General features: G+C 37.4%; 3 protein-coding genes, 1 long non-coding RNA gene and 1 other non-coding gene across 21 annotated transcripts; 3 read left to right on the forward strand and 2 right to left on the reverse strand.

Annotated features, from left to right (window-relative positions):
* Positions 1-1386: 1386 nt before the first annotated feature.
* Positions 1387-6496, reverse strand: LOC114103816 (uncharacterized). The gene is made up of 3 exons (XR_003584737.3): positions 6403-6496; positions 4622-4904; positions 1387-4053 (listed from the first exon to the last, which is right to left on the reverse strand). It is a non-coding gene; the product is annotated as an uncharacterized lncRNA (long non-coding RNA).
* A 10269-nt stretch (positions 6497-16765) lies between these two features.
* Cdkn2aipnl (CDKN2A interacting protein N-terminal like) lies at positions 16766-28509 on the forward strand. 2 transcript variants are annotated; one of them, XM_027949570.3, is made up of 3 exons: positions 16766-17031; positions 18846-18945; positions 23690-23802. In XM_027949570.3, the coding sequence occupies exons 1-3, from the start codon at positions 16793-16795 to the stop codon at positions 23699-23701; spliced, it is 351 nt and encodes a 116-aa protein (XP_027805371.1). In that variant the 5' UTR covers positions 16766-16792; the 3' UTR covers positions 23702-23802. The 2 variants fall into 2 exon arrangements, with proteins under 2 accessions (XP_027805371.1, XP_027805372.1); XM_027949571.2 differs by lacking the exon at positions 18846-18945 and having other exon boundaries at positions 23690-28509.
* A 1907-nt stretch (positions 28510-30416) lies between these two features.
* Positions 30417-55263, reverse strand: Ube2b (ubiquitin conjugating enzyme E2 B). 9 transcript variants are annotated; one of them, XR_003584731.2, is made up of 8 exons: positions 51546-51700; positions 49427-49507; positions 46815-46840; positions 42328-42417; positions 37143-37231; positions 34740-34878; positions 32897-33060; positions 30569-30686 (listed from the first exon to the last, which is right to left on the reverse strand). XR_003584731.2 is itself a non-coding variant. In XM_027949574.3 (8 exons), the coding sequence occupies exons 1-6, from the start codon at positions 51587-51589 to the stop codon at positions 34750-34752; spliced, it is 459 nt and encodes a 152-aa protein (XP_027805375.1). In that variant the 5' UTR covers positions 51590-51700; the 3' UTR covers positions 30569-30686; positions 32897-32934; positions 34740-34749. The 9 variants fall into 9 exon arrangements, 8 of the variants coding, with proteins under 8 accessions (XP_071468181.1, XP_071468179.1, XP_071468180.1 ...); XM_027949574.3 differs by having other exon boundaries at positions 32897-32934; XM_071612082.1 differs by lacking the exon at positions 32897-33060.
* Positions 52062-105688, forward strand: Cdkl3 (cyclin dependent kinase like 3). 8 transcript variants are annotated; one of them, XM_071612073.1, is made up of 14 exons: positions 52062-52171; positions 55059-55122; positions 55957-56143; positions 59326-59520; positions 65491-65669; positions 83397-83509; positions 85281-85420; positions 85955-86043; positions 89632-89785; positions 89891-90219; positions 98964-99057; positions 100091-100253; positions 101029-101126; positions 105404-105688. In XM_071612073.1, exons 3-14 carry the CDS (start codon positions 55979-55981, stop codon positions 105461-105463), a joined length of 1779 nt encoding a protein of 592 aa, XP_071468174.1. In that variant the 5' UTR covers positions 52062-52171; positions 55059-55122; positions 55957-55978; the 3' UTR covers positions 105464-105688. The 8 variants fall into 8 exon arrangements, with proteins under 8 accessions (XP_071468174.1, XP_071468172.1, XP_071468178.1 ...); XM_071612071.1 differs by lacking the exon at positions 52062-52171 and having other exon boundaries at positions 54893-55122; XM_027949582.2 differs by lacking the exon at positions 52062-52171 and having other exon boundaries at positions 54894-55122; positions 104689-105688.
* Positions 104093-104198, forward strand: LOC114103835 (U6 spliceosomal RNA). Its single transcript, XR_003584741.1, has one exon. It is a non-coding gene; the product is annotated as a U6 spliceosomal RNA (small nuclear RNA).
* Positions 105689-144179: the final 38491 nt, after the last annotated feature.

Here is a 144179-nt window from a genome sequence, read left to right on the forward strand (position 1 = left end):
TGGTACAAACAAAATAGCAGGGATTGTGCAGAGGGAAAATCCTAGGAGGCACTTGTGGGTAAGGATCCAATTACAAGTATAGGGAAAAACTGTGAAAAATGTTGAAATGTAGTGGGTGTCTGAATAACTTACCTACACAGGTTCTCTCTGCTTTTTGTTGTCTTTAACTAGACTATTTCTTGACTCTCTAAAGATAAAAATTAAACTGTAAAAACTTGGGGTGGGGATGTAGCTCAGTGGTGGAGCACTTGTCTAGGCATGCACTAGGCCAGGGGTTCCATTCCCAGCACTATGGGGAAAAAAAAAAAGGCAAATTGTGAAATTGTGTCTGGTGGAATGCAACTGACTATCCTTATGACACTGACCAGTTCTGTATTAAGTTTTTTTTTTTTTTTGGGGGGGGGTGGGGTCCTGGGGATTGAACCCAGGGGCACTGAGCCACATCCTTGGCCTCCCTTTTATATATTTTATTTAGAGAGAGGGTCTTGCTGAGTTGCTTAGGGCCTCCCAATGTTGCTGAGGTTGGCTTTGAACTTGTGATCTTCCTGACTCAGCCTCCCCAGCTGGGTCATTTCTAAAATAATTTCAGCATTCCTTATCTGACAATCACGTGTGATCATTTGAGTTCTCCTTTAAATCGATTGCAGTATTTTAGTAGTTCCATCATGAACTAATAACTTAAATATCATCTTTGACACATACTAATTTTATATTATAAGAGAGTTAGGATGACATACTCTTCTAAAATTTTCAGTAAGCTGGGTGTGGTAGCCCACACCTATAATCCCAGTTACCCAGGAAGCTGAGGCAGGAGGATCAGAGGTTAGAGGCCAGTCTGGCAATTTATTAAGACACTATCTCAACTTAAAAAAAAAGGTCTGGTGATGTTGCTCAGTGGTAGAGAACTTGACTGGCATGTACAAATCTCTGGGTTCAATCCTTGGTACCATGAAAAAAAAAAAAAAAAATATATATATATATATATACACACATATATATCTCAATAAATATGGACAAAGCCTGTATGAGCACATTCTTATTTTAGAAACATTACTGCTGTAGAGAGAAAAAGTATAGAAAGATGTACAAGAAGTCATCTGTGGGAAAAAATGGAAGGAGGCACTTATTTGTCTTTTTAGATCATTTTGTGCCATTTTAATCTTTTAACTGTATTTAAAATTGTTCAATTTCAGTGGACATTATCCAGGCAAAGGTTTGTGTATCATTTATGGATTGTTTTTTAAATACTTTTTTATAAAAATAGCATTTACTTTATGATTGTTTGTTCTTCTTTTCTCCCTCCCCCCACTTTTCTTTTCTTTTTTTTTTTTTTTTTTTGGTACTGGGGATTGAATCCAGTACCACTAAACTACATCCCTTGATTTTTTATGTTGAGACAGGGTCTCAGTTGCTGAGACTGGCCTTGAACTTGTGATCCTCCCAAGTTGCTGGGATTGCAGGCATGAGCCACAGTGCCCAGCTTTAATTATTTGTTAAATTGTCTGTTCAATTGTTTGGACTTTTATGACTATATGTTTTATTTTATAATTAAAAAAAAACCCAATACATATTATGACAAAATTTTGTAAATTTCAAAGGAAACAGTAAAACAAACAGTCAAAACTACATCTTGGCATATTGCTACAAAGCAGCTGTGAGCAGCCAGGGTGGTTATGACATCCTTGTGACATGCTGCTGCCCTCAGGGAAGAGGTTCACACTTTACCACAGGCAAAGGATTCCAGGCACCAACTACACTCATCTTGCATCTGGAAGTGTTCAGGTGACAGGACTTCCTGCACCTGCCCCCTGGCAGCCCAACTCCGGGAACACTCCATGGAAGATCCTGCCAGAGCAGGAACATCCGTTTCACCTGCCCCTCCTCCCCTGGCAACTTGAGAGGCATCTGTCCTCAATGGCTTGCAACTGAAACAGGAGAATCACTGCCAAACCATTTCTTGCACAACAGTGTACTTCCGAGGAACTACACAAAATTTTTGTCAACTGAATTGTATCTTCCTCCTGACTTACATGATAGTCCAGATATGCTCTGACTTCCGTGTTCATGGGTGGATCATTATTGGTAATGGCTCCCAACACTTCATATTCTTTGATTTCCACTAAATACCTATAAAACAGCATTTACTTCACAATGCAAGGGTAGAAACTTCCTTCTAGGAATTCCTCCATCAAGCAAACTTGAATGTTTGTCTCTGCTGTTTTCTTAGTGGGGAGCAGATAGAGAGAGATGGCTGGGGGTCTATCTATGTCTCAGCCCCAACAGCCTCCTCCACCTCTGGCCTGAGTGTGTGTAAGCCTCTGCATTTGGCACATCTGCACACAGGTGTTTCATTCATGAACTCCTGACCAAGGAGGTCAGAAAAGAGGGAAGACATTGGCCTGGGGGTTCCCCTGGCTCACCATCAATCTCAGCTGGCCTGACAAGGACTGATCTTGGCTCACCAAGCACAGAGCCTCAGTCACCTCCCAAATCATGAGACTGGTACCCTAGGGGGACAAGAACATCTTATCAAGCTGCAAGTCACCTCTTATCAACTGTCATGGGAAGGCAGAGCCTTACCCTAGTGCCATTCCTCAGGGATGTTTGAGCCCAGACCTTTCTATTTCACTCTCTCCCTGAAGGCCTTCAGGGGCTCCCCACTGTGTCCAGGATGCAATCCACACTGCATGGTCTGGCCTTCAGTTTCCTTGCTTCTCAACCTGATCCTTGCTATGTCTGTGGTACCATCTATACACTGCTGTGTACCTACCCCTTCACCCCACACACCAGGAGTCCAACTCATACATGGTCTGCAGGCTGTTTTCCAAATCTTTATAGTTGCCAAAAATACCTCATTTCAATGGCTGCCTCTTTCTTATTAACTGATGCCATCCAAAATGCATTTCCACAGATGCAGATGTGGGCCAAACCCATGTTCGTTCTAACGCAGGACCTTACCCTGGTGATCACACAGCCCCTGGGACTGCACCTGAATGAACATCACGCAGACCACTTTCCAGAATGGTTCTCTTCCTGTGAGCAGCTGCAGATCCTCCCCCACCTCCCAAAAGCTCACTGCTGTGGAGCAGAGGCAGTTAGTTGTATTAGGACACATCACAACATCTCTCTGCCAAAGTGACAACTACAATTATGTTTTGGCCGACAGCTGGAGATGAGAGAATATACAAACAACTCAGGCCTCATGCGTGCCCATGAATCAGCAGTTCGTGCTGTCTGCCCAGTTAGTAGGTAAATTGGGCCCCTCTGCCAGTCAAAATCAGGCCCTCCTGTGGTGGGCAGCTTACTGCCTACAGACCTCTGGTTAGCACTCGGGACCCTTGGGTGAAGTCCTCCATTGGAAGTGGAGGCTACCCCCAGGACTTAGGAGAACAGAAGAGTCAGGGTGGTCAACCCCAGGCAAGGCCCAGCCTTGAGGGACAGATACTTGTTTCCTAGGCAAAGGCAGAGGCAGGCAGGTCAAACAAAGGGCCAGGCTGCCCAGGAATGAAGGTTATCATGCTGGGCAGCCTGAGACATTATGTGCTGGTAATTGGTAGAGGGTCTTTCATGAGAAGCCTCTGTGCTACAGACTATGAACCAAAGAGTGTCAGTATTGGGGCCAAAATCTAGTAGTAGAACCACCTCCGCAGGGGCAGCAGCTTCCATGATTGAGCCCTTCCAATGGGCCAACACTTGTGCCTCAAATACGTCATTTAAGTTTCACCACAATCCAGTGAGTGGATTCTGTTATTATGCCCATTTAACAACTGAGGAAACTGAGTCCCAGACAGCAATTTGCCTGAAGCCATGTGGCTGGCAATGTAAAGACAGAATTTGAATCCAGATGATCTGGCTCCTGGCTTAGTTGGTTGTGTCTTGTTGTCCTGGTTTGTCCCTTTACATGTAGTCTCAGCTGCAGGAAACGAAGAGACCTCCAGCACATTTCCACCTAGGGTGAGATGTTAGGGCCTCCAAGAAGGCTTTGGCCTGAGAGCCAAGATGTTACTTACCAAGGAAAATAAACAACAGCTATTTTGGGTGACAGGTGCTGGGCTGTGGAATTAGAAAAAAAAAAGCTGCAAGGATTTCCTCATTGTACATTTTTGCATGTTCAGCAGGAATAAGCGTCATTGGGAAACTGCTGTGTGGCTAACATCACCCTTGGAGACAGAAGGCAGGAGTGGGAACTGTCCTTTCTCTGCCCCTCATCCCCCACTGTCCCCAGAGCTTGTCTCTTAGGTTTGACTTTATCCCCAGCCTCTGGAATGGATGCATTGAGGTTGTCAGATCTCTTGCAGGAGTGCTACTGCCCTTTGCTGGCCCCTTGTCGGCCCCTTGAGGACAGAACCTGCCTGTCCTCATGTTCTGCCAAAATTCATGCAGGCTACAAGCGAGGGATGAAGCAGGCTAACAACTTTGCTCGACACACCTCCACATGGGCCTGAAAGGCTGGTGGGGCTGGGGACGCAGGAGCGTTTGTATTTCAAGTGGCGGCTGCCCATGAATCACCAATTTCATTTTGTGCTCTCAGCTCTGCGAAGGCATCATTTCCACTAGCCTCACATGGAGCTGGCGGCCACAGCCTCTTAGTGGGGCTATAAATAGCAGATCATCAACTCACCTCTTCTGAGCTCATCACAGGCTCCTCGGTTTACTGTGTGTCTTCCAGCTGCCTGCACATCACTGTCACTCAGATTTCCCAGGTGAAACCTGGCTGAGAGACCCAGGGCACGCTTTGGGGGGGCTGCAGGGTTTTGGTTCCCAGAGCTTTACAGGGTGACAGCGAGGGCAATGGCAGACTTTTGAAGAGCTTGACATTTAAGACGTCATAATTATAATCTCGGGTCTCTGTGCTCCTCTCCAATTAAATGCAGCAGCAAGGGACTGTCATTTCTCTACAAGTCCTAGAAATCAAAGGCAAAGGAGTCACCCAACACATACCAGAGAAAGCCACACGGAATGGGTAGCAACAAATGAAAGGGTTCATGCCTTCCTGTGGACTCATCTCCTGACACTGAATGAAATACTTAGGGCTCAATGGCTTCAGCAGTGAGATGGCACTTTTCAAAATGCCTCCTAGCGCTCTCATACTGGGCACTCCCTATGTGTCAGGCACTGTGCCCAGCTTCCACATGCTGCATCTCATCAAATCAACACAACAGCCTTCGCTTTCTACCTGCATCTACTCACAGATGCAGGTGTCTTGTCCAGAGTCACACAGACAGGATTTCACTGCAGGGCAACTGCAGAGTCCAGTCTCAGAACCCTCACCCTTTCTACCTCTCTTAGAAAAGGACTGTGTGTGCGTCCATGTGTGTGTCCCCACATGTACAGGACCAGGGATCTGAACTATAGTCTTAGTTTCCCAGCTCCACACACTCCAGGAATGTAAGTAGAAGCCAGATGCTCACAGATTCTTCATCTTCCAAGTCTCTGGCTCTTTTGGCACCCTGAATGTCCCATGTCACCATCTTCTTCCTAATTTGATTTTCTTCTACCTTTTCCTGCAGGGAGAGTACCAGTCTCCAGGAAGCTCTTCTGGCCCCCCTTGATGGTGTTCCTCATAATTTTCTCCTTAGGCCCTACAAAAGGCAGAGTCAGGCGGGACTCCCCTCAAGGCAGCTTTATCCAATCTGCTTCCTCATTTGCCTCTCCAGAGTCACAGTCCCATGTTTAAGATGGGATGTTTTGGAGAAGATTTCTTGTCCCTTCTCAAATCACCTGAAACAAGATCTCAAAGGGTAGAGGCCAGGGTCTCAATTTCTAAAAACTTGCCCAGTGATCTGTCTAGCCATGATTAAGAAACCCTAAGTCAACAAAGAACAGAGGGAGCTCAGAAATAGAGCACTTGCCTAACCCGTGGAAGGCCCTGGGTTCAGTCCCCAGTACGACCAAAACCAAAAACCACCAAGAACCCCCTTGTCTAACTCACCTGGGCATCCTAGGGCAGCCTAGATCCAGCTTCTCTCTCTGAGCTCTCTGATGCATGACTGATATATGTATATAACTTTTTTTTTTTTTTTTTGTACTGGGGATTAAACCCAAGGGAGCTTTATCATTGAACTACATCCCCAGCCCTTTTAATTTTTTTATGTCAAGACAGGTTCTCACTAAGTTGCTGAGGCTCGCCTTGAACTTGTACTTCTCCTGCCTCAAACCCTATTTGCTGAGATTACAGCTATGAACCATCATGCCTGGCTAGCTTAATGTTTTTAAAGCACAGTTTATCTCCTGCCACTCTCCTGCTCAAAATCCTTAGGTAACTCCCTACTCCCTGCAGGAAAATCTGAAGGCCTTAGAGTGGCATTCAAGACCCTGTTCATGAGGTTTATCAATTCTGCCAGCTGGCTCCTGTCCCCCTCCCCACAGCAGAGTTACTTTTCCCTATAACAGGTTCCTGACCTGGCTTTCCCTCCTTGGCTTGACTGGACTTCAGATGGCAGTGGGGCTCAGTGGAACACACTGAAATGGCAGTTATCCTCCCCGAGACGTTGAGCCTTCCTGGAAGAGCAATGAGGAATGGCTGTTGGAACATCCCTCATAATTCAAGAGCCATGTTCTACATGGAGGGGTTTTGAGTGGTCTTCAGATGAAAGGAGCTCCTTGGGCAGACAAAACACCACAGTTGGAAGTAGCCAGCACCCGAGAGCAGAAGAGGTGGGTCCATGGTGAATTCAAAGGTGATAACAGGGCTGGGGACATATCTCAGTTGGTAGAATGCTTGCCTTGCATGCACAAGGCCCTGGGTTCAATCCCCAGCACCACAAAAAACTAAAAACAAATCATTTGGACTTTGTTCTATTTCCCATAAACATCTATCCAAAGTAAAATAAAAAGTGACTATTTTGACAAAAAGCGAGAGTTATTTCACAGCACAGCCTGGAAATTGTCATCTGAAAGTGCTTCTGAGTGAACTTCTGGTTCACAAACTTCAGGTTAAACATGGCAGAAGATTCTGTCTTGAATCTGTCTACTCCTTCTCAAAGCCCTACTAAAAACAACTAGAAAGGAGTAAAAATGGGTATAGACAACAAGGTCTCAGAGACCAGGGGAAGAGATAGGAACAGATGAAGGATGTCAACACATTTTTGGAAGGTGGGAAGGGAGGAAAGAAATGGTGAGTCACACGGCAGTGTGGAGGAAGCGGAGGCCTGTGCCTGCAGCAAGGTTCCTGGGAAGGAGCAGGCCAAGCTGCTGGGGAAGGGAGGACCAGGCTGTAAATGGCAGGATCCTGGGGAGGCCAGGTGAGGTGGGCTGTGGGCTGATTACACCTGCCTGCTCCTGCAGGACACCTGGAGTTCTCTCCCTAGGGACTTTGGATCTGCACATCAGACACTGTTCTGGTTGGGTATGAGGAACATAATTGAAAATAAATGGGAATAAATGGAAACTAGATACTAAAAAGTCCCTTTTTTCCTCACCCTGCTTGTAGAAAGCCAGCAGCCAGGTACAATCCTCACCGCCGAGGCTGGAGTCTAAGGAACACTTTTCTGTAGATATTGAGAGGCTCAAGGCAAAGACCTATTGGGACCCTGAATGGGAGATACACCCTGTGCAGGGAAGTCCAGCATTAGATAAGCCTTGTCTAAGCATGCTGACCATCCAGTCATCTCTTTAGGACATAATCCTTTAATATGATCAGAGGGCCAGGATCTCCAGACAATTAAGGAACACCTCAGACAGGAGAGACAGGTGTATGCATGTGTGGGGGTGGGGGTAGGTGGGAGGGAAAGAACTCATAAAAATTCTTAGGGAGAGACAGTAAGATCTACACCTGAGTTAATTATCATGAAATTTCAGAATACCAGAGACCAAAGAAAAGTCCCTAAAAGAGCTGAATGTGGTGGTACACCTCTGTTATCCCAGGGACTTAGGAGGCTGAGGCAGGAGGAGTGCAGATTTCAGGCCAGCCTCAATAACAGCGAGAATTTGTCTCAAAATAATAATAACAAGAAATATATTAATTATTATTATTATTATTATTATTATTATTATTATTATTATTAAAAGGGCTGGGGATGTAGCTCATTGGTAAAGTGCACCTGGATTTAATTTCTGGTACTAAAAAGAAAAGGGGGGAGGTGATGAAGAATTAGCCATCTACAAAACAGTCTTCCAAAGCTCTAAAGATATTACGGAGCTTCTGTAACCAGATCCTTTGCTCTGCCTGTAATCGGGTCTGTAGTTTCCCCACCTCCTTCCTGTGAACACTTCTGTTCATCTGTGCTGTGCTTCAAATTAGGCACTCAGACTCAGGATCTCATGGAATGGCCTAGGGCATGCAGAACAGCAAAGGAGTAAGTACAGAAAGTAAAAACAGACACCAAACCGCTGTTATAAGAACACCACTCAAGGTAAGTGAAAAGACTTGTCTAATTCAATAGAAAAACAGTTACATTTACAAGAGGCTTCAACATTCATCCATTGGTACCAAAAATTCCATCTTATATGAATATAAATAATGCCTTAACCAATACATAGCAGAAGTAATCCTCACTACCTGTGCTGTGAGGAGCGGCATAACTTCTGGTGGTAGGATGCCTTTGGGGAATATAATTTCCCTTGCCTTGTGATGTTAATTTGAGGCAATTATCATAAGTAGACTAAAAAAAGTTTTGCATATTATTTGTCCTTGTGAAAGCTATGTGTTGGAGAGTGAGGTTGTAGAGAAACCCAACCGGGGAATACTATGTGGGCCCTCCATACCTGTAAGTTCTTACCTGCTGGTAACCAACTACAAGTTCAAAATATTCTGAAGAAAGAACAACATCTTTTTTCTTACCATTATTCCTAAAACAATACATTATAACACTATTTACATAGCATTTACATTGTATTAGGTGTTATAAGTAATCTAGAGAGGATTTAAAGATGATTTAGAGACAGTAAGATGGCAAGTTTGAGGACAACCTCGGCAATTTAGTGACAGCTGTCTCAAAGTAAAAAATTAAAAGGGGCTAGGGTTGTAGCATAGTGGTAAAACACCTCTGGGTTCAATTCCTAGTACTAAATAAATAAATAAAAATATTCGGGAGAATGTACATAGGTTATATGCAAATACTACACTGTTTTATGTAAGGTTCTTGAGGGTCCCAGAACTGTGGATACTGAGGGACAACTATATTCAGAATGTAGATACTTCTGTAATAGTTCTAGATCCAAGACTGGGAAGCTTACCTTCTTCCAGAGAGATCAGAAAACCAGTTTCGAGAACTCAACTCACTCAATATTTTTAATGTACCTTCATATCCAGTTTTTGAGATAGGATGGGCAAAAGTAAAACCACTTCTCCAGTTCATTTGGTTATTTTAGAATTATTTTTTTTCACATATGGAGGAAAAATAGCTCCTCATCCTCTTTGACACATGAATTTAAGTTACTTGCTGAGCTTTCTGGTGGAAAGAAAAAGGAAACCTTGGAGCCTATGGTTTTTGTTCCCACCACCGAGTAGGAGGCCTGGCTGAGACATTTCCAGGGGGGATTGCTCCAGTTGGATTGGCCCTGCTTGGCATGGATGAAAATCAGAAGAGCTGAAAGTGGCCAGAGGGTAAATAAGGACTAGCTGTATTTCCAACCCTGTGTTTCAGTGCCAGGGCCTCTGGGCCAGAGGTTTCTATAGAGCATCAGCTACACAGCAGGGGGCTGCACAAAGAGAAGACAGGCTGCTTAAGAGAGTCTGGAAATTCAAGAATGTGTGTGTAGTGATTGCAATAACTATTCACCAGATTTAAAGGTTAAGCCTGCAGCTGGTAGGTATGGAAACTTAGGTATAAACTTTCTGGAGGGTAATTTGGCAAAGCATAGTAAAAGCTTTCAGAGTATACATGTTCTTTTGAATCAGGAATTCCACTTCTAGGAATTTATCAGAAGGTGGGGGGACCCTAGATGTCCATAGATGTCTAGTTAAAAGGATAAATCACAGTGGCAGTGATTAAATATTTTTATTACAATTTTTAAAACAGGAAAATGTTCCATTTTAGAAGGAACACGGCAGAAATGTAGTTATGAACATTCCTACATGCAATGACAATAAACTTGCAAACTAATGCATTCAGTAAAACCAGAAGAAAACTGCAATGTCCAAAGTGTTATTAATTGCTGCCAGGCTAAGGATGTGTAGCTCAGTGGTACAGGACTGGCCAGGTTTGTGTAAGACCCTGGGATCCATCACACCCCCACCCCACAAAAAAAAAAAAAAAAAAAAATCTGCCATAGAACAAGAAACCCAGTGAGGACCCTTGAGTCAGGAGAGCCCATACAGCTTCAGAGAGCTCAGAAATCTCCAGGAATTATTCCTTTTCAAAAGGGCAGGATACCACTTCCAAAGAGAGCTAGGAGAACAAGGCTTACATTGAACAAATCAAGATTTCTAGGGACTAAGGGTGTATAGCTCAGTGGTAGAACACTTGCCTAGCATGTATGAGGCCCTAGGTTTGACCCCAGCATAGAAACCAAAACCAAATCCAAAACCAAAACAAATAAATAAATAAATAAATAAATAAAAACAGAAGAATGATTTCTTGGAGAGAAATCAATAGATTTCAATGATGAGTCTTGGAAAGCACTGGGAAAAGTAAAACTTGTAAAAGTCGACACATTCTCTTCAAAATAAGGGCTATGATGAAACCTGGAAAACAGAGATGGACAGAGCTCTGAAATCTGGAGAAGAGGTGGCTCCTAAGAAGGACCATGTGTGAATTTTTCCATCTGTCAACCCAGAGAGCTATACTTGACACTCCACCACTTCTTCAGGAAAACAGTCACCACCATAGACAGTGAGCAACACCCAGAATACACTTAATAGAAGAAAATCATGGGCCAAAGATTCTATCCAGCCAACTGATCCTCAAGTATAAGGCCCATAGACAAACATTAAAAAAAACTGTAAGAAATATAGAAATATTCTCATAAGCCCTTTCTGAGGAACCTATTAGAACCATGGACCAACCTCTGAACAACCCTGAGGAAATCAGGGTAAAAGGATTTTCCTTGAGCACTGCATGAATTTAACTGTAGAAACAAAACTACAACAAATAACAGAGGTTAGGGTGACAGATCAGAATGCCAAAGTACCATATTTTAGGTAGCATACCCCAAAGTCATCAATACCAGAATATAATCAGCATTAAAAAAAATAAAGAAGGGCTGGGGTTGTAGCTCAGTGGTAGAGTGCTTGCCTAGCATATGCGAGGCACTGGGTTTGATTCTCAGCACCACATATAAGTAAATAAAGGTCCATCAACAACTAAAAACAATATTAAAAAAAAATAAAGAAAAAACAGAGCCAACCATGGAAGTGCACACCTGTAATCCCAGCTCCTTGGGAGACTGAGGTAGGAGGATTACAAATTCAAGGCTGGTCTGGGTAATTTAATGAGACTTTGACTCAAAAAAAAAAAAAAAAAAAAAAAGACCTGGGGATGCAACTCAGTGGTAGAGCTGCTCTGGGCTCAATTCCTAGTACTGGGAAAAAGGAAAAAAAAAAAAGGCCAATCTAATTCATAAACATCAATGCAAAAATTTAAATAAAATTTTAGCAAACAAAATCTAAGACTACACAGAAAGAATACTACATTGTGCCTAAATGGAATAGTTTCATTTAGGAATGGAAATTTGACTGTATACTCTAAAACCTACCATAATATTAATAGTTCATAATATTAATGTCATAATATTAAACCTGTCATAATATTAATAGTTCTAAATAGAAAATAACATGATTATCTTTGTAAATAATGAAATTGTATTTGATATAATCAAGCACTTTTTTGAACCACTGAGCTACATCCCCCCCCCTAGCCCTTTTTTTACTTTTTTTTTTTTTTTGAGAGAGAGAACCTCACTAAATTGCTGAGGCTGACCTTGTGATCTTCCTTCCTCAGCCTCCCTAGTTGCAGGGATTACAGGTGTATACCTGGTTAGTGCCTCACTTCTAATGAATAGAATAATCAAAGTAATGGTATGTCCAGTGATCTGGGAGTCTGAAGCAGAAGGATTACAAGTTTAAGGCCAGCCTCTGCAATTTAGTGAGGCCCTAAGCAACTTAGTGAGAACTAGTTTCAAAAAGTAAAAAGAACTGGGGATGTGCTTCAATGGTAAAGTAATTCTAGGTTCAATCCCCAGCACCCTAAATAAATAAATAAATAAATAAATAAATAAAAAAGTGATGGTATGTGACCTGTGAGTCCAAAGCAATAAAATATTTTGGGGCTGGGCATGGTAGCACATAACTGTAATCCCAGTAGCTCAGGAGGCTGAGGCAGGGAGGATCATGAGTTCAAAGCCAGCCTCAGAAATTTAGTGAAGCTCTAAGCAACTCAGTGAGTCTCTAAAATACAATAAAGGGCTGGGGATGTGGCTCAGTGGCTAAGTGCCCTTGAGTTCAATCCCTGGTACAAAAAAAAAAAAAATTGGCTTTGTCTTCCTCTTTCTCTGAAGACCCTGCCATGTGAGGACCCTCATCAACCCTGTGTAGAGATTCATGCAGTGGAAAACTAAGACCTGCTATAAATAACTACATGAGTGTGCCATCTTGGAGGTGATCTTCCAGCCCCAGGCAAAAATTCACGTAACCGCAGTACCAGACAACAAGTAGACTGAAACTCATCAGATATTGAGCCAGAACCATCCAGAAAAGCCACTCCTGAATTTCTGATTATCTTTTTAAGTCTCTAAATGTTATAGTCATTTGTTATATAGCCATATAACTAATACAGAAGGCAAAATAAAGATATTTTTAGACAGACAAAAGGAAAGAGAGAGTTCAGAACCAGCAGACCTGTACTAAAATAAATTCTAATGTAAAATTTTCAGGTGTAAGGAAAATGAAATCAGATGGAAGGTAAGAGCTAGATAAGGAATGATGAACACATAAAATGGTAAATATATGTGTAAATCTAATGTTTTCCTGGATTTAAGTTACTGAGGCTGACCTCAAATTTATAATCATCCTGCCTCAGCCTTGGAGGTCGCTGGGATTATGGGCATCCACCATTGGGCCTGGCTATATCATTAAATTTAAAAGTACATTACAACAATAAGAAAGCATAGGGGCTGGGGATGTGGCTCAAGCGGTAGCGCGCTCGCCTGGCGTGCGTGCGGCCCGGGTTCGATCCTCAGCACCACATACAAACAAAGATGTTTGTCCGCCGAAAACTAAAACAATAAATATTAAAAAGTTTAAAAAAAAAAATAAGAAAGCATAAATATGGGCTGGGGTTGTGACTCAGTGGTAGAGCGCTTTGGTTCGATTCTCAGTACCATATAAATAACTAAAGATATTGTGTCTATCTACAACTAAAAATTAAAAAAAAAGAAGGCATAAATAAATGGAGAGATATACCATACCATGTTTATGGATTGGAAGATTTAATTGATGTTAATTCTCCTCAAATTGATCTATAATTTCAATACAATACCAATTAACATATCAGCCACCTGTCTTCCCCCAAATTAACAAACTGATACTAAAATTTATATTGAAAAAGCAACAGACTAGCTAGACGTGATGGTGCATGTTTGTAATCCCAGTGGCTGGTGAGTCTGAGACAAGAGGATTAAAAGTTCAAAGCCAGCCTCAGCAAAATCAAGGCACTAAGGGGCTGGGGCTATGGCTCAGCAGTGGCACACTTGCCTGGCATGTGTGAGGCACTGGGTCCAATTCTCAGCACTACATATAAATAAATAGGATAAAGGTCTATCAACAACTCAAAAAATATTTTTAAAAAATCAAGGCCCTAAGCAACTCAGTGAGACCCTGTCTCTAAATAAAATACAAAATAGGCTGGGATGTGGCTCAGTGGTTAAATGCCCCTGAGTTCAATCCCTGGCACTAAAAAATAACCAATCAACCAAACAAACAAACAAAAAACAGACTAAAATAGTCAAAACTATTGTTTTAACAATTTCATAAAAGAACACAGTTGTGGGACTTTTACAACCTGATTTTAAGACTTACCCTAAGCCATAGCAAGGTTGGCAGACTGACCTACAGTCAAAGGTAGCCTGTAATCTGTTTTTGCCAGAATTTTAAGCTAAAACTCTTTTTAAATGATTGGAAAAGAAAAAAAAAAAGAGGTGGTGAAACTGACTTTGTCTTTCTTAGTAAGTACTTTAAGAAAATCTCAGTCATAGCCAGTCCAACTGGTGCACACCTGTAATACCAGCAACTGTGGAGGCTAACGCAGGAGGATCACAAGTTCAAAGCCAACCTCTTCAACTTAGCAAGATCCTGTCCCAAAATAAAAAACAAAAAGGGGCTGGGATGTAGCTCAGTGGTAAAGTACTCCTGGGTTCAATACCTGGTACCAAAAAAGAAAAAAATAAGTTTGAATCATAAAAACAAGTTAGAAACAATAAACTGCTTAGTAACCGGTCTTTTGTGAAATGTTAATACTAAAGTTTTTTTGGTTTTTTGGTACCAGGGATTAAACCCAGGGGCATTTTACCACTGAGCCACATTCCTAGCACTTTTTAAAAAAAGATTTTATTTAGAGACAGGGCCTTGCTAAGTTGCTCAGGCTGACTTTTAATTGGGGATCCTCCTGCCTCAGGCTCCTGAGCCATTGAGATTACAGGAGTGCGCCACCACATACCCAGCTTAATACTAAAGTTTTAAAACTACTTCACATTTCAATGTATAATGTTAACAATTTCACATTACAAAAAATGAATACCTGTTAGCGCACTTTTTTTTTTTTTTGTACCAGGGCACTTAACCACTGAGTCACATTCCAGCCCTTTTCATTTTATTTTAAATTTTTAGACAGGGACTCACTAAGTTGCTTAAGACCTTGCTAAATCTCTGAGGCTGGCCTTGAACTTGTGATCCTCCTGCCCTAGCTTCCTGAGTTGCTGGGATTATAGGCATGTGCCACTGTGCCTGGCCTATTAATGTGCTTCTCATTCTTAAAACACATGTCTAAATTTGCTTGCATATATGTGTATGTATATACATATGCCGCATCATTGATTGCCAAAGACTGTGCTAAATAAAGTAGTTGCTGCATGACCCTCAGTATTTTCCCATCCTATAGGTTGGGTTGACTGTATAGCTGTAGCTGCAGTTCACAAAGTCTGGATTCCTATTTCTGGTCCATCCTCTGCACCGTATAATCAGGTGACCAAGAATTTGACTCAGAGAATCCTCGACAACACTGTTTTTCCCTCCCTCCCTCCCTTCCTTCCTTCCTTCCTTCTTTCCTTTCTCTCTCTCTCTCTTTAGAGATGGGATCTCAATATGATGCCCAGGATGGCCCTGAACTCTAGGTATTTGCCACTGTTCCTGTTTATTGAATGCTTTTCACATTTGGTATGAATTGTCTGGAGCCTTGATTCTGAGCATGCAGGGGTGGGCTTGGGAATCTGCCATATTAATAAGACTATAAGGAAGTGTGATCTGCATTTTGGGAACTGTAGCTCTGGGCACCTAATCTAGACTGCAGGGAAGAAGCTGCATCTGTCTTTGGTTTCATACTCTGTTCACGCCTCTTCTTGCTGGAGTATGAGTAGCATGCTTTCCTATTAATGTAGTCAGATGTTGCTGAGCCTGGTGCTAGCCCTCATGAGGTAGAAGAAATAAGAAATAGGTAGATAGGAAGGACAAGGAAAAGATTTGGATTCAGAAGTTCTGTCATTCCCTAAATCCGCTTCCCTTCCAGGCCTGTTACTCCCAAATTCCTGGGAAATCTGTAAATCTACCTGTGCACTGTTAATTATCACCCTAAAGAGATTAAGCAAAGAGAGATACCATAGCTTGAGGAACATGTAATTCAGGAGACTTTCAAGTGCTATCTATTGATAAGATAATGAAGACCATATTAGCCTAAGAGATTGACCAAACCACCAGAACCCGTCTTGAGATCACCAGTCTGATATCATTCCTACATATCCAGCCTGGACAATTTAGTGAGAGCCTGTCTCAAAAATAAAATAACAAGGTCTGGGAATGTAGTTCAGTGGCAGAGTGTCCCTGGGTTCAATCCCAAATACTGCCCCCCCCAAGAGTTGAGAATCCCCCCAAAATATCTTTTACTCTTGAGATGGCCTGTATTATCCCTTGAATGCGTATCTACTTTCTTAAAGGGGTTTCACTAAGTTGCTTAGGGCCTCGTTCAAATGCTGAGGCTGGCTTTGAACTTGTGATCCTCCTGCCTCAGCCTCCCCAGCCGCTGGGATTACAGGTATGCACTGCCAGAGCAGGGCTTTGAGTTTGCTCTAGTTTATCCTCAGCACCTAGCAAAGCGTCTGGCAAGTATTCATTGGATGGATTACTTACTTCAGGCCTCAACCTGAGTGGGGTGTTAAGACCCCTGTGAATAGATCAAAGAGAGACCCCAGGCAGCTATTTGTATAGATCCCCAGAAATTAGGGCATCCCTCTGTGGCACAGGCCTCTGCTGTCGCTCAGGATAGGGCGGTGCCTGGAGACCTCGCAGGGCAAAAAGGACACAGCACAGCTCTATTTGGCATCCAGCTGCCCACTGGAGGTGGGGGTGCCTGGACTCCACTGGCCGACCTCAGTTTTCCCATCGGTTCTCCGTGGGGTAGATCCCGAGCCGCCCTTGCAGTCCAGAGTACACCCACTCCGCAGCCGCTGCAGGCTGCGGAGGTGTGAGGGAAGCCTCGGGCGCGGCGGGCAGAGCCAGGGTACGCCGCCGGGCCCGGCGAGGGCGCTCCAGGCCGGTCCTCCAGAGCAGTCGCGTGCCGCCGGGGCCCCTCTAGCAGCCGGGCGGTGGCGCGGTGTGCGTCGGGAAAGCGGCGGGAGGATCCGGCCCTCGGCTGCAGCGCGAGCCATGGTGGGTGGTGAGGCGGCTGCAGCGGTGGAGGAGCTGGTTTCCGGGGTGCGGCAAGCGGCCGACTTCGCCGAGCAGTTCCGCTCCTACTCTGAGAGCGAGAAGCAATGGAAGGCCCGCATGGAATTCATCTTGCGCCACCTGCCTGATTACCGCGACCCGCCCGACGGCGGCGGCCGCCTGGACCAGCTGCTGTCCCTCTCCATGGTCTGGGCCAACCATCTTTTCCTGGGCTGCAGGTGCGGACCCCTGCCGGCCGGCTGACCCTGCTCCCTGCCCGCCGACCCTCAGCCCTCTGACCCAAAACCTCTGTCCCAGACTGAACCGGTCCCCAACCTCCCATCGCACTGGCTGTTCCGCCGGCTCCTTTCCACCTTGCAGCCCCTTGGAAAGATGCTTAATTTTTTCTGACCCTCAGTTTCCTCATCTGGTAAATGGGTGGTTATGATGGCTACAGGAATTAAAAGACGAACAGCTTAGTACATGGTGGGCTCGAGAGTTGCCACATTGCTGTTATCAGTATTACTAATTACTAGCTCAGATCACTACCTTTTCAGAGTGCGTTTTAAGTCCATTTGCTCCTTTCACTCACAAGGCAGAAGTGCATAGACTGAAAAAGACTCCCCCGCCATCAGATGAAGAGGCTGAGAGAGAGGAAATGATTTTTGTAGGGCATGCAGCTTCTGGCAGGATTGGTAGATTTTATACCACAATGGTAGGATCTGTGTCCCAGGACTTTGTCTCCCCAAACCCCAGACTATTTGATCCTGAGCAGGAGCTAGGTTTACTTTTTTGCCTTCCCTTTAGTGAACTTTTTTGAACTTATCTTTTTGTCAAGGTCCCAAAGTCCACTGCTTCTTGGCAACTGCATCAAGAGAGCAAGGTCCTGCTTTTGAAATGCCTGATTGACCCTTTTTTGACCCTATTAAGAAGAAGGCAGAGATCTTGAGGATTCCTTCTACCCTCTTACAGTTTCTTGAAGTTAGAATAGAATGACTTGGTTTGGTGCTGGTTTCTGTACCTTGACTCTGGTCACATGACCCCTCCAGGTCAACCCACTTGGATTTGCTTTGGTTTTGGTTTTGGTGCTGGAGGTTGAATGCAGGGCCTCTTGCATGCTAAGCGCATGCTCTAGCACTGAGTTACACCCCCAACCCCAGATATTGGGATTTATTAGAATAGGATATACCAGATTCACCCATCCCAGACACACACTTCTCTCCTTTCTGCCTTCTGTACCCCTGGGAATTCTTGGTTAATAGGTTCAAGATTAGACGTATGTCAGAGAATGGAGCAAATGAACAAATGATGCTGTTTTCATTAGACAAACATTGTAGATGTTTAAAATAAAAAATATTTTTTTGCCCTCATACCATATTCATGAATATGTACTGCCAGACATATGGTGCCTCTGTTTTTGAAAATCTTGAAACATCTGCTCTTATTGGCATTTCCAAAGCCTAATTCTGTACCCCAAAAGAGGAAGAACTATTTTCTAACCTTGTGCTGAACATATATATAGGTTTCCCCAACAGTATCAAGTTAGTCCACTGAAGAACACAGCAAAGTGGCCTGTGCTTATAGCCCCAACTATTAAGGAGGCTGAGGTAGGAGGATCACTTGAGCCCAGGAGTTCTAGGCCAGCTGGACAGCAGCAAGACCCTATGCCTGCCTGTCTCTGTCTGTCTGTCTCTCTCTCCCTCTCTCTCTCTCTCTCTCTCTCTCTCTCTCTCTCGTACTGGGGTTTGAACCTAGGGATACTTTACCACTGAGTACATCCCTAACCTTTTTTTATTTTTATTTTGAGACAGGGTCTCACTAAGTTGCTGAGGCTGGCCTTGAACTTGTGATCCTCCTGCCTCAGCCTCCTGAGTTTCTGGGATTACAGGTGTGTGTTACCATGCCCAGCAGTAAGACTCTTGTCTCTTTAAAAAAAGAAAAATTTAATACTTCTAGAGTTAAGTTTACAGTCTAGTAACTTGCAATTTCTTATTAACCCACAGTGACTAGTAATTCTTCCAAGGTTTTTACCGTACTACTTTTTATTGTGCAGTTACAATAAAGACCTTCTAGACAAGGTGATGGAAATGGCTGATGGTATTGAAGTGGAAGACCTGCCACAGTTTACTACCAGAAGTGAATTAATGAAAAAGGTAAACAGGATATCCAAGTGCATTTGATGAAAAAGTGTAGATTTAATGGTCCCTGATTTGATGACACATATTGGGGTACTGGTTTTTATGTTATTTTTTTTCTTAGTTGTAGATGGACTCAATACCTTAATTTAATTAATTTATTTTTTCATGTGGTGCTGAGGCTCAAACCTAGTGCCTCACACATGCAAGGCAAGCACTCTACCTCTGTGCTATAATCCAGCCCTGGGGCATACTGGTTTTTGAATACCTTGTTTATTATTCCATAGATCTATGCCCTTTCAGTTTTATTTCCCTGCAATTGGTATAAACATTTTTATAACTAGCTAACAAGCCATCTTAATAAGTTATGCATTGTTGGTGGAATAATACCTAAACTCAACCTCTTTGGTTTGTCTACGTACACTCCATTTTAAGTTTTTTTCTTGATTTTAAGGAAACTGTTGGCTAGACTAGTGCAAAAATTTCCCAATTGTTAAAAAATCTTGTTGGTAACAAATTAGTGCATCAGTGCCCCTTCAGGTGAGGGCTGGACCAGACTTGTTTGGCCTCTCTGACTTGATAAGGAATGTGGCGGCTAGAGTAATGTCCAGATCCCATAGCTGCTCCCTAGTCTGCCGGGTTGGTTTAACCTGAGGCTCTGGGATTGGACAGGTGAGCTCTTGCCTAGGGTCTTGTATCTGTACCCTGGAGCTGCAGCTATGGAGAGGATATGGCTGTGGAGGAGATGCAGTGGGGTTTCCCAGCTACTTTTCCAGAATAACCCTCAAAACATGCATTTTTCACATTTTTCCCAGTCTCCTCATGTAGCAAAACTAATTGCTCCCTTATCTTCTGAAGTTCCTTGGGGCATTTGCCCCAGCAGATTGTGATGTTGATGGTGCCTGAGGTTTTAGTCCTTATAACTGCAACAGGCACTCAGAAAATACTTCCAAAATTAACCAAAGCAATAAAGAGCTTCTGGCCTCTTTTTAGTTGTATCTTCAGACATAGGTAAGCTCTTGTTTCACCCCAATTGGCATGTTTTAGGAGACAGGGCACATAAAGAGGTCCTCTTTTCAATAGTTGAATCCTCAGCTGCCTAGAAAGGCATTTTAGTCCCAAACTTGATTTCTGGTTTGTTTTTCTTAAAATAAAACATTCTTTCAGTTTTTTAATCTAAATCTGGGGTCAGAAGATTCAGGTTGGTGTTTGAGATGCTATTTTATTTTTAAAATCAGCTGCTAATATATAGCAGGGAGCCATGTGAATTGGTAGTTTTGGACTTTTTGGAGCCTTTCATATAATACTTTAAAAAATCCTTAGGTGTTCCAGAGTGGTGAGGGGGGCCCAGCCAGGAAGGAGCTAGACGGTTGCTGGCTGTCAGACTGTACCCCATGAGGCAGGGGTGATCCATCATTTTCTAACTGCTTGTGGCAGTCTTTCCTTGTTTTTGTTCCTAAGACGTTTTTGGCTATCCTTCAGATCTGCTTTTCTTATGTTAGTTAGCCATTTTACTTCTCTGTCTTGGTTTTCTGAACAGTAGCTATACTCTTTCCAGTCCTGCTGGGCTATTAGAGATTAGAACACTCCATGATATTTGGGCTATAGATCCCAGAAAGAGACTAAAGAGATTTTCATGTCCTCAACATTATCCATAGAAGTGTGTATACATTGGGATGGATCTGTCTAAACTGTGGGGGTTTTTTTGGTACCTGGGATTGAACCCAGGGGCATTCCCCAGCCCTTTTATGTATTTCATTTAGAGATAGGGTCTCGCTGAGTTGCTTAGGGCCTCACACAATTGCTGAGGCTGGCTTTGAACTCTAGATCCTCCTGCCTCAGCCTCCTGAGCCATTGGGATTACATGTGTGTGCCACCATGCCTGGCAGGATATGTCTAAACTGTAAAGGGGTCTTTCACTTTAAAAATGTGTAGAGCCCATGCCCTGGGATGCTTTTTTTAAAAAAAAATTAAAAAAAAATTTTTTTTTAGTTGTTGATAGACCTTTATTTATTTATGCGCAGTGCTGAGAAACGAACCCAGTGCCTCACACATGCCAGGCGAGCACGCTACCGCTTCAGCCACATCCCCAGCCCTGGGATGCTTTCTTGATATCATCTTTACATAAAGCGAGTCTCCAGAGCAGAATCCTCAGGCTTGAGCTTATCATTTCTAAAAGTAGTGCTGCCTGGAAAAAGCCTGCATGGGGGCCATAATTCTATACTTTTATGGATTAGGTGTGTTTTAACTTCCTTTATATGAAACTAATGTTTTCTTTGTAACCAAGTTTAATTTTAAACTGCTGGTCATACTGAAAATGAAATTCATTGCTCCTGAAAAGTGAGATTCTTAGAGGGTACTTTGAGTTTTGCAGTTAAGACTCTTCTAGGGGGCTGGGGATGTGGCTCAGTGGCAGAACACTTGTCCAGCATTCATGAGGCTCTGAGTTCCAGTCTCAGCACCACTAACAAAACAAAAGCCCATCTAGATGAGCCCATCCTGAGAACAGGCCATCCACCTGTGTGCCATGACTATCCCCTCCACTGAAGGCCGCTCTGCAAACCCACTGGAAAGAGCCACAGGGCCTACCCAGCAGTTTTGTCCCTTATCTGCAGTTTCTGCATGTTGTAGAAGAAGCTGTGAAACATTAGGCAACAGTGCCAGCCCTGAGTGGGGGAAAAAACCCTGATGTTAAGCCACACACCTGAAAATGTCCGTTGTTGTACTGCCCAGAATTGATTCTTAGCTCTAAAATTAGAGATCAGTTGGGTTTTAAAGCTAGCTAGCAAGTGGAAATGATCGCCTGGCATTGTTGGTATCTCAAGGCCAGACAGTGATGATGACTTAGAGACTTAAGCCCTCAGTAAGATTTTAAAAATACTTTTTAGCTATTCTGCAATTTTGAGGCAAGTACATCTCTGTGGTCTGTTCAACCTTTTTTTTTTTTTTTTAATGTGAGAAATGAGTATTGGTCTTTGACAGTGGGATTTGATAAACAGTTGCAGTGTATGATTTTCTCTTGTGAAAGAGGGTTTCAAATACAAATATATTGAGCAAACAATCTTGATTATCCAACCACTATCCAGAGGCACCTGCTTGAAGCATGTGTGGTTGCCTAGCTCACCTGTTAAAAAGTGCTAATTAACAAAGAGGAGCAGCTGACTCAGGGAAGAGTGGCATTGCCATGACTGTCAGAGTTAATATTTCCAAGATAGTGTCTTAATAACGGAGAAAGGAGTGATTGACTAGGAAGCTTCATTACTGGCTCAAACAAGTTGTCAACTTAATTATTTGGTCAATTTTTCCTGAGAATATTTGTATATTCCCAAGAGGAAAAACGGCAGGATGAAAAGGGACCGTAGATGAAATGTGGAAAAAAAGTTAGAAAAACCAGTGTGCCTACATTTCAAGAGGCACTTTTTTTATGCATTATGCCCAGTCTTGGTAAGCTCTGAGGTAATGCTTTGGTGAGAGTAGCCATGTTCTAAGTATTGACAAGTATTGCTGAGTATTTAAAACAAATTCAACCTGTCAGACTCATTAATACAGAGATCTTACATCTCAAGATAAAAAATATGCTCAGTGAAACTACTTTTAATCTGTTAGAAGTCAAAAGAAGCCAATATTTTTATCTACCGCCCAGGATGGTTGAATCAACTGCTAGTACCTTGTGGAAAAGACTGTACTGTGGCTGGGCATGGTGGTGCATGCCTGTAATAATGAGCAACTCCAGAGGCTGAGGCAGGAGGATCACAAGTTTGAGGCTAGTCTGGGCAACTGTCTTAAAATAGAAAATAAAAAGGGATGGGGATGTAGCTCAGCAGTAAAGCTCTGGGTTCAATCCCTAGTATCAAAACAAAACACTGTACTTTTAGCAACCCATATCAGTGGCAACTGATGTACTGTTGTAGTTGGGGGTCTGTCCTGTTGGAAATTTGAGAGAGAACTGAGAGGACTTTTCTTCTTTAGACCGAAGATGGTTTTTTTAGGTGATACTGCATTCTTCCAAAAGGAGAAAGATTTCTTATATTTTGCTTTTGTTGAGGAATTTCATTTTATCATCGCTTAAAAAGACTGACTGGCTTAGCTAAGAAAGAGGTCATACCTTGAAATCTCTGATTACTCAAAAGACTCTCAGATTGATTCATTACTAAATGTTAAGGAAATCCACTCAAATACAAGGTGACAGCCAAAGTGATTTCTTCACACCCTGCTTAAAATTTGTCTAAATCCAAGTTTAAATTTACCAAAGGTGCTAGAGAGTCCCCAGAAAGAATATATCTGCTTCAGTTCACCACTATTTGAAGACATGCTTTTACAGTTTGTAATAGTGTGAACTCCAGAAATATATAACCTTCACATCTCCTAAATACCCTGACTCAGTGTGAGATGTTGTGAATTACTACCTGAATCTGACTACTTTTAATTTAGACCAAAAAGTGTTTGTGTGATTCTGCGTTTAGAACCCTTCACTGGAGAGCATGAAGGTGCATTTCAAGTATTTCCGTTACCGCTTTAAATTGTGAACATTTATAGATTGCAAGAGACAAGACAAGAAAATTAGATTCTGGCTTCGAAATGGATGATGTGGTCAATGTTTTGCTAAATTTTCTGTATGTAGTAAAATATTAATAATTTCTGAGTAGACTTACCATCTGGATAGTACATAAATATTATATCACTGCTATATTTTAATTTATGAAGATGAATTCGATTCACTGGACTGCATGGCTATATAACCTTTTCTTTTTTTCCCTCTCAGCATCAAAGCTAAGGAGAAGATGTATCACATTTTCATCATGGGCCACAGGCTTAGAGAGGAGGCTGGAATGAATGTGACAGTGACCACAGCAGCTCTAGACTCCTGGTAGAGGCAGTTGGAATGAAAAAGGAATCTGTCTAGATTGGCTTATAGAAGTCATTATTCTTTCAGTAGCTACCACTGTAAAAGTATGCATGGATATTTATGTATTTATAAATCATGCACTCCAAGATGATTTCGTCAACATCATATAAGCCTTTGTTCAAGATGTCCTTTTTTTGTAAATGTTGTAATAGTGGCAGGTAATGAATTTTATAGTTTGGATTTTCAACAGTATACCTGTAAGTGTGATTCTGGGTTTTTTTTTTTTTTTTGCCTTTTTTTCTGACTAAGGCAAATCAGATCTTTTATTTCCTTATTTCTACATGAAATTCCTTATTTATACCATACTGTTCTTCACTGTCATTATATACCTATCTTTGTGTAGGAAATGAGAATCACATTGTGGGCTAAGGTACTCATGAGCTAGCTAGCTCATGGGAAGAGGCAGTCTACAATAAAGTATCTGGCTGCCCACTGCGGTGGTGTGCACCTATAATCCTAGTGGCTGGGGAGGCTGACGCAGGAACATCACAAATTCGGGGCCAGCTTCAGCGACTTAGCAAGGCCCTAAGCAACTTAGTGGGACCCTGTCTCAAAATAAAAAGGGCCAGGGATTTAGCTCAGTGGTAAAGCACCTGTGAGTTCAATACCTAGTACAAAAAAAAAAAAAAAAAAATAGCATCTGGCCTTATTTTAAAATTCATTGCGGGCCAGGGGTGTAGCTCAGTGGTAGAGTGCTTATCTAGCATTCTTGGGCCTTAGGTTTCATTCCCAGCACTGCAGACAAAAAACAAAAACAAAAACCCAAAAAACAAGTAAAATTCACTCATAGGAGATTCTCTGGCTTTGTCCAGCCAGCCAGATGATGTGTAGATTGTCCAGGTCTCCCAGGCTGCTGGGTAAAACTTGGGTCTTCTAGACTTGAGGAACTATCTTGCACAGTCTCTCAAGAAATACAGTATAAATCTGCTCTGCTTTGAAATTTTGGAATTAATATTCTCCCTTTAATTAATGTACGTGTTTTGAACCCTCTTCCTGTTCCTTTTATTTAGTTCCCACTGTTACATATGTACCTCAAATCATAGTGGGATTGGGGCTTCATTTGAGGGTAGCAATGTAAGTCTAACACAGAAAGAGTCACTCATCATTGATAGGCACTTGCAATAGTTGTGAAACCTGCCTTAACTTAATTGGTGAAAACAGGTAGAGCTGGTAAATAAATAAAGTAGAGCTGGTGTCTGTGGGCAGAGAAGTTATACTTTTGGATGAAGGCCAAGCATCTTCCCTTGTATGGGCCACATCTCTGTGCAGCTTCCAGTTCTAGTCTCCCTAATGATCATGAGATGGACTGAGTTAAGTCAGGCTCTCTGATCTGTAACTTTGGACAAGCCTACTTCTTTCCTTACTTAAACTTGCTTGAATAATGGAGATCACAGAAATACCTACTACAGAGAAGCATGACAAGGATCAGGAGAGTAAGTTTGAAAGCCAAGCACAGTGCTCCTTGACTTGGTTTTTTTCCCCCCTCAAATGTAGCCTAGATTATTTCCATTCTGATTATTTATACAACTTTGTGTGAGATTTAAAAAATTATATTACAGAATGTGAAAACATCTGTGTGATTATTCACTTTTAAAATGAAATTCCCATAGATTTCTCATGGATTTTTCTTTCTTTCTTTCTTTTTTTTTTTTTTGTGCTAGAGATTGAACCCAGAGCCTTGGCCATGTAAAGCAATAAATACTCTACCAATTAAGCTACATTCCAGCCCTTGGATTTTATTTTCTATATGTAAGTTCCAATGAAATAGCCTTCCCTTGCATAAAAAATTGATTTTCCCTAATCTCGTTCAGTTTGATTGTTTACTTAGTTTTTGGTGTTGGAAATTGAACCCAGAGGCCTGGGTCATGTGAGGCAAGTACCCTACCACTTAGTTATACCCCCAGCCAGCCCTATCTTTCAGTTTATTTTTAAAGAATTCTACACTCTAGTTAACTAAAGTGTATTATTTATCTATAAATCTACCTATTTATTTATTTATTTGTAGTACTGGGGACTGAACCCCAGGGGCATTGAACCCTGAGCTATATCCCTAGCCCTTTTTATTTAAAATTTTTAAAAAATATTTATTTTTAATTGTAGTTGGATACAATATTTTTATTTCACTTATTTATTTTTAGTGGTGCTGAGGATCGAACCCAGGGTCTCACATGTGGGAGGTGAGCACTCTACCGCTGAGCCACAATCCCAGCCCTTAAAATTTTTTTAAAAATATTTTTTTAGTTGTAGATGGACACAATATTTTTATTTATTTATTTTTATGTGGTGCTAAGGATTGAACCCAGGGCCTCATGCGAGTGAGGCAAATGCTCTACCACTGAGCCACAACCCCCCCCGCCCCGCCCCAGCCCCCTTTATTTTGACATAGGGTCTTGCTAAGTTGCTGAAGCTGGCCTCCAACATATGGTCCTTCTGCTTCAGTTTCCAGTTGCTAGAGGTGTGAGCCACTGAGCCTGAACTCTCATCTTACTTTTTATTTACTTATTTTGGTACTGGGATTGAACCCAGAGGTGCTTTACCACTAAGCCACATCCCCATCCCTTTTTTAAATTTACTTTTTTATTTTGAGACAGGGTCTCACTAAGTTTCTTAGGGCCTTGAGTTGCTGAGGCTGACCTTGAACTTGCAATCCTCCTGTGTCAGCACCCCCAGGTGCTGGGATTATAGGTGTATGCCCCTGTGCCTGGTCTCATCTTACTTTTACAATTGGTAGTAACCTCATGTATAAAGTGAATATTTTAAATTTTCATTCTTCATGTATTTTTGGAAAAGAAAATAGCAAAGAAATTCAAATTTTTGTGTTGTAGTATTCCTTGTGTAGGTAAAATGGCCCATGATTGGCTTTGAAACAGGAGCTCATACCACATGCAAGCTGCAAGATTCTGACCTTTACATATACAGTTCTGCCCAAGAGTTGGGATGAGAACAGGTAAAATGATATGAAGGGACACGGTAAAGTATAAACCTTCAAGTAATGACTGAGAGAGTATCTTTTCTGTTTCTTATACAGTTGAGATGTTCAGCTAACAGTGATGCTCTCTCATGTTATTCAAGCTATATCTACAAAATTGCTTTCAGAAATATTCCTTAGAGTCACCCAATCATTCTTCTACCTTATCAGCGGTAAGGATTCTCTCTGAACTTTTCCAAGATCCACTTGGAACAGTGGCTTACCTATCTGTGGGCACTGGGAGGAACCGTTGCCTGTGCTCTGATGCTTTGGTATCTGTAGTAAATGCATACTGTCCCGTCTTGAGATTTCTATCACTCTGTCAGGTGACTTGTGTTAACTCACTTCTCCAGTTCAAAACGGTTTCTGCTAACTGGGTGCAATTGTGCATGTCTGTAATCCCAGTATCTTACGAGGCTAAGGCAGGAGAATCCCAAGTTTGAGACCAACCTCAGCAATTTAGCAAGACTCTGTCTCGAAATTAAAAATAAAAAGGGTTGGTAATAGCTCAGTGATTAAGTGCCACTGGTGATGAAGCACCACTGGGTTAAATCCCCAGTACTGCAAACAAAACAAAATAAGAGATTAAGTATCTTAGGATCTCCAGTACCTAAATTAGTCAATCAATCAATAAAGGGTCTTGCCCAGCAGAATGTGTCTGGAAGGAGACTGTCAATTTCTGGATGTCTGAGGCCTGTGTGACCTATGATGTCTAATCATGGCTCTCATTTATCTCCCCCGCCCGCCCCAGGTACTGAGGATTGAACCCAGAGGCACTCTTACCACTGAAGTACACCCCCAGCTCCCCTCCCCACCTTAAAAAAAAAATTGCAACAGGATCTTGCTAAGTCACCTAGACTAGTCTTGAATTTGCAAAACTTGAATTGCTGGGATTATAGTCACCTCACCTGGCTCTTATTCTTGACTAGTTTAGCAATACCTTTTGGTTCTGTAGGAGAAAGAATAAGTGTGGATCTTCAGAGGTAAGAGTTTTAGAACTTAAAACAGACATTTAGTCAACAAAATTGCTTTAACAATTACTGAGTGCATTGCTAAGAAAAAGAGTCTGCCGTAATTTTGCATGTATATAAATAAAATGAAAAGTAAGTCAGGCAACACTGTTTTTTCTTGAGATTCACTGTGCTCTTTCTGAAAGTTAGGACTCCTGGAGCTGGGTGGTGGCATACTGACTCTTACACTTTTGTTTGGGAGGTTTTCTCTTGAGTGTCAGCAGTAGGGCAGAGTCTTTCCCATGTGCTTGTCAGTAATGGAGGTGGGCCTGAGCCATTGAAGAGGTGGAGTAAAAAAGACCATCACCTGAGCCAGAAGCTGTGGCACACACCTGTAATCCTAGCAACTCAGGAGGTTTAGGAAGGAGATAGCAAATTCAAGCCCCTTCTGGATAACTTAGTGAGACCATCACAAAATTTTAAAAAGGGCTCAGGATGTAGCTATTACCAACCCTCATTCCTGCCCTGGGTTCTCTCTGAGGCCACACTGTGAGGATAGGAAAATGTCCTAACTTAGATTTACACACAAAAAAACCCAAGTGCCTACAATCTCCTACCCAGTGAAGCACCACCAGGTTAAATCCCCAGTACTGCAAACAAAACGAGATTATCATTTAAACACAGAGGCTCTTGGAAATCAAGGAACTGAAAATAAAAATTAGACTATTGGCTCCTAATAAATTTGAGTTGATTTTTTACCTAGACTTGGCATGTGAATCACAGCTTTTTCCTTTGACAGTGTTGTTAGACATGTATGCCTCTTCAGAATACAGCCCAGCTGGTCCCAGCCTCCATTCTACTTTTCCAGCCTTGTAGGCTAGTCAGTCAAAAAATTATTCTTAAATATGGCACTCCAACCTCATTTTCCCTGGCAAATGTCACTTAGGGGCCTGCTCTTCTTGGCCCTCCCCTGGTTTAATGAAGGGACAATTGGCAGTAAAGGCATCAACCTTGAGCCGTGTGGGCCTGGTGACTAAAGCTCTTGCATCCCTATGGAAGCTGGCATCAAAAAAATCTCATCCTCCTAAAGCTGTTGTTTTCCTTTCCCTTTGGCCATGTTCTAAGAATGCTGACCTATCCACAGTAGGTGTGTGCTGGGAGATAAATTCTTCCTGTTGAGTTACTTTATTTCAGTATAGGAATCTGTAAAGTGGGGAGCCTCCAGTTTTATTTGGAAACTTCAGTGGAAAAACTCAAAAATGCTTGGCACTTTATGGGCTCTGACTGCCTCATTCCTGCCCTGGGTTCTCTCTGAGGCCACGCTGTGAGGATAGGAAAATTTCCTAACTTAGATTTACACAAAAGAAAACCCAAGTGCCTACAATCTCCTCCTCAACCAAGTTCTGTCTCCAGAGATGCAAAAGGTGAATCTTTTCAGTTTCAGTTGTTGAGCAGGGCAAAACATGCAACTTGACACCCATTAGATACTAAGTGACCATGTCTATTTGATGAATGGGAGTAGGCCATTAGCAATGTAGTAATAAATACCAACCTGCTCTGGGGAGGGGACAGAAGCAAAACCACCGGTGGAAAAGGGTCACCAGATGGCAAATCTTGCCAAAGCTTGTAAGTGGCCACTGCAGATTCCACTCCCAGACATTATGTATCTTAGGATCCCTATACTTATGGATCTGGGGCCTGTGCCGCCTGTGGGTATGTTCCTTTCACTGCAAAGATGGCCCATGTTCCAATGATGGCTATGTGATAGGAGCTCTTCTATTTTTTTCATGTAAAACCAACTATGACTCATCATCCTGGCTACAATGGTTTCGCCTTAAACCAGCTGTTTGCAACATCTCAGGTTGAAAAATGACTCATGTCTCCTTCTACCATTTTGTGTTTACCAAATTATCTTTCATGATTGTTCCTGTTTTTGTAACAAAAAGCACACCTGCTATGTAAGAAGTGTCCCTAGAAGGCTCAGAGCTTGGACCCTGAAGATCCTTTGCTATCCTTTAGGCCTCCAGTCCAGGCCTGTGCATGCAGATGGGCTATGAGGAAAGCAGTTCCCAATGTTGCTTTGGTATTTTTTTTTTCCTTAAGATATTAGGGATAGAACTCATGGTCTCCTGCATTCTAGGCAGGGCTCTAGGACTTGGCTATAATCCATGCCCTTTTTATTTTGATACAGTCTCCCTAAATAGCTCAGGCTGGCTTCAAACTTGTGATCCTTCTGCTGGGATTATGGTGTGCACCACCACTCATATTATGGATTCTCTTAAAATCTGATTCCTCATGCTCATTGTGGCCTCAAGCTGCACTGTATAGAACCACCAGCCCCTGTCAAAAAACCAGTGGTTTAAGTGCTAATCAAAGCCAGGTGCAACTGTCAGGCCTCAGTGCTGCCCCTTTTCTTGCTGGCTGGCAGAAGATCCTTTGTACCCATCCCTGGCATTGTCCCTATTCTAAAGGCATGCATCTAGTTTATGTCCCAGTAAGTCTCTACCTGAAATCACAGCTTTGTTTTCACGTGGGAACAGTCCTATACCCAAAGGCCACTGCAACATAGCAAGGCTTATAATTTAGCTTTTCTTTGGAAGTGATATTTCAAGCATGTAGTTAAAGTTGGTGACATGGGCTAGTCCCTAGGGTCCTCCCTATTCATTGCCCAGTACAGTTATCAGGCCAAGCCAAAGCATCTTTTCCATGGGAAGGGCAAAGTATCCTTCAGATTTGGAATAAGGTAATAGGTAAGCAGCTTCCTGTTCCTTGTTTTCTTTGTACTAGCACCAACCCCAAACCATAAAAATTTCCAACTCAGGTTTTCTAAGATGACTTTATATAGGGGCCAGCCAGAGCTGCAAGCCTCTCTGTGTTGGACGTTCTCTTCTTCAGGAGTGCTGCTGGTCCAGTTCAGCTGGTGGGCTGTGGTATTCTTGGCAGAAGATGTTGTTTGTAAAGGGGGAAGAGAAGAGGGCTACATTATCCTTGGGGCTTTAGAGAGGAAACAGCCATAACCAACCCTTTGCTCTTAAGAGGTCTGCTTTAAGTGCTCTTATGTTTTCATTCTGGCAGCTTTCAAGACACAGTAGAGAAACTTCCCTGCATTCCAGGAAGAATGACTAAAGGGTTCACAATTCAGAGACAGTCTAGTCCCCTTTACATCAGTTTCTAACCCAGTGGCACTTTATTGATCAGTCTTCCAGGTAAGATTTATCTGAGATCAGCCAAATTTCCCTAAAGACTACATAAGCATCTTAAAAAAAAAAAAAATCTATTTTTTTTATGTGGTGCTGAGGATTGAACCGAGGGCCTCGCACATCCTAGACAAGGGCTCTACCGCTGAGCCACCATCCCAGCGCCTACATAAGCATCTTATTTGTGTTTATGTGGTGCTGCTTGAAACTGAACCCAAGGCCTCCTACAAGCTAAAATAAAACAGATGCTCTACCACTGAGCTCTGTACATCTCCCAGCCCTGAAAACATTCTACTTATGACCACCTCTACATAGAGACATACACTAATCAGGAAAATGGTTATCTGCTTTCTCTCAGGAGAGCACAATATTTGTTTTAGGTTCTTCCCAAACATCTTAATCCACTGATAAAGATCCCTCATCCATCTATGAACAGAGGAAATGTTAAAGCCTCAAGAAAGTCCTGACAAAATTATTTTAAAGAAAATTTATTGAAAGAGTGGGCACACATTCTCATCTCTTTTTTTGTTCAAAGCATAGAGAAAAGAAAATCAGGTGGGTATGGTGGCCTATACCTGTAATCTAAGCTACTAGGGAGGATGAGGCAGGAGGATCTCAAATTTGAGGACAGCCTGGGTATCTTAGTGAGACCCTGTCACAAAACTTAAAGAATGGGAACCACATGCGGTAGTGTGAACCAGCTGCTAGGGTGCTGAGGCAAGAGGATCACAAATTCAAGGCCAGATTGGATAACTTGGTGAGACCTTGTCTGAAAATGAAAGGACAGAGGATGTAGCTCAATGATTTTGCTTGCCTAGCATGTGCAAAGTTCTGGATTCAACAAAACACAAATAAAAAATCCCAAAGGACTAAATGGGGCTGGGGGAGCAGGCAGCTCATTGGTGAACACTTGTTAAGTACGTGTGAATTCCTGGGATCGAACCTCAGCAACATATGCACAAAAAACATACTAAATGAATAAACAAGTAGGCAGGTACTATTCACTAACTACAGAAAGAGAATACAGTACCTGTAATAGCTTTATTTTTATATATATATGCTGAGGATTGAACCCAGGGTCTTGTGCATATGAGGTAAGCACTACCAACTGAGCCACATCTCCAGCCCCAAGTTATTCATTCAATGGAATGATTTTGTTGGGAGTGGAAACTGGGTTTGAGATGCATCCTACAGACTCAAGGATATTTCCAGGAGGGGGGGGGGGATGTGGTTTATTGATACATCACAGTTCTTTATATCAGAGACAGGAGTGTGTCCCTATATCCACACTGTACTTATTTACATTGAAGAAGAAAAAAAAAGTGAAAAATGGCAGTCAAGAAGACCTCTTTTTTGGATAGATACAAGCCTGGGTATACCTCTAACTGAAATATTTCCACAAATTGGAATGAATACCTATGTGCAGTAGAACATCCAAAAGTAAACTTGATTCCCTTAATACCCTTCAGGGATCATACAGTTACTGGTTATAAGATTAGACTAGGTTTAAATCCCAGCTCTATCACTTACTAGCTGGTTGACTCTGAACAAGTCATGTCATTGCTTTTTTTTTGGTGCTGGGGATTGAACCTAGGGCCCTGTACATGAAAGGCAAGGACTCCACCCACTGAGCTATATCCCCAGCCCATGTCATCGCATCTCTTACCTAGTTTCCTCATCTGTAATATAATAGTACCCACCCTATAATTACCTTGAGTTTGAAATAATGTTAAAGTGCTTCCAATAGTGCTTTGCAGATTGTTCTCTGCTAGAAGTATTTGTTATCAAGGAATTGCACCACAAATGCATTTAAACCTTAACCCAACAATATAATTTTGTAACTAAATAGTTCTAGATCATTGGATACCAAACATTTATGAAATTTACATAAGACTTTAAAAGTAAACACTTTCTGTATAACAGAACTTTACAAATTGAAGGTTCATACCTGGTACTTAATCAAAGAAATAGGAATCTGTTCTAAGGCTGAAAGGAAAAAATCCAGGAATTACTAAGAGATGGAACCCTCCTCAGGGTTTTCTCCAAGTTATGCGAATTAGGTATGAGATTCATGTATGTGTTGAATTGAGCAGTCACAACTCACTGTCCTCCCTGCAAAAAGTAATTCTCTGTAAGTACTTGAAATGTTCCAGTTTTAACTTGGGCAAAGAAAAACAGGTTAAGGATAAAAATAGGTATTGAAGCAATATTCAATAACATTTAATTGGGAATCACTGGAGTAAAGGTCTATAATTTGTTTCACAGCTAAACTACAGAAGCATTACACAATTAATAAAGACCATAGGGTACCTTTAAATAAAGCATCTCTTGTTTTTGGCCATGATTCCAGTGAGTGAATTCCCATTTGTACCAAAGTTCTCTAAGACCATACACTTACTCCCAAATTTGCCAATAACTTTTAAAGGAAAACATCAGCACTTATCCATTCCAGTGTTAAACTTTGCTTAACGAATAGAGGGTGTAGATATTGCTATCCTGTAACCCAATCTTCCAATAGAGAAGTCGCTATTGGTTATTTCTACGAAACTGGTATGGACATGACAAAAAACTTTGGGGTCACTGAAATAGCTGTTTTAACTACTAGAGAGACTACACAGGTGGTTCAACAGAATTTACTTGTATATTTTCCATTTTCTATACTATTTGAAGGCATAGGATAGCTTTGTATTAGCTTTCTACAATACTGTGTTTTAAATTTATCCAGTAAACTAAGATGCAGTACAACTTTTATACAACTTAGAGGAGATTTTAAAGGAAAAAAGTCTCCACAAGAGAAAGCAACTCAGCAGGCCCTGGTGTTAAACATTTCCCAGAATAAACAGATAGGCAATTGCATTAAAAGGTAGTTTTCAAATATTTAAATTACACCAAGATTCCTTCCAAATATCTTGTCTTTCTCAAACCAATGCAACTAATTCATTGCTAATACTGGGACATGTATTTTTGGTAAATGCTAATGCTTATGGTTTTACTTTCTTCATTAGTCAAAAACCTTTTGAAGTGCTACCAAGTAGCAGAAAAAGCTGCATCAGTTCTCTGCTCATGGTAGAGGACCAATTGTGAAATCACAGAAGGTATACAGTTTAACATAAGTAATGCAAGAAACTGTAACAAGTGGCCTAAATACAGAGTTGGACACAATCAAACCAATCTAAAAATTACTCAACTGGAACTAATATAGGTACATTCAAAATAAAGTTGGAGATTATAATTGGTATTTAGAATCAAATTTGAAGAGTTTCTTGATAAAATAGAAATGTTCTTTTGAAATTGGAAATGAAACTATCAATTGATGGAGAGCTAGAGACTTATTAACCCCTCCTACACAGATAAGGAAATAAGTGACAAAGTCTCTTGCACTGAAGTTATGTATTTTAACAGCTTTACATGTAATATTCATATATAAAAAACTTTTAAGTGCTTTTCTCCAATTTAAAAATCTAAAGAATTCAAAAATAAGGCATTCAATATTTGAAAAAAGTACAGATTTACAAAATGTGTATATTCTGTCATGAAAACTCCACACCAACATTATACACTTGGAAAAAAATACAAACAGGATATATTACAAATTTATGCAGCAATAACTTAGTTCACACCATGCAATAAAAAGTACATTAATCAAGATACACAAGCTTCTGTAGGTTCTAAACTGAAGGACTTTTTTCTTTTTTTCTGCAGAATCCTTAAAACCTGTGGCACTTAAAATTTGTTAGCCTTTCTACTGGGAGGTAAATTATACACAACAATGATGAAAAAGATTAACAGACCAGTTGTCTATTATGAATCATTCCAGCTTTGTTCAACAATGGCCGAAACTCTTTTTTCATATTCTCGTTTGTTTTCCTGATAAAGCTGTGCTGCCTGGCTATTAGCTGGACTATTTGGATTCGGTTCATCCAGCAGAGACTGGAAAGAAAAAGAAGAAAAAACAGATTTGCACTGTCATTCTTTCAACTAACAAGGTTTAAATATGGAATATATGAAAATTATAAAAATAAATAAAATAAAGATATTGTGTCCATCTACAACTAAAATAATATTAAAAGAACTTAGGCTTCTAAAACAGAATTCTAAATTGCCTTCAGACTATTAATTTCAAGGAAATAAAAAAAAAACCCAATATTCTTTAGTATACTTAGATTTTCATTAGCCAAGAAATAAGCAGCTTAATTTGGTTAACATATGATACCTATAAATCTTTAGTAAACAATATTTTCAAAAGTTAAATTTTCCAGGCACAGTGGTGCATGCCTGTAGTCCCAATGACTAAGGAGGCTGAGGCAGGAGGATCACAAGTTTGAGGCCAGCCTCAGCAACTTATTAGCAAGGCCCTAGGCAACTAAGCGAGAACCTGTCTTAAAATAAAGGCTTGGGGGTCTGGCTCAGTGGTTAAGTGCCTCTGGATTCAATCCCTGGTCCCAAAAGATAAAACTATGTTAGTAGTGCTGGGGATTAAACCAGGGCCTCACAGGTTAGGCAATTACTTCTATCACTGAGTTACATCCCTAGATCTAAACCCCATTCATCCCCAGCCCTTTTTATTTTTTATATTTTGAAACTGAGTCTTACTAAATTGCTGAAACTGGTCTAGAACTTGTAATCCTTCTTTCTCAGCCTCCTGAGTTACTGGGATTATAGGCATGTGCCACCTTACCCGGCTAAGGGGGTGTATCTTTATTCTTTTGATAAACAAAACATATATATTTAGCAGTAAGAGAACAAAATAGATGATATGACTAGGATTAAGTTAAAGTGATATAGAAAAAGTTTTATAAAGGTCACAAACCAAAATGTTATTTTTGCTCCTCTCAAATACGCATAACTAAAACACCCCTGAAAAACTGCTTTTCAAGGTCAACTCTGAACTCGGCCAGATTGTTCTGGCAAATGGTTACACTCATTTTTATTTTTATTTATTTATTTATTTTATTATTATTATTTTTTAATACTTATTTTTTAGTTTTCGGCGGACACAGCATCTTTGTTTGTATGTGGTGCTGAGGATCGAACCCGGGCAGCACGTATGCCAGGCGAGCGGCGCTACCGCTTGAGCCACACCCCCCAGCCCCTCATTTTTAATTTTTTTTTTTTAAACTGGGGATTGAATCCAGAAGTGCTTTACCACTGAACTACATCCCAGCTCCTTTTTACTATTATTTATTATTTTTTATTTCGAGACAGGGTCTTGTTAAGTTGCTTAGAACTTCACTAAGTTGAAGTTGGCCTCAAACTTGTGATCCTCCTGCCTCAGCCTCCCAAGCCACTGGGATTACAGGTATGCCACGGCATCTAGTTGATTTTTAATTTTATTAGAATTTCTTGCACAATATTCTCAATGTTTCTCTGCACTTTTTCTTAAGGTTCTTAGGGTTTTCTAAACAGTTATCTTTATATTTCTCTCCAAGATTTTCTTCACAATCTCTGCTATGCTACATAAGAGTAAGTTTGATCTATGAGAACACATCATTAAGAAATGGATTGTGAAAGTTCTAAAAACACAAACTAATAAATAACTCATGGAAAACATAAGGAATTTCAACAAATTATAAACTGTGTAAAGAACTTCAACAAATTAAAAAGAAAAGAAATGGATTGTGGGGCTGGGGATGTGGCTCAAGCAGTAGCGCGCTCGCCTGGCATGCGTGCGGCCCGGGTTCGATCCTCAGCACCACATACAAACAAAGATGTTGTGTCCGCCGAGAACTAAAAAATAAATATTAAAAAAAAATTCTCTCTCTCTCTCTCTCTCACACTCTTTCTTAAAAAAAAAAAAAAAAAAGAAATGGATTGTGGGCTGGATTTCATGTGGTTAACAAATAAAAAAAGTAAGCCAGGTACACAGGAGCACACCTATAATCCCAGCTATTTGGGAGGCTGAGGCAGGAGGATCACAATTTCAAGGCCAACCTGGGCAACTTAGACCTCATCTCAAACAATAAAAGGGCCGGGAAGGTAGCTCACCTGGGTTCAACTGACATGTAATAGCACCCCTGGGTTCAATTCTAAAAACAAAAACAAAGAGCAGAGCAGTCAGGTGAAAATCATGGGCTTCTACTTGAGCTCTGCCATTAGTTACCAGGTGCTGGTAAGTAAGTTTGTTCACCTGTCCTAAAGGAGCTGACTGTATCCCACAGTACACTGAAAAATGATATATCATAACACACTCTTACCTGAATTGATGTTAAGATAGAAGATACATCATATGTTGGACTCCATCGATTCTGAAGGATATCTAAACATATGCTGCCATCAGCATACACTGCAAAGACAACACTAAAATTAGTTATATGTTAACCTTGCCTATCTGTTAAGAGAAGTCCTTACCACAAACAGGATACTTGGCCCAGTTAATTAAAAAAAAGACATATCTACTCTGTTTACTATGTAGGAAGATATAAAACATTTATAAGATTACATGTCAAAATATAAGCAGCAGGTATCTGTAAATTAAATCATGAATAATCATATTTTCTTGTCTTTATGATTTATTTTTAGAACAAGTACATGCTTGTGATGATACAAAAATGCAAGTGATTAACCTGATTACATGTCTTAAACATTTTGGATGCTTTTCTTCCCTCTAGAATCAATTATGTGAAAATACAAGTGATGAACACAAATTTTTACCTACTTGGGAGACTACGTACTTGGAGGATAAATTTCTAGAAGTAAAAACGCTATTATTAACAAAGGGTGAATGGGCAGAAATGTTACAGATACTGCCAAATTGTGGAAAGCATCACAGAGCAAGTCAGAACACTCTACACAAAGAATCAGTAATCAGTAAAAGTAGGCTTTTTTGACAGACCACACTTAATACTGCCATTTTTCAGAGCACTAACCTAGGCTGTCTTCTTTCCTAACCATTACTGAAATATAACTAGATGATGCTAACCACTCCTTGGCCTTAGTTACTGTTCAAGTGCTCAAGTGCTCTCAAATGTTAGCTTTGGCCCAGATCTCCCTCTCTCAGCTTCAAAACAACACAGTCAACTGTTTGCTGTTTATTCCACAGAAGCATCAAACTCAGCAACTTCAAAGCAAAAAAAAGTACAAGATGATTTTAAAGTTTTGAATTAGTAACTATTTTTGAGAAAATAATCCAGATGTCAGTTAGAACCCAAGCATCCATCAATTGATGAATGGATAAAATGCTTATGCAATGTCTGCATGTCAGGTCTAGAAAAAAGAAAACAAAATGACCATGGCAATGATTGCATAACTCTGTGATTATACTAAAACCCACCATATGGTATATATAGTTTAAATGAGTGAATGGCATGGATGTGTAAATTATATTTCTTTCTTTTTTGGTGCTGTAGGGTAGGGTGCTGTGGACTGAACTCAGGGCCTTGCACATGTAGGCAAGTGCTCTACCACCAAGCTACACACCCAGCCATGTACGTTATATTTCAATAAATGTTTTTTAAAAAGTGAAAAACCATCCTATGAATATGTAGGGATAAGAACACCAAATACATTGTTTTACCAAAAACTTGCTTAAGTTGATAATTCTCCATTCACATATTGCCCCCCAACCCCCAATTCTAGCCTTTTCCAGTTTGATTTAAAGGCCTTTGATTTGTTTGGGTTGATTCAATACCAACTTTAAGCCAAATAAAAACACAGTGGAATAAATGATAAATGACTTAAAAATTTTCCCAAAACAGAAAATAAAAATCAAATGTATCTTGGCAAAAAAGAAAAGAAAGGCAAACTAGAAGGAAAAAGCAACTTCAACTTTATAGCTTCAAAATGCCAAATGCTGTACAAACTGAGTATCCCTAAATTTGAAATGCTTGAGGCATTGTTTCAGATTTTGTAATGTGTGTGTGTGTGTGTGTGTGTGTGTATACACACACAGATAGATAGATATAGAAATAGCTTGGGATAGAACTTAATTTCTTTCTTTGGAGTAGGGATTTGAACCCATGGGTGCTTTACCACTGAGCCATATCCCCAGCCCTTTTATTTTGAGACAGGGTCTCACTGAGTTGCTGGGGACCTTACCAAGTTGCTGAGGCTGGCTTTGAACTTACAATCCTCCTGCCTTATCCTCCTGAGCTGCTGGGATTACAGGCATGCACCACCCAGCCAGGCTTAAAACAGGGTCTCATTAAGTTGAGGAGGGTCTCCCTAAGGTTGCTGAGGCAGGCCTGAACTTACAATCCTCCTGCCTCAGCTTCTCCAATCACTGGAATTACAGGCATGAAGCATTGGGACCAGTTACAATATTTTAAATAATTTTATATGTGAAATGAAGTTTCATGGTATAGAATTTTCCACTTATGACATCATGTTGGTGCTCAAAAATTCCAGATTTTGGAGCATTTTGGATTTTAGATTAGTGATGCCCAAATGGTGGGTCACCTTGATTCCAGACATAGACAAACACATCTCTCCCTCTAAGGAGCTCTATTATGTAGTCTAAGAGAAAGTCAAGACCTCCAAAAATATTCCTCTGTCAATAAGTTACCTAACAGGGAAGACCACATTTAAATGAACAGAGTTAGGAGGAAGAGGAGATTCAAGTTTTTGAGAAGTAGTTTTTCATGAGAATTTATAATCCAAGAATCATCGTAATTATTTTTTCTTCTGTGGTACCAGTGACTGAACCACATCCCTAGTGTTTTGTTTTTCCTTCTTAATTTTAAGACAAAGCCTCATTAAGCCGATGAAGCTGGTCTCAAACTTATGATCTTCTTGCCTCAGCCTCCTAAGTATCTTGGATTATAGGTATGTGCCTCCATGCTGGGCTACTGTATTATTATTATTATTTTTTAAATATTTATTTTTTAGGCGTAGATGGACACAATACAATGCCTTTATTTTTAGGTGGTGCTGAGGATCGAACCTGGGTCCCGAGCTTGTGCTAGGCGAGCGCTCAACTGCTGAGCCACAATTCAGCCCTGGGCTACTGTATTATTAACAGAAAAATCCTGAGAAAAATCAAGTCGAGAAACACAGCTTCAGCTGTGCCTTGGTTGGGTGGTGGCAGTTGAAACCACTGTTATGGATGAAATGACACTTTGGTGAAAAACACTGTTTCTCTATATGCATAACAGCTCTGACAAGAGATGTGTCAAGAGTTTTTTCCCACACCAATTCCCTGACACCAACTGGGTATCTACAATTCAACTCACTCTGACACCATTTACCTGGAGTTAGTGCCCGATCCCACAAGTTAAAGAACTCAGTGACAGAAAAGGTTGTGCTTCAAATACCAATTATAAATCCATACCTCCCATGCTTCTGAACAACCAAACATAAACTGGGGATTTCTATGACTCCCACACCCATATTGGATAATTTCTTACTTACATTTGCCAGTTTGTTATAGAGAATATAACTAGGGAGCAGTTAAGGTGAAGATATGCATGGGGCAGTACATGGGAGGGGCAGTACATGGGAGGGGCAGAGCATGTGCCTGGAGCTTCTATTCCCTCTCTGGGCGAGATATCCTCCAGCACTTCAAGGTGTTCACCAACCCCCAAATTTCCTAATCTAAACCTAATAGATATAAACTTTATGAAGTCGAGGAAGACCAAATTTATTTACAAAAGTTATCCATTCATTCATTCATTCGACTAAGTAATGATGCAAATAGCTTTTAACCCAGAAATCTTATTTTAAAAAACTTTTCCTAAAGAAGCAATAACTGACACCTAAAAAGAATTTCAGAACATTTCAAGAATGTTCAATGTGCTGTTTAAACCACAAACATGGGTTCAATCCCCAGTACCACAAGCAAACAAAACAAAACAGGGCTGGGGTTGTGGCTCAGTGGTAGAGTGCTCGCCTAGCATGTGTGAGGCACTGGGTTCGATCCTTGGCACCACATATGAATAAATAAAATAAAGGTATTGTGTCAATCTACAACTAAAAAAAATATTAAAACAAACAAACAACAACAAACCCACCAAAAACCAACATTGGTTAAATAGATTTAGGTGATCTATATAATAGAACATTTATAGCTATTAAAAATTATTCAGGCCAGAGATGTAGCCCGGTACTTAGTATCTAGTATGTGTGAGGCCTTGGGTTCAATATAAAGTGCATGTACATATATACACAGAATATAGAATATTTCATAAGGGAAAATATTCAATGCATGGGTGTATGTACACATATATACACAAATATACACAAATATAAAATTCATATATAACATATTGCCAATTATGTATAAGCAAAATTGTATTTTCCCCCTTATTAACTTTTTTTTTTTTTTTTTGGTGGTGGTACTGGGAACTAATTCCACAGCTTTGTGAATGCTAGGTATGCACTCTACAGTTGAGCTACATCCTAGCCCCAAAGTTGTAAATTTTGTTTTTTTGTTGGCACTGGGGATTTAATCTTGGGGCATTTTATATTACTAAGCTACAAACCCAGATCTATTTTAATTTTTAATAATATTTACTTTTTAGTTGTAGTTGAACACAATACCTTCATTTTATTCATTTATTTTTATGTGGTGCTGAGGATTGAACCCAGGACCTCACACATGCTGGGCGAGCACTCCACTGCTAAGCCACAACCCTAGTCCCCCCTATCTTTATTTTATTTTGAGACAAGGTCTCACTAAATTGTTAAGGCTGACCTTGAATTTATAATCCTCCTGACTCAGCTTCACAAACCCCTGGGATTACGGCACGAGCCACTGGGCCCAGTTCAAGTTTGTATTTTTTAAAAGCTAGATTTTAGATGAAAAAGTTTGGTATTGTTCACAGTTCTACAAATACCTATTACTTTTCTTTCAAAAGTTATTAAAACAAGCCAGGTGCAGTGAAGCATGCCTGTAATCCCAGCAACTGGAGAGGCTGAGGTAGGAGGCCAGTCTCAGCAAGTTAGTGAAGCCCTAAGCAATTTAATGAGACCCTGTCTCAAAATAAAAAGGCCTGGGGATGTAGCTCAGTGTTAAAGTACCTCTGGGTTAAATCTCTAGTACCCCACCCCCAGAAGTTATTAAAACAAAAAAATTTTTCCAGGTGTGGTGGTACATGCCTGTAATCCCAGCCACAAAGGAGGCTGAGGCAGGAGTATTGAAAGCTCACAGTCTGCCCAGGCAACTTAGCAAGACCCTGTCCCAAAATAAAAAGGGGTTTGGGATGTGACTCAGTGGTAGAGTACCCCTGGACACTGGATTATCCTCAGTACCACAAACAAAAAAGACAACAAAGAAAAAAAAAATACCTCAAATTTGGAAGCTTGATAGAATCCAGCTACAACAATGTAGCTAAGATGGACATCTATCAGTAGGCCCTAATTGAAAGAAGTAAGGGACAAGACCTAAAAGGAGGAAAAGAAGCTCCTACCCCAATCATTTGTGAAGTGTAATAAATGGCTACTTACCATTTGGATGAAACATTTTGGATAAAAACCTAACAGTTGGTGGTTTATTTGGATATTCTTCAGAAAATTCTATTACTAGTTTAAAAGTACCTAGATAGAAAACAAACCAAAATAATTAAAGAGAAACACAACTTTTAAGTTTTTTAGTTCTCAAACCCATACTGGCGTTTGCACAACCACACAAAAATTTTCTATGTGAACTCTGGTACAGCATACAAAAAATACTAACGTACCTCTATGTTAGACTGGCAACATGCAACACTGGCAAGCACTTGGGGAATAAGCACTTTATGCTTATTCCCAATGCTATTGGCAGATATATATATATATATATATATATGCGTGTATATATATATATGAATAATTTTTTTTAAGACAACTGGTTCCTAGCTACCAAGATTTAAAATGTACTTGAAGAACTACATATAGTTTATCATAGCTTAGAAGGGGAAGATCAAAGATTCTGAGAGCGGCTGACTACCACATGGCAAAAGACCCACATTAGGTACGGGCGCTAGTATGAAAAGTTCTTTCCGCAATACCAATCCCTTCATTTGAATATACCAAGAACCATTAAGCTTTTGTGTAAATGCCTACTGTTGGTATTTTGGTCAGTCTAAATCAGTATTTAATGGTGAACAGAAACAGGCATTTTAAAAAATTATCCATTTGTTACAAAGTCAACACATTCAGAGTACATAAAGGACCTTCAACTCTAGTTCTAATTCTAAGAAATAGCCTCTATCAATGGTTTTGTGTTTGCCTTTCTAGACTTCTTTTGTGCTTTTTATCTAGAGTCCTTTCATTTAGAGGAACATGTGTAAAGGCTGAAGAAGCCCTCTAACTACAGCTCCTTAGACATACTCGGTAAGCTGAACTTACTAATGAAGTAAACAAAACTTTAAATCATTACAGTTGTTTCTGCAAGTCTTTCCTTATTCCACCAATGCAATTAAAATAACACGCTTTTCTAATGCTAAATTCTTCTAATGCTAAATTCTAAGTTCCTCGCTCCAATGTCCAAAGTTAGAGGTTCATTTTTAATAAAATATATTGTACCTCCACTGGTCATACATTTAGAATATAATCTCTACCTTTTTACATTGTTGTCTGAACATTTTGGATCAAGGAGGCCAAATATACAAGCATTAAATGTAATTATTTCATATTTGTATACATATTAATGTAACAGAGGTACTTCACATATGCTAGTAAGTACATGTTATACTGAGTTATATGTAAAAGATAACATTTTAATTATATAGCTGTACAATTTAAAATTTCAGGCAAATATAAAACAGCTATATTTAACTTTTTGATCTCAGAACCATTTAATATTCTTAGTCCCATCATTGCCAAGAAGTGGACATGAAACAGGAAGAAGTATGCAAAAAGTTACCATTTTGTAGTTATCTCACTACAGAGAAAAATAATTAAAAAGTGATGAGGTTTGACATGTGGAAGATAGAGAAAAAAGCTAAAAAGGGGAGGAGAAGGAAGGAAGAGCGTAGGAAGAGGAAGTTATGGGGGAATGAAATTGACCAAATTATGTTATATGCATACACAAACATGTCACAATGGGCCCTAGCCATAATTATAGATATAATTATAATTCACCAATAAAACATTAAGAAAGATGAGGTTTGAGTATTATCACTTTCTAAAATCTTTGCTTTTAAATGTAATTTGGGGTGGGGGTAGGTACCGAGAATTGAACTCGGGCACTCAACCACTGAGCCACATCCCCAGCCCTATTTTTATTTTATTTAAAGAAAGGGTCTCAATGAGTTGCGTAGCACCTTGCTTTTGCTTAGGCTGGCTTTGAACTTGCAATCTTCCTGCCTCGACTTCCCAAGCCATTGGGATTACAGGCATGTGTCACTGTGCCCAGCTTTCAGATGTAATTTAACTTTAAAATAAATGCTCTTTAGTAACCAGCTTGAAAAACTTCTGAAATTTAAATAATTAGCTCTCATCAATTAGTACAGGCTGCTTCCACCAAATCATTGATTACACCTATTGATATTTGTTGTATTAAAAATCACAACTTAGGGTTGGGGTTGTGGCTCAAGAGTAGAGCACTTGCCTAGCAAGTGCAAGGCCCTGGTCCGTTCCTCAGCACCACATAAAAATAAATAAATAAAATAAAGGAATTGTGTCCAACTACATCTAAAAAATAAATATACAGAAAAAAATCACAACCTGGAAAATCTTCAAACATCTCTAATTAAACTGTAAAGCCACCACACAGTAACCCAAGTAGTGTATTTAACAAAAAGTTAATGAGAAGCACAGCACTATTTTATTATTTTTACAATCCTCTTTAAATGATTGGCTTCACAGAAGACAGTTGGACTCCCTTATCTGCTTCTGTACTCAATCTGTTACAATATGTTGTTTTGGTTGAAGTATAGTAAATGAAGAAAATCCTTTCTCACACAAATATGTGAGCAAAAAAGGAGTGCTTTCATGACTTTTATAGATAACTGTATTCTTTTTTGATATTACACAAAAGAAATGGTAATTAGAAAAATTTCTTGTAAAGTACAAACTGAAAGCCTAATTCAGCAAACTTTTCTTACTCAGTAACATTAAAATATGCTGTAATCTGCATAAATTTTACTTATTTGCTGTTAGTGGCAATTGAATCTGAGGACTTGTGCATGCCAAGCATGTATTCTACCATTGAGGTACAACCCCAGACACAATACCCAGACCCAGATGCATAAATCTTTTACCAATCCACAATTCTATAAAAATCACAACAACTGGAAAATACTGATCCATTCAAGTTATACAGATCATCCAGATTATAAACTATTAAAAAAAAAATCACATTACTTAATTATCACCTATTATTCTCATCATAAAAGTCTTTAAACATTTGGAAACCATCATTTTACTATCAGTAACACATATCTTCAATTGCTTTCCTTAACCTATCAACCTACTTAGGGGCACTTTTGAGAATACATATGCCATATATTGAAACTTGAACAACCACAGTCTTGTCAGTTTTTTTCTGGTGTTGATGATCAAAAGCAGGGTCTCATGCCTGTTAGACAAGTGCTCTACCACTAAGCTATATCAGCAGCCCTGTCAGTCATTCAAGTAAAAAATGTTCCATGAAAAAACAAAACCCAAAATAAACCAGTAGCTCAAGTTGCAACTCGACTGCAGAAGTGTCTGTCTTTCAGACAAACACAATAGTTTGGTATGTAGAGAAAGTGCTTTGTTCGTAATTCTTACTTCATCACATAGAATTTGTTTTTTTAAAGCACCAGGGATTGAACCCAGGAGGCACACTTAACCACTCAGCCACATCCCCAGTCCTTTTGATTTTTTTATTTTGAGGGCTGGCCTCAAACTTGTGATCCTCCTCAGTCTCCCAAATTACTGGGATTACATGTGTCCAATGCCATGCCTAGCCCACAAAGAATACACTGGTGAGAATTTAATACTAACAACTTCGGCAGTTTCATCATTTTATTTTATTTAATACTGGGACTGAAAATAGTTGCACTGAGTGACATCCAAGCCCTTTTTATTTTATTTTTTAAGTTTTGAGATAGGGTCCTGCTAAACTGCCCAGGCTGGCTTCAAACTTGAAATCCTCCTGCCTCAGTCTCTTGAGTCACTGGGATTATAGGCATGTGCCACTGTGCCCACCTAAGACATTTAAGTACCTCCTTTAATTCTTTACCTTACCTAGAAATAATTGCTAGCAATAGTGTGGTTCATATGTTCTAAGACACATGTGTTTAGTAAAAATGGGATGTTACAACATATTCTGCAATTTTTCTGCCTACTCAGACATATGTCCAGATCTACCTTATTCTTTAACTGGTACATAACTTCCAGAGTCCATATACATCATCATTTGCTTAACCATTTCCCCTACCAGGCATTGAGATTATCTCCTTACAAATAGTTCTGCGGTCAGTATTCCTGTACAAATACCCTTGATGGACTAATTATGAATTAATAAATATATTTAAAATGTCATGCTATAATTAGTGAAAATCGTGTCTGGTTAAAATCAATTTGATAAACTCAAGTATATACACATATTAGAACTAGTTTTCCATTTTCCTGGCTCATGGTGAAAAAACCCAATTCGAGATGAAAAATTTCAGCTCAACCAGCTATAAATATTAGATAGCAAAATAAAACAATTTCCCTCAGGGACCTCTTTATCATGCTACAAGATCACCTAAAATAAACGGTTCTCAACATAGACCATGCCACTTATGCTTTCAGTTCTACAGGCAGATAACAAAGTAGCAGAAGGAACTGGCAATGGAGGTAGGTATACAAGCTGATATATGAAGAAAGTCCCTTGTAAACTATAATTTCACAGTAGCTTTATTCAGTTAACTTGGTTTGTTAACAATAGAATGTGACTTCAAGTAGATACATTGGTGTTACAATTTCTTACTAGAAAAGTACCCTTTTTAATAGTATAGAAAACAATAAGAATGACTTACCATCTTCAAAGGGTGTCCCTTCTGGTCTGAAAACAAGAAGATTTCTGATTAAAAGATGTTTTTTAATATTGCTTTTCCCTGATCTTCAAAAATGAAAAAGATAAAACTCCAACAGAAAGAGGGGCTCATTTTGATTTTTTTGTGATGTTTTAAAGATATGGTAGAGTTTGATATCACCTTAGCCTTGGATTTTCATTGAAAGAAGCATAATAACTTAAACTTTCTACTTTTCCTTTTAGAGTGGTTTTATGAAAACAAAACTTGTCCATGATTTCAGCACAAAACCAAATCAGCTTATGAATAATGTATATTCTTTTTTATTTTTTTGGAGTACTACAGATTGAACCCAGGTGCTCTAAACTGAGCTACATTCCCCAGTCCTTTTTATTTTGAGACAGGGTCTTGTTAAGGTGCCCAGGCTAGCCCCGAACCTGTGATACTCCTGCCTTGGCCTACTGAATGGCTGGGATTATAGGTGTGCAGCATTGTGCCCAGTTCCTTTTATATTTTAAGAAAGGATTTCTGTAAATGTCCCAAGCTGGCCTCAAACTTGCAATATTCTTTTTCAACCTTCTGTATGGCTGAGATCACAGGCATGTACCACAATGCCCAACTAAATGTGTAATCTTAACAGAAAGAGTAATCTTTTCACTTTATAGCTTTTAAGATGGAAATTAATAACCTTTAAGGAAATTACGACACCAAACCAAATTTGGCTTTCCAAATCAGCAATAGCTCTTGTTCAAGTAAACAAAGCTGGCATCACAAAAATCACCAGATTCTTATGCTCAGATGCTCATAGCTAGAACATTATTATTTTTTCTTTTTTGGTAGTACTGGGAATTGAAAACAGGGTGCCCTACTACTGAGCCACACCCTCAGCCCTTTAAGTTGCCAAGGCTGCTGGTCTCAAACTTGAGATCCTCTTGACTCAGTCTCCAGAGTCATTGGGATAGGGGCATGCACCACCATATCTGTCCTATGCTCAGATCTCTTCCTTGCCTCCATATCCACATTTAATCTTTCTTAAAGAGCAGCGTGAAGTTTATCACTTGCAAGACATATTCAAAAGTTCAAAGAAGCAGAGTAACAGCCTGAATGTAATAGAATCACTTTATTCTAGAAGGATGAATTTCATTCTTTTCCCACTAGTTTTTAAAAGTACTTTTGTGTGGTGCTAGAGATTGAACCCAGGGCCTTGTACATGCGAGACAAGCACTCTACCAACTGAACTATATCCCCAGCCCTTAAATGTACACTCTTATAGCCGAGTCTGTGCTGATAGTTGTTTATGAAAAATATTCTTTGCATTTTAGTTGAAAACCCTAGTTTTAAGAGTGAAAGAAAAACAGATCTCTAAGGAGAAAAAGGGCATTGAAAATTTTAAATCAAAAAGCATATTCAGGGTTGGGTTGTGGCTTAAGCATGCGTGAAGCACTGGGTTTGATCCTCAGCACATAAAAATAAAATGAGGATACTGTGTCCACCTACAACTAGGAATAAATGTTTAAAAAAAAAAAAACAAGCGGCTAGATGTGGTGGCACATACCTGTAATCCCACTGACTTAGGAGGCCGAGACAAGAGAATAACAAGTTCAAAGCAGCCTGGGCAACTCAGAGACCCCCTATCTCAAAATTAAAAATAAAAGGGCTGGGGCTACAGCTCAGTAGTAAAGTGCCCCAGGGTTCAATTCCCAATACCAAAATTAAAAAAAAAAAAAGTCGAGTATATCATCTGTCCCAGCAAGGTGGTACATAAGTTTGAGGCCAGCCTAAGACTCTGCAAGATCCTGTCTCAAAATGAAAAAAATAAAAAGGGTTTGCGATGTAGCTCAGTGTTGGATTAAGTCCCTAGCACCAAGAGGGGGGAGGCAGATGTGCAATATGTATAAAACATATACTGGGTAGAGAGTAGTTCACTTTATATAAAATGGCTTCATTCAGTTATTTCACACTGGGCTGTGAAATTTTTCTGTTAAATTCTTGCCACAGTGAAAGTTCTCAGTATTTTTGGTTCTGAGCCTTTTTAAAGCTCCACCAACAGAATGATCATAAACATCTGCACAGCACATTTTATAAAAAATAATCTTTTTCTTCTCCTTTGTTATTCCATTCTACTTTGTTTCAAACAGTATTTTTTGTCAATCACCTAAAGGAATTATAAAACTATATGTAGCTGGGTGCAATGGTGTGCATCTGTTGTCCCAGCTACTTGGGAGGCTGACACAGGAGAATCGCTAAGGCCCAGGAGTTCTAGGGCAGCCTGAGTAACACATTAAGACCCTTCACAACAAAACCAACCAAAATAAAATAGAAGAACACCAAAGAGTAAATAAATTGTATATACCTGCCCAACCTCATTAAAATGTTTCTTTGGGCTGGGGGTGTAGCTTGTGATAAGAGCAAGTGCCAGCATGTGCTAGGCCCAGGACTCAATATCCAGTATCTCAAAATGAATAAAATGTAAATTTTTTTCCCAATTTATATTGCAGTTTCAGCTCTTATTAAGGTCCCTGATTATACGTCAATCTCCTTTCCTAGACAATTGTTACATATTAACTTTTCTTAAAGATTCATCACACACCTCGTATTTGGTAAATCTTTCAACTCACCCAAATATAACTGCATTCCACTGCATGATGTTGTTTTCAGATGGTGCACCACTGACACCCACAGGTGGGTCCTCTTGCAATCTAGAAATCCAGGGTGGTAATTTTCAAAGTTGAACACTGAGGTCACCAAGGAGGCCAAGCGGAACACCTACTAACTCTATACCATTAATTTTGAGACACAAACTAACTAAATCCATTTCCTTGTTATGGTGCTGAACAGGAACAAACCATAAGAATTATATCAACCAAGTATACACATTTATTAAATAACTCTTCAAATTATCTGTAAACTTGAAGTGCTTAAGGACCATGTCTCTTCAAATAAAAAGATTGATTATTTTCTCTTCAAGAATTGATGTGTACAGTATGACTGTCCCCTTGAACCAAAAAAATAGCTATTTAAAACCTCAATAGCAAAAAATATTTTTACGGAACCATCAATATGCAAAGACTGTGTGTCCTAATCACAGCTGCTGGTGCAAACTGCTTCAAAAAAAAAAAAAAAAAAAGCCACGCAAACCTTTGTGTATACCCTAATGACTAAAAACACATTCAATTTAATTAGAAAACTGTTTTAGGCAGGAATTTTACTTCATCTCCTTTAGTTCCCACAACAATGGCTTTTAAAAGTAATCAGAAGCTTCAGGTATTCCAGGAGTCTCTCTATTTTAAAGGCTCTGTACTAATGCCAAATCAACCTCTCAGACCAGGAGATTCAAGACAAAGCTTCCAACAGTCGTCACAGTCAAATTCTTGTAACCTGAAGACCCTTGGAAAACTACCAGAGGTGCCAGGCGTTCAACTCAGAATTAAGCAAAGAACTGCAATAATGAACAAGAGAACGTGGACATAAACTGGAAGTTTTATCTGAATTTCAGTCATGGGAGTTAATCAAACCTATTGATTTCAAGACGATTTTTTTTCACCATTTAAAGACCTCAACAAAAAACCTATTATATAAATATATATAGCCATTTTCACCTGGCAAAATACTTTGCAATTAGTCTACACAAAAATGGTACTGTTTTGTCAACCTCAGGTAAATTAACCTACGATGAACAGAAGCTTTGGAGGAAACTACGGCTTGAGGCCTAAACTTAAGTGGTTAAAAGAAGCCACGAATGAATTAAATGCCTGTTAGCCAAGGCCCAAAACAATGGCTTCCAAAAGCCACACACAATAATGGCGAAGTTATGAGATTACTTCCTGAGCGGCAAATCTAAGTTTTATATTTATCTCAACCAGGGTTAATGTCCCCAGCAAAAACAAAACAAAAACCTTAACGCTAAATTTCTGAACATTTTGTTTCTGTACTCGTAAATATTAAACAGAAGGTAAACTGAAAAAAAAGTTACTTCCTCCTTTAACCCCCACACCGCCTAACAAAACCTTACTTTACAAAAGAAGACCCAGGAGTATCAGGTTAGCACCAGTATGAAGGAAGGCATTTTTCCAGACGGGAGGCTATAGATAGGGCTTTATTCACCAGCCAGAGCCGTGTTCCAGAAAGCACTGGCAGCCTGAGGCCCGTGTCTCCAGGCCAGCTCTCAAGGTCCTTTCAAGCGGGCGGGGGTAGAGTCGGGTTTCGGGGGTTGGGTTAACCACCTCCGGACCTCTCACAGTATACCCCACCCTCACTGAAGGCCGAGAGAGCGCGGGGGGATGGGGGTCGCCCCAATACTGTTCCAAAGATTTGGAGACCAGAGGCCTTGAAACAAAGCTGACTGCAGCAGGCGAGGCCCAGGCGGCCTGCAAGAGCTCACTTTCAGGGGTAGGGAGGGGGCGCTACAGAGTGCAGGGGTGGGAGACAAGGTTTGAGCGCTTGGGAGAGACGTCGGGCATCTGATCTAAGTGGACAGTAGAGACCCCTAGGCAAGCTGATCGCCACCTTTTTACTTTTTTTTAGGGAGGGGTGAAGGGTAGTAGTATCGATATCTTTACCCTGCCAGAGTGAGCAATAAGGATAACGGAGTGGGAGCCAAGACTACGACTGGGCTTCCGTCGGTCCCCCTGGGTCCACTGGTGGTCCCCTTAGGGTTATAAGGGGAAAATGTCCGGGATCCCCGCCCTGCAGACCCGCAGCTTTGGGGGTCATCTCGGCGAAGGAGAAGGCCCTTACCGCTTGAAATCCCGCATGAGCCTCCTCCGGGCCGGGGTCGACATGCTCCCCAGCTGCCCCGCGGTCAGTCTGAAAGAAAAGAGTCCCGCGCAGCCCCCCCACCCCCCGGCGCAGCGGCCGAATCACTGTGGGTCACCACCGCCGCCGAGACTGCACAAACAACCCTGCAATGACGTCTCCCTCCGCCGCCTCCAGATCCCTCCGCCCTCCGCCGGTACCACAGACCAAGGAGTGGGGGAGAAGGGGGCGGGGCGTGTGGGGGCCCGTGCGGGGAGCCCCTTGACTAGGACCGTTTCCATTTTGGCCTTCTTAACTTAACAAGAAATTGTGTTCTCCCCGCTCGGACTAAAGAATGTGGACTAAGAGACCGCAATCGAAACATTACTCTGTCTTCCCCCTCCCCCGCCACTAGTTTAGGTTCGGCGGGATGGGGAGAGGGACGCATCAGGGGCCAGAGATTTCAGGGAAAGGTGGGTGACGTAAGATCACGTGACTGCTGGCGGCGTTGTCAACAATCCACCCCTGAGGGGGAGGGGACGAAATATCTAGAACCACGTGTCCCTGTGACGTGATTAGAACCGGTCACGTGAGAACGTCGCCTGGATCTGACTTTCAGACAGGTCTATGTAAGGGTCCTTTAACTTTTGGGGCTTATTGGTTGTTTTTCTTGTTTGTCCCAAGTTCAGAGTCGTCCTTACCAAATGGACAGCTTGTTTTGATTTGTCTTCAAAATTGAATCAGAAATACTTTGGACTTAATTTGTCTCTATTTGGTTGTTGGTTTATAAACTCTGGTCCTTGGGGCAGAGAGGATGACTCAAAAGTATCTGCCTACCTTCTAATAAATGCAACATTTAGTGCTGGGGCCCACACATAGTAAAATCTCCTGAAATGCTTCCTTAGGACTACCAAATACCCTGTTTCTGCACTCTAGTGTGGTGTCTGGTGTTGGAAATTTGTGGCGATGCTAAAAAGAATGATGTAGATGTCCAACCCTTAAAGATCCTCAGAACTATGGAATTTAGTTTTCCTCTATGGGTCTTTTTTCTTTGAAGATATGTATCTAGCCTGAGATACTTCATTCCAGGTTTTCTACACTAGCAAGGATGGTGCAAATAGTCTGGAAGTGCCCCCCCTCCAATTTTCTTTAATCACTCAATTCCCTCTCTCTATAGCCTAAAATTCCAGCCTTTAGGATTTGGTTGGTCAGAATTCTGAGCACTTAATTTGTCTATACATTTGGGGAATTCTTCAGCTCATCAGGGCAAGAGGTGAAATGAGATCCCTAACACTAACCCTCACATTTGCCCATGCTCTTTCTTTTCATGGAACCAAAAAGAATTAAAGTGGGAAAAGTTCCCATTTTCGTGATACCTCCTTTCTTCAAACCTTAAATTCTACCACTTGCTTTTAACCTTGGTGAATATGTTAGCCAAGCCTAACACTTGATAAATCTTGCTGTGCATTCATAATATGATTCCACATGTCAATATTCTTAATTTTTTGACTTCCCGCAGTAACAATCCTAATCTTCTCCAAAACTAGGGAGGGCAACCTAAGTGCAGGGTTACATGCAATGAAATGCTAAAAAGAAACTATATTTCTAAAAAGAAATCCCTGTAGCCAGGCATGGTAGTGCAAGCCTGTAATTGCAGTAACTTTGTCGGCTGAGTCAGGAGGATCACAGATTTGAGGCCAGCCTCAGCAATTTGGAAATCCTCAGCAATTTAGCAAGACCATCTCAAAATAAAAAAATTTTTAAAAGGGCTGGGGATATAGCTGAGCGGTAAAGGGCACAACCCCCCTTCAATCCCCAGTAACCCCCCCCAAAAAAAGTCATGTATTTTATCTAACAATTTATAACTTTATAAAACTGGGAATTTATAATTTTCGAAAAGATCAGAAACACTTATATCAATCAGTAAATGTGGTTCTTGAAGTCTGATGGCAGTAGTTGCAAAAATCACACTGGAAGCCAGCCACAGTGGCACATGCCTGTAATCCCATCGGCTCAGGAGGCTGAGGCAGGAGGGTCCTGAGTTCAAAGCTAGCCTCAGCAAAAACAAGGTGCTAAGCAACACAATGAGACCCTGTCTCTAAATAAAATAAAAATAGGGCTGGGGATGTGGCTCAGTGTGCACCCGAATTCGGTCTCTGGTAATCCCATCCCCCCAAAAAAAGTCAAGAATCACACTCTATCTTGGTCACCAGGCCTGCCAAAACCTATTTGTGGAAAGAATAGTCTTAAAGCTCTAATTATATACTGTAGTAATTTTGCAGTTCAGGAACTGAGTCTGGTTCATGCTTTATTTAACTTAACCACAACAAATACTGAATAAATATGCTAATCTCAATTCACTATATCTATAACCTTTCATTTTTTGCAGTACTGGGGATTAAACCCAGGGGCCCTCTACCATTGGGCTACATCCTCAGCTTTTTTTAAGGCAAAGTCTCACAAAATTGCAGAAGCTGGCCTCAAAATTGGGATCCTCCTGCCTTCTCATTCACTGGGATTATATAGGTGCACCACTGTGCTCGACTCATCTATTACATTCTTATTTATACACAGAAATTATTATTTTGTTGGATTGAACCCAGGGCCTTGGGTCTGGCTAAATTGCCCAGATTGGCCTCAAATTTGTGATCCTACTGCCTCACCCTCTTTAGTAACTGGGATTACAGGTCTACGCCATGGTGTCTAGCTAGAAATTATTTTACAATATGGTTGAGTAAATTTTGGAAAACAGACAATTCTGAATATTTTGGGTGGCAAAAACGATGAGTATTTCTCCTTCATGTAAACTACAGCAACAGCGTACAAAAACTTAGGAAGACTTAAAAATACTAATTTCTTTACCCATTAAATCAGAATATCTGGGGCCTTTTCAAAAGCTCTCCAGGTATGTGGATGCTTGGATGGGAACCACTAGACTACAATTAGTGGAAAATAATGTCTGTCCTGTTATTTAAAGGAAGCATAACTATTTACATTGAACACTTTACAGAACTACGAAATTAAAGCTCCCATAAAGACAGCACAACCCGAGGCACTTGCTTCATGATATACTTTTTACTCACTGAAGGCTGTCACTAGAATTAAAGCGGTCTACTTCTTAAAACAATTAGACACTGGCTCCTCCCCACGCCACGCCCCGCGCCCTAGTGCATCATATATGGTAGGACCCTTAGAATTGTTTTTCTAAAGAGTACCTTTTAGAGTTCTCACGTGTAGTAAGGGAGTTTTTAAGAGATTATAAGATTTGGAAAAATTTAGAAGGCAAACAGTTGATACCCGGGGCCTCGGCGAGTGCTAATTACGCGTTTTGACACTGAGCTAGCTATACCCCCAGACCAAGGAAAGTTCTTGGTTAAAGAACCATCTTATCCACGTTTTGAGGATGGATGTCAACTGTTGACACTCCTACATGGGAATATTAATGCAGTTGGCGAAACTGTTTCACACAAAACTTTGGAAATATGATTTTACAAGCTGTCTGTTTAATTACCACAGCTACCCTTTTAGGACCCAGGAGAAGCAGCTGGTATTCTCCGACCCGGGCACATCTGCGACGCAGGTAGGGAAAGTTTTCACCTCGGCTTCCCTTCCCTAAATATTTGCAGTCACTTACGCTGCAGCCAAAATGTGGACGCTCCGGTTCCCGGATCAAAACCAACCTTTGAGGACTCTCCAACTGCGACAGCAAGCTGTATTTCCCTCCCCCACCTCCAAGCACATTTCCACTTTCCACTCGCTTCTGTTTCCGGGTCGGCACCCCACAGTTATTCCGGTCTTGGGTACTAGGGCTGGAGCGCCCTCCCCGCCCCACACCGTTGCCATGGTAGCCGGCGACCTAGGGCTGTGGAAGTTAACCGGTAAAGTAGGGTCGGTGTCCCTCGCCTGGCTGGGGCTGCGCGGAGCCTGGCCAGTGGGATTACGGAATGGGCTGAGGAGGCGGCGGCTGCCGGAACAAAGTCGACAGCCGGCGAGGGGCGCTACACCGGTCCGGGATTCCGGGACGCGGATTTGAGGAGTGGGCGGGAAGGAGGCTTTGCTAGGACCCGTGGCATGTTGTGTGGGCGACTGCACTAGTGCGGGAATCTCTAATTTGCCCCTAGCAGGAAGTGTGGGGACCCCGCGCTTGACACAAGGTGACAAGTAGTGAGGGAATCTCAAAGTTGATGGGAATGACCGAGAAAACGGTCATTCTGGTGAGGATTGAAGCCTCCCAAAGACACGTTGATTGCCGAGGAGGCATAATTCCCAGAGGCACACGGGCTTTGTGGAAAAGATTACTATTCCGTTTCCGATTTGAAAGTGGGGGCTTACTGGGTCTATACATTATCCAGCTTGAATAAATAAAAGTGTAAACGTTTAACATTTTCCATTTTCTTTCTTTATTTCTATGAAGAAGTAGAAACCAGGTTTTGAAAATGGAGATGTATGAAACCCTTGGAAAAGTGGGAGAGGGAAGTTACGGAACAGTAATGAAATGTAAACATAAGGATACTGGGCAGATAGTGGCCATTAAGATATTCTATGAGAAACCAGAAAAATCTATCAACAAAATTGCAACGAGAGAAATAAAGTTTCTAAAGGTTTGCTTCTTTTGCCTTAATTGCTGTGTAAGTCAAAAGAAAAACTTATAAAATTATAAAATAGTTGAGTTAACCCATTCAACAGAAAAACCAACCTTATTGCTTACACTTTGTAATTTTATAGTACTACAAAATGTATGTGCTTGTGTATAATGTAACAGTTATGTAAATATTTGTGAATAGTTAGAAGTATCGAAGTATAATGCTTAATAAAAAAGTCTGTGCAAGACATTGTGCTAGATGCTGAGACTATACAGGAGTAAAAGGTGGTTATTTCCTCGATGACTCATAATTTAATCAGAAAGAGTATATAAGAATAACACTAAATAAAAATTGGCTCATAATAAATGCCAAGTGATTGCCACAAAAATTTATTGGGCAGGGAAAGTTTCTTGGAGGAAATGGCACACATTTGGTTTTAAAGGATGTGTAGGATTTATATAAGAGGGATGAAACTATTGAGTTTCAAGTTGGGAAACAGCATAAACTTAGAAAGGCTAATGGACAATTGACAAAGAGCAAGAATAGAAAGAAAAAAGAATAGAGGCATTTGGCTGTGCAGATTCCTGTGCAGAATTAGAAAGAGTTGAGATTAGTGTAGTAGATTCTAAACTCTTGTCATTTAAGTTAAGGACAGAATCAAAACTTGATTTTGTAAGAGGTGGAAAGTGAAGGGGTTTTGTTTTTCCCTCAGTACTGGAGATTGAACATAGGATATTACACCTGCTAGGCAAGTACCACTGAGCTACATCCCCAGTTCCTTTGTTTTGTTTTTCTCTTCACTTTTAAACACACACAAACACACACACACAGCCTCCTCTTCACTTTTTAAAAATTTCTTCTTTTTAGATATACATGAATTCCTTTTTTAATTTTTTTATTTATTTTTTAATTTTGAAGCAGGGTCCTGCTGATTTGCACAGGCTGGCCTCAAACTTGGATCCTTCTGCCTTAGCCTCTCAAGTAGCTGGATTACAGGTTTGGGCCACTGTACCTGCCTTCTTGTTTTTAACTTTGTTGCAGTTAAGCTGATTACTTTTTCTACTTTATAGTTTAAAAAGAATAACCAATATGTGGCAAGACATAGAGATGAAAAATGTATTTTTACTGTTACAACTATTATGCAAATTATTTAAAGACACCTTAATTTTTTTTTTTTTTTTGGTACTAGGGATTGAACTCAGGGGTACTCAATCTGAGCCACATCCCCAGCCCTATTTTGAATTTTATTTTGAGATAGGATCTCACTAAATTGCTTAGCACCTCATTTTTGCTGAGGCTGGCTTTGAACTCAAGATCCTCCTGCCTCAGCCTCCCAAGCAGCTGGGATTACAGGCATGCACCACCGTGCCTGGTTAAGACACCTTAACTATTCTCATTGTCTTCTCATAGGATTTTTAATCAGCTGTAATTAATTCAACTAAGATTTCTTGGAGGGTTAAATCTAAAACTATTACTAAAATGAGTTAATTTGAACTAAAGTTTTATCTGTTAGAATTTTAGTAAATAAATTATAGATAATTAGCATGTTTGTAGAAATGTTGTCTAGTAATGGAGAAAAATAAAATTAAACAACTTGAAAAGGAGTAATGAAGCATTTCTAGGTGTTTCTTGTTTTTATTCTGATAGACACTGGGCATGGTGCAAACTTCTAATTCCAGCAACTGGGAATACTGAAGCAGGAGGATCTCAAGTTTGAGGCCAACCTCAGCAACTTAGCAAGACCCTGTTGTTTCATAGTTAAAAAAGAATTAAAGGACTGGGGATGTAATTCTGGTAAATATCCCTGGGTTCAATACCCAATACCAAAAAAAAAAAAAAAAAAAGATATCTGAGAAGGTATCTGATTCTGGATGAATCTTCCCTAATTCTTATTAGCTTATGTTAACATTTCACTGTTTTCATTGCTTTTGCCTTTAAAATATAGACAGGAAGCCAGTAATTTTCCTTAGGTAAGGGATTAATGTTGTTGTGTCCAGAAGCAGTCAGTTCTTTCATTGCTGCAGTACTCTGGCGTCTTTCCAACCAGGGAAATTGGGAGCAAAAACGGGAAAGGAATCTGGTATTATATTTTGGCATGTTTTTCTGTTAGTCATGTTTCAAAGATTTTGGTCTCTGTAGTACTTACAGATATGAAGAAAAATTGATGTTGTGCAACTGGAATAAAAGCAAATTTTAAAAACCAAGAGTATAGTTTTCTAATGAATACAATAATGAAAATATACCCTTTAATTTTTAGCCAAATGAATAAATATTTTTGGTAACTTGAAACAATGGTTAAATATTTCAGAATTGATTGTAATAAGGTCAATGTAAAAAATATATTAAAGTTAATTTTTTAATATTTATTTTCTAAGCTGATACACACTTTTTTTTTAAACTGGGGGTTGACCCAAGGTCTGGCAATTACCCAGTCTGGCCTTGAACTTGAGATCCTCCTGCCTCTACCTCCCAAGTAGCTGGGATTACAGGTGTCCTCTACTGTACCTGATTTACATGCCATTTTTGACAATATATTTTAAAACTATTTCCACAATTAGTGGTACCATTACAAAAGCTGTTTTGTGCTTAATAGTCTGGACAATGAACAAGAATTACCACACATGATTGCATATTTCCCCTGAAATTTATGGTTTACTCTCTAGAGTTTAAGACTCAAATTAGAAAATAATTAATTTGCATAAATTCAGATTACTTACTTAATGGTGTTAAAATCCATCCTTATTTGAAAATATAAGGACCTTGGGGGCGGAGATATAGCTCAGTGGTAGAGTGTGTGCTTAGCTTGTGCAAGGCCCTGAACTGGTTCCCCAGTACAAAACTACAACAACAAAACAATCAGAAAACATAACGACTTAAGTGTCATATGTTAAATTTAACCATAAATCAAGTTAAAAAATTTGAAGACATTTCTCAGCATACTAAGTTTCATTATAGTACATTGTTTCTAAATTTTTAAAATAAATAATCAAATGCCAACTTGATGTAAATTCTATAAATAGTTATCATGAAATAGCTTAAAATTTTTCTTAAAATAAGAATTTAAACAAGTCACTTGAGAAACTTTTTTGAAATACATGGAGGAAAAGAAGCTGAGAATATTTAAAAGTTACATAGATATTGTATGTACAAGTTACCATATTTGAAATAATTTATTAAAAGTCTGTTTCTTTTGTCAATAGCAATTTCGTCATGAAAACCTGGTCAATCTGATTGAAGTTTTTAGACAGAAAAAGAAAATTCATTTGGTATTTGAATTTATTGACCACACAGTATTAGATGAATTACAATATTATTGTCATGGACTAGAGCGTAAACGACTTAGAAAATACCTCTTCCAGATCCTTCGAGCAATTGAATATCTTCACAATAATAATGTAAGTGCTTCATAATAAGCCAAACTATAGGATGGATCATACTTATTTCTTTGCATGATTAATAAATTTAATGTTGAAAGCAGGACGTTTTGAATAATATACTGTGGTTACTTTGGAAATCAGAGTTTCCCATCTCGCTCAGGGCTTGTTGTAGTGGCTGTGACTATTTGTTTAGTTGCTTTCCTGAACTAATTCTTTGAAGTCTATATTCTTTGTCATGTATGTCCTCTGAAATCTCTGTTCAGTTAGCTTAGAGGTTAGTTACCAAGCAGACAGGCTTTTTAAAGTTAATTAATATGAAGTCCTGCAAATATCACCACAGTCCTATTATAAAATATTTTCACCACTCCAAAAAGATTCCTCTTGCTCATTTCACTCAACCCTAATATCTACCCCCAATTCCAGGCAGCCAAGAATCTACCTTCTGGCTACAGATACACCTTTTAAGATATTTATTATAAATGAAATGATACAATATGTGGCCTTTATCATATGGTTTCCTTCACTTACCATAAAATTTTTGAAATTCATCTTTGTTGCATGCATTGCTACTTCATTTCTTTTTAATTGCTGAATGATATTCCATTTTATGGATATACCACATTTGTTTATCCATACACCAGTGGATAGACATATGGATTGTTTCCAATTTGGGGCTCTTATAGATAATATTGCTCTGAAAATTCATGTGTAGTCTTTGTATGGATGTACATTTTTAATTTTCATGGGTGTACATCCAAGATGGAGCACATGGTTAGTTTTATTTATTTTTATGTGAGATTGTTGTTGTTGTTATTTTATTTGTTTGTACTGGGAATTAAGCACCTAAGGGGGCTTCACCACTTAGCTGTAACCCCAGTCCTCTTAATTTTATATTTTATTTTGAGATGCAGTATTGCTAAATTGCTAAGGCTGCCCTTGGACTTGCAATCCTGCTGCCTCAGCTTTCTGAATTACTAGGATCACAGGTGTGTGCCACCACATCCAGCCTGTATTTTTTTAAATGTTTTTTTTTTATTTAAATTACATTTTTTTGTATTATTCTTAAACCACAATCTTTTACTATTTTCTTTTTTAAAGTTTGTTCTAATTAGTTATACATGACAATAGAATGCACTGACACACCATACATAAATGGAATATAATTTCTCATTCTTATGTTTGTACATGATGTAGAATCACAGCAGTCCTGTAGTCATATATGTAGATAGGGTAATCCTTTTCCGATACACCTCCCCTCCCTTCACTCCCCTCTACTTAAACTAAAGCAACTCTATTCTTCTCTAGTGTCCCCTCCACATTGTGAATTAGCATCCACATATCAGAGAAAACATTCTGCCTTTGGTTTTTCCTGTGTTGTTTTTAAAGAGACAACCAAATTGTTTTCCAAAGTGACTATCATTTTAAATTCCCACCAGCAATGGGTTCCATTTCTTCCACTGACTCCCCAATATTTGTTAATGTCATTGTGTGTGTGTGCGTGCACTCTAGAAATCTAACCCAGGGGCTTGTGCATGTTAAGCAGGTGCTTTACCACTGACCATTACCCCCAGCCCTATTATTGTATTTATTTATTTATGGTACTAGGGATTGTACCCAGGGACACTTTACTACTGAGCTACATCTCCTTCTTCATTTTTTGTTGGGGGGCCCAGGATCTAAGTTGCTTAGGACTTCATTAAGTTGCAGAAGTAGGGGCTGAGGCTGTAGCTTAGTGGTAAAATGCTTGCCTCACATGTGTGAGGCACTGGGTTCAATCCTCACCACCATATAAAAATAAATAAAGATACTGTGTATTCATCTGCAACTAAATAAATATTAAAAAGTTGCAGAGGTAGAAGTTGGCCTTGAACTTGCTGTCCTCATGCCTCAGCCTTTGGAATCACTGAGATTATAGGTGTATGCCACTGCACCTGGCTTATTATTGACTTTTTAATTGTTGCTATTCTAGTAGGTGTAAAATGGCATCTTTTGTGTGTGGAGGGTTAATTTTCTTTATTCATAGTGCAATTATCTATGTACAAAATCCTATAAAATCTACAACAAAGCTAACAACTATTAAGTGAATTTATCAAGGTTGAGGAATTCAAGATCAACATACCAAAAGCAGTTGTATTTCTATATATTAGTAACAATCGGAAATTGAAATTTACAAATACCATTTACAAAATATGAAATAATAGGGAAAATTTGACAAAAGATGTTCAAAACTTGTACACTGAAAACTAAACATTGATAAGAAATATTAAAGATCATCTAAACAAATGAAGAGAAATTGCTTTTATGGAAGTCTCTATATTATGATGAAAGATCAAGGAAGATGCTTCAAAACAGAATTGTAGGGCTGGAGTTGTGGCTCAGTGGCAGAGCGCTTGCCTGTGTGAGGCACTGGGTTCAAATCTCAATACCGCATACAAATAATAAATGAATAAAATAAAGGTCTGTCAACAACTAAAAAAAACTTAAACAATACCAGAATTGTAAAAGTCAGAATTCAGAGAGTGTTTGGTTTCTAATAATATTCTCCCTGTAGTCATAGTGTTGGTTGCTGAAAAGACTAAGAATGTTAAGGAATGGAGTGAGAGACTCTTCATGCCCCATGTTTATAACATTGAGGTGTTTGATGGGTATGTGGTGGGCAGAATATGTGAAGTAGTATCATAATGTGCTTATTTATTTCTATTTTCATGCACATTATGTACTCAGACCTTGACATAGTGATTGGCATATAGCAGGAACTCAATAACAACTGTGGAAATAAAAAAGGATTAATGCAGTTTGACAGATACAACCTTAAGGAAGCTCAATTAGAAAGGCTTACCCTAAGTTATTTATTTAGTTATTTTGGCTATTTATGGAGGCAGACTGAGGCCAAACAAGAGCAACTTCCAAAGATTTATGGCAGTAGTTTGTATGAACTTTGAAAGATCCCAGGTTTCTAATACTGAGACATTTTCACTCATGCTATTACACTTTGCAGATGATAAGTGTATGTCTCTATCATTCATCTAATTAAATTTAAATGCCTTCTTTGCTGTAGGCACTACATTGGACTCTGAGAATATTGCTTGAACAAAGCATGTATCTTGCCCTCATGTAATTTACAGTACACTGGGAGTTTCAGACAAGTAAATAATTGACAGTTCAGCATGATAAATATTGTGAAAGGGGAAGTCCAGATGACGTGAATGTATGGAAGGAATAAACATTTAAGCTTACATCCAAGAAAATGGTTGGCCAGGCAACTGGAACAGCATCAACAAATGCATAGAGATTGGGAAATTAATATTGGCTCTGGCAAATTTGGAAACTAATATTCTATGGACAAGGGAGGTGAGGTTGAGAAGGTAGGCTGGGGCCAAATCTTACAAGTCCTTTCAAGCCAATTTTTGGAGTTTGATATTTATCCTACGGGATGGGGAATCCTTAAAGGGTGACAAACAGAGAAGTGATATGATCACACATGTGATTTTAGAATAGTAATGTGACTTCGTTGTGGATGTAGAGTGGAAGGGATCAGAGTGGATTCAGGAAGAGCAATTGATAGTTGTGTTTAGTAGTTTTGGTGAGAGACCTGAGGAGTTGTGTTTAGTAGTTTTGGTGAGAGAGCTGAGGAGATTTGAGCTAGGAAGATTATAATAGTGTGAGGGATGGGAGAAAGGCCTTGGTTTTGGGCCTGAGCCATGGGGTCAGTGGTGGCTCCACTCATTGAAATAATGTATTATTGAGAATGAGTAGGTTTAGGGGAGGGGGAGATGCATTTAGCTTTGGATTTGCTGAATTTGAGGGGCCTGTGGTCAGTCTTGTGGGATTTCTTGTGGACTTTCACTCCTGGAAAGTGAGAGAGAGAGAGATCTTGGTGAGAAACAGAAATGTAGAAATCATTAATGTATGGATAGTTACTAAAGCTTATGAGTAGATGAACCATATATAAAAATCAAATCAAAGTTGACTAAAGACTTAAATATAAGACCTGAAACTAAAATTTTCTTTACTAGAAGAAAAAGTAGGAGGAGACTCCATGACACTGATCTGGGCTGTGATTTTATATATATATCTCCAAAAGCACATGCAGCAAAAGCAAAAATAGACAAATGGAATTACATTAAACTAAAAGCCTTCTTTTAGTTTAATTTCTTAACCAAAGAAACAACTTGCAGAGTGAAGAGACAACCCACAGAAGGGGAGAAATGTTTGAAAATAATACCTCTGATGTTGACTTAACATTCAAAATATATAAAGAATTTAAACAATGCAACAGGTAAACTGATTTAAAAATGGACAAAGGATATAAACAGATATTTCTCAGTCAGGCTCGGTAGCACTTGCCTTTAATCCCAGTGGTCCTGTAATTCCAGCAGCTCAGGAGGCTGAGGCAGGAGGATTGCAAGTTCATAGCCAGCCTCAACAATTATAGTGAGGCCCTGAGCAACTTAGCAAGACCCTGTCTCAAAATAAAAAATAAAAAAGGGCCATGGATATGGCTCATTGATTAAGCACCTGCGTTCAATACCCAGTAAAAGAAAAAAAAAAAAAAAAGGCATACAACCAGGCTCAGTGTAGCATGTCTGTAATCCCAGCTACTCTAGAAACTGAGGCATGAGTGTCACAATTTCAAGACCAATCTTTGGAACTTAGACTATTTCAAAATTTAAAAAGGCGGGAAGAAGGGGACAGTAACTCAGTGGTAGAGCACCCTCTGGGTCCAATCCCTAGAACGAGAAAAAAAGAAAAGAAGAGAACCTTTGCACAATGTTGGTGGGAATGCAAGTTAGTATAGACATTATACAAAACAGTATGGTGGTTCCCAAAAAATAGAAATTATGGGCTGGGGGTGTAGTTCAGGGATAGAGTACATGCCTAGCATGTGTAAAGCCCTGGATTCAATCCCCAGAAGTAAAATAAATAAGTAAAAAATAAAAAAAATTAAACTTTCATATGCTCTATCAACACCACTAATATATATCCAAAGGAAATGAAATCAGTATGTCAAAGATACATCTATACTCTCTTGTTTATTGCAGAATTATTCTTTTTAAAAAATTTTTTTAGTTGTCAGTGGACTTTATTTATTTATATGCAGTGCTGAGAATCGAACCCAGTGCCTCACACATGCTAGGCAATCGCTCTGAGCAACAACCCCAGCCTGCATTATTCTTCTTTAAAATATTTTTTTCAGTTGTAGATGGACACAATAGCTTTATTCATTTATTTACTTTTATGTGGTGCTGAGGATTGAAACCAGAGCCTTGCATGTGCAAGGCAAGCATTCTACCACTGAGCTACAGCCCCAGCCCAGCAGCATTATTCTTAATAACCAAGAAATGGAATTAAAACCAAAATGAAATAAGGCACAGGACAAATATAATGTGATTTCACTTATATGTGGAATCTAAACAAGTTGAACTCAGAGTGAATAATGAATAGTTGGGTAGAGAGTATAAGAATATATCTTCAAGAGGATTAGCTGTGAAAGAAATGAGAAGGACAGCAACTGGAATGGGCCATGGGGTTAAAGGAAAGTTAAAATTTCCTAAGTGCTTTTGATCTTATAGAAATGTGATTTACCTTTTTAGTATTATGTCTATCTTGGCTTCCTTCCTTCCTTCCTTTCTTGTACTGGGAATTGAACCTAGGTGTACTCTACCACTGAGCTACATTCCCAACTCTTTTTATTTTTTATTTTGAGACAGGGTCTCACTAAGTTGCAGAGGCTGGCTTTGAACTTGCAATCCTCCTGCTTCAGCCTCCCAAGTAGCTAAGATTACAGGCATAAAACATCATGCTAGGCAGGTTTTATTTAATTTTCAAGTGATGGATAGGTAAGAATTGAAAATATGTAACTATTTTTACATGTGCTAAGGAAATAAATTCATTGTCTTAACTAGATTTTCTCAGTGTAATTTTTGAGAGATTTTCTAGAAAATGAAATCTTATTTTAATATATTTCATCTTCTGTTTGTTTTTTAGATTATTCATCGAGATATAAAACCTGAGAATATTTTAGTATCACAGTCAGGAATTACTAAGCTCTGTGATTTTGGTTTTGCACGAACACTAGCAGCTCCTGGGGACATTTATACAGACTATGTGGCCACACGCTGGTATAGAGCTCCAGAACTAGTATTAAAAGATACTTCTTATGGAAAGTATGTATATTTGGGGAATCTGCCTGGCCTTTCCCAGGCATTTTTTTTTCCCCTAATACTGACATTCTCTGCCCTCTGGATCTAGATTGGGGCAAAGAAGAGGGACACTTCCAAGATAACAAAGATCCTATGAGCCCCTGTACTGCTGGCAACTGCTCTTGTGCTTAACCTCTGGTCAAATAGCTACAGCACCAGGAGACAGAGGCAGACGTCTCAGGGTATATCCATGCTTGCTTTAAGCTGAGCCATACCTTTGGAGTTCTGCCCCCTCTGTTTATCTTTGGTCTCTACATTTTGCAAAGGTTTTAAATCATTTACCTCCCTCTGCCAGTGTTATAATAGGATCTGCCAAGTTTCCTGTTTCCTGGAAAAATGGCACCCTCTTTGCAAAGACTGGCAAATAGTAATTTTTAAATTGTACTGTTCTCAATGACTCAAAAAGGAGCATGGTCTCAGTCTAATGTAAAATAACTATCTAAAATACAAATAATCAGTCTTGAAGAACATAAAGGGGCAATGGTATACAATTTAATACTTTATTTAATAGAATTGCAGGGATAATTCTCATACACTTTTCCTGGAAACTATTATTCTGTTATGGTAATATCTAATATTGGCAGTGGAATGGAATCTAGGGCCCCACACATGCTAGGCAAGTGCTCTACCACTGAGTTATAATTCCAGCCCTTTTTATTTTGAGACAGGGTCTCATTAAATCATTCAGGCTGGCCTCAAACTTTCAATCCTCTTGCCTCAGCCTCCAGAATAGTTGGAATTACAGATGTGTGCCACCACACCCAGCTGGTGCTTTCGATTGAACCCAGAGCCTTGCACATGTCAGGCAGTCACTCTACCACTGAGCTACACCCCACCCCTTTTTTTATTTTTTATTTTGAGACAGGGTCTCACTAAGTTGCTGAGGGCTTCACTAAATTGCTGCAGCTGGTCTTGAACTTGTGATCCTCCTGCCTCCTGAATCGATGGCATCACAGGCATGCGGCACTACACCCAACCCATTCTCAGTTTAAATAAGAGCACACTGAGGCACAGAGGTAAAATAATTACCTGAAGTCATATAGCTGGTTAAGTCGCCCAGATTCTAACCTAGGTGGTCTAGATTCACAATGCATGCCCCCCAGTACTTTCTTCTTCTTTTTATGGTACTGGTGTTTGAACCTAGGTGAACATTATCCCTGAGCTATATTCCCATTCCTTTTTTAAAATTTAAAAAAATTTTGAGACACAGTTTTGCTAAATTGCTGAGGCTGGCCTCAAAGTTGGGATCCTCCTGTCTCAGCCTCCTGAGTCTCTGGGATTAGAGGGGTATCCAGGCCCAGAGTAAGTTTTCAATTGTACCTGTCACTGAGGCCCTGCACAAAACCATCTCTATGCCTCATCTGTGAAGTGATAATAATAATAGGACCCCCTTCATAGGTTTGTTGTGAGAATTAAATGATTTGATATACTAAAAGGATTAAAATATAGAAAATGCTCAATAAATGTTAGCTAATCTTATACAGAATATTATGAATTTTTCCCCCAATTCTTTTTGTCCCTAGGTATAATACAGCCTTTGTAAGATCTATGTCTTTTTTTTTTTTTATACTAGGGATTGAACCCAGGGGCACTTAACCACTAAACCACATCCCCAACCAACTTCATTTTTTATTTTGAGATAGGGTCTCACTAAGTTGCTTAGGGCTTCCATAAGTTGCTGAGGCTAGCTTTGAATTTGCCATCCTCCTGCCTCCCGAACTGCTGGGACTACAGGTGTGCACCACCATGCTTTGTTTTCTTCTCAGTACTGTGGATTGAACACAAGGGCACTCTACCACTGAACTACATCCCAGCCAGATAGGGTTTCACTAAACTGCCCAAGCTGTCTACGAACTTGTCATCATTCTCCCTCAGTCTCCCAAGTTTCTGGAATTGCAGGCATGTGCAATTATTGATCTTATAGAATGTGCAAGACAAGCCTGGCAAAACCCTTTTCTGATACATTCTCTAGCACTATCCCTTGCTCTTAAATTGTATCCTTTCCCTAAATCTTCTGTTTTATCTGCCAATATTATGTCAGTTAACGTTAACATAGTTTCACTCTTTCTCTAGCCTTCTTTCACACTCTCTTTTTTTTTTTTACTTCTTTCTAAAAGATGTGTTCCTTGAGGACAGACATAATCTGTTGTATTTTTCCATATTTTTAATTGGTGCATTATAGTTGCACATAATGGTGGGATTTGTTATTACATATTTGTACATGCACACAATATAACAATCATTTCACCAATATCATTCCCCAGTGTTTTCCCTTACTCTCCCTTTTTCCCTTTTCTGATCCCTTTCCTCTACTCTATTGATCACCCTTTGATTTTCATGAGGTTCCCCCACGTACCTTTCTTTTCCTTTTTCCTTTCTAGCTTCCACATGTGAGAGAAAATATATGCCCCTTCACTTTCTGAGTTTGGTTTATTTTGCTTACCAGTGTTCTCAAGTTTCACTGTCCTACAAATGATATACTTTCATTCTTTATGGCTGAATAAAACCACATTGTGTACATACACTACATTTTCTCTATCCATTCATTCATTATGGACACCTAGGCTGGTTCCATATTTTGGCTATTGTGAATTATGCTGCTATAAACATGGGTGTGGATGTATTGCTATAGTATGCTGACTTTAATTCTTTAGGATAAATAATGAGGAGTGGTATACCTGGTTCCGTGCCTAGTTTTTTGAGTATCTGTTGTATTCCACATAGCCAAACTTGGTGCTTTGCACAGGATAAGGTTGGATTATATTTCACATTGTGTTTGAAACAAATTTGTCAGTGAGTCTTTTCTAAAAAAAGTTGTAATTGTAATAAACAAACAAAACCAGACAGAAAACCTCATATAACAAATGTACAGTTGTGTACCATAAGATCAAAACTTGAATTTTGCTAGCTACCCCAAGAAACCCTTTGTAACCCATTCCAATTACAACCTGCTCCCTTCCCCCAAAACTAACCATAGTGTTGACTTTTATTGTAATCAATTCCTTGCATTTTCTAATAGTTTTATCATTCATGTGTACATTCATTTAGTTGAATGTAACCTTTTTAATGACAGCTTTTTAAAGATATGATTTGCATACCATATATTTCACTCATTTAAAGTGTTCAATTCAGTCATCTTTATTATATTCACAGAGTTGTGCAACCATAACCACAATAATTTTAGACCATATTTATCACACCCAAAAGAAATCCTGTATCTGTTTTTTATGTTGTTGTTGTTTGTTTGTTTTTTGTGGTACTGGGAATTATTGAACCCAGGGCCTTCAGTATGCTATGCAAGTGCTCTATCACTGAGCTACATCCCCAGTCCTTAAGCCTAATATTTATTAACAGTTGCTTTCCATTTCTTTCCAACCTCTCCAGGTCTAAGCAACTACTTATGTACTATTATTCTCTGTGCATTTGCCTATTCTGGATGTTTCATGTAAATGAAACTATACCATATATGGTCCTTTGAGACTGCCTTCTTTCATTTATACTCTTCAAGGTTCACCCATGTTGTACTCCATTTCTCTTTATAGCTGAATAATATTCCATTGTGTGGATATATCACGTCATCTACCCATTCATCAATTAATGAACATTTGGCTTTGTTCTCCATTTTTTTGCTATTAAAAATAATGCTGGGGCTGGGGTTGTGGCTCAGAGGTAGCGCACTTCCCTAGCATGTGTGAGGCCCTGGGTTCGATCCTCAGCACCACATTAAAAAAAAAATAAAGATATGTGTCCACCTATAAGTAAAAAATAAATATTTTAAAAAAGAATAATGCTGCTGTGAACATTTGTGTACATGTTTTTGTATAGATAAATGTTTTCATTTCTTTTGGGGTATATACCTAGGAATTGGAACTGTGGGTCATATGGTAGCTCTGTTTAATCTTTTGAGGAACTGTCATACTGTTTTCCAAAGTGTTTCTATTATTTTCACATTCCTACAAGCTGAATATGAGTGTTACAATTTCTCTGTATCTTTGCTAACACTTATTATTGTTCTTTTTTTAAAAATATGGCCATCCTCACCTTTTTAATAAATCATCTTTAGGGAAAATTTTAGATTTTAGACAGTTTTCAAAGGATAGTACAGAGAGTTTCCATATATCCCTTACCCAGTTGCTTTTTATCCTAATGTTATGTTACCCATATGTGGTATATTTGTGAAAATGATGCTTGATTTTTGTATTTAAATAAGATTTGGTATGTTTTTAAAAATTCCTTTTAAGCTACAGGAATTTGGGGCTGGGGATGTAGCTCAGTGGCAGAATGAATGCCTTGCATGCAGTAAGGCCTTGGGTTTGATCCCCAGCACTCACTGCAAAACAAATGATAAGAAACCAATAAACAAAAAACTACAGAAATTTCCTTTATCTCTTTCTTTTCCTTACAGCTTATCTGTTAAGTCCAGATCATTTGCTTTGTCAATTTCTCACAGTGCAAATTTTGCTTATTGCATTCTTGTAGGGAAGTTCAATGTGCTTCCCTGACTTTATATTTTCTGGAAATTGGCAGCTAGATCCAGAGGCTGGATAGTCTGAAGTTCAGTGCCTTTGGCAAGAAAACAGGCTTTATTTTCTTCTTTTAATAGGAGGCACATAATGTGATGCTAGCAGCTTTTAATCCTTAATGGCTAGATTCAACAACTCTTAGGGGTTTGCAAAATGGTGATCTTTTAACTGCATCATCCTTTTAAAATTTATTAGTTAGAATACTTTTATGAAGGGACATTTCTCCTCATTTGATTACTCAGGGATAATAGTTCATATATAGAAAGCAGAATAAATGCTTGATTTATCAATGTTTAAGATGAATTGGCTCCAAAAAATAGAGTTTGAAAGTCTACAATTAATTTTCTAAAAATATGACCAGGCCAGAGATGTAGTTCATTGGTACACTACTTGTTTAGCATGTGTGCAGAGTTCTGGGTTCCATACCCAGCATGGAACTCATGGACCTAAACTTATTTAATGGGTTTCTTTGCATTGCAGTTTTTGGGGCAAGAGAAAAAGGCCTTCTCCCACTCATCACAAGATCACAGGTACCCTGCCCCCCACAAGCATACAGGATTGAACCCAGGGGTACTCTACCACTGAATTACATCCCCAGACCTTTTATTATTTATTTGAGATAGGGTCTCACTAAGTTGCCCAGGCTGGCCCTGAACTTGTGATCCTCCTGCCTCAGCCTCCTGAGTAGCTGAGATTTCAGATGTGTACCACCTAGATTTACTTTAAAAAATTGTATGTGGCATAGAAGCCTTCAGAAATGAAGACCCAAGGAAAACTTTTGTGTTTTTATGCTAAGTATGATAAAAGATATGGGTAGTTGTGGAAAAACATGATTGTACTAAAAGAACATGATCTAATGGTAATAAACAGAGAGGGGAAACCCAGAAATGGCTGTTCATTCCAATTCTTCTTTCTTCTCTGTATAGCATACTCACTACCCCTACCTCCATAAGGGACAAGATCCCTCTGGCATGAGATAAAGTAGGAAGTCAGAGAATCAGGGAAAGTAGGTCAGAGAGTATCCTTTCTTATGACTTGTTTTGGGGGAGAGGAATTTTAGTTTTTATGACATACCTTGGGAAAGGGGGGAGAAAGGAGGGCAAGAGAAGGTCAGAGAGATCTTGCTTCTGAAGTTCTTCTGGTCTCTTTCAGTTCAAAGTACTCAGCATGTCAAGGAACCATATTTTGAGATAACATATTTGAGCACCTACACAGTATTTTTATTATTGAAGTTCAAAAATTTTCATCTTTGGCCAATGGAAGCCTTTCAAGGTGGCTCCTATGTCCTTTTAACATGACCCAGTATACAGTCTTTGATAGTTTCTTTGTTACTTAGCTGACAAGATGTTCTAGGCTTATTTTTACTTTTTTTTTTCTTTAGGGAGTCTGTCATATATAAATATCTTTTAAAAATCAGCTTTATAGTGATATAATTCACATACAATATAATTCACTCATTTAAAGTGTGAATTTCAGTAGTTTTTAATATATTTACTGGTAAGTGCAGCCATCACACAGTCAATTTTAGAACATTTTTATTACCTCAAAAAAACCTCATTCTCTTTACACCCCTGTATCTTGGACTCCTTTTGTCCAACTCTTGGCAACCACTAGTCTACGCTCTATCTTTGCAGTTTCCCTATTCTGAACTTTCATTTGAATAGAATCATATAATATGTGGTCTTTTGTGACTGGCTTCTTTCACCTAGCATAATATTTTCAAAATTCATTCAAGTTGTAGCACATACTGATATTTCGCTCATTTTTTTTTTCCTCCAGTGCTAGGGATTGAACCCAGAGCCTCATGCATGCTAGACAAGTGCTCCACCACTGAAACACCCCCCCCACCCCCAGCCAGTACTTCATTCCTTCTCATAGCCAACTGTAGTTCTCATATTCTGTAGTTTGGATTTAACATATTTTGTTTATTCATCTGCCCATTGATGAACCTTTACTAATTTTGCCTATGAATAATGCTGCTATAGACATTTATACTCTAGTTTTTGTGTGCACATATGTTTTCATTTCTCTTAGGTATACACCTAGGAATGAAACAATTGGATCATGTGATAACTACGTTTAATTGTTTGAACTGCCAGATTGTTTTCCAAAAGTCTTCATTATTTTATATCATTGTCAATAGAGTATGAGGGCTATAATTTCCCCACATCCTTTCCAACACTTGTTATTATATGATTTTTTTTTATTCTAGCCATCCTAATGGGTATGAAGTGATATTTTACTGTATATTTGATTTACATTTCCCTATTGACTAATGATACTGAACATTTTTTTTTTCTGGGCTTATGGACTCTTTGCTATCAGAGAAATTTCTGTTCAGAATCTTTTGAGTATATTGGGTTGTCTTTTTATTATTGAGTTATAAGAATTCTTTATATATTCTGTTCTTTATGCAATTCTTTATCAGACATGATTTGCAAATATTTTTGTGAATTAAACGTAGTTATCACATGATCCAATCATTTCATTCCTTCATTTGTGAATTTTCAACACTTTCTTCTTGATGATATGATTTTTCCCCTCAGTATTTGGGATTGAATCCAGGGGCACTCTACCACTGAGGTACATACCCAGACCTTCTTTTATTTTATTTGCAATAGGGTCTCATTAAGTTGTTCAGGCTGGCCTTGAACTTACCTTCCTCCTGCCTTGGCCTCCCAAGTAGCTGGGATTACAGGCGAGTGCTCCTGTACCTGTCTTATAATTTTAGCTCTTGCATTGAGGTCTTTTATTCATCTTGAGTGAACTTTTGTACATGATATAAGGCAAGGGTCCGACTTCATTCTTTTGCATGTGGCTATTTATTTGGCCCAATACAATTTGTTGAGGAAACTTTCTTTTCTCTTGAATGGTTTTGGCACCCTTGTTGAAAATCAATTGACCGTGGATATAAGGGTTTATTTCTGAACTGTGGGTTCTATTCCCTTGATCTATATGTCTATACCATGTTGTCTTAATTATTGTTGCTTTATAGTAAGTTTGAAATCATAAAGTGTGAATATTTCTACTTTGTTCCCTTTTTTTAAATGAGTTTGTTTTTGCTATTCTGATTTCCTGGCAAATCCATATGAATTTTGGGATCAACTTTAGTCACTGGGACTCTGATAGGGATTGAATTACATCTGGGGATCAATTTGGAGATTATTGCTAGTTTAACAATATTGTAAGTCTATGAACAGAGGATTTTTTCCCACTTATTTAGATCTTCCTTAATTTCTTTCAACATTTTATACTTTTTACAGAATACATTTTGTACATCTTCTGTTAAATTTATTTCTAAATATCTAAATATTTCATTCTGTTTGGTGCTGTTGGAATGGAGTTGATTTCTTCATTTGCAGATTTTTTCATTACAAATATGTAAAATTACAACTGATTTTTGTATATTGATCTTATCTCCTGCAACCTGGATAGATTTGTTTATTAGTTCTCATAGCTATTTAGTGAATTTCCTAGGGTTTTCTATGCAGAAGATCATGTCATCTATGAACAGAAACAGTTTCACTTCTTTCCTGGTTGGGTCACTGCTTATTTATTCATTTATTTTCTAATTACCCTGACCAGAATCTCTAGCACAATGTTGGAGGGAAGCTGGGTACAATGGTAAGGGCCTGTAATTCCAGTGTCAGTAGGCTGAGGCAGGAGGCCAACCTCAGCAACTTAGTGAGACCTTGTCTCAAAATAATAAAAAAGGCTTAGGATATAGCTCAGTGGTAGAGCACCCCAGGGTTCAGTCCTGTACCAAGTAGCTGGGATTACAGGCAAGTGCTTCTGTACCTGTCTTATAATTTTATATGTGTCTCACACACACACACACACACACACCACACAATAAAATAAGGAATCAACAATGTTGAATAGAAGTGGCAGGAGCAAACATCCTGGTCTTATTCACAATGTTAGAGGGAAAGATTCCAGTCTTCAATAATTAATTATGATATTAGATGTAGATTGTCATAGATGCCCTTTATCAAATTGAGATAATTTTCTTTTATTCTTAGTTTGTTGAGTGCTTTTATCATAAAAAGGTATTATATTTTATCAAATATTTTTTTTGACTATTGAGATCATCAAAATATGAATGTTATTTTTATTCTATTGATGTATTGCATTTGTTGATTTTTGGATATTAAACCAACCTCATGTTCCTGTAATACATGCCAGTTGGTCATATGTAATTCTTCTTAGGTGTTATTGGATTTTATTGAGAATTTTGTGTCCTTATTCATGAGGGATATTTGTAGTTTTCTTTTCTAATGATACCTTTGTCTGGTTTAAGTATCAAAGTAATTCTGGTCTTTAAAAATGAATTGGAAAATATTCCCTCTCTCTTGTTTCTCATTTCTTCTCTTCTTTCCTTCCCTCATTCTCTTCCTCCTTTCTTTTTTGTGGTACTGGGGATTGAGCCCAGGGTCTCATACATGTTAGACAAACATTCTGCCACTAAGCTACATTCTTACCCTTTTTTATTTTTTATTTTGAGAAAGGGTCTTGTTGTGTGCCTGAGGCTGGCCTCTAACTTGCAATCCTCTTGCCTCAGCCTCCTGAATAGATGGGATTACAAGTGTGTGCTACCATGCCTGTTCTTGAAAGGTTGTTTGATAGTTCTTAAAGAGTTCTTTAAATATTTGGTAGAATTACACAGTGAAACCATCTGGGCCTAGATTTTTGTTTGTGGATAGTTTTTGATTACTTACTCAATATTTTTGTTTGTTTTAGGTTTATTAAAATTGTCTGTTTTTTCTTAAGCCGGTTTCAGTAGTTTGTGTTTTCCTAGGAAACAATCTGTTTAATCAAAGTTATTTAATTTACTCATTGTTTGGTAGGTTGGCTAGCAACATGTTCTCCAACTTTTTGTTTATCTTGGAAAAAAATCTTAATTTTACTTCATTTTCAAAAAATAGGTTTCCTCAATATGGGATTTTGGGTTGACAGGGTTTTTTTTTTGGAGCACTCTGAATTATATCATTGCTTCTGGGCCTCCATTGTTTGTACTGAGAAGTCTCCTTTTAGTCTGATTGAGGGTCTCCTTGTAAGTGATGATTCATTTTCTCTTGCTTTTCTTCTTGTTTTTGACTTTTGGCATTTTTACTATGGTATATTCCTTTGTGGTGGATCTCTTTGTATTTATCCTAGTTGGAGTTTGTTTGGCTTTCTGGATTTGTTGATTATTATTTTGCAGTAAATTTGGGAATTGTCATCCATTATTTCATTAAATATTTTTCTTCTTTTTCTTTCTCTTTTCATTTTGGTATTCCCAGATACATATGTATGTGTGTTTAGTAGTGTTGCACATTTGAGTCTCTTCTCCCCACTCTCATTTTTTTTATTCTCTATTCTTCAGCTTGCAAAATCTCCATTGATCTGTCTTTAAGTCCATGAATTCTTTCTTCTGCCTGTTCAAGCCTACTGTTGAGCCCCTCCAGTGAACTTTTAATTTCAGTTATTGTACTTTTCAATTCCAAGATTTCTCCCTGCTTCTCCTCCTGCCTCTTTCTCCATATATAATTTGTTTCTTGATTAATATTCTCTATTTGATATGAGATTGTCATTGTATCTTCCCATGCTTCTTTAATCATGCTTTCCCTTAGTTGTGTGAATGCATTTTTAATATTTATTTTGAAATCTTTTTCTGTTCAATCCAACATATGTTTACTCTTATAGTCAGTTTGGACAGCCTGCTTTTTTTTCTTGCATATGAATAATTTCTCATAGATTTCTTGCATGCCTTGTATTTTTTTGCTGGAACCTCAGTATTTTAGATAACATATTCTAAAAACTCTGGGTACAGGACTTTCCACTCTGGGTCTTGCTATTGTTATTTTTTTTGTGTTATAGTGACTAGCTGAATTTTAGTGAAATTTGTTTCCTTCCACAAAAGTATTAAATCTGTATAGTTGTTCCTCAGGGAGTCACAGCTTTGGATAGGTCATGGTCACTCTGGGATGGCAATGGAATTAGTAATGTTATCTTTCTGTCTTCCCCTTACTGTTCCTAGCCATTGAACTCCACGAGATAAGCTGATTGCTCTATTGCTTTCAGAATTGGCATGGGGCTTAAATTGCACAATGAATTATTCCAATCACACTGTGGCTCCTTTGAAGGAATAATTCCTGTGATGGTCAATATTTAGTGTTTGTTCTGATTTTGAGAAGGCTTCTCTCAACTGGCTCATTTGATGGCTCTTTCCCACAAACTAGCTGAGATATAGTCTAGATTGAATTGTCATTTAATGCAGGAATCTCTACTCAGTTGCTTTTCACTGCATCCTCCACTGTTCTAGAGAGCACCCTTAGGCCTGAACTTTTCTACACTCAGTTGCAAATAAAGTCAACTCCTTTGGAAGAGATCAGAAGCCATCGATTTTATGGCCCTCTTCTTTTCCCAGGCAAAATCTCTGAAGTGTAGGGTTCTGGAGCTATTTTGGATTAAAGCAAATTTTATCTCTAAGCAATACTCTTTCCTCTAGGAGCTGAGTGCTCAGTGACTGGGAGGAGCAGCAGCCTGAGGTCCCCTTAGCTTGCTTCTCCCAACATGAAATCACTACTCCACGAGCCAGGTTGAGTGGCCCTAGTATTCTTGGTGTACTACACCCAATGTACAGCCATTATTCCATGAGTTGGGGCTTGGTGGGAGATGTGACCTTCGTCTTTTTTTTTTTTTTTTGTATCTTTATTTTATTTATTTATTTTTATGTGTTGCTGAGAATCAAACCCAGTGCCTCACACATACTAGGTGAGTGCTCTACTACTGAACTACAATCCCAGCCCTTGACCCTCATCTCTCAACCTTATTCACCCAGGACTTAGCCTCAGCAACAGAGAGCTGGGCAAAGTATGAGCAATGCTGAAGTTCTGTTTCTCCAGGGAAGAAAGAACTTCAAACGGGAGCTAGTGAAGAGGTAGCCAGCCAGCTGTAGACTCAGAGCTGAGATTGGGGAAGGAGGGAATACACTTACTTCCTTACTAAATTTTCACAGTTTTTTGTTTGTTTTGTTGTTTTTTTTTTTTTTTTGCATGCTGAGGATTGAGCCTAGGACCACAATGAACTACATTCCCAGCCCTAGTTGTACTTTTAGAAAGATAATTTTCACTGGTTTCAATGAGGAGTAGCCCAGCTGACCTGTTCATTATATCATGCTAGAAGACCATCCCCAGTTGTTATTGTTGTTGTTCTTTTTTCCCTCCTCTTCCTTCCTTTCTTCCTCCTCCTTCTTCTTTGATTACACCCAGGAGTACTTTACCACTGAGTTATATTCCCAGCCCTTTTTATTTTTAAAATTTGAGACAAGGTCTCACTTAGTTGCTGAGGGTCTCACTAAATTTCTGAGTCTGGCTTTGAACTTTCAGTCCTTTTGTCTCAGTCTTTCATGTTGGAATTACAAGCGGTGCCACTGTACCTGGCTTTAGTTCTTTTAATCCCCCCTTACCCCTGCATGTTAGACCAAAGCTTGGTTGGATCAGCTTTTCTTGACCAAGCTTGTCTGTTTGTCTGTCTGTCTCTCTTTTTTAAAAACAAGCTCTAGAAAATTTTATTAAAGAAAAATTTTGTATAATTTACTTTTCACCAGTCTATTTCAGCATGTTTCCATATATCAAAATCACCTGCATGAATTTCAGCCAGTGTGCATACTCAATAGTATTTTCTTCAGCTTGTGTCAAACTTAATATTATTGCCATCATAGTGATGGATCCTAGTTTGGCCAATGTGATGTAGTACTGTTTTGGATATATTCAAAGCTGGGAAGTTGTTGGTAAGAATGACTATTATAGTTTAGCTTTGAAACGTCCCGCAAAATCTGAAGTGTTAATGTCTAAGTGTTAATTGCCCATCTGTATCACTATTTGGAGGTCATGGAAATTTCAGGAGGTAAAAGGAAGTTACATTATTAGGGGTGTGCCATTGAAGGGGATATGGGAACCCTTGTCCTCCTCTTCTCTCTTTGCTTCCCGGCCACTATGAGGTGAGCAGATCTCCTACACCCATGTTCCATCCCCATGATATGCTGCACTACCACAGATCCAAAGCAACTGACTGAAACCATGAGCCCAGATTAATCTTTAGCCTCTTTTAAAGTTGTTTATCTCAGATATTTTGTCACAGCAACAGAAAACTGACAAACACAATGACCAATTTTGCTTTGCCTTGTCTGATAATCTTCAGAGTCTGTTTGTACCCTAGCTTATACCTTCCACTTCTCATGATGAGTTGGAGCCTATAAATGATCAGTTCCAGTTTCTACAAAACAAACATTTATAATGGACCTTAAGCCTTGTATATAACAACCTCAAAACTGGATCTAGCTTTCTGGAGCTGAACCCCATAATAAAATTCCTAAAGTAGAGGGCCCCATGTTCTCTCAGGTTCCCTTTGGGACCCTTCAGATGCCAGTGGGCATGCTGTCTTCCCAGTGTTGTGTGTGTCTCATTAAAATTCTCATTAAAATTAATTAGAGCAGTTTTAGGTTTGTAGAAAAGTTGAACAGAAAGTGCAGAGGTATCATATACCCCCTCCACCTCACACCTCACTACAACAACATTTCCTTTTTCTCTTTCTCCTCCTCATCAATATTATTATTATCATCATCATCATCATCATCACCACCATTAACATCATCATCATTATTTTCTTTTGGTACTAGGGATTGAACCCAGAGGGGTTTTATCATTGAAGTACACTCCCAACCCTATAATTTTTTTTTTTTTTTTTTAATTTTGAGATAGGGTCTCTCTAAGTTGCTGAGGCTATCCTTGAACTTGTGATGTTCTGGCCTCAGCTTTCAAAGTTGCAGAGATTGTAGGTGTGCTCCACTGCGCCTGGTTACATTTCCATGTTATTAACATCTTGTATTATATGGTATATTTGTTACAATTAATGGGCCAATACTGATACATTATTCTCAACTAAATCCCATAGTTTACATTAGGATTTAACTTTCTGTGTTGAACTTTCTGGGTTTTGATAAATATATAATATCATGTCCATAACTTCAATATCATAGAGAATAGTTTTATTTTACCTTTTTTTTTTTTTCCTTTTCTTATTGTTACTGGGACTGAACTCACAGGCACTTTACCAATGAACGTATGTACCCACAGCCCTTTATATTATGTTTTCTTTTTCTTTTTTTTTTTTGTATCAGGGACTGAACTCAGGGGTATTTAACTACTGAGCCATATCCACAGCCCTTTTTATTATTTGTATATTTTAAGTCAGGGTCTTGCTAAGTTGTCTAGGTCCTTGCTAAGTTGCTGAGACTGGCTTGAACTTGCGATCCTAATGCCTCGGCCTTCTTCCGAGTCTCTGGGATCACAGACTTGGACCACCACAACTAGCTTTTATTATGTTTTTTATTTTGAGATAGAATTTTACTATCCTAAATCCCATAGTTTACATTAGGATTTAAACGGGGTGCCAGGGTAAATGTAATCCCAACAATTTGGAAGCCTGAGGCAGAAGAATTTCTGAGGCTTCCAAATTGTTGGGATTACAAGCAGGCACCCTGGCACCCCATTTGTACCTCTACCTTTTTATTATTTTCTCCTTCTCCTTTAACTAGCAACCACTGATCTTTTTATCATCATTTTACTTTAGCTTTTTCCAGAATGCCATATAGTTGGAATTATACAGGATGTAGAGTTTTTAGACAAGCTTCATTGACTTGGCAACATGTATAATGTTCTATGATTTTTTTTTTTTTTTTTTTTTTTTTTGGTGGCTTGATAGCTCATTTCTCTCTCTCTCTCTCTCTCTCTTTTTTTTTTTTTTTTGCTGCTAAATAGTATTCATTGCATACACGTACCACAATTTATCCATTAACTTATTGAAGGACACTTCAATTCCTATCAAGTCTGTGCAATTATGAAGCAAGTTGCTATAAATATCCATGTCCAGGTTGTTATGTGAATCTAAACTTTTTACTTGCTGGTTAACTACCAAGGAGTACAATTGCTAGATTGTGTGCTAAGACTATATTTAGCTTTGTAAGAAGTTGCCAAACTGTCCTTCAAAGAGGCTGTATAATTTTGCATTCCTGCCAACAATGAATGAGAATTTGTTGGTCCACATCCTCATCAGCAGTTGGAGGTGTCAGTATTTTAGATTTTAGCCATTCTAATAGGTATATAGTGATATTGCATTGTTTTATTTATTTATTTAGGTACTGGGGATTGAAACCAGAGGTGTTTTACACCACATCTTTAATTGTTTTCACTTTTTGAGACAGAATCTCACTAAATTGCCCAGACTGGCCTTAAACTTGGCGATCCCCTTACCTTAGTCTCTTGCATCACTAGGATTACGGGTAGGTACTACTGTGTCCAGCTGTTTTCTTAATTTTTTGTTTTTAATTGTAGAAGGACACAATACCTTTATTTTATTTTTTAATTATTTATTTTTAAAAAAATATTTATTTTTTAGTTGGACACGATATCTTTATTTATTTATTTTTATGTGGTGCTGAGGATCAAACCCAGGGCCTCGCATGTGCTAGGCAAGCGCTCTACCACTGAGCCACAACCCCAGCCCCTTATTTTTTATTTTTATATGATGTTGAGGATTGAACCCAGTGCCTCACACATGCTAGGCAAAGCTCAACCACTAAGCTATAACCCCAGCCCCTGTTGTTTTAATTTTCAATTTCTTGATGGTATATACTGTTGAGCAACTTTTAATATGCTCATTTGCCATCCGTATGTCTTCTTTGGTGAGGTATGTGTTTATATCTTTTGCCCATTGTAAAATTGGTTTATTTTCTTATTGTTGAGTTTTAAGAGTTTTGTTGGTATATTTTGTATATAAATCCTTAATCAGATAGAAATTTTGTGAATATTTTCTCCCAACCTATGGCTTGTCTTTTCATTATCTTAACAGTGTCTTTCACAGAATAGAAGTTTTAATTTTAATGAAGTCCATTTATCCGTGGTTTTACTGTGTGAACTATGCTTTATACCTAAAAACTTATCACCAAATCCAGGGTCGCCTAGATTTTTTTCCCTATGTGTTTGTCTAGAGGTTTTATAGTTTTGCCTTTTACATTATGTGTATCATCCATTTTGATTAATTTTGGGAAAAATTTCAAGATCTTAGTCAAAATTCTTTTCTTCTTTTCATATGGATGTCTATTTATCCTTGCACTACTTGTTCAAAAGACTATCCTTTATTCAACTGCCTTTACTCTTTTGTCAAAGACTATTTGAGAGGCTGGGAGTGTAGTTTAGCACATGTAAGGCCCTGGGTTTGATCCCCAGCAACTCAAAAAACAAACAAAAAACTCAACCAAACAAAACCAAAACCAGTTGACTATATTTCTGTGCGAGTCTATATCTGGGCTCTGTAGTCTATTACCTTGGTCTTTTTTTTTTTTTTTTTTTTTTTTAACCATTACCACAAACTGTTGTGCTGAGTATGATGGTCTTACAGTATATCTTAAAGTCCAGCAGAGTTGACGCTGACTTTATTCTTTTCTCTCAACATTGTATTAAAATGTTCTGGTGGGTCTATTTCCTTTCCATACAAACTTTACAATTAATTTGTTAAAATCTACAGATTATTTTTTTAAATTGATAGATTAAATTATATGTATTTACCATAGACAATAACATGATGTTTCCAAGTACATATACATGTGGAACAACTAAATTTAGCTAATTAACATATGTATCACCTCACATAATTATCGTTTTTATTGAATTTTTTTTTTTTAGTTATTGATGGAACTTTTTTTTATTTATTTACATGCAGTGCTGAGAATTGAACCCATTGCCTCACACATGCCCGGCAAACGCTCAGTTGTACCACTGAGCTACAACCCTGGCCCCACATAATTATCTTTTTATATTGGTGTGTGAAACTGGGAATTGCTCCAGGAGTGCTCTACCAGGGAGCTATACCCCTGGCTGTTTTTATTTTGAGACAGGGTCTCACTAATTTCCTGAGGGTCTCACTAAATTGCTGAGGCTGGCCTTGAACTTACAATTCTCCTGCCTTAGCCTCTGGAGTAGCTGGGATTACAGGTGTGTACCATAGTACTGGTTTAATTATTTAATTTGCTAGATTTTTATTCAGGTTGCATTGAATATTTATATAAAGTTTGGAATAAATAACATGTTGGTAAGATTGTCTGCCCATCCATGAACCTGGAATATATCTTCATTTATTTGATCTTCTTTGATTTCTTTCATGAATTTTGCTTTTTTTTTTGTGCCTGCCAGTTTAATTTGGAGATAATTCCATTTTGGCAGGTATGGATAGACCTACTTCATCATATTAGAGAGAGGAATATTATTTCATTATGTGGTTTTGCAAAAATTTACTTAGTCATTCCCTTATTGATGAATATTTAGGCTGCTTCCAATCTTTTTTCTACCACAAAAAATGCTGCAGTGAAATTTTCATGTAATTTACCCTGATGAACATATCTTAGAATAAATGTCTCAAAATAAAGTCATGTAATCAAAAGTATATACAATTTAAAATTTGTTATCTTTTGTTAATTTCCTTCCAAAGAAGTTGTATAAGTTTTCTCTCCTGGACTAGTACAAGGAAATATTCATTTCCCATAGCTTCACAAATAAAATACATATCAGTTATTATAATACTTGTCATTTGGATCAATGAAAAATAGATATCATAGTGTTTATTTATATTTCTTCTAAATGTGAGATTGAGTATCTTTTATTTATTTACAAGTCCTATGAATAAGAACAATCTTTTTAAAAGCATCATGTGGAAAAAAATTTGGATTATGGCTGACTCATAATGGGCTAAGATAAATAAAATAATAAGGGTAAAATATTTGAGACTTTTAATTTTTACTTTTAAAATATGAGACTTCAGTATTCAAATCTAATTCATAAACCACTTATGATAATATGCTTATATAAGTATATGAAACAATTTTAGAATTAGTTACTTTTTATCTGGATTGCTTCAGGGCTTCTTGTGCAACTTAAATACAAGTTATTTAATGTTATTAATAAAATGCGATAATATTTAATGTTTAAACTAAAGTTGGCATATGATGCTACAGTGAAAATTTTAATGATACCACTTAACATTCTTGTTTCTTTGGCCTTGATCTTATTTTAAAAGTATTTTAAAAATAGATAATCTTGATGAGAAAGTAATTTACTTGGGTTTGTTTCAGGCCAGTGGATATCTGGGCTTTGGGCTGTATGATCATTGAGATGGCCACAGGAAATCCCTATCTTCCTAGCAGTTCTGACTTAGATTTACTTCATAAAATTGTTTTAAAAGTAGGTAGGTATTAATGAAATATTCTATTACATGCCTAAATAAATATTACCAGATAAATTCTGTTTGATTTTCAAAGTTAGTTTTTCTGCCTAAAAACAGGGAAGCATATTGTTTGGATAAATGATGGCAGATGGATGCCTGGGGCTGATAGAGAAGGTAGAAAATTTTCTGTTTTTACAAATAATATTTTCTTTTCCAGGATGCAAATAGCTAAGCCATATGTTGATGGTTGGTGCTAAGAAAAACAGTACAAAAGGAATATATTTCAGACTGTCTAAAAGTTGTTGTTAATTTTTGCCTTCTACAAATATTTGTACTTTTAAAATAAGAACTTTTGAACAATAGAATTGAGTCAAATTTTTTTAAAGCATTTGGAAATAGAAACACCAATTATTTATTTATAAACCATTCTCTTCAACCAAACTAAAACAAAAGAAAAAACCTCAGGGTAGTTAAAATAACTTATTCAAGAACATATTTGAGGGCAGGGGTGGTGGCTCAGTGGTAGAGCACTTGCCTGGCATGTGTGAGGCACTGGGTTCGATCCTTAGCACCACATAAAAATAAATAAAAATAAAGATATAAAAAGAGTATATTTGATGAGGGCTGGGGACATAGCTCAGTGTTAGAACACTTGTCTATCATACATGAGGCCCTGGATTCCATCCCTAGTACAACACTCAGAAAAAGAATATATTTGATGACAAACAAAAATTAAAGAAATATATTTGATGAGAGTTTTAACTATTTGATGATCTGCTTTAACTACTCAAATATTTTGGTGGTTAGCCTTGCACAGGGTATTTCAACAATTTGTTTTTAATATTTCTGAATGAAGAGCTTAAGGAATGCTTTGTGTGGTAGGAAAGATATACATAAACATAATTACAGGATTATGAAGAAGGAACTGGGAACAATTATGAAAACAATGAAATCTAGATAAATATTGACTTAAGATACTGTTCAGAGCCTTAAAACATCAACTTCTTTTGTGTCTTCTTTAAAGTTCTGGTTAGGAGATTAATGTTAGAAGGAATCTTAGAGGGCTGGGGATGTGGCTCAAGCTGTAGCGTGCTTGCCTGGCATGCGTACGGCCCGGGTTCGATCCTCAGCACCACATAAAACAAAGATGTTGTGTCCGCCGAAAACTAAAAATAAATAAATAAGTATTTAAAAAAAAAAAAGAAGGAATCTTAGAGAAAATTAGATTAATCCCGTAATTTTACAGATAAATTCAGCCATAAAAAAAAGAGATTTGCTCAGTCACAGAACTAGTTATAGCAAAACTGATGCTAGCCTTAGTTCTCTCCACTCTTATTTATAGTTCTTTCCACTCTACTACTAGTCTGTAGTCTTGTTTCATCTTATGTAATATTTTGATTTTAAAATAATTTTTAATGTTTTAGCTGTTTTGAGTAAGGCTATAATCTGTTTTGCTGATGAACTTGTAGTTCAACTATTTAGATACCAATAAGGAAATATGTAAAAGTTTAAAAATGCTTTTTGGGGTAATAGTACATGTCTTACAGTTTGGGAAAAGAAAACAAACGTGATGTTCCATATTATGCTACCTGTGTGTTATTAACAGTTTACTAGTGAAACCTCAATTTTTTGACATTCAGATAGTTTCTTGTTCAACTTTGAAAAATTTAAAAAACTGTTACTCTTTCTTGTCTCGATTTTTAGTAATTTAGTGGAGATCACATGACAATTTGATTATTTTGATTGTAGATAATTTCTATGTTTTCTTATAAGTATGTATTTCTCTTTTCAGGCAGTTTGACACCTCACTTGCAGAATATCTTTACTAGGAGTCCTATTTTTGCTGGGGTAGTCCTTCCTGAAGTTCAACACCCCCAAAGCTCAAGGAAAAAATATCCAAAACTTAATGGATTGCTGGCAGATATAGTTCATGTATGTTAAGATTAATAATGTATATCTGAGAAATTTGCATAAATTATAATACTATTTTAAAATATTACTTTAGGGCTGGAGATATAGCTTAGTGGTAGAGCACTTGCCTAGCACATGTGAGTCTCTAGGTTTGATCCCCTGTATCATATATACAGAAAAAATTATCCAGTTTAGCATATCACTAATCATGTTTCCAGATCTGTCAAATGCAAATGATTTCTCATGAACTTTCTACCACACAACACTGATAAGAGGACCAAAACGAGCTAAATAATTTCTGTTCATCACAGAAACACACTGAGCTTTGCTTTGGCTAGAATCATTGAATATTTAACCTGTAATATTGCTTTGCAAGTAAAAATTTCTTAGGGAAATAAATGATCAGAACATACCCTCAGAAATTCCTGAGCTTTAATTTCATCTTTTCTCTCTCATCTCTGGGTAATTGACTATTTCTAAGAATCATTTGTCAAATAAATTTAATTTTTGCCCTGTTAGAACTCACTGATTATGAAAATATTTTTTATTTTCTAGGCTTGTTTACAAATTGATCCTGCTGAGAGGATATCCTCTACTGATCTTTTGCATCATGAGTATTTTACTAGAGATGGATTTATTGAAAAGTAAGCATTTGAGTGAATGTGGTCTTTTAAGTATTTTTTAAAAATTTATATATGACAGCGGAATGCATTACAATTCTTATTACACTATAGAGTACAATTTTTCATATCTCTGGTTGTATACACAGTATATTCACACCAATTCATGACTTCATACCTGTACTTTGGATAATAATGTTTTGGATACTTTAGGAAATTTTACTAGCAGGAGAATTGCTGGATAGGTTAATGTTATGAAATAACTTAACAAAAGTGTAATGAGTTATTGTTGCAGGTACAGACTATATGATAGACCTACAGGTATCATGGATGAAAATTTAAATAAAATTAATGACAGCTGACATCATAACACATTTACAATATTCTAGGCAGTGTGATATGTTTTCCATTCTACAATTTCAGAGTCATCAGAGGGCAGAAATAACATTAAATAGACAATCAATACATTTTAGCTCCCATTTGGGCCTCTCATAAAATAATTGGTTATTCCTCTTTTGATAGCATCTTTGATCTTTATACTTTAATTAGCACTTCCCAAATTATTTTTTATTTCCTTATTCTCTGCCGTGAGGCTTGCTTTCTGATCCTACCCACTAAATTTGAAGTTCCCCAAAGATAGGGGCCATAATTCTTTAGACCTTCTGTGTCTTACATGGACAATTAAGATTCATTCTTCAGCCTTATTTCTAAAAATCATTATTTTGTATTTCGGTTTTGAAAGAAACAAGAAAGGTTTCTTATTAATTGCAGAATCACTCAGTTTGCCTGTGGACATGAATTCAGAAAGGTGGACAGCAATTTAAATGTGATGGAGTTAAGATCAGGGATGAAAAAGTCTGAGAACTGCCACTAAATAGAAAAAAGGCAAAGAAAAGAGAATCCTTGAGAGTAACTAGAACTTCAAGCATTTCAAGAATTTTACTCTAAAACAAAAAATAAAATTTATTAGTGAACATGCCATTGGTAAAAAGTACCAATCATTACATAAGAAAGTTGCTTCATATAAATTCCATATAGATTAAGTTGATATCTACTGGGTGTTTAGCTATTAGGATTTTACTATTACAGGGTGAAAGCAACTTGAGTTCAAATTATGGAACTCTCAGAAAATGTTTGGGTAAGACTTTTTCCTTTGATACGAGATGCCTCTTTCCTTTGTGGACCTTCTTCAGTGCAAGGGAGGTTTTATTGTTTGTTTTTTAAGTACCAGAGATTGAACCCCCAGGGGTGCTTAACTACTAAGCACATCCCTAGCCCTTTTTAATATTTGATTTAGAGACAGGGTCTCACTGAGTTGCTTAGGGTCTCATTAAGTTGCTGAGGCTGGCTTTGAATTGGTGATCCTCCTGCCTCAGCCTCCCAAGCCACTGGGCTTACAGGCATGCGCCACTGCGCCCATCTGTGCAAGGAATTTTAACAGAAGTGTGACATTTTCTAATTTAGTCAAAATAATCACACTGGAGATTTTTTTTTTCTTTTTCTTTTTGGTACTGAGGATTGAACTGCACCTGGCACACACTGGAGATTTGCACATACAGGAGATTATATATATATATTAGTTTTAGGTGGACATAATATTTTTATTTTTACATTTATGTGGTGCTAAGGATCAAACCCAGTGCCTCATGCATGCAAGGCAAGCACTCTACTACTGAGCCACAACCCCAGCCCCAATAGGAGATTTTTTTACATCTCCTCATACTACCTGTTATTAGACATATGCAACGCCCAGCTGACAAGAGTGGACTGGACTAGGGAAGAATTCATTATGGACTAGTATTTCAAAACTTTCCAAAACCAATGGCAGTAGTGGCTTTTGGAATATCAATTTTGGAATTTTGAACCATAGAAATAAATTTTCCATTAAAAAATAAATAACTTCTCAAAAGAAAGAAAGTCAAACTAAAACCAAAACAATCATCCTTCATTTTTGATGTATTATGTAACACTTTGTACTGAAAATATTTCTCCAGAGTAATATTTCAGAAACTAGGTAGTTCATCTTTTAAGTCCTGTTACTTTAAGGAACCACAAAAACCACAAAGTGGCCTGAATTGACCTTGAAAAGAATAGATATTTATCAAAACTTTACTTTTGATAAATGAAAAATTAATTTTAAAAATTTTATTAATAAAACTTTAATTTATTGAATATAGTTTGTATTACAAAAGGAATCTAAATCACCTGTTTGGTAAAAATTTTACATAGTAGATTCCAATAGCAAAGAAATTATGTGTGTGTGTGTGTGTGTGTGTATACATATATATATGTGCATATGTATATATTGAAAGGAAAGTGACCACAACACTCGGAGTGACCAAGAGATCTTTATTGCAGCAGTGCAACAAAGAGAAAAGAAAGAAGGAAAGAAAGAGAGAGAAAAGAGAAGAGATGAACAGGGAGAGAGCAAGAGCAAGAGAGAGACAGAGAGCGCGCGTAAGAAATATAAAGAACAAGAGAGAGAGAGCAAGAGAGAAAGGGCAAGAGAGAGGGAGCAAGAGAGAAAGAGCAAGAGAGAGGGGGGCCTGGAAGGAGGGAGATTTTATAGCCCAAATCTAATGGGGCCTCTGGGTCTGCAAGCTGCCTTGTTGGCCCAAGGGGGGGGTTAAGTGTTCAGCCTTAAGCAGGGTTGAATGTTCAGACTTGAGGCAAACAGGTGATAAAGGACCAGATAGAGGGGGGTTTGAGTGTGTGGGCTATCTTGCAGCCAACATCTGCTCAGCCTGCCCTGCAGACAACACAGTTCAGCCTGCTCTGCATCCAACATATATATTTAGTGCTGGGGATTGAACCCAGGGGCACTCTTTTACTGAGTTATATTCCCAGTCATTTTTGTTCTTTTGAGACAGGATCTCGCTATGTTACCCAGGCTGGCGTTGAATTTGTGATTTTCCTGTCTCAGCCTCTGGAGTAGCTGGGATTATAGGCATGTGTCACAATGCCTGGCTAGCAAAGTTTTAAATTTTTACTTTTTGTGTTGGCTGGAGATTGAACCTAGGGCCTCACACATGCTAGGTAAGTGTCCTACCACTGAGCCACATCCCCATCCCCCAGGGAGCAAATTTCAGAGGTGAATATTGAGCCATCTCTTTGAGTGCTTTATTTATTTATTTATTTATTTTGGTACCAGGGATTGAACCCAGGGGTACTCAATCACTGAGTCACATCCCAAGCCCTTTATTTATTTATTTATTTATTTATTTTTCAGTTATAGATAGACACAATACCTTTATTTTATTTATTTATTTTTATGTGGTGCTAAGAATCGAACCCTGTGCCTCGCAACCTGCTAGGCAAATACTCTACCACTGAGCTACAACCCTAGTCCCCTGCCCTTTTTTAATAAAATATTTTATTTAGAGACAAGGTCTCATTAAGTTGATTAGGGCCTCGTTAAGTTGCTGGGGCTGACTTTCAACTCATGATCCTCCTGTGTTAGCCTCCCAAAGCAGTTCTTAGCACCCATTTTAATCATGTAGCGTTGTTTATGCTATACTTGAAATGTGAAATAATTGGCTAAATGATTATTGAAAGATAAAATATCAACATAAACTTTAAAACGATTGTTGTTGATATTGCTTGTTTTATCAGATTCTTGCCAGAACTGAGAGCTAAATTATTACAAGAAGCAAAAGTCAATTCATTCATAAAACCCAAAGAGCATTCTAAAGAAAATGAACTTGTGAAAGATGAAAAAAAAGCAATTTATGGCAATACGTTCCTAAGTACTTCAGTTTTGGGAAAGGTAAGAACTTTGCTTTTCATTTCAGTCAGCATAATTGATTTATAGTTATCCCTCTAATGGAAAAAAAAATTCTCATGACTCAGATTTTGGATGTGTCTATTTCAGGAAGTAGAAAAAGAGAAAAAGCCCAAGGAGATCAAGGTCAGAGTTATTAAAGTTAAAGGAGGAAAAGGAGATATTGCAGAACTGAAAAAGATGGAGTATGAAGGTGGACATGGTCAACAGGATGCAACTGAAAATTCTCACACTGTGTCTCAAGATACAAAACCTATAATCAATGAGCCATCAAACCCCGTCAATCCCAGCACTAACTCCAGTGGTATGAAAGAAGATCCACATGCTGGAGGGTGTATGATAATGCCACCCATCAATCTAACTAGCACTAATTTGATGGCAGCAAGTCTCAATTCAAATATCTCCCATCCCAATCCAAGGTGAGCTGTAATAGAGACCTAAATAATACAATGTTATTATATAATGGTATTTCAAAGGATCATTTTTTTTTAGTTTCTATATGTAAACTGTACTTGAAAAATGTCTATTGAAATTATAATTGTATAATGGATCATTTGCTGAGTAATTCTAAAGAATGCTATAGAATAAATTAATTTTTCTTGACTATATAGATGTTTATTTTTTTGACTAATATATTTTGGGAAAAACATTTTTAAAAAAAAACCTTAGAAAAAGGTTAGAACCTTAGAACTCTAAGGTTCTTTTTTTTAAGAGAAAAAAGGTGATATGACTGAACTTCTGTTATACATGTACCTTGGTGTCTTAGTCCATCTTCTTTTGCTATGACAAAATTCCCAAGGCTGTGTACTTTATTAAGAAAAGAGATTTATTTGGCTCCATATTCTCATGGTGAGAGGGTCCAGGCAAGGGCCCCCTGGCTGCATCATAACATGGCAAAGAAGTGGAGAGGGAATGGGCAATATATGAAAGGAGCATGTATACAAGCAAGGAAGCAATAGGGATTCAGGGGAAGTTCCTGGCTCCCTTGTAACAACCCTCTTTTGTGGAACTTCCTTTAAGAGTAAAACACGCCCCTAAGAGAAAAGCATTAATCCTTCTTAAAGATCTAATCATCTTCCACTAGGCCTCACCTCTTTTTTTTTTCATCTTAATGATATATTTAATCCTACATATTCAAAATATTTTTTTTGCATCTAAAACTTGTTTAATCTTGTTAATAATCAAATAATTATGAATTAAGCCCAAATCATATTGGTTTTTGGTCAAGTATAAGAAACAAGATCTTTTATATATTAATGAATTGCGTTGTACTATTTTATAAAGGAAATTTTAGCTGGTTCAAACAAGTTCACCAAATGCAATGTGATAAATGAAAAATAAAAATATAATCAAAATAATTAAACATATATCTTGGAATATGTTAACTCTAAATAATTCTTAGCACCAGGCTAGTATTGGTGTATGCCTGTAATCTCAGCAATTCAGGAGGCTGAGGCAGGCGGATGGCCAATCCAAAAGCCAGGTTCAGCAACCCAGTGAGGCCCCAAGCAACTCAGTAAGACCCTGTCTAAAAACAAAAAATATAAAGGGTGGAGATGTGGCTCTGGGTTAAATTCCTGCTACCAAAATAACAAAAACAAACAAATGAATAATTCTTAGATTAATGAAGAAGTAGAAACAGAAATTGCCTACTTTCTTGAACTAAAAACACAATTTATCAAAAGCTGTGTTAGATGGCCAAAGTGATACTTAGAATAAAAAATGATGAGTAACTATCATTGTACTTTTTTTTTTTTGGTACCAGGGATTGAACACTGGTGCTTTTTGCAACTGAGTCACATCCCCATCCCTTTTTACATTTTTAATTTGAGACATGGTCTCACTAAGTTTCTTAAGCTTCACTCATTTGCTAAGGCTGGCCCTGAACCTGAGATGAGGATCTCCTCCTTAGTCTCCCAAGCTGCTGTAATCACAGGAATGCACCACCATGCCTGGTTATCATTGTACTTTCAATCTTTGTGGTGTTCTAAGTTTTCAACTCATGAATTATTATTTTATTATAATAATAATCATCATCATTTTTTCCTTTTTATTGGCACATTATAATTATACATAACAGTGGGATTTGTTCTAATATATTTATATGTGCACACAATAAAACAGTATAATTTGAACAATTTCATTCCTCAGTACCTCCCCTTTCCATTTCCTCCCTCCCCTGATCCCTTCTTCTATTCTGCTGCTCTCCCTTTTATTTTTTAAAATTTGTTCTAATTGGTTATACATTACAGTAGTATGCATTTTGACACATTGTACACAAATGGAATACAATTTCTCATTCCTCTGTGCATGGTGCAGAGTCACACCAATAGTGTAATCATACATGTATAGGGTAATAATATCTGTCTCATTCTATTGTTCTTCCCATCCCCGCAACCCCACCCTTCCTCTCACTCACTCTGCACAATGCAAAGTTCCTTGATTCTTCCCTATCTCCCCCTCTCACAATGGATCAGCATCTGCTTATCAAAGAAAACATTTGGCCTTTGGCTTTTTGGGATTGGCTTATTTCACATAGCATGAGGTTCTCTAGTTCCATTCATTTACTTGCAAATGCCATAATTTCATTTTTCTTTAAAGCTAAGTAATATTCCATTATGTATAAGTGCCACATTTTCTTTATCCATTCATATGTTGAAGGACAACTAGGCCGGTTCCATAGTTTAGCTATTGTGAATTGAGCTGCTATAAACATCAATATGGCTGCATCACTATAGTATGCTGATTTTAAACCAAGGAGTGGGATAGCTGGGTCAAATGGTAGTTCCATTCCAAGTTTTCTGAGGAATTTTCATTCTGCTTTCCAAAGTGGTTGCATAAATTTGCAGTCCCACCAGGAATGTATGAGTGTACCTTTTGATATACATCCTCACCAACATTTATTATTGGTTACAGGGATTGAACCTAGGGGTGCTCAATCACTGAGCACATCCTCACCAACACTTATTATTCCTTGTTTTCTTGATAATTGCCATTCTGATTGGAGTGAGTTAAACCTTAGAGTAGTGTTGATTTGCATTTCTCTAATTGATAAAGATGATGAACATTTTTTAAAATATTGTTTAGTTGTCCATGGACCTTTATTTTATTTATTTATATGTGATGCTGAGAATTGAACCCAGTGCCTCACACATGCTAGGCAAGCACTGTGCCACTGAGCCACAACCCCAGCCCCAGAGATGATGAACATTTATCCATATGTTTGTTGATTGATTGTATTTCTTATTCTGTGAAGTGTCTGTTCAGTTCCTTAGCCCATTTATTGATTGGGTTATTTGGTTTTTCGGTGCTAATATTTTTGAGTTCTTTATATATCTTGGGGATTAGTGCTTTGTCTGAGGTGTGTGTGGTAAAGAGTTTTTCCCATTCTGTAGGCTTTCTATTCACATTATTGATTGTTTCCTTTGCTGAAAAGAAACTTTTTGGTTTTAATCTATCCCATTTATTGATTCTTATTTTTTCTTCTTTTGCTTTAGGAGTCTTGTTAAGGAAGTCAGGTCCTAAGCTGACATGATGAAGATTTGGGCCTACTCTTTCTTCTTTTAGGCACAGGGTCTCTGTCCTAGTGCCTAAGTCTTTGATCCACTTTGAGTTGGTTTTTTGTGCAGGGTGAGAGATAGAGGTTTAATATCATTTTGCTGCATATAGAGTTCCAGTTTTCCCAGCACTATTTGTTGAATAGCTATCTTTTCTCCAATGTATGTTTTTGGTGCCTTTGTCTAGTAATAAGATAACCATATTTATATCAGTTTGTCTCAGTGTCTTCTATTTTGTACTATTTGTCTACATGTCTATTTTTGTGCCAATACCATGCCATTTTTGTTACTATTGCTCTATAGTGTAGTTTAAGTTCTGGTATTGAGATGCCTCTTGCTTCACTCTTCTTGCTAAAGATTGCTTTGGCTATTCTGGGTCTCTTATTTTTCCAAATGAATTTCATGATTGCTTTTTCTAGTTCTATGAAGAATGTAATTGGGATTTTAATAGGATTTGCATTAAATCTGTATAGCAGTTTTGGTAGTATGGCCACTTTGACAATATTAATTCTGCCTATCCAAGAGCATGGGAGGTCTTTCAGTCTTCTAAGGTCTTTTTCAATTTCTTTCTTTAGTGTCCTGTAGTTTTCATTGTAGAGGTCTTTCACCTCTTTTGTTAGATTGATTCCCAAGTATTTTATTTATTTAGTTTTTGAGGGTATTGTGAATGGAGTAGTTTTCCTAATTTCTCTTGCAGTGGATTCATTGCTTGTGTATAGAAATACATTTGATTTATGGGTATTGATTTTATATCCTGCTACTTTGCTGAATTTATTTATTAGTTTTAGAAGTTTTTTGGTGGAATTTTTTTGAATCTTCTAAATATAGAATCATGTCATCAGCAAATAGTGATAGTTTGACTTCTTCTTTAGCTATTTGCATACTTTTAATTTCTTTCTTCTGTCTGATTGTTCTGGCTAGATTTTTAAGGACCATGTTAAATAGAAGTGGTGAAAGAGGGCATCCCTGTCTTGTTCCAGTTTTTAGAGGGAATGTTTTCAATTGTCTTCATTTAGAATGATGTTGGCCTTGGACTTAGCACAATGTTGAGGTATGTTCCTACTATCCCTAGTTTTTCTAGTGTTTTGAACATGAAGAGGTGCTACATTTTGTCAAATGTTTTCTCTGCATCTATTGAGATAATCATATGATTCTTGTCTTTACATCTATTGATATTAAGTATTATGTTTGTTGATTTCTATATGTTGAACCAACCTTGCATCCTTGAGATGAACTCCACTTAATTGTGGTGCACTATCTTTTTAATATGTTTTTGTATGTGATTTGTCAGAATTTTAATGAGAATTTTTGCATCTATGCTCATCAGGGATATTGGTCTGAAGTTTTCTTTCCTTGATATGTCTTTTTCTGGTTTTGGTATCAGTGTGATAACTAGCCTCATAGAACAAGTTTGGAAGAGTTCCTCCCTTTTCTATTTCATGGAATGATTTGAGGAGTATTGATGTTAATTCTTCTTTGAAGGTCTTGTAGAACTCTGCTGAGAATCCATCTGGTCCTGGACTTTTCTTGGTTGGTAGGCTTTTGATGGTGTCTTCTATTTCATTTCTTGAAATTGATCTGTTTATATTATGTGTGTCCTCCTGATTCAGTTTGTGGAAAGCATATGTCTCTAAAAGTTTGTTGATGTCTTCAATATTTTCTATTTTATTGGAGTATAAATTTTCAAAATAGTTTCTAATTATCTTCTGTGTTTCAATAGTGTCATTGTAATATTTCCTTTTTCATCACAAATTTTAATAATTTGAGTTTTTTCTATCCTTCTCTTTATTAGAGTAGCTAGGGTTTATCAATTTTATTTATTTTTTCAAAGAATCAATTTTTTGTTTTGTCAATTTTTTCAATTGTTTCTTTTGTTTCAATTCCATTGATTTCAGCTCTGATTTTAATTATTTCCTGTATTCTACTACTTTTAGTGTTGATTTGTTCTTCTTTTTCTAGGGCTTTAGATACAATGTTAGGTAATTTATTTGTTGACTTTTTACTCTTTTAATGAATGAGCTCAATGCAATGAACTTTTCTCTTAGCACTGCCTTCATAGTGTCCCAGAGATTTTCTTATGTTTTATCGGTGTTCTCATTTATCTCTAAGAATGTTTTTATCTCCTCCCTGATGTCTTCTGCTGTCTATTGTTCCTTCAATAGCATATTATTTAGTCTCCGGGTGTTGGAGTAGCTTCTATTTTTTATTTTATCATTGATTTCTAGTTTCATTCCATTATGATCTCATAGAATGCAGGATAGTATCTCTATTTTTTTGTATTTGCTGAGAGTTGCTTTGTGGCATAACATATAGTGTATTTTAGAGAAAGATTTATGTGCTACTGAGAAGAAGGTGATTCACTCAATGATGGGTGAAATACTCTCTATATATTGTCTGTTAAGTCTAAATCATTGGTTGTATTATTTAGTTTTATAGGTTCTTTGTTTAGTTTTTGTTTGGAAGATCTATCCTGTGGTGAAAGAGGTGTGTTAAAGTCACCCAGTATTATTGTGTCGTGGCCTATTTAATTCTTGAAATTGAGAAGGGTTTGTTTGATGTACGTTGATGCACCGTTGTTTGGGGCATAAATATTTATAATTGTTATGTTTTGTTGACATACGATTCCCTTAAGCAGTATAAAATATCCTTCTTTATCCCTTCTGACTAACTTTGGTTTGAAGTCCACGTTGTCTGATATGAGGATAAAAACCCCTGCTTGTTTATGCAGCTTGTTTATGAGCGATATGTTTTTTCCCAACCTTTCACCTCAGTCTGTGGATGTCTATTCCTAGGAGGTGAGTCTCTTAAAGACAGCATATTTTTTTTTCTTTAATCCAATCTGCAAGTCTATGTCTTTTGACTGATGCATTTAGGCCATTACCATTCAGGGTTATTATTGAGATATCCTTTGTATTCCTGGTCACTTCGGTTTATTTTTGGTTTTTAACTTGACTAAGTTTCTCCTTTGATTGACTTTTCCTTTAGTGTAGCTCCTGTCTTTGCTGGTTTTCATTTCCTCCTTGTGAAATATTTTGCTGAGAATGTTCTGTAGCGCAGGCTTTCTAGATGTGAATTCTTTTAATTTTTGTTTATCATGGAAAGTTTTTATTTCATCTTCAAATCTGAAGCTTGATTTTGCTGGATTAAGATTCTTGGTTGGGGGCTGGGGTTGTGGCTTAGTGGTAGAGTGCTCACCTAACAAGTGCGGGGTGCTGGGTTCGATCCTCAGCACCACATAAAAATAAATAAATAAATAAAATAAAGGGATTGTGTCCAACTACAACTAAAAACAAAACAAAACAACAACAAAAGATTCTTGGTTGGCATTCATTTTCTTTTAGAGCTTGATATATGTTGTTCTAGAACTTCCTCGCATTGAGAGTCTGGCTTAAGAAATTAGCTGAAATTTGAATTGGTTTCCTCCTGTATGTAATTTGATTTTTTTCTCTCATAGCCTTTAAAATTCTTTTCTTATTCTGTATGTTAGTCATCCTCCTTATAATATGCCTTGGTATGGATCTGCTGTAATTTGGGGTCCTATAAGCCTCTTGTAATTTTCCGTTTCATTCTTTAGGTTTGGGAAATTTTCTGATATTATGTCTTTGAAAAGATTGTGCATTCCTTTGGTTTATATCTCCATATCTTCATGTATTCACATAAATCTTAAATTTGCTATTTTCATGTTATCTCATATTTCTTGGAAGTTCTTTTCATGGTTTCTTACCATCTTCTCTGTGCGGTTGACTTTATTTTCAAGAGTATGTATTTTGTCTTCATTGCCTGAGGCTCTGACTTCCAAATGGTCTAGTCTGTTGATGATACTTTCCATTGAAATTTTAATTTGGTTTATTGTTTACTTCATTTTGAGGATTTCTGCTTGATTCCTTTTTATAATCTCTGTCTCTTTATTGAAGTGATCTTTCACTTCCTATATTTTCTCTCTGATACCATTCTTTATTTTGAAGATCAGCCTAACTATGTACCTTCTAAATTGCTTCGCTGGCATTTCTTCTACTGTGTTGTCTATGGCTTCTATTGTTGGAAAATCTTGGTTTATTTGAGGCACTTTGTTCCCTTGTTTTTTCATGTTGTTTGTGTGTCTTCCCATCTAGCAGTATGGACTGAGGCAGTACAGTTTCTACCCTGTAGTCTTATAGTGTCCTTAAAGGCTTCGAATACCTCATTTGCAGGTACTGTAATGGGCTTCCAGGGGGCAGCAGGCAGTCTGTGGGTAGTCTTTAAGATAACAGCAGCAATCCTGGAGGTTGGCTGGTGGATAATGGACAGGCAAATGGCCAAATGGCGGATGATAGGCAGCAGTAAACAAGCAGTCTGTGCTCAAAAGGCAAGCGATATGCTGGTAGACAGCAGAAGGGGGGTAAACAGCAGGGTATCAGTGGGCAATGATGGCTACTTTGCAGAGAAACAGTAGTTCTTCTGTTCATATCCTGAGTTACGGAGCCACGAGGAATGAAGCTTCCCTCTAGTTCGCCATCTTGGATCCTCCTAGGCCTCCCCTCTTAAAGGTTTCATCACCTCTCAGCACCATCACATTGGGACCAAGCTTCCAGCACATGGACTTTGGGGGACAAACCGTATCTGAACCATAGCAGGTGATACAACAAAGTAAGCTTTATTCTATATCATAACAACTTCTCTAAATAGAGAAAGGATAGTAAGAAATAATCTTTGTTAGTCAAATGGCATTTTAAGGTCAAATCTTTTGGCAGGAAAACAGCATATTGGGCCAGTTTTAGATTTAACCTCTGATGAGAGACTGGTATCTTGAGTCTGATTAATTGTGGACAGTGTATTGAATGGTGAGAGACTGTCTAGCAAATCATTAGGATTATTTATAAATTCATCTATTGCGAGTGTGCGTAAGGAAGGAGACAAGCTTCATTCATTAGTTCAAGCAGATTCTTTTAGGGTTTTTTTTTTTTTTTTAGGGGGCCTACCTGGGGATTGAATTTGGGTGCTTTACCACTGGGTTAGTTGCCTAGTCCCTATTTTAAAACAGGGTCTTGCTAAGTTGCTGAGAGTCTCACTAAGTTGCTGAGATTGGCCTCAAACTTTCCATCTTCCTGCCCCAGCCTCCCAAGTTACTGGAATTACAGGCACGCGTCACCATACCTAGCAATCCAAGCAGATTCTAGCAGACTTTTTTGGACTACAGATTGTAAGGATTAGTGGTCTGCAGACATGAACAAGTGAACATGTCCATCCAAAGGTGCAGTAGGTTACACACTATAATAGCCCAATTGTTCTTGATCCCAAAACCATGGTGTCATAATTGTGATTGTAAGCCAGTCTTAGACAGTAAGCTCATATGAGATCCAAGTTCAGGACAGTCAGAAGAGATCAAGTAGGCCAGCAGTAGTAACTCCATGACATATTCATTACCACATGTTAGCCATGCATTAGTTTTCCTCTTCCCCATTACCACTTCTCTCTTTAGAGCTCTTGGTACTTAAAGACAGCCAATCACTTTTTAGTCCTCAGTGTTCTAACAGTAGACATCCATGGTGTAACTTACACATCTTGAAACTAAAACAGAGGCACTTCTGGGGAATTCTAATAACTTCTCATTTATTTTTAAATAATAGGTTAACTGAAAGAGCAAAAAAGAGACGCACTTCTTCACAATATGTTGGACAAGTTATGTCTAATAGCAGGCAAGAGGACACAGGTCCCACTCAAGTAAGACAAGAAGCTAGTCATTAAAATGTGGCCTCTTTTAACATTAGCCCCCTTTTCCTTTTCTCTGTTTTTGGGATTCCAACATTTTAAAAAAATATGCTTTTAGTTTCTTTCATTTACTTATTTTTTTAATGATACTGGGGGTTAAACCCAGAACCTTGTACACGGTAAACATGCAATGTACCACTGAGCTACATCTCCAGATTTCATGTTCTTGAGTTGATAATAGGCCATTATTTCCTTATTGTTTTCACAATTTTAGTTAATTTTCTTTATTTTAAGTTTTGTATTTAACATGAGACTTAGAATAAATTAAAATTTCTACCTTTAAAAGTCACAAAAATATTTTTAATATTTTATTCTGGATTAAAAACAACTGCCAAATATATACTACTTACTTTCACTAGAAAAAAAATAATCCGTGTAGTTCATCTACCCTCACCAATTTTTACATAGGAAAGTGGTTTATTCACAATTGAAGCACGGGCTCAGTTTAATAATAAAAATGATGTCAACACAAACCTATCTAAGAGTAGGTGACTTAAGTATATTTCTGTACATTTGTGGAGTGGGATACTGTACAATTATACTGCCTTAACAAAGTTTTTTGATCTTTTACCAAATGATCAAAAATAGGTAGACAAATGTTTTCCAAATGCCATTCATAAGTAGTTTTTTTTTTCTTTGAGTTTTCCCAGTGTTCACAAAGTGTGTAATTTTATAAAATAGGAAAGTGAACTGAAGCAATTTTTCCAAAGAATGCAATAGATGGTACTAGAACTTAAAAGTTAAGATTCTGGTTCTCTGGAGCAAGACTGTTATTCTCAGAATAATAAATATACTAAAAGTCTGGTTTTTGAAACTTACATTGGAGTTTGATCTGTTTATATGTTTAATGGTATTCTATTCTACTTCTTAATTTTAAATAATTGTTGTTATATTTTGCATCATCCAAATGGTTAGCAATTCTAGGCTTGTCATTCTACAATAGTTACACACATTTCTTTAAACTAGCTCTCATTTGTTTGTTTAGAGCCAAATGGAGAAGCATATATTTAATGAGCGAACAGGTCCAAGCCACCAAATGGCAAGTGGGAACAAACAGAAGCTGAATTTTTCCAGATCTGACAGGAAAGAATTCCATTTCCCTGAATTGCCTTTCACAATACAGTCAAAGGAGATGCAAGGAATGGAAGGTACACATTTGCTGCATAGCTGCATAAGTCTTCGGATGATAACATGTACAGGACTTTTTTTTTTGTAATACAGGTTATAGCATGATTTGAAAATAGTAAATTATTGAGAAAAACATTTTCCATTGTTGAGATTTCAAATAAAAGATGATACAAATGAGATAATGTAAAAACCCATTACATCCCAAGTTTTCAATTCTATATAGTACAATAGGACACAATGGGTTAAAGAGGTGTTAAGACAGCTTAAAAAGGTAAATTTTTAATTCATTCAATGTTGAAATGTTAGGACAGCATGCAAAGAAGGTGGTTTTGGTTCAGTAAATGACCTGGAATAAATCACCTTTCTATAATTATTTGACCAGGAATGTTATATGTGCTTTAGGCACCCAAGGATTTCATAGATTGATTTATAAATTTAAGATTTATCTTAAAATGAAACTTTTTTTGCCAAGTTATGTTTTTTGAAGAATAGTGACACCTTGTGAAAATGTGATATAATAGCAAGACTGTAGTACTTGTACACTTTTGAGGAATTATCTGATCTGCTTAGTAATACTTAGGATAAAAATATATTCCTTTAATACTAAACTCTGAATTATAAAACAGTTTACCGTATTTTATTATTGTAACTCATGATTCATTTATTTCCTTTGTAATAAACTAAGAAACCAACTGTAGTGGACTTCAGAATTTCCATTTGAAATTCTTGAAAAGGAGAGTAAAATTTCCAAGTAGGAATAACGAATTTTCATTGTTTTATATATTTTTGCAAAAGTTAAACAGATAAAAGTGCTGAAAATGGAGTCAAGGAAAATAGATTCATCTAAAATACCAGCTTTATTTAATATGGGTCAAAACCAAGAAAAACAAGAGGTAAAACTTTTTTGCTTATAGCTTTTACTAAGCAATGTTATTTAAAGTCCTTGATTCTTTATACATTCAGTTGTTACTAATGGAAAGCTATATAAAAATTCAGAATTCTGTAATCTTCAAACTCTGGAAAGAGAACTATATCTTTCTAGAATAACCAATCATAAATGTTTCTAAAAGTTATTTTGGGGGGTATTAATTAACAGCCCTCATTTTTTATGTTTGGTTTGTTTTTGAGATGGAGCCTTGCTATATTGCCCAGGCTAGTCTGGAACCCTTGGGCTCAAGTAATCTTCCCATATCAGCCTCCCCAGTATTAATGGTATTAATATGGGAGTATTAATGGTATTCTATTCTACTTTTAAAAAATATGCCTGGCATATCAGCTCTCATTTGAATTTTGAATGACAAGAATACGCAGTACTTAGGGAAAATAGCAACTGTGTTGTCAAACATCAAGCAATTAATCCATACCAATGAAAATGACAGTTCAGATATAAACATCTGGTTACATGGGCCACCAGCATATATATTCAATTTAGCTTCTTTTTGTTTTCTCTCCAATTTATTCCCCATCTCTGCTATTTACCCACATGTCCAATTTTCACAAATATTTGCTCTCAGGTAGCTATCAGGTAATTTCTTAAAATATCCCCTACCCCTATTCACCAGAAAGATTTTTGAATTTTATTTGGAAATTCTGAAGTTTTCAACTCCAAATGAATATCCTTTAAAGGTACTCTTTTAAGAAAAAAGAGCCTGTGCTGAGAACCCAGTGAGTTAAATAATGTAGGTGGCCTCCTAGCTGCCCTTTTGAGGTCAAATCTGTAAATGATTTGTCAACTTTATTATCTCTATTTTTTAAAAAAAAAATGGCTACATTTATTTATTTATTCATGATAAAATTTTACTTACTTATTAAGGAAATTTGAAGAAATTAAAAATACAGAAAATTTTATCTGAAACTGTAAGAAGGCATTTTAACTAAAGCTACTCATAATTTGGAGAACAATATTATTAGACACTATTAGATGTATGCTCCCTGTGGCAATTAGGGCTATGCCTTAGTCTTGACCTCGAACTTGTTAAGAATTCCACAATCCACTTTGCAGAAAAGAGATAATAAAACAAGAAAGCCACTAATGGTCATCTGCTTGTTCATTATAAAAGTAACAAGGTGGCTTTAAACTTATACTTTTGGTGACTTACTAATGTTACAGCTTGTTGCACAGCACACCATTTACACGTATTTTGAATGACTGGGTGAATTAGAGCTCTTGAACTTGTGTAGACTAGTAAGCATTACAGATTTTTATCTTACTGTTCCATGAAAGGCCCCAGGAACAAAACCATTCTAATGCTAGAACAAAAGAAATTCTTAAGGCAGTTCTGTCAATTTTAGGATAGTAAATAAACAGGAAACTGGAAGGAAAGCCCTTTCTTCCTCACATGATGTAGAGCTCCTGAAAAGATGACTTTTTTGGGAGTGAAGTACCAGGGATTAAACTCAGGGGCACTCCACCACTGAGCCACATCCCAGTCCTATTTTGTGTTTTTATTTATTTGGATACAGGGTCTCACTGAGTTGTTTAGCATCTCACTAAATTGCTGAGGCTAGCTTTGAACTCGTGATCCTCCTGTCTCAGCCAAACCAGCCACTGGGATTACAGGTGTGGGCCACAGCACCTGGCTACTTATTCTCTTGAAAACATATTATGCTATTTTGTTCTCCAGAAAATCATGTCATTGTTTTGTGGTGCTGACGATCAAACCCAGGGCCTTATACATACCAGACAAAGGCTAGACCACTGAGCTACCCATTTCCAAACCTTGACATTGCTTCCCACCCCACTTTAGGAAAGGAGCCTGTTTAGATTTATCTTTATCTTTATCTTGGTACTTACTATTAAAATTCCATTTTGCTGGATGTGTTGGTACGCTTCTGTAATTCCAGCTACTGAGGAGGCTGAGGCAGGAGGATTACAATTCTGAGTCACTGGGATCACAGATGGGTGTGCTCCACTACACCCAGCTAAAATGATCTTCTAAAAAGAGTGACCTTAAAACAAGATATTATTAGAAATAACCAGAAGTCAGTTGTTTATAGTTTATTTGTACTGTCTATTCAAAAGAAGTTCTGACAGGTGACTGAAATGGCATATAAGGTGTTAGACCACGATGCAAGAAAAGACCACTGACTCCAATTAAAATCAAATTAAAACAAGCTTATTATTTCGACCGGCCGGGCTGCCTTTCCCATCAAAATCATGGGAGCCAATGATAGCCGAGAAGCTTCCTTGCAGCCCAGTTTTATAACGCAAAAAGTTACACAAAGGGGGGTTACAGAAAACAAAACTCTGAGGAGCATAACATAAGTTTACATTTTTGCTGGCCACAACATCAGAATTTATGGAGGTCTTAGAGACTCAGAGAGGGTCGTTATCTGGCCAGGGAAGGCCAGAATTTTTGAGGCATCACTAAGATTTAGGAAAGGGTTGTTATCTGGTCAGGGAAAACTGGGCATGGGTGAGTTCAGGGCACGGGCAGGCGTTTCAATCAGCTTTACAACATCAACTAATGGCCAGGCTGTACAGACATCCTAATATTTTTACAGAAAACAGAAATGAATCCTTCATAACTTGTGATCTAAAGAGAGAACTAGGCTAGGTATATCATAAGGCTAGTTCAAACACTTTTAATAAATTAATATACAAATTAAGAAAATTTCTAACCTGGGCACAGTGACACACACCTGTAATCTCAGCGACTGGGGAGGCTGACATAGGAGGATCTTGAGTTCAAAGCCAGCCTTAGCAACAACCACAAGGTGCTAAGCAACTCAGTGAGACCCTGTCTCTAAAGAAAATTAAAAAAAAATAGGTCTGGGTATGTGGCTCAGTGGTTGAGTGCCCCTGGGTTCAATCCTCAGTACCAAAAAAAAAAAAAAGAGAGAGAGAGAAAATTTCTTCATTTGCTTCGGCAGCACATATACTATATAATTGGAACTGTACAATGAAGATTAGCATGGCCCCTGCGCAAGGATGACAGCAAATTCATGAAGTGTTCCATTTAAAAAAAAAAAAAAAGATATTTTGAGTCTGTAGTTTTAGAGTATACGAGAATATGATATGATACATTTTTAACAACATAAGATAGGAGGCTGGGAGTGTAGCACTTGCCTAGCATGCCCTGGATTAGATCCTCAGCAAGGCCAAATAAACAACAATATACAAAACAAAACCCATAAAAACAGGAATAGCAAATCAGATCCAAGCATTTCCTAAATGTACATTAAATTGTTTCTGGCATATTGAAATAGGCATGCATCCCTTGAAGAGGCTCTACAACTAGGGAGAAACCCTAAATTACTGTGAATGAGTAACTTGGGCAAGACCGATGAGTCCATACAAAGGCCACCTTTAGTTCTGTTTGATGGTGATAATGAGGAATACTTTGTTAGAAACAAACCCCAGATGCAAAATACAGTATTCTATCTCTGCTTGCATTTTCTTAGCCAAAGACTCACTGTTTCCTCAGTTAAGGTCCTGTTTCTGTTTACTTTTAGAATACAGGAAATGCACAGACTGAAAGGAAGAAGAACCTGCCAGATGTAGAGTAGAAAATGCAGCAGCTGAAAATTCAAGGAATATCAGAATTACAATATGGTTTAAAGAGAATGCTTTTTATTAATGTTACATACACAAAAGTGTTGACCAGAGGATCATACAGATTAATGAAAAATCCTATATAGTTATGTGTATATTCACCTAAATTTGAAATTTATAAAATTTGAATTACTTGTTGTCTTAACTTGAACATTAATTTATAAAAAATTGCCTGAACTGTATATTCTAATAAAATTGCAGTTTACATTAAGTCAAATAATTTTATTTGAACATCTGTTATTTCAGGCATGTTTGATTAGTGGTCAATCTCAGCTTTGGCTCAGAGTTTTATAATTACAGAAGGGAGTTTCTAAATACGTCATAAAGTGAGATCCCAATGTCTGAGAGCACCAAACATTTGTGGGCAAACAAGTATACTTGATAAACATGAAACATGGGTTTGGTTCCACACTGAAACAGCATTTACCCCACAGATTGAGAAATTGTTTAAAAAGATGGAAACTAGATAAAGCAAGGAAGCAATTCTTTTGGCCTGACCAGCGTATTTATAATTTAGATCTTTACACATAATATAACGTTAACACAGTCAAGGTTTTAGCAGCATATATTTACATTCTTATCTTTGATTCTTACTAGCTTGGTTTCTAATTTTAGGGTGGAGATGGCCATTGTGAGGGGAAGAATTTGAAGAGGAACAGATTTTTTTTCTGGTAGTGTCTTTTAAATAATGGTAAAAATACAAACTGACAACTTCCTTTTTAATGTTATATACAATAGAAATGTACCTTGAGCTGTTGCTAAGACAGCCATCCATCCATCTGCATTAGCCTCATCCAATTGTTTTTGTTTTGTTAGGAAAATATTCACTGTTTTCTTCTTTCTTCTAAGAACTCTGTTGTTGTGATGCTTTGATTTGTAATTATAAAGTCATCTTCTCTCTGCCTGTTTTTTACTTGCCATGATTACTGAGTGGGTAACATTCCCTGTTACATGACACACATTATTTATACTGATCTCTACCCTCTTGAGAATCACAGAACTTCAAAAGTCAATTATCTCCTAGAACTCTCCAGTTTCCTGAAAACAAATTCTTAATGAAATAGCTAATCCATTATTTTATTTTATTTTTAGTATTACAATTGAGCTCTAGCCCTTTTTATTTTTTATTTTGAGACAAGTTCTCACTAAATTGCTTAGGGCCTCATTGAATTGCTGAGGTTGACCTTGAACTTGTGTTCCTCTTGCCTCAGACTCCCATTATTTTAAAAGCTAATCATTACCATTACATGATGAAATATGTCTTCTATTGGTCAGCAATAAAAATATAATACTTATAAAATATCTAAAGATAATATGAGTTTGAGATTTAATTCTTTTATCATTTTAAATAATTGGCTACACTCTTCCAGTTTCCTAGTTCCATGTAATAGTACTTTTATGTGGTAAGGACTTTTTCTATTTCATAAAATAAACTGTGCACAACCCAGAGATGGTATACTATCTGACTTTTCTATTGCTGTAACCAAACAACACAGATTGGATAGTTCATTTAAAAGGGTGGGGGGGGGTTGGACCCTAAGAAGCCTAAGAGCATGGTGCTGGCATCTGTAAGGCAGCCGATGAGGGAGGGCCTTCTTACTGTATTATAAACATGGCAGAGGTCATTACATGGTGAGACAGGGCAAATATGCTAGTTTAGTCACTCTTACTTTTCTTATAAAGTCATTAATGTCATCATAGGGGACCCACTTGTATGACCTCATCTAATCCTAATTTCCTTTAAAGGCTCTAATTTCCAAATCTTTGAACATATAAATTTGGGGATTGAGTTTCCAATATCTGAACTGTGTGTGTCTGTATATTTGTGTGTGTGTGTGTGGTGCTGGGGACTGAACATGGGATGTTGAACACACTAGAAAAGCACTATACCAAGAGCTACATTCCCAACCCTTCAACACATGAACTTTTGAGGGATATATTTGAACTTTGGCGCTACCAAAATTCTGGATTTTTCTACTCTTCAAGAAAAGTTAATACAATTGTCCTACTTGATGTTTTACCAGGATTCTACCGGATTCTGTATTTACTGAATCAACATGGAAATAAAGGAAAACATAATTTTATTATGTTATTTTTGAAATTTTTATTTCATTTCATTTTTGCGGGACTGGGGATACCCAGGGCCTTGCACATGCTGGGCAAGTGCTCTGCCAGTGATTTTCTTCTCCATTCCTTTATTTTATTTATTTTTAAATCAATCATTTTCACTTTCATTTATTATAATTTATCCTTTTCATTTATTATAATGGGTTTCATTTATTACAATTTATGCTTATTTGCTAGAGGTTTGATCATCCTATTTTGGCATCATCAATAATTTTTTTTATTTGTTCTAATTAATATACATGACCGTAGGATGCATTTTGACATATTATACATCAATGGAGTATAACTTCTCATTATTCTGGTTGTACATGATATAGAACCACACTGGTTGTATAATTGTATATGTACATGGGTACCTCTATTTTTTTTAATTTTATTTTTTAATTTGTTCTAATGAGTTATACATGACAATAAAATGCATTTTGACACATTGTGCACAAATGGAACATAACTTCTCCTTCCTTGGCTGAACATGATGTAGACTTACTTTTATTTTGCTGACTTCTGAAAGTGGAGGCTGAGGTCATTCTATTTTCTAATATAAGCAACTAAAACTTTAAATTTCTTCTCCTACATCCCACAAACCCTAAAACTATGAGTCAAAATAAACCTTTCCTTTTTTAAGTTGATTATCTCAGGTATTATATCAGTGATGCAAAACTAGTACTGAAAAAAACAAAACACACACACACAAAATAAACAAAATTGCAACTAAGTTGAGTTAGTGATAGCACCTTTAGGTCTGATATGTTTACTGATATGGGGGGTAGTGGGGATTGAACTTAGGGGCACTCAACTACTGAGCCACATCCCCAATAAAATATTTTTATTTTTTAGTTGTAGGTCGACACAATATCTTTATTTTATTTTTATGTGGTGCTGAGGATTGAACCCAGTGCCTCATGTATGCCAGGAAGGTGCTCTACCACTAAGACCCAGCCCCAACCCCCCAACCCTTTTTAAAATATTTTATTTAGAGATAGAGTCTTGCTAAGTTGCTTAGGACCTTGCTAAATTGCTGCGCTGGCTTTGAATTTGTGATCCTCCTGCCTCAGCTTTCCAAGCTGCTGGGATTACAGGCATGCACAACTGCTTACTTACTGATCTTTAGTCTACTTGTTTTATAAATTACTGAGGGAGGCATATTGAAATCTTCAACTATAATCCTGGATCTATCTGTTTCTCCTTTCATCTGTATCAATAGTTTCTTTATGTATTTTGAAATTCTGTTATTAGGTACATATATATTTAGGACTATTATATTTCTAATGAAACTGACCCTTATCTGCTATATACTGCCTGAAAACAGTTTTATATTTGTTTGAGATTAAGACAAAAATACTATTACTCCATTATTGCTGGAACTAGAAGTTCAGTTAGAAAGTACTTATAGGGTATTTAGTGACTGTTTTGAGTAATGGAAATCTGTTGAATAATACACTGACATTTATCTTAAGAATTTAAAAAAATCCCCAGAGTAATTAGTAAAAGTTATAGTTCTGTTTTATATAAATTGTCCTTGATTGAACAATGTTTTAATTTATGACCATACCTAAGGGTATGGATATGGAACAGGAATGTGTCCCCTTGTTATAAATATTTAATTAATAATGTATTTTTGTGATGCTAGGTGTTGAACCTAGGGTCTTGTGCATGGTAGGCAAGTGAACTTCCACTGCACTGTACCTTCCAGCTTCCTGTTATTATAAAGGTAGGGTCTTATTCATACTTTATTTTTTATCCTTATTCTAGTTATTATAATTATCATATACAATAAAAAAATTGGTGATTACATGTTGACTTCTTGCCAGTAGTAAAAGGAAATTTCATCAGTGATTATTGTTGGTAGGATAGATTTTATTGGCTAATAACATTTGTCAAAATGTATTATTAGGTAAATGTATTTGAGTTCTTTTTCTGGTCTATTTTCACATGTGACTTCATGTTATTTGTTATAATGTGCTTTTTTAAAAAGCAAGTGGTTGAAGTAATGAGTTGCTTACGTCAAAAATGAAAATGACCTATATTGGCTAGAACATGATAACATTAGGATAAGCCAGGAGTCATTGAAAGAAGATATTGTGTTTTTTCATTTGTATTTCATTCTTGCAGCCTTTTTATCAACCGTTCTCAATAAATTTTATTTCCAGGATCTGAGTAAAAATAGTGTAAGGCCATGGTTGTGACAGAGTGATAAAATCAACATTTTCTTTAAATTCAGGGGTTAAGGAAATCATACCTCTTAAAGCACATATATTGTTTTGTATATCTAGGAACCAAATTATAATAGTACATAGGAATACCAAGAAGAGGAAAAGTTAAGTTCAAAATCATACAGCTGCCAAAAATAGTCTAAATTGTAAATAAAGTCTAAATTAAAGTTAGGCTAGGTTACTAAAACAATTAGCAGAATTGCATAGAAAAGTGATCAGGAGATCTTAGGTGATGTGGGAGCCATTAGTTGCAAGCATATTAAAGGCAACAAGCTAGCATTTGAACAAAAAAATTTTAAATTAAGTTAGTTCTTAAAACTTGGGCTGGGGTTGTGGCTCAGTGGCAAAGTGCTTGCCTCACACATGTGAGGCACTGGGTTTGATCCTCAGCACCACATGAAAATAAATAATAATAAACAAAATTGTACCCATTAATGGATCACCAGGTAAAATGTCAGTAAAGCATTCTTTTATTTAATAAAAGGTGAAAGTATACAAACAAAATGTCCTGCTAGGGGCTGGGGATGTGGCTCAAGTGATAGTGCGCTTGCCTGGCATGCGTGCAGCCCGGGTTCAAGCCTCAGCACCACATACAAACAAAGATGTTGTGTCCACTGAAAACTAAATAATAAAAAAATATTTTAAAAAAATGTCCTGCTATTCTACTAACTTCCTGTATATTCTCTCCTGCAGAGACAGGTTTATAACCATTGTTTTTCTTTTCTAAAAAAGTAATTCTGAGATCAGATACCTAGAGGAATGTCCTTATGGGTAGGATTAAAGCCAAACTAAAAGGAAGAAAGATGAAAGTGTTTGTTAGGCTATATTCTATTCAAACTTGTACAATATATTGCCATTCATCCTAGATTTGCTATACAGTAGTTGCTTGTTATTGATTAGTTTTGAATTATTATTTGAGAAATCTCAGAGGGCAGACAACCCTTCTTAAATATGTCTTGGGCAGGGCACTGTGGCACATGCCTATAATCCCAACTACTTGGGAGACTGAGGCAGGAAGATTGCAAGTTTGAGCCCAGTCTGGGCAATTTATCAAGACCCTGACTCAACATTAAAAAAAAAAAAAAATAAAGAAAGAAAGGTTGAGGATGTAGCTCAGCAAGCATTCTACCTAGCACATTTGAGGCAAGGCCCTGGGTTCAATACCTAGTAGCGCCTGTGCGCACACACACACAGCCCTGGGTTCAATAACTAGTAACACACACACACACACACACACACACACACACACACATATGCACTTGGACAAAGAAAAAATAGGCTTATTCACCTTAATTTTGAAACCTGGAGCTCTAGAAAGAATTACTGAGTTCATAATCACTATAAATTTGTTTTTTTTAATATTCATTGTTTAGTTGTAGTTGGACACAGTACCTTTATTTTATTTATTTTTATGTGGTGCTGAGAATCAAACCCAGGGCCTCACGTGTGCTAGGCGAGTGGTCTACCACTGAGCCACAACCCCTGTCCTAAATTTGGTATTTTATCTTTTTTAAAAAAGTCTGATTAGTTTCTCTTTATAATAATTTAATGATTCTGTGGGAAAGCAAAAGATGATTTTTTGTAACTTGAATAATCAACAAGAATTTGGGCTGCTCTTTCCTGTCTATATTCACTCAGCAATCTGATCCAGACTGTTGGGAGGCTAAAGTAGCATATACCATTTATATGCTCTAGCCTGAACTCCGTGTTCAAACTCCAGACTCAGATTTCCAGTTGCCCATTCAACAGCTCCAGTAAGACATCTAAGAGGCATCTCTAACTTAATGCATCTAAAATTAAGGTCCCTGCTCTCTTCCCTACTCCTGCTTGTTCTCTTCATTATTTTCTGTTTCTCCAGTTGCTCAGAGAGAAAAATCTTGGAGTCAATCTCTATTTCCCTCTTCCTACATACTTTCACTCTGTCTTTGACTTATTTTCAGGGTCTGTCCACTTTTTAACTCTCCACTTCTATTCACATCTCTTGTCCAGATTTTGTAGAAGTCCCCTAACCAGTCTTTCTGTTTTTACCAATGTCCAACTTTCATTTTCTTATAAATGCTCTGCCTAGGTGTTCTTAATAAAACTTAAATCAGATGATGTCATTGTTCTGCTCAAAAATCTCTGATGGCTTCTCATTTCTTTTTTAGCTGTAGTTGGACACAATACCTTTATTTTAATTATTTATATGTGGTGCTGAGGATCGAACCCAGGGCCTCGCATGTGCTAGGTGAGCACTCTACCACTGAGCCACAACCCCAGCCCAGGCTTCTCATTTCAGAGTAAAAACTAGATGTTACCGTAACCTATAAGACCCCACATAGTAGGCCTCTGCTGCTTCTTTGACACAATTCTTTACTTTTCTCTGTATTTTTTTTCTGTTCCAGGCCCACTGTCTCCCTTATAGTTTTTTTTTCCCCCTTATAGTTCTTAGTGTACACAAATTATGTTCCTGCCACAGAACCTTTGCTTTTGCTGTTTCCTGTGCCTAGAAAACTCTTTCCCCAGGTATCTGCATGATTTCCTCCTTCACCTCTTTCCAATTGTTCAAAACAGTCTCTTTACTGGTCATTACTTATATATAAACCCTTCACTACAACCTTACATAAGATCATAACTTTCCATTCCTATTCCTCTTTCCTGTTTTATTTTTTCAATAGCATCTTCCTATTTGATAAGCTGTCCCTTTCATCTTGTTCATTAATGCCATTAAAATATGGCCCCATGAGGGCAGGGATTTAGTATTTAGTACTTTGTTCAATTTCTGCATTTCTCGTGCTTAGAGTGTCTAGCAGCCTGGTCTGATGATGCATGTCTTTAATCCCAGCCTTGGGAGGCTAAAGTAGCAAGCCAGTGTCAGGAATTCATCAAGACCCTCAGCAATTTATCGAGACCCTGTTTCAAAATAAAAAAAAAAATGAAAAGGGCTGGGTATGTGGCTCAATGGTAAAATGCCCATGGGTTCAATTCCAAGTACTCGCTCCCACCCAAAAGAATAGTGCTTACCATATATTGGCACTCAACAACATTTGCTTTGTGAGTGAGTGAATGGATTTAAAAAACCCACCTGTTAAGTCACTTGAGAAAAAATGAATATGGATAATTTTACTGGTGGTATAGAGTATGCTTTCTGTAGCATACTAGATTTTTCTTTTGTTTTCTGAGGCAGGGTCTCACCATGTTGCCCAGGCTGACCAGAATGTCCTGGGCTCCAGTGATTCTCCTGGCCTCAACCTCCAAGTTGCTTGGACTATAGGCACATACTACTGTGCTGGGATTATACTGGTATTAATTTCATTTTATGGATTTCAGTATATAAATCACAGGTACTTATTACATGGTCTATGTGCCCTATCTGAGAGTAAGGATGCTCTGAAGTTCTCTTCAAAATCAAATAGTCCTAGTCTCCTCCAGAGGGAGCCCAAGGCCAGCATTTTCAGGACCTGGAGCCAGTTTCTTCCCATGTCTAACAGGACAAGTCATTTGGTTGTTGGATTGAACTAATTTATGAAGATGGGGTGTTTCTATGGCAGTGATTTTTGCTCTAAATACCCTAGGTGAGAGATGCCATAAAAATGCAAAGCAAGAATTGGGTTTCTTTGTCTGAATATCTTAGAACATTCAAACCAAGCCCTGGAATATTTAAGCACATTTTAGGAGCATTTACTCTTCAGCTTCTCCTTTGAGTAATTTCTTTTTGGCTACTAATCATTACATTGAACAGTATTATTACAATGTTAAAAAGTATCTGATTCCTCATGAAAAATGAGATTATGGAATAATTCTGCCATCAGTAGTCTTCCTTGGATTGTTTTTCAATTTGGAAAGTCATTTTCTTTAATTTCTTTCTGTTCACCAGAGAACATTTTGTAGCATCAAAATAATTATTTATTTTTATTTGATTGATTTTTTTTTTTTTGTACTGGGGATTGAACCTAGGGACACTCTACCACTGAGCTACAGCTCCAGACCTTTTTTATTTTGACACAGGGCCTCACTGAGTTGCCAAGGCTGGTCTGGAACTTGGTGATCCTTCTGCCTTAGCCTCCCCAGTCACTGAGATTTCAGATGTGTGTCAGAATAGTTATTGAAACTGCCTATAGACTCTGGGAGATTCTTTCATTTTAAAAAAAGGTTTAATGAATGCACGTTCTACTTTTGTTAAATGAAATGTAGCATAACTGTTAGCGTTTGAGTTAATATTAGATTGCCTGAGTTAAAAAAACAGATGCTGGGGCTGGGGTGGTGGCTCAGTGGTAGCGTGCTGGACTGGCATGCATGAGGCACTGGGTTCTGTCCTTAGCACCACATAAAAACAAACTAATGTATCCACCTAAAACTAAAGATACATAAATAAATAAATAATTTTTAAAAAAACAGATGCTTAAGTAGTTACTATCTTTACCACTTTTTTTTTTTTTTAACTGGGGAGTGCTTGTATGTGTGGTGCTTTGTTGCCTCAGTTTTCCCAGCTGGAAAAGGGAGACAAGAAAAGCTTATCTCTTAGAGATATTGTGAGGACTTATGCACAGAGAATAGTGGATTTGTACTGATGAAATTTAATGGTTTGTAGAGCATCCTTCAAGAATGCAGAATTAGGAGAGTTGGGCACGGTAGTGCATGCCTGTAATCCCAGCAATTTGGGAGGCTGAGGCAGGAGAACTGCAAGTTCAAAGCCAGCCTTAGCAACTTAATGAGGCCCTAAGCAACTAAGTGAGATTCAATTCACCAATACTAAAATAATAATAATAATAATAGAATAAGAATAAGAATTAAGGTCTTTATTTTAGTTCTGTTGTCCCAGTTGTCTGAGTTAATTCTGACTTGATTCCTCTGGAATAAATTAAGTCTAGAGATGCCCTCTACTCTTGTTACATACTACCTGTATAGTTCTGAGGGTGTCTGTGCGCTGGTCTTCATTTATTCAGACATGAAGTTAGTGTGAGTGACAAATACATTCATTATCTGCTAAGCATATTCAAAATGTTTCATTAAATACAAGAATAAATAGGGAACTGAGCGTGTAGCCCAGAGATAGAGTGCTTGCCTAGCATGTTCCGGGTCCTGGGTTCAATCTCAGGAGTGCCAAAAAAAAAAAAAAAAAAAAAGGAACAAACATGGTATTTAGAATTTTGAAAGAGAACTATCTAAAGTGTCCTGTATTTCAGTTGGGAAGAAAATTAATCTCCAGAGACCTGGTAGCACTTTTTAGAATTGTACCCCATGTCAAAGAGGAGACACTAGTGATATAGTTATTTTTCATCCTGGAAACATCAAATCTAGACCAGTAGTTCACAATTTTTACTTTTGAGGATTTTCTCAGAATCTTTGTGTACTCATGGATTTTGTAAGGTGATGTTACAAACATGACAATGGTAGTGTTGAGAAGATGAGTTACTAGTTAATTTTGGTAGATCCAGGTTATATGGATGCTGAAACTTTTAAATGAGGGCCCTTTTTGAGAAAAACAATATCAGATTTCAAGTGCAAATTTGCTAGGTTTGCTTCCATGGCTGTGGAAGGAGCTTGCACAAGGAAGGAGCTAATTGCTTTCTCTGTGGATAGGATTATGGCGTCTTATCTCTGTGACAACCAATAGTCATTCAGCAAAGTGGGTTATGACAGTGGCAGTGACAGCTGAATTGGTAATCAAGTGTTCGGGTTTTAAAATCAATTGGGTAGTCATCCATGTGATGATGTAGGAGTCCAGGCTCCAGTCCTTTGACCATATGGAGTAGTTATAAGTGAAAGGGATTGCAACTGGTTGGCCAGTGAGTTGCTGCTATTTGGCACTCATTTCCTTTCATTTGGAAAAAGAAACAGAAAATCACAATGAAGTAGCAAGCTCCCTACTGCATTAACAACTTAAAAAATAAAATTAAAATTTGAGCCATTAAATAATCAAACCTGGCTTCTTTTTTTCACCAGAGTAATAAAACCTTGCTTCTGATGGGCTCTAATTATCTCCTAATTATCAAATTCACTGGATTTCTTTAGTCCTTATTTCCTCTGATCTTTGTGTCACATTTGACACTATGAATCATCTTTTATTTCTTGAGATACTCTCTTTTTTGTCACATGTCATCATTTTCTTCTCATCTTCAAATGCTTTTCTGCTCTACTGATAATTTATCTTCCCACCTGTTACCTTGTTATCATCCTCTGGAGTTCAGTTCTTAAGTTCTCTATTCTTCCCTGTTTCTTTGAGAGATGTACAGCTTGACTACCACCCCTGAGAGTATTTGAGGCTAGTACCCCAAAATTTGTAGTTCTGACACTGACATTTATCTGAAGCCCCAGTTCTACATGTTTGTTAAATATTTCCACTTTATGAACCAGGTGCAGTGGCACATGCCTGTAATCCCAGCAATTTGGGAGGGTGAGGCAGGAGGATTGTAAATTCAAGACCAGACTCAGCAATCTAGTGAGAACCTATCTCAAAATAAAAAATGAAAAAAGAAGGCCTGGGAATGTAACTCAGTGGGTTTAATCCCTAGAAACATACATACACACATATATGTATTTCCACTTTATCATTTTGCTATCCCCTCACATTTATCTGAACTGGATTAATTTCTCCCCAAACCATCTTTCCATCCTAGCTTTTCTCATTTTTAAATGTGGTACCATGATATTTCCTGGCTAGAAATATTGGTTTTTGCTCAGTGGTAGACTACTCGCCTGTCATGCATGAGGCACTGGATTCGATCCTCAGAACCATATAAATATAAAGATATCGTGTCCATCTCAAACTAAAAAATAAATTTAAAAAAAACTTAGCCTATACTATATACCAGGTGATTTTTTAATGTAATAATTGAAATTAGAATCCTAGTGGATTGATTAAATAGCATATTATACAGAGCTAAAGTGAAAGTTAGTGAACTGAAAAATCTAAAGAAATTACCCAGATTCTATTCCAGGTAGACAAAGAAGTGGAAAAGATAAAATAGAGGTTAAGAGACATGGGTAAAGTGTGAGAAAAGCTAACATATGAAATAATTAGAATTCAAAAGGGAGAAATAGAAAGAATGAGGAAAGACAATATTAAAGGAAGTAACTGTTGATAATTTTCCAGAATTGATGACACAAGAATCAATCCCAAAGAACCCTAAGCAAATAACCCAAATGAAGCCCATTATCAGATAATCATCATGAAAGTATAAAACACCCAAGGAGTGAGGAAATTAAAAGCAATCAGAGAAAAGGATAAATTACTATAAATGAGTGACAGATAGAATGACAGCTGACTTCTCATATAAACAATGGAAGCCAGAAGACAGTGAAATAATATCTTTCAAGGACCAAGAGAAAAATAACTTTAAACCTGAAATAGTGTGGTACTTTAATAGTTTTCTACTAACATCTGTTCTTCATTATTCTTGTGTAATATAAAATCCCTAACCTTTAACTGAGCACAAGAATGCCTGGAATAAAAAATTTTTTTCCTACCCTTCCTTACAGTTAGATTTGGTCATATGCCTTACTTCATTCAGATCAATGAGATGTAAAAGAAAGTGATGTTTGCTAGGTATGGAGGTGCATGCCTGTGATCCCAGTGACACTGGATGCTGAGGCAGGAGGATCACAAGTTCAAAACCAGCCTCAACAACTTAGTGAGACACCCCCTTCCCCCATCTTAAAATAAAAAGTAAAAAGTACTCAGTAGTAAAGTACCCCTGGGTTCAATCTCTAGTACCAAAAAATAAAAATATAAAATAAAAAGCCCTTATTTGCCCTTTTCTTCTGGTTATAAGACAAGCATGAAGACGGACCTCAAGCAGCCATTGTGAACCAAAAATAGCACACAGAGGATGGTAGAACATCAAAATACTTGGAAACTGGGTTCTTGACTGTCACTGCCAAAATAAACCTTAATTTTGTTTATATGAAACATACTTTCACATTATTATATTTAGTTTTGTATTAGTTAGAGTTCTCCAGAGAAAGAGAACCAATAGAGGGTTATTAGATTGACTTTTGTGATCAGAAGTCAAATAGTCCCACAATGACTGTCTGCAGCCTAGAGAGTCAGGGAAACTGGTAATTGCTCAGTTTGAGAAGGTGGAAAACTCAGAACAAGACATAGGCCAATAATGTGGTTGCAATCTGATGCCAAAGGCCTCAAAGCCTCTGTTGTAGAGCTGTTGATGTAAGTCTTCATTCAAAGGCTGATGAATCAGGAGGCCAAGGCCACCACCAGCAGCAAAAACCATATCCATTCGAGAAGGATCAAGTGTGTGCATGCACTTCTCCCTTCTACTTTTTTATTCTATCTGGGCCCCTAGCCTATTCAATGGTACTGTCCATGTTCTTCAGGATGGGTCTTTCCTATAGCTCATTGACCCATGAGCCAATTTTCTCTGCAAATACCCCACAGACACACCCACAATTATGCTTTTCTATCTAGGCATCCCTTAACCCAGCCAAGTTGGCAACCAAAATAAACTGCAACATTCTCCAAAAGAAGAGACAGATTTATAAAGAACGAATATAGAAAAAGGAGAAATAAGCACAAAATAACATGACACAAATAAATTAAAATATATCAGTAATCCTAAAAAAAAAAAAAAAAAGATCTAGCCAGGCACAGTGGTGCATACCCGTAATCTTAGCTACTCAGGAAGTTGAGGCAGTAGTATGGCAAATTCAAGACTAACCTGGGCAACTTAGTGAGACTTGGTCTTAAAACAAACAAACAAAAAATCCCTAACAACAATAACAAATCTAGGAATGTAGCTCAGCACAATTTAAAAATGTAATGAATGAAAATATAGCTATGATTATTATTCATAAAATACCCCAAAATAGTGAAAACATGTTGGGAAAGATATATAAAGAAAATACTAAAAAAATAGCTTTTGTAGGTATATTAATATTAGAAAAATATTGTAAAGCAAACAATTATAAAGGACATTTCATATGATGATTTACTTAATTCACCAAGAAGATTTAAAAGCTAAAAATTTTTGAAGTGTCAGACTGGGGGTATAGAGGTAGGATGTGTTGTTAGAATGCATAGACCCTGAGTTCTATCCCCAGCACCAAAACCACAAAAGTTTTGCATCAAATAATATACCTTAAAAATATATGAAAGACAAATTTAGTGAACCTAATGAGAACTTGAAAAATCTGTTATCATTGTGTGAGTTTTCTGTTTTATTTCATTTTGTGCGTGTGTGTGTGTGTGTGTGTGTGTGTGAGAGAGAGAGAGAGAGAGAGAGAGACTGAAGGTTGAACCCAGGAATGCTTTACCACTGACCTACATCCTCAGCCCTTTTAAAATTTTGAGACAGGGTCTCACTAAGATTTCCAGGCTGGCCTTGAACTAGTGATCCTCCTGCCTCAGCAGGATTATAGGCATGTGCCACCATGCCTGATTGTAGGGCGAGATTCTTAACATTTCTTTCAGTGACTGTCAAAACAAGTAGACAAAAAACAAACCCAAATATAGATGTATATTTGAATAACACAATGTTTAAATTTGATTTAATGGAAACATAAGAAACTATTATACCCCCAAATAAAAATAACTCATAGAATGAATTTTTAAAATGTACTTTCTGAAAGTGTACAAGAATAAAGAACAATGGAAATTAGAAACACATAGAAAAGAATCGAATTTCAAAACCTATGGAACAGAAGATGTGCTTCTGGATAGGGTAGAGTCATTTGCAACAAAATTAAACATCCACTGAACAACTGAAACTGGAGAAAATACAACATGTTTTAAAAGCGAAGAAAACAAAAATGACTTGAAGGGATAATTCTAGAGAATTTAGCTGATGATTTATGGTGGCTTTTCCCCAAGAGGGTACATACTAATTCTTGAAACAGGGAAGAAACAGAGAGTTCAAATTTGGCTCTGGAAGAGGGCCGCTACTGGGTGAAGAGAAACTAACAGATTTTTGTAGTATTTTTTTCCATGCAGCTAAAGTGACAACTTTGTAAACATAAAAGTTCTCAATTGCATGATCAGGGTTACCTTCAAAACAAAATAGAAAATGTGTAACAACAATAGTCCAACTACAATGCACCAATAAAAAATGTGGAAAGAGAAAAAAAATACATGAGGAGAAAACAAAATGCTTATTAAGAAAAAAAAAACAGAGTGAAAAGATATAATGTACATGTAACTGGGTTCCCATAAGTACTAGAAAGATAAATAAGGCAGAAGCCGCATTTAAAGAGAAAACATCCAAAAATATTCTCAAGGTGATGAAAGATAAAAACTTATGTATAAGAGAAGCTGTGAAACCCAAAATGGAATCAAATTAAAAAAATCTCACCTAGGCATGTCATAGTAAAACTGCTGAATACAGAAGATTAAAAATCTAAAAAGCAAGAAGAAAAAGAGAGACATGGGGCTGGAGTTGTGACTCAGTGGTAGAGCACTTGCCTAGCATGTGTGAAGAAGTGGGTTTAAACCTCAGCACCACATTAAAAATAAATAAATAAATAAAAATAAAGGTATTGTGTTCATCTACTACTAAAAAAAATATTTTTAAAATGAGAGACATGTTTTCTTCAAAGGCTCATCTCAACGAAGGATGAAATCTAGAAGCCAATAAAATGACATCTTTGAAGTGCTGAAAGAAATAACTACCAAACACTTTTCTATATCCAGTGAAATTACATTTAAAAAATGAGGGCAAAATAAAGATTTTTGTCTGTACAAACAAAAGCAAAAGAACTTTACTTGCCAGCAGATCTACCTTAAGGAAAAAGCTTCAGCTTTAGGCAAAAGAAAAACAATCACAAATAACAAAAGGGGGAAATGTGTGGGTTAATTAACAAATGAACATTGAATGCAAAAATCAATAATGGTGATAAGAGGACTTAAAAATCCTATAGAAGGCTGGGCTCATATCTCAGTGATAGAGTGCTTGTCTATTATGTGTAGGGCCCTGGGCTCAATACCCAGCACCACATACACAATACACAAAAAATAAAACATAATATATGCAGAATTACAGTGTTTGACCACAATAAAACAAAAAGCAGGAGGGGGGTTAATAAAGCTTAAAGTTTCTAAGGTTTTAGCATTATCAAGGAAGTAGTGAAAGTAATTATTTGTATTTAAGCAAAAAAGATGATAGATATAATTCCCAATGTATTCAATTTATAACAAATATAGTAAATTCTCCAGGATAGCATCTTTAACAAATGGTGTGGGGAAAACTGGAAATCCACATGCAACAAAATGAAATTGAATCTCTATCTCTCACCATGCACAAAACTTAACTCAAAATGGATCAAGGATCTAGGAATTAAACCAGAAACTCTGAGTCTAATAGAAGAAAAAGTAGGCCCTAATCTTCATCATGTGGGGCTAGGCCCCAACTTCCTTAATAAGACGCCTATAGCACAAGAATTAAAACCAAGAATCAAAGAATGGGATGGATTCAAACTAAAAAAGTTTTTTCTCAGCAAAATAAATAATCTGTGAGGTGAACAGGAGCCTACATCCTGGAACAAATTTTTACCCCTCACACATCAGATAGAGCTCCAATCTCTAGGGTATATAAGGATCTCAACAAGATAAGCACCAAAAAAACAAATAATCCAATCAATAAATAAGTGACCTAACAGACACTTCTCAGAAGAGGATATACAATCAATCAACAAATATACGAAAAAATGCTCATTATCTCTAGCATTCAGAGAAATGCAAATCAAAACTAAGATACCATCTCATCTCAGTAAGAATGGCAGCCATTATGAAGACAAACAACAACAAGTGTTGGTAAGGATGCGGGGTGTGTGTGGGGGGGGGAAGGTACACTCATACACTGCTGGTGGGACTGCAAATTAGTGCAGCTAATTTGGAAAGCAGTATGGAGATTCCTTGGAAAACTGGGAATGGAACCACCATTTGACCCAGCTATTCCTCTTCTCTGACTATACCCAAAGGACCTAAAAACAGCATTCTACAGGGACACAGCCACATCAATGTTTATAGCAGCACAATTTTTTTTTTATTTCATAGCAGCACAATTCACAATAGCTAAACTGTGGAGCCAACCTAGATGTCCTTCAGTGGATGAATGGATAAAAAAAATGTGGCATTTATACACAATGGAATATTACTCAGCACTAAAAAAGAATAAGATCATGGCATTTACAGGGAAATGGATGGCATTAGAGAAGATTATGCTAAGTGAAGTTAGCCAATCCCAAAAAAACAAACGCCAAAAGTTTTCTCTGATATAAAGGGGGTGACTCAAAGTGGGGTAGGAAGGGGGAGCATGGGAGGAAAATTAACTCTAGATAGGGAATAGGGGTGGGAGGGAAAGGGAGGGAGAAGGGGAATAGCTAGGATGGTAGAAGGAGATGGTCATCATTCTACAAAATACATGTATGAAGATGTGAATTTGGTGTCAACATACCTTATATACAAAGAGAGATATGATAAATGGTGGTATAAAGGTGTATTAAGAATTATATGCAGGGCTGGGGATGTGGCTCAAGCGGTAGCACGCTTGCCTGGCATGCGTGCGGCCCAGGTTCGATCCTCAGCACCACATACAAACAAAGATGTTGTGTCCGCTGAAAACTAAAAAATAAATATTAAAAAAATTCTCTCTCTCTGTCTCTCTCACTCTTTCTTTAAAAAAAAAAAAGAATTATATGCAAAAAAATAAGAGCTCATGTATAATGGCATAATTTGGTATGAACATACTTTATATACAGAGTTACAAAAAATTGTGCTGTGAGTGGATAATTATGAATATAATGCACTCCACTATTGTCATCTATGTAAGAAATAAAGAAAGAAACATTAAAAATAAATAAATAAATTCTCCAAGTGAATATTAACATTATCAGATTGGATTTAAAATTATCCAACCATATGCACTTACAAAAAAAAATCTTATACTTTTAAAAAATTTTAAGCTATAGTTGGACACAATATCTTTAATAAATTATTTATTTTTATGTGGTGCTGAGGATTGAACCCAGTACCTCACACATGCTAGGCGAGTGCTGTACTGATGAGCAACAATCCCATCCCCAAGAATGTCTTATACTAAAGACATAAATGTTGAAATTAAAAATGGGAAAAATATAGTATGTAAAAGCCAACCAAAGAAAGCTGATGTTGCTATACTTTTATAAGATAATAGACATTAGGGCAAAAAACATAATTAAAGATAACAAGGAATATTCTTTCATAATAAAGAGGTCAATCCACAAGAAGATATAACAAACCTAAATACATATGCAATAAATAACATAGTTTTGAAATATATGATATATATTGTTTTTTTAAGTGTACATGGTTAATTTATCAAAGAGGACAATACAACAAGCTTTGACAGAGTTCCAAAGGGTTGGAAATGTTTATAATGTGTTCTCTGATCACAGTGGTGTTAAGCCAGACATCAATAATAAAAATGAACTCAATAATAGAAATTGAGAAGTACAGGGCTGGGGTTGTAGCTCAGTGGTTGAGCAATTGCCTCCCATGTGTGAGGCAGTGGGTTTGATCCTCAGCACCACATAAAATTAGCAAATAAGTAAAATAAAGATATTAAAAAATAGAAGTACATTTCTGAGTAATCCACAGGTTGAAAAAAAAAGAGAGAGAGAACACAATAGAAATTAGAAAATATTTGTAACAGAATAATAATGAAGATAGGACATTTCAGAACTTCTGGAATGCAGGTTAAACACTGGCTGGAAGGAAACATAAACCTTTAAACATAGATGCTAGGGCTGGAGTATGGCTCAATGGTAGAGTGCTTGCCTAGCCTCACAAAGCCCTGGGTTCCATCTGCAGTGCTGCAAAACAACAGCAACAACAACAACAAAAACATTTGCTAGAAAAAAATGAAGGTTAATGTAAAAGTGTTACTCAAATTTCCATCATTATGACAAAATAATCTGAGAAGAAGAATCTTTAAAAGAGGAAAAAGTTTATTTTGGCTTATGGTTTGAGAGGTTTCAGTACATAATGTCTTCATTCCTTTGTTTTGGGCCTGTGGAAGAGCTATGCATCTTGGTGGGAGCACATGGTAGAGAAAACAGAGGAAGGCAGAGAGAGAGAGAGAGAGAGAGAGAGAGAGAGAGAGAAAGGGATTGAAGTCGCAATACAAGGACATGCCCCTACTGACCTAACTTCCTTCAACTAGACTCCAACCTTTGAAAGGTTTCAACATCTCCCAATAGTGCCACAGCCTGGCCTTTAACAATCAAGCCTTTAATATATGAACCTTTGGAGGACAATCAAACCATAGCAATAATTGATCTAAGCTTGTACATCAAGACGCTCATAAAAAAAAGCATGCAAATTAAACCCAGAGAAAATATAATGAAGAAAATAGGTTAAAGTAAAATTAATGAAATTATAAATAAATTTATAGCTGGGCATGGTGGAGGAGCATGGTTATAATCCCAGCTACATGTGAGAATAAGGTAGGAGAATCGAAAGCTCAGGACCAGCTTGGGCAACTTAGAGAGACCCTGTCTCAAAATAAAAACAAAGGGTCTGGGGATGTAGCTCAGTGATAGAGTACTTGTCTAGCATATGCAAGGCTCTGGGTTCAATCCCCAGTATACAAAAACAAAACAAAACAAAAACTAGCCGCAAGAACAACACATATATACCAGGGAAAACTAAGCAGTAGAGTTTAAACTCTAGTTGTTAAAGTTGCAGAACTTCAGAGACATTTGAATGCCCATCAGGCCTATAATACAAAGGTCAGGACCTAGTGGGGGGAAAGTCCAAAACCTGGAAACATAGATTGGGGCAATCTGGCTGGATACTTGTAGGAAGTTGGCTCATTCAGCAGCCCTCCTGTCCTCTGGGCTTGCCGAAGCAGCCCAGTTTTCCCTTGTAAGAACTTGTGCTTTCTACTTTGCTATAGGATGCTGCAGAAGTTGTCTAACTGGTTACCCTGACTTCTACTGGCTGCCAGGTCAATGTCTTAGGAAATCCTGGCATAACATGGTTGAAAACATAGTGGGCCTGGTAAATAAAAAAAAAAAAAAAAAAGGACGCCAAAGAATTGCAAGAAGTAGCTTTTGTATGAGAAGGAGCCAGTGAACAACCCTTGGAAATAATTAGGTTTTTAGGGTGTTTGATCAAGGATACTGGAATGTAATTTTAGACATAGATAATGCCTTGACTTCAGAACGCTTTGTCACGGAATAGACTTAAACGCTCTAGCAAGGATCCTAGGGGTTATAGCAAATTCAAATCCTGAGGTGGCTCTAATAAGCCTGGAAAATCATATGGCCAAAACTCAAGGAAGTGAAATGTCTGAATTTCCCTTGTAGATGGCAGAGAAAGGAATACAGAGGCTGAAGGAAATGGGCATTCTAGAATAGTTGTATTATGTAAAACCAGGTGTCCAAACAGAAAATTATGTTTTACAGGAGGATCCAGAGAACAACATTTATTCATAAAGTCCATTAAAAATACCTAAACGAGGGCTGGGGATGTGGCTCAGTAGTAGGATATTTTTTTTCCTAGTATGCACAAGACTCTAAGTTCAATTTCTAGCACAAAGAAGAAAATAATAATAAAAAAAAAAGGATGTCCCACTGAATGCCAAGTCTCCGAAATGGCATTCCCCGCCTCCCCAGAGGAAACTAACTGATTATTTGGTGTCAAGTCAAGCATATCAAACTTTCTCCATCCGAGAAGAGCTATGGTTTTTTCCTTACAGGGGTAGTTACACATTCAGAGTAGGACCTTGTCTTTTTTAAAAATATTTTTATTAGTTATTGATGGGCCTTTATTATTTGCTTACATGTGCTGCTGCAAATCAAACCCAGTGCCTCACACATGCTAGGCAAGCACTCTATCACTGAGCCATAACCCCAGCCCCAGGATCTTGTCTTTCCCAACTGAAGATTCTTGCCTGGGGTTGAATTTACCTTATAGATGGCAGAGGAAGGAATACAGAGGCTGAAGGAAATGGACAGATGAAGTGTCAGATCAGAGGAAATACATTGAAAGAATGATGTATCATTCTTCAGGAAGGCAGGATATGCATTAAATCAGAAACCCTTATAGAATGCTGTATCCCCAACAGGAAAAATACATGGTTCTGGGAATCAAGGCATGGAAACAGGAATGGTTCCACTATCATCACTCCCTATAGAGGGATTCATAGCCCCACTGGGGGATTTTGTATTTTCTTTTTCTGGGCTTTAGCAGAATTGGAATTCCTAATCTCCAAAAGGGGCACACCAACAGTTCTTTTAACAATTACAATTGCCAATATGGCATTTTGAATTCCTTGTGCCCAGGAAGAGATGTCATTATACTGGTAGTAGTTGTATGTCCTGATCAGTAGGAGGAGGTAGGTCTGCCATTCTGTGAAGTCAACAGGATGTCATATGTGTTGAATCGTGATTATCCATTCGAATGCCTCTTGATATTGCCTTACACTGCTATTAACTGTGAATGAACACATTTAGCATCTTCAGAATGAGAAAGGTCTGATTACCACGAGTTTAGACTACCTACAAATGTAGATTTTGTTCACACCATCAGCTTTGACACCAAATCCTGCTGAAGTGACACCTGTGAATGAGGGAGTTCAGAATAAATCATTGAGACTGGAGAGGGTGAGGACAGGTTTCAGTCCAGAGATCAACTGTAGCAATAGGGACTATAGTTTGTCTTATTATTCTCTCTCTCTTCTGAGTTTCCTTTCAGGAAGGAAGGACAACAGGTATTTTGAGAAATGGAGCTATTTGGTGCAAGAGGTGACAAGAGGGTAGCCTCAAAAATGTATTCACATATAGAAGAATGAAATTAGAGCCCCATCTTTCACCTGCAAAAAGTTAAATCACAATGAATCAAAGACTGGAAAAAAAATCTTCACCAGCCACTTCAGTGACAGGGGATTAATATCCAGAATACATCAAGAATTCAGAAAACGTGATGCCAAAATAATAATAACACCACCACCACCACCACCCAATAAATAAGTGTGCAAAAGAACTAAGCATAAATTTCTCAAAAGAACAAATGCAAATGGCCAACAAATACATGGAAAATGTTCAACATCTCTAGTAATCATAGATTTCCTGATTGCAAATCAAAACTACATTAAGATTTCATCTCACTGCAGTCAGAATGGGAGTTATCAAAAATATACGTAATAATAAATGCTGGTGAGGATATAGGGGTAAAGGTACACTCATCCATTGTTGGTAGGACTGAAAATAAGTACAACCACTCTGGAAAGCAGTGTGGCGATTTCTAGGAATGGAGCCTAAATTATGGAATAAACCCAGAGGTTTTATTCAACGCAAGGGTTGAATGTTTTCTTATACGTGGAAGCTAGAGCAAATAAGGGAAAGGGGAGGGGATCAGATATATAGGGAAGATCAGTGGAGTAGAAGTAGGAGAATGAGAGGGAGGAAAAAGGGAAAGGGAAAGAAATATGGAATGAATTTAACAAAATCATGTCATATACATATATAACTAGACCAAAGGGAATTTCACCTTTATGTCTGTAGAAAGTACCATTCAAAAATAAATTAAGGGAAAAAAATAAATAAATAAATTAAGGGGACTGGGGATATAGCTCAGTTGGAGAGAGAGAGAGAGAAAGGAAGGAAGGAGGGAGGGAGGGAGCGGTGGCCCATGCCTGTTATCTCAGCACCTCTGGAGTCTGAGGCAGGAGGATGGCAAATTCAAAGCCAGTCTCAGAAATTTAGAGAGGTACTTTGCAACTCCGTGAGACCCTGACTCTAATAAAATATTTCTTTAAAAAGCTGGGGATGTGGCTCAGTGGTTGAATACTCCTGGGTTCAGTCCTCAGTATATAAACAAATAAATAAATGGAAGATCAGTAGAGGAGGGAGAAAGGGGGAGATGGGGTAGGGAGGAGGAGAGGAAAATAGTGAGGGGGAATGGGATTGAAATAAAATTCCTTGTTGAGCTGGGGGTGAAGCTCAGTGGTAGAGTGCATGCCTAACATGCATAAGGTCCTGGGTTCAATTCCCAGCACCACATAAAATAATGAAAATACTTCAGAGACCAAGTACTGAACCAAAGCAGTTGGCTTCACCTTAAGTAAGCTTCCTATGGAAAAAAAAATTCCTTTATGTATAATTTTGTCAAAATGAACCCCAAAACCTGTATAATTATAATTCTCCAATTAAAAAAAAAAAAGGAGAAAGGTACCTCTTAGAACTCTGTGAAGAGCATAATTGACTAATGTCCTTAACTGCTGAACTCTGGAATTTGTTACAACATTTGCACCGAGGCCAGACTTCTTGTTAATCCCAGCTAATGACTGGATTTCTCAGGAATAGGAAGGCAGGTCCTGTTTTTGAGAAATGCAGAATGCCTTTAAATATCTTCCATTCAGCCTTTCTTTCTTATCCCTCTTTCACAAGGGTCAGACCTGCATTGCAATCATATAACTGTCTAGCTTCCCCTGGTTCCTGTCTCATTTTTCTTTATAACATTTACTTTAATAAACTTCTTACATGTCAAATGCCCTTCTTGGCATCTGGTTTTTGAATTACTCAAATTGACAAAGTGGACAGTGGGTGAATTTACAAGGCCAATGAAAGAATATCTTCTAGAGACCTATAAACTAAATCATTCTTAGAGATACCACAGGGCTAGGAGAAACTCAAGTTTCTGCCACCTAATACAGAGAGATCCTGGGGATTCAGAGGATTCAGCAGAGATTCCAGAAGGATAATACCTTAGTAGTAGGGCTAACCTAGCTTTAGAATATAGACTATTTTAGATCTCTTCTTACAAGACTTAAAAATAAAAGTCTTAATGGACCAAGTTGATCTGCAAGTAACTCAATTGCATGTCAAAACAAATTTCAGTTTATTTGAAGGAAATTTAAAAGCCCCAACAACCTCCTAATAATCATGCAATTAACTGTCACAATGCCTGCCATCCAAAAAAAAAAAAAAAAAGTATAAAATTACTTGATTATAGAACAACCCAGAAATGTGATCCGTAAGGTGTCACATTTTATATATATGTATATATAATCATACTTTTTTCTTTTCTGTATTTTTTATTCTTTGACATGTTATAGATATACATATGTATACATTTATACATATATGTGTGTGTGTGTGTGTGTGTGTGTATATATATATATATATATATAGAGAGAGAGAGAGAGAGAGAGAATACCTTTAATTAATTTATTTATATGTGGTGCTAAGAATCGAACCCAGGGCCTCATACATGCTCTACTGCTGAGCCACAACCCCAGCCCAATCCCATTTGATTTTTAATGAAAATTAAAAATCATTCAACAGAAAGAGATGAAGGAATAGTGATGAAATTAGCAGGCAAGGACTTTAGAATAGTTTTAGAACAAGGATTTAAAGACATGAACATAATGAGCAAATAAATGGAATGCAAAAAAGAGCCAAATGGAAATTCCAGAACTAAAAATGCAATAATTGAAATGAAATAAAAAGTCACTGGATTGGATTCACAGTACATTAAATACTGGAGAAGAAAAGATCAGCGTCCTTAAAAAATCAATAGAAACCATTCAAATTAAAGAATAAAGATTGAAATGAAATGAAACAAAAGTGAAATGAATGTGGAACAATGTTAATCTAAAATACATAACTCTATTCCCAGAAATAGAGGAAAGAAGGAACAGAAATGTTTTCAGATGTAAGGGAAATTGTAAATTTTCACATTCGGGAAGGTTTATAAACCCCAAGCAGTATAAAAAAAATCACACCAAGGCACATAATATTCAAATTGTTAATATTCACAGATCGCAAGAGGGCATTCCATGTCATAGGAGGCATTCAGGGAAGGACAGGAAGGCAGAGGAAGTAAAGGAAAAATATAAGCAAGAGCCTTTATTGTGGTTTCCTTCGGAAGGAACAAACAGGGCAAGTTATGCAGTTTGAGGATTGGTTAATTTAAATAATTTCAGTGGTCTCTGGGGTGGAGGGGCTGTCCTGAGTTGTCTCATATGGTGCTGGGATGGTTAGGGGAGGGGAATAATATCCTGAATTATAAGAAATTGATAAGGGCAGTGGTTGGGGGTATGGGCTCTTAATTGGTTGCTTGCTTATGAAAGGCGTACTTGCAGGTGAGTCCTGTACTATCTCTAGGAATTAGCTAGCCCTGATCGGGGTAGTCTCTCCAGAATAAGGAAGTCTATAACATGTCCAAGAATAAAAAAATACAGAAAAGAAAAAAGTATGATAATACACAGAGACATGGAGAAAACGTGAGGCATGAAAAACAACTGACAAAAGAGGAGCAAATGTTTGCAAATCGTATATTTGAAAAAGGACTAGTATCCAGAATATATAAATAACTCTACAAGTCAATAATAAAAAGACAACCCAATTTACAAAATGGAACGAGAACCTGGTATGAACTGAATTATATCTATCCTCCCTGCCTATATTGCCAAATTTATTTATTGAAACTCTTAACTCCCAGTGTGACTATATCTGGAGGCAGGGCTTTACCAAAGTAATTGTGGCTAAATGATCTGATAGAGCCAGCATCCTGGGGCTGTAATTTAGTGGCAGAGTGCTTGCCCGGCACATGTGAGATCCTGGGTTTGATCCTTAACACCACATAAAAATAAACAAATAAAGGCATGCTGTCCATCTACATCTACAAAAAGATAAAAATTAAAGAAAAAAGAAGAAGAAGGAGGAGGAGGAGGAGGAGGAGGAGGAGGAGGAGGAGGAGGAGGAGGAGGAGGAGGAGGAGGAGGAGGAGGAGGAGGAGGAGGAGGAGGAGGAGGAGGAGGAGGAGGAGGAGGAGGAGGAGGAGGAGGAGGAGGAGGAGGAGGAGGAGGAGGAGGAGGAGGAGGAGGAGGAGGAGGAGGAGGAGGAGGAGGAGGAGGAGGAGGAGGAGGAGGAGGAGGAGGAGGAGGAGGAGGAGGAGGAGGAGGAGGAGGAGGAGGAGGAGGAGGAGGAGGAGGAGGAGGAGGAGGAGGAGGAGGAGAAGAGACACCAAGGGCTGGGGATATAGCTCAGTGGTAGAATGTGGATTTAGCATGTACAAGGTCCTGGGTTCAATCCCTAGCAACAAAAAAAGAAAAACAAGGGGCTGAGATTGTGGTTCAGCAGTAGAGTGCTCGCCTAGCATATGTGAGGCTGTGGGTTCGATCCTCAGCACCACATAAAAAAATTAAATAAAGATTGTGTCCAACTACAACTAAAAAATAAAAATTAAACAAAAAAGAAAAACAAAACACCAGGAAAAGATTCCTACTCACCTTCCATGCATGTATTGAGGAAAGATCATATGACTGCATAGTGAAAGACACCTGCAAGCCAGAAGAACCCCTAGTAGAACCTGACTATGGTGGCACTCTGATCTTGGATTCCCAGACTCCAGAAGTGGAAGAAAATAAATGACTGGTTTAAGTTACCCAGTCTACAGCATTCGGTTATGGCAGCTCAATCTGATTAGGACAAGACTTGAACAAACATATAGACATATAAGTACCTGAAAGATGCTCAAAATCTTTAGTCATCAGGGAAATGTCTGTCACACCCAAAATGAGGTACCATTTTCCACCTTAAAATGGCTAAAATTAAAAAAAATCAGATAATAACAAGCATCAGTTAGGATGTGGAGAAACTGGAAACTTCATGCACTGTTGATGGGAATGCAAAATGCTTTGGAAAACCATTTGGCATATCTTCAGAAGATTATATGACCCAGCAACTGCACCTCTGCATATATTCCCAAGAGAAATAAAAGCACATATCCACAAAGAGAATTGAACACAGATTTTTATAGTAGCATTATTCTTAATAACCAAAAAGTGAAAACAATGCCAAATGTCCATCAGCTGATGAATGGACAAACAAAATGGGGCATATTCATACAATGTAATATTATTTGTCCATAAAAAGGGACAAAGCACTGATACATACTACAACATGGATGAACTTTGAAAACAATATTCTAGGTGAAAGAAGTCAGTCACAAGAACCATATATTACAGAATTCCATTCAAATGAAATGTCTAAGTAAGGGAACGCGATAGAGACAAAGAGCTGACTAGTGGTTGCCTAGGGCTAGGTATGAGTATGGCGTGCATGTTTGTATTGGGTTGTGGCTCAGTGGTAGAGCACTTGCCTAGCACATGTGAGGTACTGGGTTTGATCCCCAGCACCACATAAAAAAATTAAAAAACAAAATAAAGGTATTGTGCTCATCTACTAAAAATATTTTTAAAAATGAAATAAATACATTTTGAAATAAGTGGAAAGAGTGCATTACCAGTTTATCTGCACTACAAAAAATGGAAAAGGAAATTCTTAGGCAGAAAAACATGATACTAAAACTGAACTTCAATCTGCACAAAGGAATAAATATCCCCAGAATTGGTAAGTACATGGGTTAATATAAAAATATTTTTCCAGTGTAAAAGTTTTTTAGGGCTGAGAATCTAATAACTCAGTGGTAGGGTGTTTGCCTAGCATGTGTGTAAAGCCCTGGGTTCAATTCCCATAAGCACAAAAAATGTTTTATAAGTTAAACCCAAAAATGTAGAGTAGATTACACAATATATAGAGAGGTATAATGTAATGCAAGAATGGCATTCATAAAGAAACATAGAGGAAAAATGGAAGCATAGTGTCAGTTTTTTGTTGTAGTAGTTTTTGATTTTGATATTGGGGATTGAACCCAACACTGAGCCAGAATCCTTCTTTTTTCGTATTTTGAGACAGGTTCTCTATAAGTTGCTGAGAGTCTTACTAAGTTGCTGAGGCTGACTGTGAATTTATGATCCTCCTGCCTCAGCTTCCTAAATTGCTGAGATTACAGGTGTGCACCACTGTACTCAACTATTGTCAGGTTTTTATTATTACACATGAAACAGTTAACCTGAAGGTAAGCTGGTATAAATTAAAGATGCATATTTGAAACCCTAGAACAACCACTTAAAAACATAAAGCAAAGAGGTATAGCTAGTAAACCAACAGTAGAGATGAAATGATAAATATTTTATTTATAAGGAGACAAAAGGAAAAAAGAATTGATACCCTAACCACAAAGATAATTACATGAAATGTAAATGGTTCAAATTCTCCAATTACAAGAACAAAGTTTGTACAACCTTACAAAAGCAATATACAATTCTATGCTACAAGAAATATACTTTGAATATGAAGATACAGATTAAAAGTAAAAAGGAGCCGGGCGTGTGGTATAAGTCTGTAATCTCAGCGGCTTTGGAGGCTGAGGCAGGAGAATTGCAAGTTCAAAGCCAGCCTCTGCAACTTAACAACTAAGCAACTCAGTGAGACTGTGTCTCTAAATAAAATAGAAAAAAGGGCTGGGATGTGGCTCAGTGGTTAAGTGCCTCTGAGTCCAATTCCAGGTACCAAAAAATAAAAATAAAAAAAGTAAAAAGGATGGAAAAGAATGCTGACTAATGTCTGACATGGCCATTTATTATTACATGAAGTACACTACTGGAAAGGGATAAAGAGAGATTACATAATAAGTCAATTCATCAAGAAAATAATTTTAAATTGTTACAATTTTAAATGCAGATACACTTAATGACAGAGCTTTAAAATTTATAAAACAACTACTGATAGACAAGTCCACAAATATAGTTGGAAATTTTAACACTCTTCCCTAAGTAAGGGATGGAACTAGCAAGCAGAAAGTTAGGGCACTGATGATCTGCACAACATTATCAACTTGAATTAACTGATATTTAAAAACACTATACCCAGTGATGGTAGAATACATTTTTTTTCAAGTATAAATGTAACACTCACTAAAATGAACCATATTCTGAGTCATAAAACAAGTTTCGATAAATTTACAAGGATTGAAATTGTTCAGAATGTTATCTATCCACAATGGAATTAAATTAGAATTAAATAACAATAAAATGTCCAGCAAATCTCCTACTATCTGGAAATTAAACCACTAATTTTAAATAATCCAAGCATTTAAGGAAAAAAATCACAAGAGAAATTAGAAAATATTTTGAACTGAAAGATAATGAAAATAGAACATATAAAAATTTGTAGAATTCAGCCAAAGCAGTGGTTAGGAGGGGATTTGTAGCTTTGAATGCTTATATTAGAAAGGAAGGAAAGTCTAAATTCAATGATCTAAGTTTTCCCCTTAAAGAGCTAGAAAAGAACAATGAAACCCGCAGTAAGTAGAAGGAAAGAAATAATAAAAGGCAGAATTCAATGAAATAAAAGACACTAGAGAAAAATATTATAGCCAAAGTTGGATAATTGGGAAAAAATGATTTACTTGCTAGATGTCAAGAAATAGAAAAATAATGACTATCAGGAATAAAAGAGGCATTGCTACATAACCTACAGACATTGAAGGGAGATTACAGACAACTTTATGATAATAAATGTGACCACTTAGATGACATGAATAAATTCTTTGAAAGGTACAAATTACCAAAACTAACAAAAGTAGAACTAGAAAGTTGTGATAACCCTAAAGATATTAAAGGAATTTTATTCTTAATTTAAAATCTTGCTATACGGAAAACATCAGGCTAAGATGACTTCACTGGTGAATTCCATTGACCAAACTCTCAGAAAAATAAAGGAGTGAACACTACCAGACTCATTTTACAATACCAACCTCAAACTACATCAAAACCAGGCAAAGATGCTACTAGAAAACTACAGATCAATATCCTCATGATCGTAGACCAAAAAAGAAAAGAAAAAAAAAAAAAACTTAAGAAAGTTTTCCCAAATAGAAACTAGCAATGTACAATTGAGAAAATCAACAAATCAAAGCTTTTATTTCCCCACTTTATTTATTGATGCATTATAGGTTGTATACTGATGGCGTTTGTTGTTCCATCATTGCACATGCACCCAATACACAATATAAAAATAAAATTGGGCCATATCATTCCCCAGCACTTTCCCCCTCCCTCCCCTCTCCCACTCTTTGGCTCCTTTTCTCTACTAATCTCGCTTTGATTTTCATGGATTCATTCCCACCTCTCTTTTCCTTTTCCTCTCTAGCTTCTGCCTATGAAAGAAAACATACAACCCTTAACCTTCTGAGTTTGACTTATTTTGCTTAACAGAATGGTCTCTAGTTCCATCTATTTTCAAGCAAATGACATTATTTCACTTTTCTTTATGGCTGAATAAAACTCCATTGTGTATGTATATTACATTTTCTTCATCCATTCATCCATTGATGGATATCTAGGCTGGTTCTATAGTTTGGCTATTGTGAATTGTGCTGCTATAAAGGTATGCATGTATCACTATAGAACGATGATTTTAATTTTTCAGGATAAATACCAAGGAATCATATAGCTGGGTCATATGGTGGTTCCATGCCTAGTCTTTTGAGGAACCTCATAATGGTTGTACTAATTTACATTCCCACTAACAGTGTAAAAGAGGTCCCTTTTCTCCACATCCTCTCCAGTATTTATTATTGTTAGTATTCTTGATGAGTGCCATTCTAACTGGTGTGAGATAAAATCTCAATGTAGTTTTTTTTGTTTGTTTTAGTTGTCAATGCACCTTTACTTATTTATATGTGGTGCTGAGAATCAAACCCAGTGCCTCACACATGCTAGGCAAGCGTTCTACCACTGAGCCACAATCCCACCCCTTCGATGTAGTTTTGATTTGCATTTCCCTAATTGTTAATGATATTGAACATTTTTTTTCACATATTTGTTCATCATTTGTATTTCTTCTTTTGAGAAGTGTCTGTTTAGTTCATTTATTTATTAATTGTGTTTTTTGATGTAAAGTTTTTTGAGTTCTTTATATATTCTAGATATTAAACCTCTGTCAGAAGACTATTTGATTTTTTGATGTAAAGTTTTTTGAGTTCTTTATATATTCTAGATATTAAACCTCTGTCAGAAGACTATCTAGCAAAGATTTTCTACCAGTCTGTCAGTTCTCTCTTCACATTCCTAATTGTTTCCTTTGCCGAGACAGCTTTTTAATTTGATGTTGTCCCATTTGTTATCTCTTGGCATTATCTCTTGAGCTTTAGGGGTTCTATTGAGAAAGTCATGGTTTGTGCCTAAAAGCTGGAGTGTTGACCCTGTTTGTTGACCCTGTTTGCTTCTAGGAGTTGCATAGTTTCTGGTCTAATTCCTAGATCTTTAATCCATTTTGAGTTGATTTTTGTACTGGGTGAGAGATAAGGGTCTAGTTTCATTCTTCTACATATGGATAATTAGTTTTTCCATCACTTTTTGTTTAAAAGACTGTCTTTTCTCCAATGTATGTTTTTTGCACCTCTGTCAAGGATCAGATGACTGTAGATGTGAAGTCAAAGCTTTTTTAAACAGAATTAAAATAGTTGAAAGTGTCCGTGAGAGAGTGAGCAAGAGAGAGATTATCGGTATTTGAAATAAAAGTGGATGTGACTACAGATTCTACAGACATTAAAAGTTAAAGGGATACCATAAATAATTGTGTGATGAATAAATTTGACTGAAATATGAACAAATTATTTGAAGAAAACAAAAATTGACATAAGATTAGAAAATCTGCTGAAGCCAATATCTAAATTATATAAATTCATTCTATTATTAAAAACTTTGCTATGCTTTTTACATATTGTCATTCGCCAAAGTGAATTTGTTAGTATTTTGTCTAGAACATTTAGATCTGTGTCATGAATGAAACTGAAGTGTAATAATTTTCCTGTTGTACAGCCTTTGTCAGATTTTGGATTAAGTTTATGCTGACCTACTAAAACTGGTTGGGTAGTGTGCTATGTATTGCTATTCACAAATACTCACTTCTCTTCCCTCTAAAAAGATTATATATACTTGCCTACTACCATGAGATTTGCAGTGATGCCTGTGAAAGAGGTAATCTATCCACGCCCCACTGATCTGAAATTTGTCTATGTGACTTGCTTTGGCCAGTGATAGGCAAATGGAGGTGATATGTACCATATCTGAGCAGAAAGCACTAAGAGCCATTATACCTTTCTGCCAGATTCTTGTTCTTTATCAAACTGATATTAGAACATGAGAACAGTAAATCCCAAATAGAGGTGGCTCCTTCAGCTTGGATCCTGAAAAAAGAAGATACATGGAAAAGAGCTATAATAGCATACTCCCAGCCTGGAGAAGAGCTGCAGCTAATTCTCAACCAACCTATGATGATGAAGAAATCTCTGTAGTTTTGAGTCACCGAGATTTGGGGATTATTTGTTTCCACAGCACAATATAGCAAAGTTTAACTAATATTGAAATTATTTCATTTTCTTCTATTTTTTAAAATTCCTTTTAATCAGTTTTTGGCTATTTATTTTCTAACTTAAATCATTGATTAATAGATGTTAATTTATAAGAAATTTTTAAAAAATATTTTTATTAGTTATTGATGAACTTTATTGATTTATTTGTTTTATAAGTGGTGCTAAGAATTGAACCCAGTGCCTCACACATGCTAGGCAAGTGCTCTACCACTGATCTACAATCCCAGCCCACTAAGAAATGTTTTAAAGCTATAAATTTACATCTAAGCACATTGTCTCATACAAATTTTTATGAATAGTATTTTAATTATTATTCAGTGGAAAATATTTCCTAATTTCCACTGTGCTGACTGTTTTAATCCATGATTTATTTAAAATTGTAATTCCCAGGTTCCAAGCACATGGAAATTTTTGAAATTGATAGCATAGAGTATGGTCAGAGAATACACTCTGTAATTTTTCAGTTTTTTTTAATTGACTTGTTTTAAGTACCGTGTAGTGAATTTTTTAATCTTGAAAATAACATTTTTTTCTTGTAGTTGTTGGGTACAGTTTCTTTAGGTATCAATTCCAAGAGTATTAATTTTCTTGTTCAAATATTTATGTCATAGACATGTGCCTATACTAACAGCTTTGAATTGTTTGTGTTAAAACCGTCAAGTATGATTGTGGATTTGTCTATTTTTCTTTTTAATTCTATTGAATTTTCTTTATATACATTAAGGCTATATTGTTAGGTGCATAAAATTTAAATGAGTTACATTTTCTTGGTGAATCATTATATTCATTATAAATCATTTATTCATTATAAAATATCTCTCATCTCTAGTAATATTTGTTGCCATGAAATCTATTCACTTGTTGTTGATCTGCTATATTCTTTTTATATGGCGTATGCCTTTACTTTCTTTTACCTTCAGTATTCCTATATATTTATATTCGCAAAATGGCTCTTTTATTAGCACTATACGGCTGGATTTTAAATTTTCAATTCAGTCTGATCATGTGTGTCTTTTATTTGAAGCCATTTATATTTTTTAAATTTTTAAAATTTATTTGTTCTAATCAGTTATATATGACATCAGAATGCTCTTTGATTTGTTGTACACAAATGGAGCACAATTTCTCACTTTTCTGGTTGTACACAAAGTACCCTTCATGCAATTATACATGTACCTAGGGTAATGATGTCTATCTCATTCAACCATCTTTCCTATCCCCATGTCCCTTTCCCTCTCCGCCCTCCCGTTTGGCCAATCCAAAGCTCCTCCACTCATTCCATGTCCCACGCCATTATGGATTAGCATCCACTTATCAGAGAAAACATTCAGCCTTTGGTTTTCTGGGATTGGAAGCCATTTATATTTAATGTAGTTAACTATGTTTGGTTTGAAATCTTCAATCTATTTTCTATTTGTTCTGTGTATTCTGTTTTCCTTTCTCTCTACTTTAGTGCTTTTTTTGATTAATTGAGCATTTTATGCTTCAATATTTATATTTTAGGGCTGGGGTTGTTGCTCGGCGGTAGAGCGCTTGCCTACCACGTGTGAGGTCCTGGGTTCAATCCTTAGCACCACATAAAAATAAATAAATAAAATAAAGGTATTGTGTCCAGCTACAACTTAAAAATAAATATTTTAAAATATTTATCTTATCAATTTGTTAATTATATATTCTTTTATGATTCTCTGCAGATTTTTATCACATATACCTTTAACTTACCAGAGTTTAATAAAGTTTGTATTTTTACTTAAGAGAAAAGGACCTTAGAATAATTTAATCCCATTCATTTTTCTCCTTATTTATGTGCTAGTGATGTCATGTACATTAATTATATCAGTTTTATATGTATTTAACCATGCAATGCATTATTATTATTTTAGACAGTTAGTATTTACCCTTTGTTAATATTTATTCTTCCCTTCATCTCCAGGCTTGCATCTCAGGTCATTTTTCTCTGCCTGAAAAATATTCTTTAGTATTTCCTTTAGTGCAAACTGTATGATGATAAAGCTACTCATTTGTGTTTTTCTGAAAATGTCTTTATTTCTTTTTCATATTAAGGAATTTAAAAAAATTGGACACATAATAATTGTACATATTTATGGGGTACAGCATGATCATTTAATACATTTTACAATATGTAATGATTAAATGAAGGTAATTAGTATTTTATCTCCTTGAACATTTATCATTTCTTTGTGTTAGGAGCCTTTAAACTCCTCTCTGCCAGTTCTTTATAAAATATATAATAAATTGTATTAAATTATAGATACCCTAGTGTGCTGTAGAGCACTAGAAGTTATTTCTCTCATTTAACTGTATGTTGGTACCTATTACCCAGTTCTCCCTCTATCTCCCCTACCCTCTACTCTTCCTAGCTTTAAGTAATCACTATTCTATTCTCTTATTCTGTGAGATCAACTTTTTGGCCTCCATATATGAGTACATAGGTATTTGTCTTTCTATACCTAGTATACTTCACATAACATCTTTCAGTTCTCTCCAGTTTGCTGCAAATGACAGGATTTCATTCTTTTTCTTGCTGAGTAATATTCTATTGTGTATATACACAGCAGATTTTCGTTATCCCTTCGTCTTGCAATGGACACCTTGGTTGTTTCCATATCATAGCTGTTGTGAATAAAGCTGTGATACACATAGGAGTTGTCCAGCACCAAACAAAAACATACTGGAAAACCATGAGTTTCCATGTATCACTTCGATATGCTGTTTTTAATTCCTTTTGTATATGCACCCAGAAGGGGTATAGTTGAATCATATGGTAGGTCTCCTTTTAGTTTTTTTTTTAGTTGTAGTTGGTCAATTATTTTATGTGGTGCTGAGGATGAACACAGTGCCTTGCACATGCTAGATGAGCACTCTACTGCTGAGCCACAACCCCAGCCCTTCCTTTTAGTTTTTAAAGGAACCTCTGTAATGTTTTCCACAGTGTATACATATGTGGGAAATGATGTAGGCATGTCAGAAGGTCACAGAAATCAACCTGAAGGAGCTTCTAATGGCCAAATTTGGGACAATAACAGCAATAAAACAAATAATGATAGTAATGAAATGCAATCCATAAGTATCTATGAATCCATTTACATACAAACGAATAACTGAAAAAAATAGCAAGCAAATGAGAACATACAGATCTCCTTTATAGTAGAATTCCATTTAATAAATATAGAAGGAATTATGGGAAGAAAGTCATCATTTGCCAAAAACCACACTCATAATTGATACAGACAAGAATTGTTCATGGCAAGTACTCTACTGCTGAGTTACTTCCCCAGCCCTAAAAAAATATATATACTTAAAACCTTAAGGTAGAGACATATTTCTCAAACAAGACAAAAAAGAAAAAGGGTGATAGTATTCTTCATCATAGAAGAGTAAACAAATGAAAAAGCAAGTCACAACTGAGAATTTATATAATATACATAACTATACCTAGAATACAGTAAATTCTAAAATATCAGTTAGAAAAGAGACAGTATACTCAAAAGAAAACTGAACAAAAGGTAGAATCAAGCTGTAATTCCAGTGATGTGGGAGGTTGAAGCAGGAGGATCACAAATTCAAGGCCAGCCTCAGCAACTTAATGAGGCCCTGTGTCAAAATAAAACATAAAAATATCTGGGGATATAGCTCAGTGGTAGAGTGTACACACACACACACACACACACACACACAGATTTGCAAAAGCAAAATGAATGGCCAAGAACATGAAAGGATTTTATTAGCAAGCAGGAAAATGGAAATTAAGTCCACAGGTTCCTGGGGCTGGGGATGTGGCTCAAGCGGTAGCACCCCCGCCTGGCATGCGTGCGGCCCAGGTTCGATCCTCAGCACCACATACAAACAAAGATGTTGTGTCTGCCGAAAAAAACTAAAATAAATAAATAAATATTTAAAAAAAAAAAAAGTCCACAGGTTCCACTTTTCATTTTCATCCACTGGCAAAAACTGTCAACATCAAGTGTTGGTAAGGGCATGGAACAATGGGAACTCTCATACACTGCAGGTTAGAGTGTAACTCAAGATGACCACTCTGAAAAACAATCAGGCATTATGTAGCGAAGATTGTAATTTACCCCAGAGAAAGTCTTGCACATGGACTTCAGGACATAAATATAAGGATACCCCCACCAGTATTTTTGTTATACTAACATATGGAAATAGTTCAAAAGTCCACCAATCACAGACAATATAACTAAATTATCATGTATTATTTAAAGATATACAGTGAAAACGAATGAACAATAATTCTATGAATCAACAAATCTCACAAACATTTTTTCATTAAAAAGCAAGTCACATTAGGATTCTACTTATGTAAGTTAAATATATGCAAAACTGAATATATTTTATTTTAATTTATTTAAATTTTTTGAGCTGAGGTCTTGTTATGTTGCTCAAGTTGGACTCAAACTCCTGGGCTCAAGTAATCCTTCTATGTCAGCCTCCCAAGTAGCTGGGACTACAGGTGTGTACCACTGTACCCAGTTACTAAATATATTTTTTTTAAAAAAAGCACACAATGATTAAATTATAAAGAAAGGCAAGGAAAAACAACCACATAATTTGGGATAACAGCTTTTCTGCTGGAAATGTGATCAGAGAGCACACCTGGAATTTTAAGGTCCTAGTAATGTTACATTTCTTGAGTTAAGGTCTCAAGGAATTTTGTTTTATTATGACTCTCTAAATATGTTAATTATATTTCTGTCAGTATGGTATTTTTCATAATAAATTTTGGGAGGTACCAGGGATTGAACCCAGGGACCACTGAGGCCACTGAGCCACATCCCCAGTCCTATTTTGTATTTTATTTAAAGACAGGGTCTCACTGAGTTGCCTGCCTCTCTTTTGCTGAGACTGGTTTTGAACTCGAGATCCTCCTGTCTCAGCCTCTCTAGCCGCTGGGATTACAGGTGTGGGCCACCATGCCTAGCTCATAATAAAATATTTTAACAAAAAACCAAGCTGAGAAGGACTGGGAAAGATGGACGTAGTTCTTATAAGTCAGTGTAAGAAATGTAGGACTCTTCTAGCATATCCCTACAGATGATTGTCCTCATTTTTTAAATTTGATATTTTTGTAGTGCTGGGGATTTAATCCAGGGCCTTGGACATACAAGGCAAGTGCTCTTCTGCTGAACTACCCCTAAACCCAAATTTTTAGTTTTTATGCATATTTTTATGCAATGTTTCTGAAATACAAAAAGAAAAAAAAAAGAAAGAAAGAAAAGAAAGTGGAGCATGTGCTTAGCACATGTGAGGACTTGGGTTCTATCCCCAGCACTGAAGAAAAAAAAAAAGGAAAAGAAATGGAAAGAAAAACAAAAATGTATAGAGGGAAATACAACAATTACCTATATGTCCACCACTGGATTTAAGATGTAAAACTACAAAAATGTAGAAACTCCTTGTACAGCCCTCTTCAATTTCATTTCCCTTCCTGCACGCCCAGTAACCACAGTCCTGAAATTTGAAGCTGTCATTTCTATGCTGTGTTCCTAATTTTGCCTACATATATCTGTACCCTTATAAGTTAGTATAAGTTTTTTTTTAGTTGTAGTTGGACATTTATTTATTTATTTTATGTGGTACTGAGGATGGAACCTCAGCACCACATAAAATAAATAAATAAATGTCAGTATGATTAGCTTCTAAATACAGGGTTATATTTTGGTACATTTACCTCTTTTCTCTCAATATTTTTGGTATGTGTTTATTCACTTAATGTAACAGGAGTCTTTGAATCCAGTTTTAATTTAGGCTCCCAATCCTCTAAGATTTTGAGATTTTTTTTTATAGGAAATTTCAAACATACTCGAGAGTAAACAGAATCTCATAACAATTTCCCACGTACTCATCAACCAACATAATGATTATGATCAATTTTGTTTCCTCTATTCTCTCCCCGACCCTACCCTCCACCTTGTATTATTTTGAAGCAAATTCTAGATCTCATATAATTTGTCCCTAAATATTTCAATATGTATGTCTAAAAGCTAAGGGCTCCTTGTTTTCAAAGGTATAATTAATTACTTATCACACTTACAAATTGTTAACCAGTCAGCATTCCTAGTCTCAAATTTCTTATGTGTTACTTTTTACATTCTGTTTAAATCAAGTCTCTGCTTTATTTTATTTTTTTTTTAATTACTACTGGGCTACCGCATGCAAGGCACTGAGTGAAGTTCTGTTGAGCATACATGAGAGTGAAGCTCTCTGAATGAAGGACAGCTTGCTTATCCAGTTGTTGCAGTGAGAATCAAGGCTCCAGGTTGCTTGTGGAAACCAACAGACATTTCCTCAGATGCCTGGTTTGTGTATCATGGATACCCATTAACTCTGTGAGATTGGTTTTCAAATTATTTATTTATTTAACTTTCTGTGGTCCTGTGTAAAGAGATCCTTTATCTTTTTTTCCTAACATCTCATTAGAGGGTTATGCAGCTACTTAGTACTTACCATACAAAGTAAGATAAATAATACTTGTTCACTAATTAGTTCATGCTAAGTAAACACTGATTTCCATAAGCTCCCATCCTTGTTCTTTCTTGTGACTAAAGAAGGGTGTGAGCCAAGATGAAAGAGTTAGGCAATGACCAAATGAGATCATGCAGATATAAGTAAATTATAACACATAAAATGCTATACAGAGTTTAGTTTTAATAGAACATGCAGACCTCTTCTCTCACCTATTTTTGTTTTGTTTGGGTAGCATGAGCAGCTGCTTTTTGCTGTTTTGTCTTCAGGCTTTTATCCATCATTTGGGCTGTTGCAGTGTGACATCCTCTGCCAGGCCCCTGGTACAGCCTTGCTAGAGTTGATCTCACTGTTGACATGGAAGTATTTTCATGACAATTTGAATTCTTTTTTTCTTTTCTTTCTTTTTTTATTTTTTTTTTGGTAAAAATTAAAATGGAAAAATGAGGCTGCTGCTGATACTAGTGATTAGAAGCATCACTCTCACACATGTGATACCATTAAGTCAAACATGAACTCCTTACAGGTTCTGAGAGCAATGAGTCTTTAACCTCATCTGAACTCTTAGTCACATACCAGTGTACATGTATTCAGGATAAAAAAGATGAAAGAATATCTACAAATGCTAAAAATACATTGTTTGATACTGTGACTAAAATGTGAGATGTAATCAGGGATTTTAAAATGCTTTTAGCTTTCTGGGAATAAACTGTCATTAACACACATTCATTTTTTGACTTTTGTGCAGTTGACGTTTGAATATGATTCAGAACTATGAAACTGCCCATAATGGAATAAAGTTTCTTCTCCCAGCATTACCCACAGAGCTGGAACTCTGGAGCCAGAGTGAGGAAGCCAGCCTAGTCGTGTCACAAGGTCAAAGTGCTTAGCCAGCCTAGAGTGGAGGGCAGCAGGAGAGAGGGGATGGACAGCTGAGCCCAGGAGTGCAAGCCACTTCTCTTTCTTTCTCTGGCATCCCAGGATAATCAATTCATGAGAAGCCACCTTGATGACATGAATCCTGTTCACATGATCAAAAAATGCTGTCCAGCTGCATTGTTCCCTCTTGTGGTTGTAGGTGTCATCTTCTGGTATTTGGGTGAGGTAGGAGCCTGAATAGCTTCACTTGAAGTCTCAGTGACATTGAGATCCTGGCAGTGACTTAACATATCATTTAGTACAAGACAAATGACTCCTTTAGCAGTTAGGATTGCTGGCTTTCTGTAGCTGAAGCCCAAGGTAGTCCTTTACCTCATGGCCTTGACTGTAGATTAGAGGAGGCAGCACAGGTGTGAAGCCTTCACCATTCTGCTTTGAATCATGAATATGCCAACAATGCACATCA

The sequence above is a fragment of the Marmota flaviventris genome, chromosome 5 (assembly GCF_047511675.1).
Source record: "Marmota flaviventris isolate mMarFla1 chromosome 5, mMarFla1.hap1, whole genome shotgun sequence".
NCBI classification, from domain to species: domain Eukaryota; kingdom Metazoa; phylum Chordata; class Mammalia; order Rodentia; family Sciuridae; genus Marmota; species Marmota flaviventris.

What these genes read in the sequence shown, in the direction of transcription:
- Cdkn2aipnl (XM_027949570.3), top strand. Translation starts at nt 16,793, where the DNA reads ATGGTGGGTGGTGAGGCGGCTGCAGCGGTGGAGGAGCTGGTTTCCGGG. An exon ending in CATCTTTTCCTGGGCTGCAG is followed by an intron (nt 17,032 to 18,845) that starts GTGCGGACCCCT and finishes TTTATTGTGCAG; the next exon opens with TTACAATAAAGACCTTCTAG.
- Ube2b (XM_071612078.1), bottom strand. Translation starts at nt 51,589, where the DNA reads ATGTCGACCCCGGCCCGGAGGAGGCTCATGCGGGATTTCAAGCG. An exon ending in AGGGACACCCTTTGAAGATG is followed by an intron (nt 42,418 to 46,814) that starts GTAAGTCATTCT and finishes TTTTCTATCTAG; the next exon opens with GTACTTTTAAACTAGTAATA. An exon ending in CTATCTTAACATCAATTCAG is followed by an intron (nt 30,687 to 37,142) that starts GTAAGAGTGTGT and finishes TCTTCTGCCAAG; the next exon opens with AATACCACAGCCCACCAGCT.
- Cdkl3 (XM_071612071.1), top strand. Translation starts at nt 55,025, where the DNA reads ATGATTTTACAAGCTGTCTGTTTAATTACCACAGCTACCCTTTTAGGA. An exon ending in GTACTTCAGTTTTGGGAAAG is followed by an intron (nt 89,786 to 89,890) that starts GTAAGAACTTTG and finishes TGTCTATTTCAG; the next exon opens with GAAGTAGAAAAAGAGAAAAA. An exon ending in GGAGATGCAAGGAATGGAAG is followed by an intron (nt 100,254 to 101,028) that starts GTACACATTTGC and finishes TTTTTGCAAAAG; the next exon opens with TTAAACAGATAAAAGTGCTG.